This window comes from Botrytis sinoallii (genome assembly GCF_014898435.1).
Source record: "Botrytis sinoallii strain Bc 23 chromosome Unknown BSIN_008, whole genome shotgun sequence".
Lineage (NCBI taxonomy): Eukaryota > Fungi > Ascomycota > Leotiomycetes > Helotiales > Sclerotiniaceae > Botrytis > Botrytis sinoallii.
The window spans coordinates 1,113,400-1,234,200 of NW_024066035.1; the positions used below are offsets into that span (position 1 = coordinate 1,113,400).

At 37.6% G+C, this 120,801-nt stretch overlaps 21 protein-coding genes across 21 annotated transcripts; 11 read left to right on the plus strand and 10 right to left on the minus strand.

Annotated features, from left to right (window-relative positions):
- Positions 1 to 48,129: 48,129 nt before the first annotated feature.
- EAF02_005344 (uncharacterized protein) lies at positions 48,130 to 48,526 on the plus strand (the record flags this gene model as incomplete). Its single annotated transcript, XM_038901392.1, has 3 exons — positions 48,130 to 48,152; positions 48,237 to 48,419; positions 48,478 to 48,526. 3 exons carry the CDS (start codon positions 48,130 to 48,132, stop codon positions 48,524 to 48,526), a joined length of 255 nt encoding a protein of 84 aa, XP_038758732.1.
- A 4,760-nt stretch (positions 48,527 to 53,286) lies between these two features.
- On the minus strand, positions 53,287 to 53,907 carry EAF02_005345 (uncharacterized protein; the record flags this gene model as incomplete). Its single annotated transcript, XM_038901393.1, has 1 exon — positions 53,287 to 53,907. One exon carries the CDS (start codon positions 53,905 to 53,907, stop codon positions 53,287 to 53,289), a length of 621 nt encoding a protein of 206 aa, XP_038758733.1.
- Positions 53,908 to 54,052: 145 nt separating this feature from the next.
- Positions 54,053 to 54,310, minus strand: EAF02_005346 (uncharacterized protein; the record flags this gene model as incomplete). The annotated part of the gene is made up of 1 exon (XM_038901394.1): positions 54,053 to 54,310. The coding sequence occupies one exon, from the start codon at positions 54,308 to 54,310 to the stop codon at positions 54,053 to 54,055; it is 258 nt and encodes an 85-aa protein (XP_038758734.1).
- A 1,321-nt stretch (positions 54,311 to 55,631) lies between these two features.
- On the plus strand, positions 55,632 to 57,835 carry EAF02_005347 (uncharacterized protein). Its single transcript, XM_038901395.1, has 2 exons — positions 55,632 to 56,165; positions 56,223 to 57,835. Exons 1-2 carry the CDS (start codon positions 55,694 to 55,696, stop codon positions 56,912 to 56,914), a joined length of 1,164 nt encoding a protein of 387 aa, XP_038758735.1. The 5' UTR covers positions 55,632 to 55,693; the 3' UTR covers positions 56,915 to 57,835.
- Positions 57,836 to 59,448: 1,613 nt separating this feature from the next.
- Positions 59,449 to 60,291, plus strand: EAF02_005348 (uncharacterized protein; the record flags this gene model as incomplete). The annotated part of the gene is made up of 2 exons (XM_038901396.1): positions 59,449 to 59,645; positions 59,772 to 60,291. 2 exons carry the CDS (start codon positions 59,449 to 59,451, stop codon positions 60,289 to 60,291), a joined length of 717 nt encoding a protein of 238 aa, XP_038758736.1.
- Positions 60,292 to 61,130: 839 nt separating this feature from the next.
- EAF02_005349 (uncharacterized protein) lies at positions 61,131 to 65,392 on the minus strand. The gene is made up of 11 exons (XM_038901397.1): positions 64,952 to 65,392; positions 64,412 to 64,825; positions 64,218 to 64,377; positions 63,724 to 64,158; positions 63,344 to 63,434; positions 63,061 to 63,285; positions 62,749 to 63,005; positions 62,656 to 62,692; positions 61,782 to 62,606; positions 61,662 to 61,706; positions 61,131 to 61,532 (listed from the first exon to the last, which is right to left on the minus strand). Exons 1-11 carry the CDS (start codon positions 65,023 to 65,025, stop codon positions 61,486 to 61,488), a joined length of 2,610 nt encoding a protein of 869 aa, XP_038758737.1. The 5' UTR covers positions 65,026 to 65,392; the 3' UTR covers positions 61,131 to 61,485.
- Positions 65,393 to 66,161: 769 nt separating this feature from the next.
- On the minus strand, positions 66,162 to 68,550 carry EAF02_005350 (uncharacterized protein). The gene is made up of 3 exons (XM_038901398.1): positions 68,402 to 68,550; positions 68,016 to 68,328; positions 66,162 to 67,961 (listed from the first exon to the last, which is right to left on the minus strand). The coding sequence occupies exons 2-3, from the start codon at positions 68,138 to 68,140 to the stop codon at positions 66,602 to 66,604; spliced, it is 1,485 nt and encodes a 494-aa protein (XP_038758738.1). The 5' UTR covers positions 68,141 to 68,328; positions 68,402 to 68,550; the 3' UTR covers positions 66,162 to 66,601.
- A 1,209-nt stretch (positions 68,551 to 69,759) lies between these two features.
- Positions 69,760 to 70,731, minus strand: EAF02_005351 (uncharacterized protein). The gene is made up of 2 exons (XM_038901399.1): positions 70,514 to 70,731; positions 69,760 to 70,440 (listed from the first exon to the last, which is right to left on the minus strand). The coding sequence occupies exons 1-2, from the start codon at positions 70,653 to 70,655 to the stop codon at positions 69,884 to 69,886; spliced, it is 699 nt and encodes a 232-aa protein (XP_038758739.1). The 5' UTR covers positions 70,656 to 70,731; the 3' UTR covers positions 69,760 to 69,883.
- Positions 70,732 to 71,712: 981 nt separating this feature from the next.
- EAF02_005352 (uncharacterized protein) lies at positions 71,713 to 72,865 on the minus strand (the record flags this gene model as incomplete). The annotated part of the gene is made up of 4 exons (XM_038901400.1): positions 71,713 to 71,940; positions 72,007 to 72,141; positions 72,351 to 72,746; positions 72,803 to 72,865. 4 exons carry the CDS (start codon positions 72,863 to 72,865, stop codon positions 71,713 to 71,715), a joined length of 822 nt encoding a protein of 273 aa, XP_038758740.1.
- A 2,611-nt stretch (positions 72,866 to 75,476) lies between these two features.
- EAF02_005353 (uncharacterized protein) lies at positions 75,477 to 76,025 on the plus strand (the record flags this gene model as incomplete). The annotated part of the gene is made up of 2 exons (XM_038901401.1): positions 75,477 to 75,796; positions 75,899 to 76,025. The coding sequence occupies 2 exons, from the start codon at positions 75,477 to 75,479 to the stop codon at positions 76,023 to 76,025; spliced, it is 447 nt and encodes a 148-aa protein (XP_038758741.1).
- A 1,354-nt stretch (positions 76,026 to 77,379) lies between these two features.
- EAF02_005354 (uncharacterized protein) lies at positions 77,380 to 78,827 on the plus strand (the record flags this gene model as incomplete). The annotated part of the gene is made up of 2 exons (XM_038901402.1): positions 77,380 to 78,024; positions 78,078 to 78,827. 2 exons carry the CDS (start codon positions 77,380 to 77,382, stop codon positions 78,825 to 78,827), a joined length of 1,395 nt encoding a protein of 464 aa, XP_038758742.1.
- A 1,752-nt stretch (positions 78,828 to 80,579) lies between these two features.
- On the minus strand, positions 80,580 to 81,361 carry EAF02_005355 (uncharacterized protein; the record flags this gene model as incomplete). The annotated part of the gene is made up of 2 exons (XM_038901403.1): positions 80,580 to 81,143; positions 81,209 to 81,361. The coding sequence occupies 2 exons, from the start codon at positions 81,359 to 81,361 to the stop codon at positions 80,580 to 80,582; spliced, it is 717 nt and encodes a 238-aa protein (XP_038758743.1).
- An 865-nt stretch (positions 81,362 to 82,226) lies between these two features.
- EAF02_005356 (uncharacterized protein) lies at positions 82,227 to 83,027 on the minus strand (the record flags this gene model as incomplete). Its single annotated transcript, XM_038901404.1, has 1 exon — positions 82,227 to 83,027. One exon carries the CDS (start codon positions 83,025 to 83,027, stop codon positions 82,227 to 82,229), a length of 801 nt encoding a protein of 266 aa, XP_038758744.1.
- Positions 83,028 to 88,683: 5,656 nt separating this feature from the next.
- On the plus strand, positions 88,684 to 89,880 carry EAF02_005357 (uncharacterized protein). The gene is made up of 3 exons (XM_038901405.1): positions 88,684 to 89,310; positions 89,362 to 89,432; positions 89,484 to 89,880. The coding sequence occupies exons 1-3, from the start codon at positions 89,011 to 89,013 to the stop codon at positions 89,758 to 89,760; spliced, it is 648 nt and encodes a 215-aa protein (XP_038758745.1). The 5' UTR covers positions 88,684 to 89,010; the 3' UTR covers positions 89,761 to 89,880.
- A 140-nt stretch (positions 89,881 to 90,020) lies between these two features.
- EAF02_005358 (uncharacterized protein) lies at positions 90,021 to 90,816 on the plus strand (the record flags this gene model as incomplete). The annotated part of the gene is made up of 2 exons (XM_038901406.1): positions 90,021 to 90,507; positions 90,530 to 90,816. 2 exons carry the CDS (start codon positions 90,021 to 90,023, stop codon positions 90,814 to 90,816), a joined length of 774 nt encoding a protein of 257 aa, XP_038758746.1.
- Positions 90,817 to 91,627: 811 nt separating this feature from the next.
- On the plus strand, positions 91,628 to 92,449 carry EAF02_005359 (uncharacterized protein; the record flags this gene model as incomplete). The annotated part of the gene is made up of 2 exons (XM_038901407.1): positions 91,628 to 91,958; positions 92,181 to 92,449. 2 exons carry the CDS (start codon positions 91,628 to 91,630, stop codon positions 92,447 to 92,449), a joined length of 600 nt encoding a protein of 199 aa, XP_038758747.1.
- A 3,476-nt stretch (positions 92,450 to 95,925) lies between these two features.
- Positions 95,926 to 98,299, minus strand: EAF02_005360 (uncharacterized protein; the record flags this gene model as incomplete). The annotated part of the gene is made up of 4 exons (XM_038901408.1): positions 95,926 to 96,293; positions 96,343 to 97,916; positions 97,972 to 98,186; positions 98,255 to 98,299. The coding sequence occupies 4 exons, from the start codon at positions 98,297 to 98,299 to the stop codon at positions 95,926 to 95,928; spliced, it is 2,202 nt and encodes a 733-aa protein (XP_038758748.1).
- Positions 98,300 to 98,966: 667 nt separating this feature from the next.
- EAF02_005361 (uncharacterized protein) lies at positions 98,967 to 100,531 on the plus strand (the record flags this gene model as incomplete). Its single annotated transcript, XM_038901409.1, has 4 exons — positions 98,967 to 99,193; positions 99,244 to 99,729; positions 99,780 to 100,014; positions 100,067 to 100,531. 4 exons carry the CDS (start codon positions 98,967 to 98,969, stop codon positions 100,529 to 100,531), a joined length of 1,413 nt encoding a protein of 470 aa, XP_038758749.1.
- Positions 100,532 to 101,820: 1,289 nt separating this feature from the next.
- On the plus strand, positions 101,821 to 104,906 carry EAF02_005362 (uncharacterized protein; the record flags this gene model as incomplete). The annotated part of the gene is made up of 3 exons (XM_038901410.1): positions 101,821 to 101,866; positions 102,082 to 102,384; positions 102,436 to 104,906. The coding sequence occupies 3 exons, from the start codon at positions 101,821 to 101,823 to the stop codon at positions 104,904 to 104,906; spliced, it is 2,820 nt and encodes a 939-aa protein (XP_038758750.1).
- Positions 104,907 to 105,988: 1,082 nt separating this feature from the next.
- Positions 105,989 to 107,792, minus strand: EAF02_005363 (uncharacterized protein; the record flags this gene model as incomplete). The annotated part of the gene is made up of 4 exons (XM_038901411.1): positions 105,989 to 106,068; positions 106,126 to 106,222; positions 106,426 to 107,016; positions 107,178 to 107,792. 4 exons carry the CDS (start codon positions 107,790 to 107,792, stop codon positions 105,989 to 105,991), a joined length of 1,383 nt encoding a protein of 460 aa, XP_038758751.1.
- A 2,152-nt stretch (positions 107,793 to 109,944) lies between these two features.
- Positions 109,945 to 111,432, plus strand: EAF02_005364 (uncharacterized protein). The gene is made up of 4 exons (XM_038901412.1): positions 109,945 to 110,166; positions 110,222 to 110,736; positions 110,773 to 110,834; positions 110,897 to 111,432. The coding sequence occupies exons 1-4, from the start codon at positions 110,035 to 110,037 to the stop codon at positions 111,112 to 111,114; spliced, it is 927 nt and encodes a 308-aa protein (XP_038758752.1). The 5' UTR covers positions 109,945 to 110,034; the 3' UTR covers positions 111,115 to 111,432.
- Positions 111,433 to 120,801: the final 9,369 nt, after the last annotated feature.

The window sequence follows — 120,801 nt, forward strand, 5'->3', positions numbered from 1 at the left end:
AGGTCTATCAAAAAACAACCACAATCAATCTCGATTCAATACAATCCTTTTTATACTTGTTATTACTCTATATAATGACCTTATAGAGCTTGATACAATCAAATTCCAAAACAAGGTATAATAATGCGAAGAGGAGCATTGTCTCGGCCTTTGCTATTACTGCAAGAAACCAGGTCACTTTGTCTGAGATTGCAATGCGAAAAAACAAGTCGATATATAGTGAGTGGTTAGAGGATATAATATAGGATCCTTAAAAGGAATATCAGGATATAGTTGTAGCAATGCTGGAAAAGGAAATCAATAATTCGGTTGAGGTGGACAATATCGAAGCAATAGTAATTATAATTAAAATGACTTTCAGGAATATAACCATTAACAACAACCCTACACACAATAATAGTTTAATATAATCCATAGCTATATCGAGAATAATTCTTTAGTATTTTCGGAAAGTACTTCTAATATCTCTTCATACAATAATACAATATTACCATCACCATCCAATAGTATATACAAGTTTCCGGGAAATGTATTACCTTTATAATAAATCAGCCATAAAGATTATCAAGAAACAAGGAATAAATAAGACATACTATAAATAATACTAAGCCATTACAACTTAGCTCTATAAATAGCAAATCTCTATTTGTTTAAGCTATTATGTTTTCAATATATACTTTCTCCTTTAATGTAACCAGTCTGATTGATAGCAAGTATTCTGATAAAGCATTTGCTGATCGATCATTTATTAATCAATATAAAATTCACACCCAACTTTTATCCCATTACCAATAGCTTTGCTTAGTTGATAGTAATATAATAGATATTATTACGGAATACTTTATTATACTTATAGCGATAGGATTATATTTAGAAATCTGGATATTCTTTATTACGAAACTCTTCCTTGATATACCAGTCATTTTTGGCTTGCTATGATTATAATATCATAATTCGTATATAGATTAAGCAAATATAATACTTTCTTTTATTTCTCGATATTATGTAATACAATGTTGTTATAAGGGGAGCTTATGCTTTCAAGTATCTATAATCAAATCGATCTAATAACAATCTAATAATACCTCAACTCTTTAAAGTATTAATCTAAAGATCAAAAGGATCTTGGATATATTATTATTACTAAAAGTCATTTCCCAAAAAGCTTACAAAACAAAAGATTATTGATTATTATATATAAAGGATAATAATAAACTTGATAGTGATTATAGATCTGAAGATTCTGATATAGAATAAGATATGTTTATTAAAGCAATGCTTACTTTTGGCACAAACTATTATTATATAAGGGCCTATAATAGAAATACAAATATACAAGCACAGATGATACAAAACCAGCTGAAGATATACTTAGTAATAATAAACAAGATTGTAGAATAAAAATAAAGAAAATCAAACCTAATAAGGGAACTATTATTACTCCTTTTGGTACTATTATCAATAGTTCGAGAATATAAAACAAGCCCAAATATAAAGGACATTCAATGGTTATATACTTCGAGCTTTGTTTCTTTCTATCAATAAGACAATATTTATATAATGCGAATCACCTGGGACAAATTAGATTAAACTATAATACTCAAACATAAGCTCGATTATATTTTTGTAAATAACTTTACTAAAAATAAACAAAATTATAAAAATATACTTCAAGAATATAATAACCTAATAGAAGTACTTTTTACAATACTACTACATTTATATAACTTTGTTTGAGATTATTATAAACCGGTTTATCTATAAAGAATCTCTAAAGCTGATATATTAAAGTTCTTAGCAGGAAAACTAGACCTTAATAATGAAGAGATACGAAATACACTCCCTAATTGGCTTCGAGACAAATTATCAGTTTTTCCTTTCTCGAAACGCTGAGGTACTATTACTATGACGAGCTTGGGATTATAGAATTGAATTAATATTAGACAAAGAATCATTTTATTTTAAAAACTAGTTATTATTATTATTAGAACTCGAGATAGTTTGGAAATAGATTGATGACAATCTCTCTAAAGGATTTATTCGGGAATCAAGATCTCGTAATACAGTACTATTCCTTTTGGCAGTAAAGCTAGGAGGTGGAGTTTGTATCTATTAAGATTATCGAGGATTAAATAATATTATAACTGAGGTTCGCGTTTCGGCTTCAGACAGTGGATGCACAACATCTATTTATAAACCGATTGAAGCTGTATATCAGAAAGAGAGGACAAGGTATAGGTACTCTGAAAGGTTTTAATACAAAACTGCAAAGAATAGAATAGACAATCCTTACCACCAAATGCCCTAAACTTTTACAGTCTTACTTCTCTCCCGAATACTGTATCGATTCAATGAATAATATAGATAAAGAGAATACCACAAAAGTATTTAAGAAATAATGGAATTTAATTCTCCAAGAAGATTATTTTATATTTTCAAACAAATCTAAACAATATAATGAATACAGTTATCATGTAGGGTACGGTTTTACAATTTATTGTGATAAGTAATAGATCGATATTGGCTATGATTGTATATACAAATAGTTGTATGTTTTTGATATTAAAACGATTGGTGTATAATGAGGACTAAAATGCCTTCTGAGTATCATTGATTGTTTTTACCAGGGACAAATATGGTTATGTATTGATAGTACCTCAATAATCTAGGGAATACAAAGAAGCACCGCTATCTCCTTTTAATAGGCATATCACAATATCATCAAGCAATGCAATACTACGATATTGTAATCAAATGGTTCCCTAGATATACTGAGATTGAGAGCAACAAGGCAGCCAATCGTCTTGCTGATCAGAGCACAGCTGAATTATTTAACTTTAACTTATCCTGCCTTCCCCACAGTCAGCAGCTCCCGTTTTTATCCTATATATCAAATATCGGTATTCCGAAAATAAATAATAGAAGGAAAAAAAAGGCCTGATTTCCAAAACGTATAATACATAGAAACCAATATATAATATCTCAAAATAGGAAACCTCAAGCTTCCTCATAGAATATTACATAGACTTATAACGATATGAACCGGACATAGTGACTTTATAGCCTATCATATCAGATTTAATTACAAAAATAGCACGAATATTTATACATACAGGATTAAAAAAAGCTTATGTATTTCTTTCAATATTCAAATCAATAATCAGATGCATAGCAACTAGCCACTTACACCAAATCAACTTCAATCCGAATAGGATACAATAACATATATCAATTGTGTTCTATAAATATAATATAGCTTTACTGATCTTCCTCGCTAGATTCAGATTCTATACTAGAATATACTCAAAACTATACAAAACTACACGAATTTCAATCTACTTCAATACCCCGAGGATAAGCTCTCCACTCCAATTAACCTAAGATTTGTACCGAACAGCTATAAGTGTTCTGAGCATTCTCCTGATCGATAGCGATCGACCTGATCATTTGCTGATATCCGGATGGTATACAAAACAAGGCCCTTTGAAACAAAACCACAAACCCTTAAACAAAACAGCCACAGAATCGCTATAAGCAGTACTGAGCAGGGGAATACCAGAGGCAACAAGCCCCTGATTAGCTAACATTACACTACTATAAGCAGCTAGAACGCTAGCAGCCCGTAGGCCCGCTCCTTAATACATCTAGAATACCCCTTGGAGGTTAGATATTAGACGTTAATCACTATAAATAAATAAATAAATAAATAAATAATATTATAATAAAGATTGCTATTTTCTATTTATTATATAAGAGACTCTTGATGTATTGTTGTAATACTAAGGTTTATTTCAAACTGGATATTATTATTATCTTCAACAAACTGTGTATATAGAAGGGGATGAATGGAAAACAGTTTTCATTATACATTTTGGGTTATTTGAATCCCTTATTATATCCTTTGGGTTATATAATGTATTAGCATTTTCTAGTATTATATCAATTATATACTTTTTAATGAACTCGATAAATACTATATAAATATCTTAATAATAATTTTTATTTATTTTAATAATAAAACGGAATATAGGGAGTATGTATAAACAATTATCCAAAAACTCGCTGATATAGATTTATAGATCAATATTAGTAAATGCGAATTCGAGATAATTGTCACGGGATCACCTCTGGGAGTATTCAGAAGCTTTACCGCTGAGCTAAACGCCCAAAGACTAGGAGGTAGAACTGGAAGTTCTACCTTACTCTCACATATATAGCAGGACAGGACAGGACAGGACAGAAAGGGCTTAGTGTCACCCCCGTGACAATAATATCTATATAGTATCTAGGCCTGATTATTATTACAAACAGTATTAAATGGATATTATTATTATTATTATTATTATTATTAGTAATTTTCAACCGGGCCGTATAGGCGAGCCTCCCAGGGGGCATTACGGTTGGGCTAACTGCTGGATAATCTCTAATTTATATGATCCCCTTCTCCTAAAAATGAGGTCTCAATACCCTCAGTAGCTTCCCAAGCGATAGCTAGCACGCTTGTGCTTTTGTTTCCGATCTTCTGAGTGCCTCCGTGTGTGTTTTCCGATCTTTTATATAATGTTTTGATTGAGAGCTGCTTTATCCTGTAAGGGTAGCTTTGTATGTATTCTAGTGCAGCGCAGAGTATTGCATATATCGATTTTGTTCTTTATAGCCTTGCTATATCGATCGCCTCCTATTCTGTATTTGTGTTTACCTGGATCAATCAATTTATTTCTATTTCCTCTTCCTATTCTTCTGGTAGTGTTCTAGGGCATATGCTTCTGTAGAAGTCTGTTATAGCAATAAATTCAGCGAACTTGGCTGGTGTGTGCATTAACTGTTTCAGTAGTCGTTCTTGAGCCACCCAATTGCAGGGTAGGTATTTGGACCTGATATCTGGGGACCAGGTTTTGTAGATCGCAAGGACTTTACGGCAATGCATGATATGCTTGAGGGATTTGTATACGCCACATGACAATGGATCGTTGCTTCCTCATATTTAAATCGTCGGTAATAGCTTTCGAAATCGCCATATGCTGAGCGGATCGCTAGCATGCAGTAGAAAGTAGCTGTGAGAGTTCTAGTTCATTAGGGGCAATTTGTTTGTACTCCTTGGATTCCATTTCTGGTACTGTTTAGAGAGCATTGGTTTCTATTTGATCCACCACGCCTGTGCTGCCGATTGTCATAGCAGTTTTTGCAAAAAATGGATATCAATAAAGTCAAAGCGATTATTTCTTGGGAATAATTTCTCTCAATAAAAGGATCTATAATGTTTTCTAGAATTTACTAATTTCTATTGACGATTTATAAAGACTTTTTAAAGATTTATTATTCTTTAAACGATTTGTTATACAAGAATATTTTCTGAATATAGAATCAAATGTTATAAGAATGCTTTTGAAATATTAAAACAGGTTTTTATAATTATATTTATCCTTATGTATTTTGATTATAATAACTATATAGTTTTAAAAACTAATAATTTAAATTGAATCTTAGGGGAATGCTTTTTCAATATAACAATAAGAATATTTTGTGATTAGTAGTCTACTTTTTATCAAAACATTTAGTAGTAGAGTATAATTATGAAACTCTATAATAAAAAGCTTCTAATAATAATCAAGTCAATGGAAAAATAGCAATCTGAATTTCAGGGCTTGTAACAGAAGTTCGAGGTTCTTACAGATTATAAGAATTTAGAATATTTTATTATAACAAAAGCCCTTAATTAATAATAAATTAGATAATCCGAGTTTCTATTCTAATACAATTTCCGTATTATATACAAACCAGGTACTAAAACCATTTGTCCAAATACTTTGAACTATAAGTAGGAAGATAAATCAGATCTTTCGAATCCTAATAACAAGTGGCTGAGAATAGAGAAAGAATAATCTTACTAGTATAAAGATTCGATATTGATCTATATAAAGAATTGATAGGAAAAATAACACTGATATCTATAGATTTGATAATACCTATAGAAGATAAGTCTATCGATGAATTGATTAATAATGTTTATGCGAAATCCAATATGATATAACAATTGTTAGCAGTAATTAAAAATCTGTATATACAAAAATGGCTAGCAGAATTCTGAAAGACTATAAGAATCACTATACAGAATTGTGGAGTATCCAATAATAGGATATATTATTGTAACAAGCTTTGGATACTGCTTGATAATGAGTTGAAAGTACAAATTATTTATAGAATATACTTTTCCGGTTTAATTGGTCATTCTGGATGTATTAAGATTATTGATATCATTTTCCAAACCTATTGGTGATTAAAACATATATCAGGAGATCAGTGTATATATATAAGTATATATATTATATACTTGTATTAAGTTATCAAAGTTAGTTCCATTAGGGTTCTTAAAACTTCTCCCAATTCTATTTCGAGTATGATCTGATATATCAATCGACTATATTATATCTCTTTTAGAGAGTAAACATTACAACTCGATATATAAATATATTCTGATAGTGATATATAGATTGACAAAAATGTATTATTTTATTAATATAAGAATCTTAATTATAGAAAAACTGGTTAGTATATTTATTAATCGGATATATATTCTATATGGTATATCAAACAATATTATCTCGGATTGAGGTATATAGTTCATATTAGGATTTTGGGTGTAGTTATTGGAAAGACTAGCAGTGACTTTAAAACACTTTTCAGTTTTTCATTTATAGATGGATAGGCAGACAGAGTGTATCAATTCAGTTCTCGAGTAATACCTATATGCTTTTGTCAATTTCTATCAAGATGATTGGATGGAATGGCTACTATTGGTAGAGTTTGCCTTTAACAATATGGTTTCGGAAATTATAGGATGTTTTTTATTCTTTGCTAATTATTGTTTTAATCTAAGTATTGGTATAGAGCTAAGCAAACCCTGTTTACCAGAAATAATACTAGCTCAAAAATGTGAATTCTTTAAGAGTAATAAAATAGCGAATAGAATAGAGAGGATTCTGAATCAACTTCAAGTATTCGCTAGGTAAGCCATAAATACATATAAGGAGTATACAAATCGACACCAAATCGACTCGTCCCGATATTATATAGAATAGAAGGTATTCGTTAATACAAAGAATATAAAGACTTCTCGAAAGACAAAGAAATTAGATAATAAATAGATCGGACCTTACGAAATCATTAAAGTTTACCTACAATCTTGTCTTATTTAATTACCAGAAAATATACAAATCTTTCTTATCTTTCATTACTTTTTATTTTTATTAATATATAACAATAAACGATTCCCGATACAATTTTAGATCAACAAAGCAGAAACTATTATTATACAGGATAAAATCCTTAAAAGGGAAAACGACAAAAAGAAGCTAATCTAGAAATGGATATTCGAAAGCATTTTAGATAATCATAATAAGAATGGATATCACTATTTAATCAAATAGAAATATTACATTTTAATTTAGTAATCAGCCTCAGATCTTAAAAGTAATAAAAAGATTATAGCTTATTATTATTACTTATATTCAAAAAAACCAGATCCACCGAAATAGATATTGGAAAACCTGGAGGCTAAGGCAATTTTGATTCCTAAATAAGAAGCTACAAAAGAACTTGAAAAGCGAAAGTGTTCATTACGATAAAAGAAAGTATGATTTGTATAGTATACTTTCTTTCAGCTTGTTTGGGATAAGCAAGTCTTAAAGAGAAGGATATTGTTACAGGTTTATTAGTGTAGTATATTAGTGTAATAGATACTTAGTCATCTTTGCCATTATATGGCAAAGTTATATCGTACCACTTTCAACCTCTTTGTAGAATATCATATATCCAATCTAGTACCTATCCCTTGCACCGTGATATCACTTATAATAACTCGATAAACTAATTCTATTAATATTAACAATAAGTTCATTATATTCATTTTATCACTTTCGAATTTCATCTTGGAGAATAATCGCTGTTCTGTTTTTACAACTTGCTAGCCTGAAGTCTACTCCTGGAGACCCAATAAACCTAAACTTAGGAAAAAAGGAATATATTACTAGAAACCTGGATTTGCAATGGGAATGTAGCAAATGCTATTACTACGGCTCTGCTAGTTATCTAATACAAGATTACCCACATTCCGATATTCGTCCTATTCAATTTTGAATTATTACTACTATAATTAGCTCTACAAGAACCAGCTTTGTATCAAATTTATCTCATCCTCAGACCACACGGTGATTACATAATTTTTGGCCTTGATTTCGAGGTAGAGGCCTCCCGAAGGTTTATCACCGTAGGGTCTGAAACAATTTGGTTCCGGCTTTGGTGTAAAAACCAACAATTCGTTATTTTTCGACTTTTCAATTAAAGATTGTAAATCACTCAACAGTTGTATCACTTTGATGCAGATTCAATATATACAAATGGATTTTCTTATTATTTTGATATATTCTTTATTATAATAGCTTTATTCAATTATATATATATACATCGAAAACATATATTTTTGAAAACCAACATTTGCGACAATAACCACCCCCCTCCTTCAATCTACCACCTCTACTTATTGATCTATACAACCATATATATCCTGAAGATCTCCTTAACTCTAGTAACCCTATTGTATCATTTATATTTCCATTGATATTGTTTTTATTGAGAAGTAAATGGTCGGGTGCTATTTTTTGGTGATAGTAATAGTATAATAATCATTTCTTTTTTTATAATATATTGAGATCGCTTTTGAGTGTAGGTAGAGTTTCCTATATGAATTGTAAGTAAATTTAAATGAAAGTGAAGTGAAAGTGAAGTGAAAGTGAAGTGTATATCCAATATAAAGATTGAAAATCAGTTCAAAAAACAAAAAAAACTTTGTTGTATTCACTCCTGCTGATTCCTGGAAACTCCTGTCTCTTCCTACCAGCTTTTGCTCAACTTGCTATTGATATCCATTATGTTTTGTAAACATCTGTCAATTTATGAGAACTCCTGCAAACTTCTATTATCTCCTAGGAACTCCTTATATATCCTGCGAACTCCTACCACCACTTTGAAGTATTGTATTGTACCAGTATACCTTCAAAACGGAAGAAAGCCGATGGACATTCTAAACAGGCCAAATCTAGAAAGCTTAGGGATGACCGTGGGATTGTGTCAACTGCATCCAGTACGCCAACGGTGTCAACGGTTGGATTAGACGAATGTATGAAGCAAATTCATGAGGTTGAATTAAAGGATATGCCTGTGATAATCAAAGAAGGAGAGGCAGATAAATATATTGAGAAGCAAGAGGAGCTTATTAGACTATATCTTGAAAGAATCCTTTGGTTTTTAGATCCTATTGCTATTCGAAAACCCAAGCCTATGCAAACCCGGATTCTTCGTCATCTAATTTATGGGAAGAGCGATACTTTTTGTATTGCTAAAACCAGATTTGGAAAGAGTTTGATACTTTATTCGTTCTTTATTTTGATAGAAAAAATTACTCTCCAAATAGTTCCATTGTTAAAGCTTGGAGAGGAGCAATTCGAAAATATCAAAAAGCTTCCTGGAACATCACCCTGCTTTCTGAATTCCGAATCATTGAAAGAGGAAACTGATATAATCGATTAAATCCATCAATTGAAATATACGTATGTCCTATTAAACCCTGAACAAACAGCTTTGTTTAAATTTAGGAATACACTCGCATCTCCTGAATTGCAATTTAATATTAGGCTTGTAACTATAAACGAATACCATCTTGTCTTGTAATGAAAGGAATTTCGACCTAAGTTCACTATATTGGACTAGTTGTGGCATCTTTGTCTTAAGGAGTTGTATAGTTTGGATATACTGTTACTTTGGATACAAAAAGCCAAAAGGTAATCTTAGAAAAGAGAGGATTTCGAAGATTAGGCTCTCGACTATACCAAATGTATATTATTTGTATATCCATCAATCATTCAAATATTTTGCTAGCAATAGTCCCTATCCCTCTTAAACAGACCAAATCCTATAAGTCCTTATACTATCTTTTAGATAACACTATCAATAAAAACGGAAATCCAACTCCAGAAAAGATTCCTAAGACTATAGTATTTGTGAATACTAGAAACAAAACCGATATAGTGAAAACATATCTTCGAAACACTCTTTTGGAGAAAACAAAGGGTAAAGACGTATCATTTTTCATCGAAACAGAAAATAAAAACTTTAGCATCATGAAAATCATCATTTTGTTCCATTTAAAGGTTAATATAAAGAACCGAGAGACAAAATACAACGAATTCGCGAAAATAACGTCAATTACCCACATCACCATTGCCACTACCACTCTTGCTATAGGTATCAATATCTTTGATATAGATCTAATTGTTCTTTGGAATGTAAGAAAACAATTGATAACAAAGATCTGATAACGGATAGGGTGAGGAGAAAGAGGATCAGAATGTGTCAGTGTTGCACATGTATTCATTCTATACTTTTGCTTTGATTCTAATAGATACTGTTCTACAGGAATAGAAGAACCTAATATCAGTACAAACAAAACTCCTATTTCAATACAAAAGACAGCGGAAAGGCACCTCTTACCATCCCATCGAAAGGCGAGACAATTGTAAGCTTCACAAGCTCTGGAAAATCAATCAGATAATGAGAATTCAGTAAATAAAGAAGAGACTAATATAGAAACCAATATCGAAGATAGTATTACTAATAATAATATAGCATACTCCACTTCACAGGGCCAGCATATTTAAACAAAAACTGAGATGATTCAAAGAGCTAGTATTCTTTCTGTTTGGTTGGCTATTTGCAATAGCTTATGCTATAAAAAGGCATTCCTCGATCGTCTTAAGGAAAATCTTTTAGCAATAGGAAAGGAGAGAGAAAGTATTCTGCCAAAGAGGTATTGCAATAAGTACAACCCAGATCTTCTCCCCATCCCATCTAAGCCACTGAATAAGGTTATATCAGTATCCAAACCCCGAAAGAATACTTTAAATACATTTGCATTAGAATTGTTAGAAAAATAATATAAAATTAAAGCACCAAAAGTAGCAACCAATCAACAACGATTTGTATTACCGGGCAATTATTTCATAAAGAAAAGTATATACTGAAAGGTAGCGGATTTATATTGTCGACAGCCGTAAGTTCAATTGTCTGATTGATAGGATAAGTTGACTCTAGACGAGTTGTATAAGAAAGTCCCCAATTTTAAAGCATAGCGATATTTTGATTGATATAAGGATGAGTTGGTATCTTTGTTTCAAGGATTCCATCCCGAAATTGAAAAATTGTATACAGCATATAAGCAAATGCTAATTGAAGCGAAAAAATCAAAAGAAGAAATCAAACAACAAAAGGTTGCTTCGAAGAAAGTATCGGGAGTAGTGGTACTAGCTTTAGCACAAGAACAACTGAATGCAACCTGTATAACTTTGAATAACACTCTTACACGCTAGGTACTCCAACAAAACCAATTTAGAAGGGGAAATGGATCTAATACTCAACCTCGAGTTCAAATAACCCGATCAGGTAGTCCTTTAGTATTAAATAAGAACACCAATACTCCTTATACTAAAAACAATCAATTCGAAACACTAACTATTCAACCTGAAATAATAGCACCTTCAACACCTATTCAAAATACAACACCCATACAGAGCACAACACCCATAAAAAGTACACCAAAACGAAAACGAGTACCAACACCACCACCACTTGTATTCAAAGACCGAATTGCTACATCAGGCCTATTCTCGCCTATTGACAGATTCGGCTCTTTGGTTTCCATATCTTCCCCGTCTAATAGGTTTAGATCTACTCTTCCCACTCTCCCTTCACCTAATTTAATTGGCTCTCCTGGAAGTGTTAATCGAAATACAGATAATTTCTTAGCTCGACTTCGGTAGAAACATAGGTCTCCAATTCATTAGGTTGAGGAAACTCAACCTAATAAAGTAATACCAGAAATACAACTAGATGATGAAATAATACCAGAGACACAATACCACAACAACAATAGTAACAACGACGAGATAATACCAGAAACGCAGATTGAATCATAACCATTTGTGATATAATTTATTGAGCTCCTATCAACTCCTATCAACTCCTATCAAATCATAAACGAATAATAACTCGGCGTTTTTTTGATAACAAATAAACGGAAAAAAGCAACCAAAATAAATCTATTTGATACTCAACCCTATACCGTTGTCCTGCTTTAACCTGTACAAAGCTGTCAACTCCTGTCGAATAAACACCAACTCATTTCACATATCATACAGAATATCGTACATTTGGAACCTAGTTCATACACAAAACATCAAATATAATGAAAAGGCCATCATAGCTATCGCTGCTCAACTGGCAAAGGCCAAATGCATAGTGAATTTATCCGCCCTCCACATCCGTATACTACTCCTCCTCCCCTTCCTATATTTATTTATTTGTCGAATACTGATGTAAAGATATTACAGTCCATATATTCCTCGAATAGTCAATTACATTGCAATCGCGACTAAAGATCCACCTTTTACACAACCATCCAGCTCTAACAGAGCTCTATCGATTATTTCGAGTCGGCAAAACTCTATCGTACTACCTTCTATCAATAACTCGCTATTCCATACACCAACTACCTCCCGCACAACCACTTCTGCCTTATCGAATATATTCTCTAAATATTTTAATAATAGGTTTGAATACGGAAATGGAAGTGACAAAGAATCCAATATTAGAGGTAAAGGAAATGATGACTCGAATATTAGCAATATTGATACTACAAGTAGTGTTACTACTCAGCACATATTAGGCACTACTAATACTAGCAACAATACTACTGCCGCATGCCTACCAGAAGAAGCCGAAGTGAAGTATATTTCTAAAGAAGCTTTGAGGAAATACAGAAAGACTGTATAGTACACTATTCATAGCCTTAGAACAATATCAAATCTAAGAGGCTATATCTATTAACACAGTAACATAAATAATGGTATATAAATAATAGTAACTAGAACAAAGCTATTCTGAATAAGTAAAGAGATTTTAGTTATATTGCTCGGATTATGGAGTCGGAAATTGGGGAGTAACTACCAGAAAAGGAGAGGTACACTTTCTGTCGCGGTTGTGGATTCGAATACTGGGTTTATTCTAGTCAAGATTTGCAATAAATAATTCGCCCTGATTCGACCTATGCTCGCTATCGCTGGGTCGCTTATAAAGGGGGATATAGCCTATCCACTCGTGTACAGCACAAAAAGAATGCGGCTACCTCTCCTATGCACACATAATCGGTTGCTGCAGTCGGGCGTAGCTCATAGATCTGATTGGTTTTGCGGAATAATATTGGTGGTTTTTTTCCTTTTTTGGGTGTCAAGATAAAAATATTTGATGCTTAGTCGCAGTAGCCTTTATTTACATTTGCATCTATTATAATTACATAAGGCATTATAACGATTTTCAATAGTTTTTCAATACGGAAAAATATTTCAATGAAAATATAACTACAGGATAGAGTTAATCAAATAATATATTTTTATATTATGTGTTTTATAATTTAATATTTATTAATTACCTTTTATAAAATTTGATAGGAACTGACAGGAATTGACAAGAGTTGATACGAGCTAACAGGAGGAGGCAGGAGATGGCAGGAGTTGATAGGTTATCAAAAATCGAATCAACTGAGTATCAAATCAAATCAATGATGATGAATTTATATTAAACTATTCTAAAGCTTTATATATATTATTACCAATTATATATTCAAGTATCTGAGTAGGGTTTATTACAGTATCTAAAAGTTCTGATAGTGTATGTAAAGCTTGAGCTAACTCTTTTATATCCTCAACAGCAATACTCTGAAGTCTCCCTTTCTTGATTACATATTGTTTCATTGAATGATCTTACCTTTATTTCCAGTATATTTCCTTCATTTTCCTAAAGATCTTTGGATAAATAAACCCCTTTTCCGGAACCTATAAGCTTGGGATCCGCTCTATTATTTCGAGCTAACCTTGTAGTCAAAGAAAGGATATCCTTTTCGGTACTACAGGTTGTATGCGCTCCAGATATAGTTTCTCCGAATATATCCTCAACCTTTTTTCTAAAAATACATTAAAAAGTGTTTGTTAAACAAATACGATCAAATATCTTATCTATATCGTAAGTTGAGTTTTTATAACATTGTATATCAATTTGATAATTAAGATTCATATGTTTCTGTATAAGATCAATAACTTTATATATCCACAGCTCCCCTAATGTCAAGGTACGGGTAAAGACTTATATTGTACCATAAGGGTAGAAGAGCTATAGAAGAATGAAGTTCTACTTATAAGAAGTAGAGCGCGCTAGTATGCTGTACCTGAGGTACAAAGGCAACTACAGATCATATAGTTAGCGCTGTAATAGTACCCCCCGCTCAAAACAATCGATCCACAATCGCAATACTAATTAATCTTTTAGAAAACAAAATAATATTAAAATACTCTAATTTCTATTATTGAATTAAAATGAACTTTCTTGGGAGTAATAATCAATTGCTGAAGCTTTTTAGATCTACCTTGACCTTGATTTAGGGATATACTTGATATAAATACTAATAAAGGATCAGGAGTAGTAGATCTTTTGAAGCCTACCCAAACAAGCGATTCTAGCTTATCTGGATTTGCTAAATGGAAAGCAATAATCATATCTTCTTGACCACGAAGGTTTTCGATAGATTACCAAGATACTAGATAATGTTTCTATTTGACTTAGTAGTGAAATCTGTTTTCGTTATAGCAGTCAAGTAATTTATCGAATTCCTATTACTTGGTTTTCTTGTTTGTTTCGTTATCTCTTTTTAGGATATAGCTTTGGTTTCGGTGGGATTCGATTTCGTTAATTGCTTCTTGACTGGCTAGTCCAAATAAGCAGTAAAGTGATCGGAATAATGAGTTATAGAATACTAGAAAGATCTTAAAACTAATAAGGAGCTGGAGTAGATAGACTTGTTTATAAACTTTTAGAATTTTATAGGGATTATCCTATTTGTTATTACCTTTCTTTATCGAGCGATTGGTTTTCATATTCTTAATATTAACCTATACTTTGTTATTTTCTTTATATAAAAAGATATCAATGCAAGTCTTGTTAGTGTAATCTTTATATCTTTAAATAAATTGAGCAGCTAGGGCTTTCAATTTTATTAGAATAATATTAAATCGGTCCGCAATCTTATTAATTTTTAGGAATTCGTATTTGTGTTGATATAATAGGTTTGGGGGAATAGATGAAAAGGGCTTAACGTTGAGGTATGGGTGAAAACCGTAATTAGTAAAGAATAGGGATATACTAATAGTCTCTAAGATAATATTATTAAGTACAAACTCTATGAATAGGAGTTAATCATATCAGTTATCTTGATAAAAGTTCATAAAAGCCTAAAGATATTGTTCTATTATAGCATTGATCCTCTTTGTTTATCCATCGAACTCAGAGTAAAACAAAAAGGATCGTTTCAAAGTAATCGATAGATGTTCGGATAAGTGTTTTCAAAATTCTGATATAAATTGTGAATTTCTATCGAATACTATATTGTCAGGTGCACTGTATAAACAATAGACTTTTTCGATGAACCGATTAGCGAGCTCCTTTGTAGATAGTTCTATAACCGGAATGAAATGACGTATTTTCGTTAGATAGTAGATAACTATAATGATATATTGATGCTTTTTGCTATAGTGTTCGCTGATTGATAGTGATGTAATGTAGTCAATAAAGATATCGGACTAGGGGCAGAATGATATTAACAAGAGTTCTAGGAATCCGGATACAGTAAGACGGGAGACTTTGGTTTGAAAGCAGAATTGATAGGTTTATACATAAGTTTCGATTTCCCTTAATATATTAAACCACCAGTATATACAAAAAACGAAATCAATAGTTTTAATTCAACCGGAATATCCTGCCGGATTAGTAGAATATATTTGATATATAATCTAAATACAAAGCTTAGTGGAAAGGGGAACAAAGAGGTGGTTGCGATAGAAAATTTTATTATTGATTAATTTACAATCTTGAAGAACAATTCGGAAATCTTTTTAGATTAATAGTAACTAATAGTAAGCAGTTGGATTCTAAAGTGTTTTATATATAGTAATAACCAATTCGGATAATTTATATACTTTATTAATAAGATTGTCGATTAGCTTTTCAATATCAGAAATGATTATACCTATAGATACCATAATAAGATCAATATTGTTATTTGTTTATTAAATAAGGTTCTTGAATGTAGTGGTGTCGAATACTTTTTTCGAAAAGACTGTTTATAAGTGATTCTTGATTTGGTTGTTATTAGGGTCGGTATGTACAAGGCGATCTTCTACTTTCCTATTCAATATATCAGGGCAAACTGCTTTAAGACCCAGTCTGTATATAATACGAAAGTTGAAATTAGTCAGGAATTCAGCCCATTTAGCTTATCTTTAATTCAACATCTTTATCGATATAAAGTACTCTAAATTCTTATAATCAATAATAATCTCAAACAGCTTTTGAATTTCATATAGTTCAGATCTCCATTCTTCTAAGAACTTAATAATAGCTAGTAATTCCTTATCATAAATCTTATAGTTGCATTCAGCAGCGTTGTGTTTTGAGAAGAAATATATAATCGGATATAATTGATCCTTATTGTTATATTAAAAAAGTATTCTATTTGTAATCTAATTAAAAGTATTTATCTTGATAATTATATAGTAATAATAATCAAACATTGCAAAAACTAAAATGGAGGTAAAGGTATACTTTAGATTTTTAAAGGCATTCTTTTAATCAGCAATTCAATTTTATATATTCTCTTTTTTTAATAAGCAATTTAAAGATTCTGTAATTTTAGAAAAGTTGTAAATAAAGTGTTAATAGAAGTTAGTAAATTCTAAAAAGTGTTGGAGGTTTTTTAGCTTAGTTAACGATTTTTATTTAAGGATAATCTTAATCTTGTTGGGGTTCATTTTAATATTATTAGGAGTAATGATCAGATTGAGATACTTTATTCTTCTTGTTTCGAATTTGTATTTATTAATATCAATTTATAATTTAGTATCAATAAGTCTTTATACAATTTTGTGAACTTGCTTTTAATAATTTATAATATTCTCAGAATAGATCAAAATATTGTTTAGGTATACTATACAATTTTTATTTAGAAGATTAAAAAGAATATAATTGATATAATTCTGAAACGAGACAGAAGTATTGCAAAAGCCGAAAGATATCACTAGGGATTCGAATAAGCCGAAACGAGTTGTAAAAGCAGTTTTCTATTTATGACCTTTTGTAATCCATAATTTATTGAATGTGGTGATAATATTCAATTTAATATAAACTTTAGTATAATATAAGGTATCAAGGGTTTCTTTGATCAGTAATAATGAATAACGGTTCTTAATAGTAATATTGTTCAGTCCACAATAGTCCTAGCAAATTCGAACACCCCCCCCAGGCTTTACAGCTAGAAGGAGTAGGGCGGCCGATCGGGAACGGGATTTGTGGATGAATCCTTTATTTAGATTATTATCAAGCCATTTATAAACGACTTGAAGTTCGGCTAGGGATATTAAGCAACCTTTATTATATAAGGACTTTTTATTTAGTATAATCTCGATTTTGTAATCCTAAGAGTATTATAATGAAAGCTCGTTAACAAGGGAGGGTAAGAATCTAGTAAACAGATTGTGAAATCAGAATAATAGTTTATTCTGAATTTCTATTATAGATAGTACAGGTCGGTTAGTCTTTTCTATAAATTTTTTGATATTGCTTTTTATAATATTGCAATATAATTGAATAGAATCGTTTATTATTATATAATATAATTCGCAAGCTCTATCTAATTTATCCCAGATTACTTTTATGATATAAACTTCCTGATTTTTATAGAATTGAATAAAGTTATTAGCTATAAGAAACTTTATATTGTTTATTTTCTATCAAATATTTTATAAGGTATTAATCGATTCCTTAAAGAGCTTCTATAACAATAGGGGGTTCAATAAGGATAAAACATTTTGATTTCATAACGGTCTTTTATATATCCTAGAGTCTACAATAATCTATATTAAGGCCGATTTCAGAATTGGCTAGTTTAATATTATCTTAACACGAATCTCTGTTTTTCCGTTAATTTAATGAGTATAATAATAGTTTGAATCAGATAGTATTAAATCAATAGGATTTATATTATAAAGGTTTCTATCAATATTCTTTTTTATAATTAGAGTCGAAGAATTGTATTCCAAAAGTATCGATTAGTTTTGAAATAAGAAAGAAAAAATCTGGAGATTTTTGTTAATAACTTTTTCAATAAAGATATAATATAGGATTAAGGTAGATTTCTTCGAAATAGACTTCAAAATAGACTTTCTAACAGATATACATAATATTGAATTGAGTACTATATCTACTGGGATTGGTATATCATTACAATCAGAAATAATAATTACAACAAAGTTAATTAGGCAGCAATATCTGAAGCAATATATAGATATAAACTTAAGAGTTATTATTGCCCAATTAATAGTAAGATTATAGCACTAAAGTCATAGAAGATTAAGAATTATAGGGTCTACATCGGAAAGATTGGTAATATAGAATAAGCTAATTTCTTTATGATTATTAATCCATAGATTTAACAATACATATTGAAATAGAATATCAGAAATCCTTTTGTTTACAAATAATAGATTGTGGATAATAAGGAAAAGATATATAAGAATATCAAATTTAAATATAAGGGTTCTATTTATAAATCTATATCCCACGGCTCTATTATCTACTAAGCTAATAAGTGGAATGATCACATTAGACACAAGGAAAATTTTTATTGAGATTTTAAGAGATTTGCTATTTATTGTTTTAAGATACAAAGGATCCCTAAATATAACCAATTTCTTAATCTACAAAGGCAAACTTTCTATAACGAATCTCGATTTATAACTATAAATCGAGATTAATCTTTTAATATACTTAGCTGGGGAATTGAATTTCCGCTATCATCTGAATATATAAAGCCTTCAATGAATCCGCCCAAATCTCTATTGCCAATAAGGATTAAAGAGGTATATCGAAATAGTTGTCACGGCGCCAACTACATGATCTGTAGTTGCCTTCGTGCCTCAGGCACAGCATACTAGCGCGCCCTACTTCCTATAAGTAGGGCTTCACTCTTCCATAGCTCTTCTACCCTTATGGTACAATATAAGTCTTTACCCGTACCTTGACAGTTTGTACCATCTTCAAATAAGCTATCACAGCTTTATTTCTTATTTTATTTCCAAAGCCCCACCGACGTCTTGTCCCGATCGCGCCGATCGCACCCACCGTTGATCCATTGTACACCCTGCCGCCGATGTTTTGAGCCTCAAAAAGTGCCGAAGATGGGTGAACAAGCACCTGCACCAGAAGCGCCTGCATCTGGCTTACCTCCGCAGTTCCTTTTCTTGAACCACGTTCTCAACTCCGCCGAAGCCGATATCTCTCCCTTTACAGACCTATTCAATGATCCAAACGCTGCACACTTCGCTGCCGCTCAAGCCGTGTTTGAATCGATCGAATCGATCGCAGGCTCATTACAAGCCCAAGCTGCCGCTGCTCAGGCCCAAGCCACCGATGCTCAATCAAAGATTGTCGAATTGAAAGACACAATTGAGACATTGAAGATTGCTGTTCGCAATAATTCGCAAGCTTCACCTCGTCGCAAGTATCTCGCCGCCCCCGAAAAGTTCAGTGGTGATGAGCAAGATATCGCAAAGCGCCAAGATCAGTACACGACTTTTCGTAGCGCAGTCAATCGCTGCTTGACCGCGGATTACGAAAATGAATCAGAGTTTCAGAAAATCACATTTCTTGCTAGCCTACTTTCTGGCCCTGCTTATACGAACAATCAGATACACTTTGATACAATCACAGACAACGCGCATGATTCCGACCTTTGGCCCTCTGGATGGCGCACTGTAGCAGGCATCTGGCGTGAATTAAACAAGCAATACCAGACTCTAGATCTCTCACGCAAAGCTTCCATGGATTACGATAAATGTAAAATGAAGAAGACCCCATTTGGTAACTTTATTACCGAATTCAAGCAGCTCGCTATCAAATGCAAGAAGACTGCCGAACAACAAGTCGCTGATCTTAAACTCAAAGTCTCACAAGAACTAATCGATGCTTCAGTTAACCGCCCCAATAAACCTTCTGCCGCCGACATCGACGCGTGGGTAGTCTGGTGGCAAGGCATCTACGATGACTTAGAGGAGAAGATTCATCTTGACAATCAACGCAAGAACCAAGGCACCAACTTCAGCGATCAGAAAAAACCCAATGAAAAGAAGCCTGCTATCGCTGCTGTAATACCTACGCCTGATCCCTCTGGAGATCCTATGCAACTGGATGCTGCTCGCCAAGGCCAGCGACCCTTATTACGTTACAATAGAGAACAATGTCTAGATCTTGGCCTCTGTCTTTATTGCAAAAAGCCCGGTCATATCAAATTCAACTGCGAAGAAAAGCGACGCAACGATGCAAAATATAATACCAACTCAGGAACCATACAATACCCCGATCGTCCCCCTGCTACGAACCAACACGCTCCGAATGTCCACCGTTTTCCCGTTACCGATCACCATCACAACCCCGGACCCTATCGCAACGCTTATAGCCCTACTTACCAGAATACATTCCCGCCTGCTAATCGTTTCCCGACTGCCGCGGCACCATTTCGATACGCCTCTCCAGTCCCCACTGGCAGCAGAGATCTGGGCGGATTCGTTGAAGGCTCCGTACATTCGGATGATAGCGGAAATTCAATTCCCCAGCCAAGCATGTTAAAAGACTAACCTCGATTCATAGTCGCGAATCGAGGTTCGTTGTGGAAAGTTTGCCTTTGTGGATTAAGAGATCGGTTATGTCTAGGGATCCTTTGTATCTTAGAACAATGAATAGCAAATCTCTTAAAATCTCAACGGAAAATTTTCCTTGCGCCTAACGTGATCATCCCACTCATTGGCTTAGTAGATAGTGGAGCCGCGGGATATGGGTTTATAGATAGAACCCTCATATCCAAGCTTGGTATCCCTACACGTCCCCTCCCTACTACCCGCAACCTGTTACTTGCAGACGGAAGGACTTCTGATATCCTATCTCAGTATGCACTGTTAGATCTACGGATTAACAATCATAAAGAAATTGGCTTATTCTATATTACCAATCTTTCCGACGCGGACCCTATGATCCTCGGTCTTCCATGGCTTCAGCGCCATAACCCTACCATTAATTGGGCAACAATGACTCTTAAGTTCACGTCCACGTACTGCTCCAGATATTGCTGCCCAGTTAACTCTGCTGCAACTGTCGTCCCCGATCGTAACGATGTGCCGACCCCAGCAGACACAGCGCTCAATCCAATACCACGTACACCCGTTAGGAAGTCTATTTTGAAGTCTACTTCGAAGAAATCTACCTCAACCCCATATCGTGCCTTTTGCCGAAGAAGTCATCGACGAAAAGTCTCCAGACTCCCTCCTTCTCACCCCAAGACCAGTCGATACTTTTGGAATACGATCCTCCGACTCCAGCTGTGGAGAAGAATACTGATAGAAACCTCTACAACATAGATCCTGCTGATCCAATGCCACCCGACTCAAACCGCCGCTACACTCACCGAATCAACGGAAAACAGAGACCCGCGCCAAGATGATACCAAACCGGCCGATCCTGAAACCGGCCCCAGCGCGGATCATCGCAGGCTCTAGGATACACAAAAGACCGCCACGAAACCAAAACGTTTTACCCCCATTGAACCCCCTATCGCTACAGAAGCCCTCTGAGGAACCGACTGACGCCTTACGAAATATCCGACAGAAAATGAACGATATAAAGTTCCTCACAGCTAATAGCTTTGTTCAATTCTGTAAAGATCAGGAAGCTTATATCACAAAAGTAACCTGGGATGAATTAGATAGAGCTTGCGAGTTACACCGTATAATAACAAACGATCCTATTCAACTACGTCGCAGTATCATGGAAAGCGATATCAAGAAGTTCATGGAAAAGACCGACCGACCCGTACCATCTACAACAGAGATTCAGAGCAAGCTACCACCCTGGCTTCGCGATCTGTTCGCTGGGTTCTTACCCTCCCTCGCCAACGAGCTCCCCGCCACGACGCTCTTGGGATCACAAGATCGAGATCATGCCAGGCAAAGAGCCCCCGTACAACAAAGGTCGCCCAATGTCCCCAGCCGAGCTCCAAGTCGTTCGCAAATGGCTCGATGATAACCTAAATAAAGGATTCATCCGCGAATCCCGCTCCCGATCGGCCGCCCCACTCCTCCTAGCTGCAAAGCCCGGGGGGGGCGTTCGAATTTGCCAGGACTACCGTGGACTGAACAATGTTACTATTAAGAACCGTTATCCGCTGCCACTGATCAAAGAAACCCTCGATGCCTTATGCTATGCTAAAGTTTATACCAAATTGGATATCATCGCCGCGTTCAATAAACTACGGATCGCGGAAGGTCACGAATGGAAGACCGCTTTTACAACTCGTTTCGGCTTATTCGAATCCCTGGTGATGCCTTTCGGCCTTTGCAATGCTCCTGCCTCGTTTCAGAACTATATCAATCATGTTCTTTTTGATCTCCTGGATAAGAATTGTACAGCGTACCTAGACGATATCTTGATCTACTCTGAGAATGTTACAGATCATCGAAAGCAAGTTCGCGAAGTCGTGCAGAGACTCATTGACGCTGGATTACAAATTGACATTGACAAATGCGAGTTCGAAACGAGGAGAACGAAGTACCTCGGCCTGATCATTACTCCTGGTGGTATCGAGATGGACCCCGACAAGGTTAAGACTATCCTCGAATGGAAGTCGTTAACTAAGCTAAAAGACCTCCAACGCTTTCTAGGGTTCGCCAACTTCTACCGACGCTTCATTCGCAACTTTTCTAAAATCACGGAACCTTTAAACCGCCTGCTGAAAAAAGAGAATATATGGAATTGGACTGCTGATCAAGAGAATGCCTTTGAAAACCTGAAGCATGCCTTTGCCTCCGCTCCAGTCCTTGCAATGTTTGATCACCACCGCCGCACAGTTGTCGAGACAGATGCTTCCGACTGGGCTGCGGGCGGAGTACTCTCTCAGTATGACGATGAGGGCCGACTACGCCCGGTTGCATACTTCTCCTCAAAACACAGCGCTGCCGAATGCAACTACGAGATCTATGATAAGGAACTACTAGCTATCATCAAGTCCTTAGAAGAATGGAGACCCGAACTATATGGAACTCAAGAGCCGTTCGAGATCATTACTGATCATAAGAATCTAGAGTACTTCACATCGACAAAGATGTTGAATCAAAGACAAGCTAGATGGGCTGAATTCCTGGCTGGTTTCAACTTTCGTATCATATACAGACCGGGTCTTAAAGCAGTTCGCCCCGATGCACTGAGTAGGAAAGCAGAAGATCGCCCTGTACACGCCGACCCTAATGACGACCGAATCAAGAATCGCTTACAAACAGTCCTCCCGAAAAGAGTATTCGACACCGCTGCATTCAAGAACCTCATCCGACAAACAAATAACGACATCGACCTCACCGCGGCGCCTATGGGTATGATCATCCCCGATACTGAGAAGCCGATCGACGATCTTATCGATAAAGCATACGAATCATCCGAATTGGTCACTACCATGCGTAAAACACTTCAGAACCCAACTGCTCGCCATTGGCCGCTATCGATCCGAAAAGACCTCCGAATCGCTCTTCAAGACTGTAGATTAATCAATAATAAAATTTTCTATCGCGACCGCCTCTTTGTTCCCCCCTCCGCTGAGCTTCGCACCCAGATCATATACCGAACGCACTCCACTGGTCCGGCAGGACATCCCGGTCGAGTTAAAACTATTGATCTCGTCTCCCGCACATACTGGTGGCCCAATATGTCGAGGGAAATCGAAACTTACGTACAAGCCTGTCAACTCTGCTTCCGAACCAAAGCCTCCCGTCTTGCCGCACCCGGATTCCTAGAACCCCTGCCAGTACCATTCCGCCCCTGGTCCGATATCTCCATTGACTACATTACACCGCTACCAATCAGCGAACGCTATGGCAAAAAGCATCAACATATCGTCACAGTTGTCTGCCGCCTAACGAAAATGCGTCATTTCATCCCGGTTATAGGACTGTCCGCAGAGGAGCTCGCCGATCGGTTCGTCGAAAAAGTCTACTGCCTACACGGTGCACCTGACAATATAGTATCCGATAGAGGTTCACAATTTATATCAGAATTCTGGAAGCACTTATCCGAGCGTCTATCGATCACTTTGAAACGATCCTCCTCGTTCCACCCCGAGTCCGACGGACAAACAGAGAGGATCAATGCCATGGTAGAACAATATCTTCGGGCTTTTATGAACTTCCACCAAGATGACTGGTACGATTGGCTCCCACTCGCGGAGTTTGCGCTTAATAATACCACCTCAGAGACTACCGGCGTATCCCCATTCTTCGCTAACTACGGTTTTCACCCACGCCTCGGCGTTGAGCCCTCTTCACCTGTTCCCCCAAACCTATCATATCAACGCAAACGCGAGTTCCTAAAGGCCAACGAGATTGCGGACCGATTTGATATCATCCTAACAAAATTGAAAGCCCTAGCCGCTCAATCCATTCAGAGATATGAAGATTACGCTAACAAGACTCGCACCGACGCCCCTCTATACAAAGAAGGTAACAAAGTATGGGTTAGTACTAAGAATATGAAAACCAATCGCCCGATGAAGAAAGGTGATGACAAATGGGATGGCCCCTATAAGATTCTAAAAGTTTATAAACGAGCCTGTCTACTCCAGCTCCCCACTAGTTTTAAGATCTTTCCAGTATTCCACAACTCATTACTCCGACCACTCCACCGCTCACCTGGACTAGCCGGTCAAGAAGCGATCAACGAAGCCGAATCCCGTCGAAACCAAGGCCGTATCCTAGAAAGAGATGACGAAACGAACGAGGAAACCGAGCGGTGGGAATTCGATAAACTACTTGACTGCCATAACGAGGACGGATTTCACTACCAAGTCAAATGGAAACATCACCCAGCATCTTGGCAACCCGCCGAAGACCTTCGCGGCCAAGAAGACACGATCATCGCTTTCCATTTAGCAAATCCAGATAAGCCAGAACCGCCCGCTTGGGTAGGCTTCAAAAGATCTACTACTCCTGATCCCCCGCTAGTACTTACACCAAGCGCACCCCCGAATCGAGGCCGAGGCAGACCTAAAAAGCTCCGGCAATTGATTACTACTCCCAAGAAAGTTCATTTTAATCCAATAGTAGAAATTAGAGTATTTTAGTGTTATTTTGTTTTCTAAAAGGTCAATTGGTATTGCGATCGTGGACCGATCGCCTTGAGCGGGGGGTACTGTCACGGCGCCAACTACATGATCTGTAGTTGCCTTCGTGCCTCAGGCACAGCATACTAGCGCGCCCTACTTCCTATAAGTAGGGCTTCACTCTTCCATAGCTCTTCTACCCTTATGGTACAATATAAGTCTTTACCCGTACCTTGACAATAGTGTTGCAATAGTCGGGAAACGATTAGCAGGCGGGAATGTATTCTGGTAAGTAGGGCTATAAATATTACAATAGGGTTCGGGATTGTGATAATAATTGGTAACGGGAAAACAGTGAACATTCGAAGTATATTGATTTGTAGTAGAAGAACAATCAGGGTATTGTATAGTTTCTAAATTGGTATTATATTTTGTATCATTATATTGCTTTTCTTTACAGTTGAATTTGATATAACCAGGCTTTTTGCAATAAAGATAGAGGCCAAGATCTAGACATTATTCTCTATTATAATGTAATAAGGGTTGCTGGCCTTGACGAGCAGTATTCAGTTATATAGGATTTCTAGAGGGATTAGGTATAGGTATTATAACAACAATAGTAGGCTTTTTTTTATTAAGTTTTTTCTGATTACTGAAATTAATGTTTTGATTTTTATATTGATTATCAAAATAAATCTTTTCCTTTAAATTATTATAGATATCTTGTTATCAGATTATCTATATATCGATATTGGCGGTAAAAGGTTTATTGGAATGGTTAACTGAAGTATCAATTAATTCTTATGAGATTTTGAATTTAAGATTAGCAACTTGTTGTTCAATAATCTTTTTGTATTTGATAATAAACTGCTTGAATTCGATAATAAAATTATCAAATAAGATCTTCTTCATTTTATATTTATTATAATCTATAGAAGCTTTGTATAAGAGATTTAAAGTCTGATATTGCTTGTTTAATTTATATCAAATGTTTGTTACAGTATGTTATCCAGAGGGCTAAAGATCGGAATTATATGTGTTGTTTATAATTGTATCAAAATGTATCTGATTATTTGTATAAATAGAATCAAAAAGTAGGCTAGTAAGAAATATGATTTTCTAAAACTTTAATTCATTTTTGTAATTTGTAATTAAATAACAATTGATTATACTATGAAAAGTTGTGTACTGATTTTAGCACTTTGTGATATCTTGCTTATCACTATTGAACTTTTCGGGGGTAGTGAAATATTTATAATGAGGTAAAACTTGCGAATTATTGTGAACAGTAATCTTCAATATCTTAATTGTATCTTTCAATTCGATAATCTTTAATTGAGTATTAGTAGCTTGAGCCTGAGTAGTGGCAGTTTGGGCTTGTAATAAGCCTGTAATCAATTCGATCGATTCAAATACGGCTTGAGCAGTAGTAAAATGTGCAGCATTTGGATTATTGAATAGATCTATAAAGGGAGAGATATTGGTTTTGGTAGAGTTGAGAATATAATTCAAGAAAAGGAATTGTAAAGGTAAGCTAAATACAGATACTTTTAGTATAGGTGTTTGTTTACCCATCTTCAATACTTTTTAAAGCTCAAAACATTAGTGGCAGGGTGTACAATAAATCAATGATAGATGTGATCAACACAATCGGGATAAGATATCGATAGGGTTTTGGAAATAAAATAAGAAATAAAGCTGTGATAGCTTATTTGAAGATAATACAAACTGTTAAGGTACAGGTAAAGACTTATATTGTACCATAAGAATAAAAGAGCTATAAAAAAGTGAAGCCCTACTTATAGGAAGTAGAGCGTGCTAGTATACTGTGTCTGAGGCACAAAGGCAACTACAGATCATGTAGTTGGCGCCGTGACACCTAACCAATTGACAAGAAATGAAGTAAGTATTCTATGTTACAATTTGGGAAAGAATATCTCTAGTGTAAGTAACTATTTATAATAAAGCATTTCCCTTCTATACTTAATTTGATCAGCTTCCTAGAATAGGAGTATAAGTGGGTTTACCATTCGATGCATAATACCAATATCACTATATTTGATAGCTTTATTGATTGTTATATATATCTCTATCTCCTGAAGTAAACGATATATAGTAGTATAGTTTGAATCAACTCCTTTACCTCCATTTCAACCTTCTTAAATGAAAGCTTTTTGTTGAACTATCTCCATTATCTTGAGGAATTCAATTAGTGTTATACCTTGAATAGTTTTTTTGATGAATTCAATCATCTCTTCTGTTTGATGTATATCATTAATTATTCCAAGGTATTCTTATAATATATAGTGAAATAATAGTACAATTCTTGCGCTGAATATTTAAGATAATAAAGAATATGTTTGATAATATCTAAATAAATCTCTTTTCTATTCCTTTCGCCCTAAATCTAGAAGATCAACTTGTATACAATGAGAGCTAGTCTCGCCAAAGGAAGGCTTGAAATAGATGCGAATTATAGTATCCTGAACTGCTATAGATATATGAAACCATGAAGTTAACCCAAGTATCCATTCTCTACGTTCGTAAGGGTCAGTAGACTCGGATTGCTGGACTTTAACAGCCCGTATGTGAACTGCTATAAGTTGATTACCATATACTAACTTGAGATCGGTAATGTAATCAAATGGTATGGATTTGCTAAACTCTGAAAAGGCTAATTGTATCTTGAAGATATTATCATAAACCTTATATATCCCATTTATGGTTCCCTCGTTTGCATGGATACCACTAAGCTACCAATACTTTGTCTTGTTGACAGGAATACATTCTATATAAGGCATTTTGGGGTATAGATTAGTTTTCCGAAATATTAATCAAACAGTATCTCCTAATACATATTTAAGTGTATTGCATATAAAATAAATGCTTATTTGATGAGAGAATGTATTTGCTGCAAGACTAGTAGAGTTAAGGATATCTTGGAAGTCCAAAGGAATTGTAGGATTGTGCATAACTTGTTTGAGCCCCAAAGGTAAAAGCTCTAAACAGAGAATGAGTATAGCCGTAGTCAAATTCTTTATGCCTTCGGTATGGCCAAGACTTTCATCTCTTTTAGTCTCTTTGAAGTTAAAATTATCATAAACAACTACTGTTTGTAGATGATTTCCCTATACTTTGATCTCCTTTTTAACTACAGAAACTATATATTTCATTTGATTATTATAGTAATTATAACTATTACAAATTCCAAGACCAGAAAGTATTTGGATACAGCGACACTTGACTCCGTAACCTATCAGATAGAAATTAAGCATACTATATAGATAGTTTGATTGATATTTGAATCGAGTATGTGCTATTATACTAGTAATCATATAGATTCGTTGACCTTGGGTCTCCGTATTTGGTTTACTCGAGTAACTAGGACGATAAAAACATTCGTTAACAACAAGAGTTGTAAGAATAGAAGACTAAACCGGAGCTTTCTTTTCTATTAACTAATTAATACTAGAAAAATCGATATTACGAAATTCGTTCGAAGAGATACTTGCATCGAAAGTTTGAAGCTTTGGTTTGATAAGAAGAATAGCGAATTCTTGTTTTAATATATTTTTAAGGTGTTCCACAAAGACACTCTTGTATATTGTACTTTCGATAGATATATGATTTAAAGCTTTTTTGAGCTTTAATTGTTGTACTTCAGGAATACTATTAATCCCAGTATATATATCATTAGAAGCCCAACTTATCATAAACTCATTGAATAATATTCCCTTCTGATCTATTACATTTAAAATATATTGAAATTTAGATTGAGATACTCTATCAATAAAAGTATTAGAAGTTTCGGGCTCAGAAACAACAATTGAAGACCCAGGTGGTGGACTAGATAGCCATAGTAGTGGTAGGCTGAATAATGGTAGTACACTAAGTGGGCTTGTTAGGGCATCAATCATCGGAATATCAACCATCTTGATTATTATAAAAAGAGGTAAAGATACACAGGACTTGATAGGAGGAGACAGGAGTTGATAGGTGTAAGCAGGAGGAGACAGGAGGAGGTAGGAGTTGTCAGGAGTTGACTAGGAGATGTTCATTTCAAAATTTACCATAGCTTTTTCTACTACGTTTTAGTTGTAATAATCCAAATATTACCAATAACATTTAAATTCAACTAATCAATATATCATTATTGTGCAGATTCATAAAATACTAGAAAATCAGGGCTTTCGAATCATATATTTACTTTTTAAATAAATTGGGTTTAAAGAGTACAAATACACCTTCGAAGTTCTCTCACCAAAGGTTTTCAGGTCCTCACCAAAAACGCAACCAAATACTCTCAGACTCTCGAGAAGATAAACATCCCCCCGATCCCTGATTGGCCGAAAAAAATTTGATCATTAGTAAGCAGCCAACAACACCAATACCAAAAAGATCAATAGATATAATTCAGAATTCAATAAGAAACGTTCTATCGACGAAGAGGGTCTGAATATTGAGATAATATCAAATAGTCTTTTGAGGAATTGAGTCCCTATTTATTCCCTATCTCATTCTTCTTTCTGCTTACTAACCAATTCAATTAATTCGGGAAACAGGATATATCTAATTTAAACTGCAATTAGGACAATCCTTTGTATACTCTCCGTTTATCTACTATTGTTATTTATAATCTTTCTTTAAAAGATAAACTAAACAATTATATAGATCTGATAATTCTATTTGTCACTTTGCTTTTGGAAAAAGATACCCTCCCGATATACACTATAATCGATAGTGAATATGAAGGAATTGCTTTTGTAGATTGAAGTTGGATATCTTCCTAGAAAATACTAGTATACTAACTATCTATAGTGTTTGAAATTATAGGATTCGATGGAAATATTCTATCTGATAATCGAATTATTTTCTATATCCAAATAGGATTCAAAATCAATAATTATATTAAGAAGAAGATTGTTTTGTATATAATCAAGCTAGTCTATTATTCTATTATACTAGAAATAGCTTAGCTTAAGAAATATAACCCTTATATCGACTTTGTGATAAACTCGTTTTAATTTGATAACTTATTTTATTATGAATTTTGTAACACTCTATCCTGCCTATTCTATATAAAAACTCTATCAGATATTCCTTCAAAAACCCGATTTGTATATCTGCCTATCTGCTCCAAAGAATTAAAGAATAAGGATATAGCCGTAATCTCTCTAAAAGCCTATTCAGCTTATGCCCATTGGAAATATGAAATATTCCAGATATCGATTAAACAAATCGATAATATTTTAAATAAGAAGAAGAAGGTATTCGACCCCAAAAACCTATTATTCGAATTCCGAAATTGAAAAGATATTATCACGGGGCAGACAGGCGGGATCAGGAATCTATATTCGACAGTGTTAAGAATAGTAGGTATAGGGTATAGACTAAGACATAGCTCGAAGAGCTACGATACAGAATCTTCTAATGTAAAGATATACAGAGTTTTCATTTGTAAGCTAGCTCAATAGGATTTAGCTTACTTACTTATCGATTATGTATATTTATATTGTAATATTATTCCCCTCTTTTAGGCTGAGTTTTGATAAGGTAATAAGTTATGGTTTACAATTTCACAAACAGTAATTCGAATCAGGCAGATCCAGGTTTATTAGGATATTTATGATGGAAGTTGCAGATCAGTTTTTGTGTATCTTTCAAGTAATTGGCGGATTCTTCGGTTGGCTTATTGTAGTCAATCTAGTGAACGGTATACTTCAAATGAGGTCCTCCACAACCTCTTTTTTTCTAACAGGAGTTCAGAATCTCGACAGCTTCGAAATACTCTAAGCTATCGACTTCTACAAGTGGTGGCGACGGGTTACACTGCTTGGGGATAGGATTATCATATACAGGGTATAGCAGGTTGATATGAAAAACAGAATAAATCCTTATAAAAACAGAGAATTCCAGTTTATAAACATAAAAGTCTATCAAGCTCAGAATCTTGAATAGCCCAAGATTCTTTCAATTAAACTTCTTTTAAAGGCGTAGAGTTTTGATGTTTCTAGTATTCAGCCAAACTAGATCATTGGGGGTGTATCGGCAAACAGAAGAACAACAGGAATCAGCATTTTTCGAGTATCGGGCTTGGCTGGCAATCAATTCGGTCTTTAGATATAAGGAGATCACTTCTATCTTGAAAACGAATTCCTCAGTATCTCTTACAATAAGGCGATTGCTTTCAGACAGAGCTAGCTCAAAGCCCAAACAAGAATGAAATCCGTAATTGAAGAAGAACGAAATTATTCGGGTACTCTTGAATCAAGTATTATTAATAAAGAATTCAGCAAGTAGAAACTACTCTACCCAATCATCTTGTAGATAAACTATATACAATTTGAGATATTACTCTAGTATCACATTAACTCTTTTGATTTATTTATCAATTTCAGAATAATAAGTAATAAAGAATCTAGCAGATATTCCCAAGCGTTTATAGATATACTTCCAGAATTTGAATACGAATTGAGCTTTATAATTAGAAATAATTATCAAAAACAAATTGTAAAGCTTCCAGATATTCTTTCGAAATAGGCAGGTGATTTCCTTAAAGTTATAGATACCATAACAAGACAGAAAGTATTTCATTTTGGTCAGACAATCAACTATCATTATAATAACATCGAAGTCGATATTTTCAGGCAGATATATAATAAAATCTATTGAAATATCTTACCAGACTCTTTATAAGATTAGGAGTAAACAGAGAACTCCTTCCTGATCTTTACAATTTGGAGTAGTGCGGTGACAATTATAATAGTTATGAATTTATTATATGACATAATCATAATAGTCAGATCAGTAGTAATCTCGGGATAATAGTTCAAAAGTTTGAGTATGATGTAAGTGACTAGTAGTAGAGGACTTATGATATAAACAGAGCAGGTAAGCTTTTAGGGGATTATAATTGGGAATATATAGTTTCCTTTAATAGTATAACAAGTTGTTGTTTTCGGAATATTCAGCAAAAATGATTCTTGAATGTTTTGGGAATCTCTTTTATAAAGATTTCAGAATAGATTTGGGAATAGAATTAGTTTGATAGTCTTTTTGAAATAGAAATAACAAATCAACAAACAAATCTAAAGGAGTTTCTCAATTCTTTAGGGGTGTTATAGGATCAGGTTCTGATATAACAGATAGGAGTTTAGATTCAGAAATAGTAGGATCGGGAAAGTTAATAAAGTCAGAGTTTCTCTAGCTTTGAGTAGTAATAACAAATTGTACTTTCTTAGTAATCTTAGATTCTTTCAGGATTTTATTATTAGAAAATAGATTAGGATTCAAGTTTTCTTTCTTTAAAACAATTTGGTTTTAGTATAAAAAGCGTTTATCCCTTTCTTTAGAGAGATTCTCTAATCTTTTAATTAGAGCATCAGGCTTGGCACCTAGCTTTTCTAAGCAATAAGTGATTCGGAAGTTAAATCGAAATAGAAATTCAGATTAGCATACTTAATAATGATTCAATAGTTTCATTATTATAAAGTACTTCAGATTTTTGTAATCTATAATTATCTAGATTAGGAATAATATATCTTTCAATTCGAAATACTATTTTTCAAAGTAATAAATAATAATTAGAAGTTCTTTATTATAGATTTTATAGTTATATTCAACAATTGAGTATTTCTTTAAGAAAAATGTAATAGATTTCAGAATCCCCTTTTTATTATATTGAGAAAGAATTCCTGTAGAAATATAATCCAATATATTGGTTTTCAAAATCATTTTCTTTTTTTAATCAAAGAAGGTTAGAATAGGGGTTTTGATAAATACTTTCTTTAATTGATCGAAAGCGTTTTGATAAATAATATTTCATAAGAACAGAATATTCTTTTTGATTAGATTTATTATTAAATTGATTATTTTCGAGAAATCCTTGATAAATTATTAATAAAAGTTTGTAAATCTAATAAATGCTTGTATATTAATTATAATATTAGGCAGTTTTCAATTCACAATAATCCTTATTTTTTCTGGATCCATCCGGATATTATTCTTCTCTACAATCAGGTCAAAAAAGATAGTTTCAGATTTCAGGAATTTGCATTTTTCGAATTTTGTGAATAGACTGGCTTCCCTTAATGCTTATAGGACTTTCTGAATATAACAAATATGTTCCTCTCGAATATAATTATATATCAATATATTGTTTAGATATATGATGTAGAATATATCTAGATATTTATATAGGGAGTTATTAATAAACTTTTGGAATATGATAGATACCCCTGTCAGCCCAAATGGCATAATTAGGAATTCGAATAGGCTGAATCAAATATGGAAAGCTATCAGATACTTTTGTTCCTTCTTAATTCTGATATTATTAAAAGCAGAGATAATATCGATCTTATTAAAGTACTTTATTTCTTTCAAATTGTTTAGGGATTTTTTAATCAATAATAGTAGGTATCGATTCTTTACGAATAAATTGTTTAGGGCTTTATAATCGATATAGAAATGAAGGCCTTTATTGGCTTTTTTAATAAATAATATAGGGAATACAGTAGGGGAGGAGCTGGGATGAATAAACCCTTTCTTCAGGTTTTCCTCCAGCTATTCTTTTAGAGTTTCGAATTCGGTTCGGGATATAATATATAGAACTCCAAAGGGCAATATAGATCCCTTTTGGAATTAGATTTTATAATTATATAATCAGTACGATAACAGCTTGTCAGTATTCTGTAGGGAAAATACATCTTTCCAATTTCGGAACTCGAGCAGGAGATCATTCGAATCGAATTCTTTCTTTTTTTTCAAAATATCGTTAATCTGTCTAACAGAAATCTAGAACATTTTATATTTCTGGCAGGTATATGTAGAATAGGCTTTTAGGGAGATTGCAGCTATATCTCGATCCTTAAAATCTTCCGAACGATCAGGCAGATATACAGATTGAGCTTTCAGAGAAACGTTAGGTAAGGCTTTTATTCGGGATGGGCGGAATGGAGTGTTATAGAAGTTATAGCAATATATATTATCGAATTAGAAAGAGTTTATTGCAAAGTCGATATAGGGGTTGTACTTTTTAAGTTAGGCTACGCCCAATACCACAGGGTAATGGGCTAGTTCAATTATATACAGAGTGATTTTCTTCTCGATATAGTTATTAATCCTAAATCCAATATGGATATAGAATGTAACCCGATTTCTAGATAGAATTTTATTATTGAATCTAATAACTTTGAAGGCAGTAAATAGTTTGTGTTCAGGGATCTTTTAGAATAATATTTAGCTTTGATTAGTGAAAATAGTTCCTTTACAATTACTATCTATTATAATATAAATTAAAAGAATATTTTTTTTTAGAAATAGGGTAATAGATAGGATTATTAGATCTGCATAATTATTCAATTCATTTTCTAAAAGCAATCCTTAGATGGTAATAATAAATAAACAGAGTTTATACAAAGGGTTACCCTAATAGCGATTTAGATTAGGCAAATTCCGTTTCCCAATCCTAATAAGCTAATCAATGAATGAGGTGGGGATTAAGAAGGAGAGTAGAGTGATAATTGGATAGATATTCTATCCCTTAATGAGTTTCTCAGGATTGTGTTATATTGAGGAGAACTGGAAGTCTCAATTCTGAATTGGATAGGGCGGGTATCAGAGTATGGGTAATAATGGACAAAATGTCTAGTAAAGCTGTAGTAATAATATTCATTATACTCTTTTCTGGATAAACTCTTTTCACTTATATAATACTAGAAACTGAGATCTATTAGATCTTCAACAAAAATGAATATTGAGGCTAGCTTACTAGTATAGGTCGGAATAGTTATGGATATTCTGGTAGGTAGAGGATAAAGAGCAGTCATTCAGCCTTACTTCAGATATTTATAGCAATTCTTTAGTTTTTAGTAAAAGACTGTATAAGCATTAGTATTATAGATCGGTGTTTGGTAGTGATAATCTAATCTATCAAATCATTGGACAGACCTTATTCCAATAGAACAATCAAGGTTGTATGTTATCGGCTATTCTGCTTTTAGAGTTAATTATTGGAACTTAGTGTAAAGGTATAAAATAATTGATTCTATTAATAAAGGAATATCAACTTGTTTTCAGATTTCATAATCTTATTTATATTTCTATAGATATATTCCAATATTTTTAGCAGATCAGAATAATCCTTTAGACAAACAAGTTCCTTTCAACATTATAGGGATAGATCTGGGCAGTAATAGTTTAGCAAATCTTTTGATAATATATAACAAACAGGAATAAGTAATAATAAAGCAATCAGAATTCGTATATATTTTGTTTCTGGATTTATACAATGAAGTAATCCAGATTGAGTTTATTATTATCAAATAGTATAGGGTTAGGTAGTTTCTTGTTTAATTGGAGAGTGATAATAGATAGGACGGATAATGTAAAAGCAGTTATTTGTCACGGGGTGACACTAAGCCCTTTCTGTCCTGTCCTGTCCTGCTATATATGTGAGAGTAAGGTAGAACTTCCAGTTCTACCTCCTAGTCTTTTGGGCGTTTAGCTCAGCGGTAAAGCTTCTGAATACTCCCAGAAGTGATCCCGTGACATTATTATTTCTTTAGATATTCTATTAGATAGAGAATTGGTAATAAAGGATTTAATAAAAACAGATTTGGCAAGGCGGTTAAATAGGCTAGTATTTTGTATAGCAATCTATTTGCATAGAGAGGCTTCAATATGTCTTTCAATAAACATTTTTCGAATCTTATATTCAAAGAATAGATTAGCTTTTTTAGTTTAACAATATATATAATTGCCAACTAAAGGTATTGGTATTAAGCCTGGGGATTCTTTGTTATAGTTATACTGAGTTTAAAGATATTCTTCGGGCGATTAGGCGGGTGTGGAGTAAGTATTGTTATTATAATAAAATTAATAGAAGCTATATAATATTACAAAGCAAATAGATAGAATCAGGAATCTATATTCGATAATGCTAAGAACAATAGATATAAAGTGTAGATTAAGATATAGTTCGAAGAGCTATAATACAGAATCTTCCAATGTGAAGATATACAGAGTTTTCACTTGTAAGCTAGCCCAACAGGGCCTAGCTTACCCACTTATCGGTCACGTGTATCCACACCGTGACAGATATTTTCTTTTCAAAGAATATAGAAAAAGCTACCCCCTCATTAACTATATAACTATAAAATCCATTTCAAAAAAGGAGTTTGTTTCTTTTTTCGGTACTTTGTACTCTATATTCCGTTCTGAATTAGAAGTCTTGAAAAAATAGTTGAAAGAGAATCTTAGAAAAGGGTTTATCTAGTTGAACTTTTTTCTTATTGCTTTCTCCTATTTTGTTTATCAAGAAGGCTAATGGAGGTCTCCGGTTTTATATAGATTATTATATTTTAAATAATTTGGTTGGTTAAGAAGTGATATTTCTTATTATTAATAAAAGAATCTTTAAACAATCTAAAAGGAATAAAGTATTTTAATAAGATTAATATTATTTTTATCTTTAATAATATAAAAGTGAAAAAAAAGATAGGAATACTTAACTATATTCTGTATATAATTCGAATTATTCGAATCCTTAATTATGCTGTTTAAGTTAATAGGAGCTCCTATAACCTTTTAGAGGTTTATCAATGATTCTCTATAGGGATACCTAGATGTATTTTGCATTACTTATCTGGATGATATTCTGATATACAGCTGAACTCGAGAAGAATATATTTGTTATACTCAGAAGATTCTGTAAGTATTAAGGAAAGCCAGTTTTGTTTATTAAATTCGAAAAATACGAATTCCTGAAATCCAAAATCAAGTTTCTAAGTCTTATTATAAAAAGCAATAGTATTCGAATAAACTTAGAGAAAATTCAAATAATTATAGATTGGAAACTATTTATTAGTATAATTAATATTCAAGTATTTATTAGATTCTCGAACTTTTATTGATAGTTTATTAGAGATTTTTCAAAGATTATCAATCTAATAATAAATCTAATCAGAAAGAATATTCTATTCCTGTAAAGCCCTACTTATTAAAAAGCATTCGATCGATTGAAGCAAGCATTTACCAAAACACCTATCCTGATTTCCTTTAATTAGAAAAAAAAAGTGATTATAGAAATCAATACCTTTAATTATATATCTGCTAAAGTATTTTCCTAATATAATAATAATGGAATACTTAGATCTATTATATTCTTCTTTAAAAAACACTCAGTAATTGAATACAATTACAAGATTTATAATAAAGAATTATTAGCTATTATCCATTATTTTGAAGAATAGCATTCCGAATTGAAAGATACTGTATTACCAATTCAAGTAATTACTAATTATAGGAATCTGGAATACTTTATTATAACAAAACTATTAAACTGTTATTAAGCCCACTAATTCGAATTTCTGTTTTAATTTAATTTCCGAATTACTTATCACTTTGGAAAACTAGATGTCAAACTTGATATATTGATTAGGAGATCAGAAAATCTTTCTAAAAAAAGAAATAAATATTTTCTATACCAAAACCATACTATCTTGAAATAAGAGAATCTGAATTCCAATCTATTTCTTATTATTGTTACTCTAATTGAACTTAAGATTACTAAGAAAGTATATTTTATTATAACTATTTATAATCAGAGAAATCCCAACTCTATCGATACTACCGACCACTTGAATTTTGATGATACCATAACTTTATTAGAAAATAGCAAAGTTATAGAGCCTGTAATCCCATATACTATATCTATACTTAATTTTGTAATACAATTAGAGAACTCAAAAACCCTTTTAAACCTTTTTGCTAATCTGCTTATTTTATTCCATAAAGACTATTAAGCCGATTCTGTACTCGAATCTATCCTGAAATCCCTATAAAAGGGATTCCCAAAATATTCAAAAATCACTCTTGTTAAATATATCGAAAACAATAATCTACTGTATTACTAAGGGAAACTATACATTCCCGATTACAACCCCCTGAAAATCTATCTACTTTACCTGTATTACAAATCGCCCGCTATTAGTTATCTATACTATATTCGAATCTTTGAATTACTGTTTCGAAATTATTATTAGCCTGGATATTATGATTATGTTACACAGTGGGTTTATAACTATTATAGTTGTTACGTAAGCGGACACAATAGGAGTTGTAAGCTTTACCACTACGCCACACACGCAATCTGTCCAAAAGGCACAGTATCAGGGATTGTTTCCTGATAGCTTACTACTATATATATATCCATATAACAATAGTTACCATTGTACTGCTCTAAATCGCAAAGGCCAAAAAGGAGTTCTCTACTTACTCCCAATTCTATAGAGAGCTTAACAAGATATCTCAATAGATTTTATTATGCACCTACCCGAAAATACTGGTTTTGATATTATTATAATAGTAGTCGATTGATTAACAAAAATGAAATATTTCTTGTTTTACTATAGTATTTGCAATTCCGAAGAGATTACCTATTTATTCCGAAAGAATATCTAGAAGCTTTATGACTTACCCCTGATTATTATATCTGATTATAAAGCTCAATTCGTTTCTGAATTCTGAAAATATATCTATAAGTGTTTAGATGTAGTTGTTAAGCTTTTAATTGTTTATTATTCTGAAATTAATAGATAAACTGAAAGGACTAATATAATACTAGAATAATACCTTTGGTTATATATAGTCTACCTACAAAACAATTAAGTAGAATAACTCCCACTTTGTCACGGTGTGGATACACGTGACCGATAAGTGGGTAAGCTAGGCCCTGTTGGGCTAGCTTACAAGTGAAAACTCTGTATATCTTCACATTGGAAGATTCTGTATTATAGCTCTTCAAGCTATATCTTAATCTACATTCTGTATCTACTATTCTTAGTACTATTGAATATAAATTCCTAATCCCACCTATCTGCCTTATAACATTATATAGCTCCAACTAACTTTATTGCAATAATAATATCCGCTCCACATCCGCTCAATCACTTAGAGGATACCTTTAAGCTCAGTATAACTATAGCAGAGGATCCCTAGGCTTGATATCAATATCTTTAATTAGCAATTGTATACACTATTGGACTAAAAGAAATCAATTTGTTCTTTGAATATAAGGTTCGAAAAGTATCTATTGAGAGATGTATTAAAGCCTCTTTATGCGAATAGATTACTATACAGAATACTAACTTGCTCAACCGCCTTGTCAAATCCATCCCTGCCAAACTCTCTATTACCAATTCTTTATTTAACAGAATACCTGGAAAAACAATAACTATCTCTGTATCGCTTATTCTGCTTATTGTTACTTTTCGATTGAATAAGAAACTGCCTGATCCTACATTATTTGATAGTAATAAACTCAATCTGGATTACTTTATTATACAAATCCAAAATAAAATATATGCAAACTCTGATTGCTTTATTATTATTTATTCCTATTTGTTATATATTATCGAAAGATTTGCTAGAACTATTACTACCCAGATTCGTCCCTATAATATAAAAAAGGACTTTGTTTGCCTAAAGGATTACTCTGATCTATTAGAAATACTAGAATATGCCTACGGAAATGTAAACAAGATTACTGAAGCCCGAAAACAATTGATATCCCTCTACTAATAGAACCAACCATTCTACACCTTTTATACCGAATTTCAACAACTGGTTCTAGAAGCAGAAATAGCCAATAACAATACAACCTTGATTGTCCTGTTAAAACAAGGTCTATCCAATAATTTGGCAGATCAAATTATTATTGCCAAACCGCTGACCTATAATATTAATATCTATATAGCCTTTTATTAGAAATTGAAAAACCGCTACAGATACCTAAAGCAAGACCAAATAACTGCTCTCCATCCCCCGCCTATCAGAATATCCGTAACCACCCTGATCTATACTAGTAAGCTAGCCTCAGCACCCATTCCCATTAAAGATCTGATGAACCTTAGCTCCCAGCGCTGTATAAACAAAAAGGGTCTATCCAGAAAAGAGTGTGGTAAATACTATTACTGCAATTCTACTGGATACCTTATCCACCATTACCCATACCCTAATATCCGTTCTATCCAGTTCAAAATTGGGACTTCCAGTTCCCCCCGATACAATACAATTCCGAAAAGTTTATTAAGGGGTAGAACACCTGTCCGATTACTGCTCCGCTTTTCTCCTCGATCCCCGCTCTGTTTGCCAGCCAGCTCATCGGGATCGGAAATGGGACTCACCTAATCTAAATCACCACCAGAGCGACCCTCTACATAAACTCCATCTGTTTGCTACTGCCACCCAAGGATTGCCCTTAAAAGATGAATTGAATAATTATACGGATCTAATAATTCTATCTGTTATTCTACTCCTGAGAAGAGATACTCTCTCAATCTATACTATAATGAATAATGGTTATAAAGGGACTGCCTTTGCTAATCGAAGCTGGGTGTTGTTCCAGAAGATCCCCAAATACAAATTATTTACTATCTTTGAAGTTATTGGATTCGATAACAAAATTCTATTTGGAAACCAGATTATATCCTATATCTGTATTGGATTTAGGATCAATAATTATATCGAGAAGAAAGTTATTCTGTATATAACTGAATTAGTCTATTACTTTGTGGTATTGGGTATAGCCTGGCTTAAAAAGCATAATCCTTGTATCGACTTTGTGATAAACTCTTTCTAATTTGATAATGTATATTGCTATGATTTCTGTAATACTCCGTTTCGCCTATCCCAAATAAAAGCCTTATCTGATATTCCCCCGAAAGCCCGATCTATATATCTACTTGATTATTTGGAAGGCTTCAAGAATCGAGATATAGCTATAATCTCCCTAAAAGCCTATTTCATATACACCTACTGGAAGTATAAAATATTTCAGATTTTTATTGGATAGATTGATAATATTTTGAAAAGAAGAAAGAGTTTAATCCGAATAATCTTCTACCTGAATTCCGAAATTGAAAAAATGTATTTTCCTTATAGAATACTGATAAGCTATTATTGCATTGATTATATGATTATGAAATTTGATTTCAAAAGGGATCTGTATTGTTCTTTGGAGCTTTGTATGCTATATTCCGAATCGAATTCAAAGCTCTGAAAGAATGGCTGGAGGAAAACCTGAAGAAAGGGTTTATTCATTTCAGCTCCTTTTTTGCTGTATCTTTTGTATTATTTGTTAAGAAAGCTGATGAAGGCTTCTGTTTCTGTATTAATTATAGAATCCTGAATAATCTATTTGTGAAGGATCGATATCTGTTACTATTAATTAAAGAATCTTTAAACAATTTGAAAGGAATAAAGTACTTTAATAAAATCAATATCATCTCTACCTTTAACAATATTAGAATCAAGGAGGGATAAGAGTATCTGATAGTTTTCCGTACCCGATTCGGTTTGTTCGAATTTCTGGTTATGCTATTTGGGTTGATAGGGGTACTTATCATATTTTAGAGGTTTATTAACAACTCTCTATATGAATACCTGGATATATTCTATATTGTATATCTGAATAATATATTAATATATAGTTATATCCGAGAGGAATATATTTGCTATATTCAGAAAGTCCTACAAATACTAAGGGAAGCCGGCCTGTTTGCAAAATTCGAAAAATGCGAATTCCTGAAATCTGAAATCATTTTTTTTAATCTGATTATAGAGAAAAACAGTATCCAAATGGATCCAGAGAAGATAAGGATTATTATAAATTGAAAACCGCCCAATATTATAATTGATATATAAGCATTCATCAGGTTTGTAAATTTTTATTAGCGATTTATTAAGGATTTCTCGAAGATAATCAGTTTGATAATAAATCTGATCAAAAAGAATATCCTGTTTTTATAGAATATTATTTATCAAAATGCTTTCGATTGATTAAAGAAAGCATTTATTGAAGCCCCTGTTCTGATCTTTTTCGATTAGAAAAAAAAAGTGATCCTAGAAACCAATATATCAGATTATATTTTTGCAAGAATCCTCTCTTAATATAACGAAAAAGGGATCCTGAAACCTATTATGTTTTTTTTGAAGAAATACTTGATTGTTGAATATAACTACAAGATTTACGATAAAGAATTCCTGACTATTATTTATTACTTTAAAAAATGACATTCCAAATTGAAAGATGTGTTATTCTTAATCCAGGTAATTACAAATTATAAGAATCTAAAGTACTTTATAATAACAAAATTGTTGAACTGTTATTAGATATGCTAATCTGAATTTCTATTCCGATTTAACTTTCGAATTACCTATCACTTAGGAAAATTAGATGCTAAGCCTAATGCTCTAATTAGAAGATTAGAGGATTTTTTTAAAGAAGGGGATAAACGCCTTCTGTATTAAAGCCAAATTGTTCTAAAAAAAGAAAACTTGAACCCTAACCTGTTCCCCAATAACAAGACTCCAAAAGAATTCAAGATTGTTAAGAAAGTATAATTCGCTATCATTATCTGAAGCTAGAGAAACTCTGATCCTATCAACTTTCCCGATCTTGTCATTCCTAAACCTGAACTCCTATCTGTTATACCAGAATCCGATCCCATAATATCTCTAGAGGACTGAGAAACTTTTCTAGATCTGTTTGCCAATCTGTTATTTCTATTCCAAGAAGGCTACCAAGCCAACTCTGTTCCCGAGTCTATTCTGAAATCCCTATAAAAGGGATTCCCGAAATACCCAAGAATTACTTTTATCGAGTACTCCGAAAACAACAGCTTATTGTATTATCGAAGGAAGCTGTATATTTCTGATCATGATTTTCTGAAAGCTTATCTACTTCATTTGTACTATGAGTCCCCTGCTATTAGTTATCTGTATTATATTCGAACTTTCGAATTATTATTCTGAGATTATTATTGATCTGGCTATTATGATTATATCATATAGTGGATCCACAATTGTTATAATTACTATCGCGCTACCCCAAATCGTAAAGGCCAGAAAGAAGTTCTCCATCCGCTCCCGATCTTATAAAAAGCCTAATAAGATATCTCAATAGATTTCATTATACATCTATCCGAAAATATCAACTTTGATGCTATTATAGTGGTAGTCGATTATCTGACCAAAATGAAACACTTTTTATTTTACTACAATATCTATAACTTTGAAAAAATCGCCTATCTATTCCAAAAGAATATCTGGAAGCTTTATGGCTTATCTCTAACGATCATTTCTGATTGTGAAGCTCAATTTGTATCCGAATTCTGGAAGCATATCTATAAGCGCTTAGGAGTATCTGCTAGATTCTTTATTGCTTATTATTCTGAAATCAATGAATAAATCGAAAAAGCTAATATAATGCTGGAGCAATATTTCAGATTGTATATGGCCTATTTACAAAATAACTGGGCAGAATAGCTTTTACTTATCGAGTTCTTTGTTAATAATATTTAATTCGAGAATATCTGAATAACTCCATTTTTTTTTAATTATAGATTTTATTCTTATTTAAGCTTTGAGTCAGTCCTATCCAAAAGCAATTGCCTTATTGTGAAAAATACTAAGGAATTTGTCTTTAAAATGAAAGCGATCTCCTTATATCTGAAGACTAAACTAATTGCTAATCAAGCCCGATACTCGAAAAATACTAATTCCCACTGTTTTCCTGCTTACCGATATACCTTCGGTGACCTAATCTGATTGAATACCAGAAATATCAAAATTCTGTATTCTCAAAAAAAGTTTGATTAAAAGAATCTTAGATTATTCAAAATCCTGAGCCCAATAGGCTTTTATATCTATAAACTAGAACTCCCTGCTTTTATAAGGATTTACTCTGTTTTTCATATCAACCTACTATATCCTATATATAATAATTCTATTTCTAGATAGTATAATCCGCTACTACTGTCTGTAAAAGTTAATGGCTTAGAGTATTTCGAAGCCACCGAGATCCTGAACTTCTGCTGGGAAAAAAAAGATTGTAGAGGACCTCGCCTAAAGTATACTATCTGTTAGATTAGCTACGATAAGCCAACCAAAGAATCCGCTAGCTACTTGAAAGGTATGCAAAAACTAATCCATAATTTCCACTATAGATATCCTGATAAGCCTGGATCTACTTAATCCGAATTGCTGCCTATAAGATTGTGAACCGTGACTTACTGCCTTGTCGAAGCTCGATTTGAAAGAGGAGAGTAATATCACAGTGTGGATACACGTAACCGATAAGTAGGTAAGCTAGGCCCTGTTGGGCTAGCTTACAAGTAAAAACTCTGTATATCTTTATATTGAAAGATCCTGTATCGTAGCTCTTCGAGCTATATCTTAGTCTACACCCTGTATCTACTGTTCTTAGCACCGTTGAATATAGATTCCTGATCCCGCCTGCCTGCCCCGTGACACACTTACTGAATTCTCTATCAACAATATTTGGTTCGAAAGTATCCGAATAACCCCATTCTTCTCGAACTACAGGTTTCACCCCTGTTTAGGCTTCGAGCCTGCATCGTTTTAGAGTAATTGTTTTGTTGTACAAAATACTGAAGAATTTGTTATTAATATGAAAGCTATCTCTTTATACCTATAAACCAAACTAATTACTAGTCAAATCTGATATTTAAAGAATGCTGATATTTGCTGTTCCCCTGCTTGTAGATACCTGCCCGGTGACCTAATCTAGCTGAATATTAGAAATATCAAAACCCTGCGCCTATAGAAGAAGCTCGATTAAAAGAATCTCGGATTCTTCAAGATTCTAAACCTGATAGGCTTTTATATCTATAAACTAGAGCTCCCAGTCTCGATGAAGATTTACCTTATTTTCCATGTCAATCTGCTATATCCTGTATACAATGATTCTATTCCTGAATAGTATAATTCATTACTATTCTTTATAAAAGTAAATAGCCTCAAGTGTTTTAAAATTACCGAAATCCTGAACTCCCGCTGGAAAAGAAAAGGTTATAGAAGATCTTGCCTGAAATACACTGTCCGTTAAGTTGACTATAATATATCAACCAAGAAATCTACAAGCTATCTAAAAGATATACAAGAATTGATTCGCAATTTCTATCAAAGATATCCTGATAAACCAAAACCCACTTAATCAAATACTACCCACCTCTGGATAATCGAATTATAATACCTTCGCTTTAATAGAGCTCGGTTTTTAGGAGGGAGGTAATATTACAATATGAGATTATATAATATATTAGTTTCTTTGGAGAGAACCGAATTGGATATTCATATTGGAGTGTAAGTGAGCTAGGGTCCGATCGGGCTAGCTCGCTTAACAAAATCCTGTATATCTTCAACTTGGAAGATCCTGTATTATAGCTCTTTGAGCTACGTCTTAATCCTCAATCTGAACCTATTACCCGAATCAGTATAACCTTGCCAGATTAGGGCAAAGTTATTAGAACCCTATCCCGCCCGCCTGCCCCGTGATATTCCTGTGGATTGGGCTATTAAATCTATATCTAATGGATAAACAAATAATAAGACAGATTTAAAATAGTTGAAACACTTCGATAAGTGTCACGGGTTCAATACGTAGCTATGTGGATGCCTTAGGCATCCGCCCTCCATATAGTCGGCGCCTCTCCGCCTCCTTCTTCACTCCTGGTAGAATATCATACATCTTACCTAGTACCTATCTCCTGCACCGTGATAATAAGTATATTAAGAATCAAAAAAGGGCAAATATCGAATATTAATATTAGATGGATATGAAAGCTATGAATTAATAGCTTTTCAAATATACTATAAAGAGAATGATATTATATATTTATATTTACTATCGTATTCAAATCATTTAACTTAATCACTTAATATTAGCTATTTTAGCAATCTGAAATATTTATATGGTAATCAAATTAATAGATTTATCAAGGTATATATCAATCATATTTCGAAGATTGAATTCTTTATAGCTTTCAAAGCTGTATATAAAGAATCAATCACTTCTCAGAATATAAAATTAGGATTTCAAGAAACAGATTTAATACTATTTAATCCTGAAGCTGTATTTTCGAAATTAGATATTCGAATTCATATATCTACCCCCCCTTCTTTCGATTTAAAATAATAGATCTCTTAAACCTTTTGTAATTCAATTGAAGCTCTTTCTTAATCAATATTAATTAAATCTCGAATAACTCATTATCAATCAAGTTCCCCAATATTTATATTTGAGATTATACTAGTTTTAGCTAAAAGTATAAAAAGATTAGTTTATAAAAACACACTTTTGAATATAGAGAGTTATATACTTCGAAAGGCAAATGAAATATTAAATAAGTATTGATGCGTGAAAAAAACTCAATTATGATAAAGAGGAGTATTTATTGAATAAAAGGCTTTTAATATATTATCTTAGTAAAAGGTTGATATTCAGATTCAACACAATAAGCATCAAAAAAAAGGGAATTCTAATACTACAATATCTTTTAATAAATATTGTAATAAATATGGGAAGATAGGATATAATATAAGAATTTGTTAAAATAATGTAATAGATTCTAGATTATTAGATTCTTTATAATTCTAATCAATTGATTTAATTGTTGTTAAATAATATAGGATTGAAAGTATAAATTGAGGTGAAAGTGACTCATTCACTGATATGACCCACTCACTGATAAACCACGTTAAAGATTCTTGTAAAGATAGATTTTAATCTGATCGAATATTGAACTTCATCTCTCTGATATTATTCTAAAAGTATTATATGATAGTAGGTAGTTCTTCAATTAACCTCACTATCGAATGTTACACTGAATCTGTAAAAAGGTACTCGGTTTCTCCGATTTCCCTGAAAAAGGCCGGTATTGCTGTATGAAAAGTAATAAACTTAGGAAATCTTTCTGGTCCCCACAATCAAAATTCCGGTATATCCCCGTCCGGAATAGTCAACTTTTCCACAACCACTTTAGGAGCTAGAAAATGTAATACTCAGTTGTACTCGAATGCATGTCTTGTACAGATATGTTGGTAGAAATGAAGTTCTCGAGCCTAAACTCGTGCTGCCAGAAAGTATGCAATACTCCACCTAAACATGGGCCACCAATCACCTTGTATTCACCAACTTATGGGACGTGCATGTGAGTGGAGTGTGACATATTCTCTGGCCGCACGAGTGAATTGTTGGCCCGTTGCATTCTTGTCCGTGACTGCTCTGTGCTGTCACTGTCAAAAATGATGCAAATCTACTACTAAAAGAAGACCAGGTTGGTTCTCTTGTAAATTACCGTCTTCTGGCATGTGCGTCTAGCTTCGGAGTTGCATGCTTTCTGGTTATTCGAGTAAGCGTGCTCTCAGGGCTTACTCGTGCCACTAAAAGTTCAGAATAGGAAGAGCACATACGGCCCAACTTGAAATGTTGGACCGTAAAGTTCGGGATTCCACGCTGGTCATAGTTTCCCTTTCGACGACCCACTTCAAGCAGTTGACCCATAAAAACCAATGTTTGTATACAGCCTCAACGCCCCATTTCTCGATCAAGTAATTTTGGGGCTGGAGAATACAAGAACCAGTACGCTAGCAGGATAAAGCTCCATAAAACAGTCCCTTGCAGAGAGTTTCACTGGAATACCGAAAAAGAAGTAGCATAATTGGTCTTTTTAAAGTTTCCTTCTTTACCCTAGCGTACCGACTCTTTACTCGTGTTGCCGGAAAGCTCATGACTCTCGTAAACGGGCGAAACAGGCTCGACAGGCTATCCCGCATGGATACCAATCTTTAACAGGCGCTAGTTTAGCTGATTGGCAGGCTTCCTGGTAGCACGAGTAGACCTGACATATTAATACGTCGTCACTCTGCACACATCTCATAATCTTCTTTTCTCAAATACATCATCTCAACCACATACTGTCACCATGCCGTTGACTATCAACATACCGTAAGTTCATATCCCTAGACCGACCGACTGGACTTGGCGGTCATTTGAGGAGATAGATACAGACCATGTCTAACTATTCCATAGAGAATCCAAATTTTTAACCATATACCGCAAGGTCGACCGGAACCTGCCTTACGCACTCGTGCTTGTTCTCCTCGGCTCGCTCTTGTTACAGAAAGTGGTTCCTCTTGACAAATCAACTGCAAACTCAATGCACAACTCTCAAATAATGTTGACCGCTTACCTGTGCTACTATGTCTTTCAACGGTAAGTTTTTCGCTTGCTGCTCATGTAGAGGATCAAGTAATAAGACCTGTGTGATTAGTTTGGACCTCCCATCATACCCTTTACCAGAGTCACCAGAGAAGAAGTGAATTAATCGAGGATCGATTTTTTCAACGGCATTTTGAGGTTTGAGAGGAACGAGGAACTTAGGGTCTGGGAGATATGCCGCGAGAGGGAGGCGAGGAGAGACACTTCGTGGCTGACATGGCGGGGATGTATAACTTTGTACTTACAGTGAGAGCATCATGATGCTCGTAAGTGTCGTGTTTTTACCTAAGTAGCTTCAGGCTAACATGGAATATGGCACCCACAAACTGAACGAACTTTTCAACCTCAAATCAACACAGGGATTATATATATATATAGTGATCCATTGATTATGCGTGAAATATTCAAATTTTTGGTGATTTGTTCAGGAGTTTGTATGCAACTACTCCATTCGGCCCAAGCTTGACCACGTTTCAAGATGTCTAAAGTCTGTAAAATACTATTGACGCAATCGTGGGAGTCGCAGGTCGTCAATAACGCATGAGTTTTCGAAGGGGTCAGCCACAGTACCAGGCAGCTCGAAATCCGTCGGCCTTCATCTTGACGCTGGATCGATAAGAAAAATTGTGATCTTCCATAAGGTTTGGTAATGCCTCTAACGACCAATCTTGTCTGCTACAGCTCAGTCTCTGATTGGTCTAATTGATAGACAACACGCAAGCTAGTAGACACGGGCTCAAGCTATCTAAAGCAAGGATACATACAGCTGCGATCATCGCAAAATTGCCTCTGATCTATCTCTGTGATCTCCAAGAACCCTTCCACGAACTTTAGACTGGTCATAAAGGACACAATACTCGTCTAATGAAATGCAAGCTATTCTATCTCGTGGCCAATTTTTCGTCTGAGAAAGCTTTTTATGATGACAGAGATAGAGTATTGGGCTTATTGAGATTACAGGCTAACGAAGATACATGATTCAAGGCAAATTATGATAGCAGTATAGAGAATGTTTACTTCAACTTTGGACTCGAAGCCTTGAAATCAGTCGATTCTTAAGATCCTTTTCAACAGACTATTTTGATATATAATAGGGCGGTGATCATATACCCTGTGGTAGTAAAGTTAATACCTAGATACGAAAAGAAATTCAATATAAATCCCCATACAAATTTTTATTGTATATATTATAATATTAATATTTTATTTATCATTAACGGAACACTCACTTTATTAGTAACAAATAAAATCGACACTTTTTGTAACCCATTTATTATTGAGTTTTTTTTTAAAAAAAAATAAGGGCTCTGAAAGTCCTTGAAGATTTCAAAATCTTTGATTAAATATTAAAGTTATAAAAAAGATAAACGAAAGAACATATACATTAAAACTAAAAAAAAGATCAGAGAAATAAATAGAAACTAAAAATAACTAAAAGAAAAAGGGATCGAACATAGGAATTCAAAAGTGAATGAAAAGCATTAGCCGAAAATCTAAAGGGGAGTCTGTTCATCACTCGTACTATATTACTTTCAATCAAAAGCTTTACTGCTACACCATATAATACAGAATATATCAAATAAACAGAAAAGTAATCCAATTCTAATACAAATAGACTTTTTACTTGAAAGTAATTGCTTTAAATTAAAAATTAGATTAGCTTTCCAAATTCAAGAAATTTACTAAATCCCTTCAAAATAAAATCCTCTCGTCAAATACAAAAATAAAATTGATCTATTTAATATCTTAAAAAAAAATTTCAATATAGAATTAAGTATTGAAGATTTTATTGTAGGTAACAAAGCAATCGCTTGGTCAACTACGGATTCTGCCACCACAGGGCTATAAGACTACCCGATTTGGTCTCCGCCTGGAGGAATACTCAATCGATCGATAGCATTTCAAGCGTAAGCTTCCTATCAGTCACAAGTGTTCCAGAAAATTACTCTTGTATAGGCTGCACAAAGATAATCTGTACCTGCAGACTAGCTGTAGTTAGTCTTCTCTACAGGTGCTTTACTGAAGACTTTATCCGGTCTATAGACAATCCATAATCCTTTTTAAATAGTCTAATTTACACAGACCGCCTACAAATGAATCACAAATGATCTGTCAGAATCAATATCTTTTTAATATTAACATAATTGTATAATTAGTATAGAAACCAATATAATTTGAAACTTAGATCAATTGTGTTTCAAAATTTGAATAAAAAGTGAATAAAATCCGCATAATTCAATGATTTATCTACGACCCTAAACTCTCTATAGATTAACTACAATTTACCTAATTGAACTTGTCAATAATCTACTCTACAAACAAAGAACCTACAGACTGTCTGCAGGACCAATAGTCTGCTCTACAGCTACTCTTTGAACAGTCTACTCCTGCGATAATCCCCTGAGAGATTTTTGTTTGAGAATTTGCCGACTGACACATGTCTTGATATTGAGGACGTGACAAAGATTTTCGTAGAAACGATAGTTTCAGACATGGCGTTCATTACCATGAGATGAAACTGCTTTGAAGAATCTCTATACTTGATGATTGGGTTTTTGAAAGGCCTACACAAGCGAGACTGGTGACTCGAACCCTCCATTCAAGCCGAGAGAGCCTTTTGAGAGATCTGGTGATTTTATCATAATTAAAATGGAACATAAAGGTATTAATCTGTTACTTGCGAGGACAGAGGATGTATTTTTCTTTCTATATTCCACGGCTTCCGTACGCCAGTTGTACTATGAATAGTCTCTTTAGATCAGCCTTCGAGGCTACCCGTGCACTCACTTAATAAGAACAAGTATTTGCAATAGTAAATCGAAAGAAATTTCCATCTCCATACATCTGTGGATCATGAGGTGGCCGAAGCAAAGTAGAGAGCGAAGAGCAAAATATTTTGGATAACTCAATGTCAGAAGTCTTCTCAAGCACCCAGCGGCTGTAATCACGATGCTTAACACCGTGCTTCCAGAAATCCCCATCCTACATATCACCTCCGCGCTCAGGATCTTATAGCGAGAGACTCTAAGCGAGCAATGATATAGGTACACTCGGCTAATATTTCCAAAACTGTTCCTAGCCAGATTGGGATTTTTAGAACGAGAAATCCAAGGCAACTTTAGTACCTCTATCTCGCTCACGCCGACCCCCCTTTGAAACGATATTGAGAATTATCAGGGCAAGCTGGTTGTAACCTGCGTCCGCTGCAAGATACATGAAAAAGTAAATCCCCGTCTACTATCTCTTACGATAGTTGTTTAAGATCGTTTGTCGCTACGAGTGTAATGATTAAATTCTCTCAGATTTATTACGAATAGTAGCTACAGAGCCCAATAGCGAAAAATACGTAATTTTTTATCATAGTAGACACAATATTGCTGGGATTTTAGCAACCTAGCAAAGCCTTAAAGATTCGATAAGAATACTTCAAACACATCTGGAATACTCGGCTTTAATCATTCTTAGTCTACTCGTCGCAATCCCAATGAGTAGAGCGACTCTTATAGCAAACTATTGTGAAGGTTTGTGTATCAAGGGGAGTAATACTTATAATATAGGCTTCAGCTTTGAAAGTCCTTATAATCATTTGAATATTTGAAAAGTTGATTATCTAATTGCTTTAATCATCAATAAGCTATATCTAGAATAGATCCTTTTTTTCGATTTATATTCGAAATAATAGAAACAGATCGAAAAAATTCGTTTTAGATTTAGTACAAATCCTTGTACAGATTACTATAGTAGGTTGCTGATGGGCTTTAACTGTATCTCAACCTCCAATTTACCATTCCAAAACAAGCGCCATTTTGCTAGTTAAGCGCGAGGCCAGTATTCCGAACGTAATTTCCGTGCAAAAGGGACGGGACTGAGAGGATTTTGTAGAAAAAGACGTGTATAGAAATACAGAATTATTTATGTACGCTTAGATGCGAGATAGTTAAAATTGAAGTACCTCTAATCCTTTTCAGCATGCAGGAGCTCCTAAATATTGCGATATATACGGGAGTAATTGATAAACATCGCAGTTACATTTCTACATTGCAACTGGCACTTTGATAAAGTTGCTATAAATACCATAACAGGAAATGCCAGATCCCCAAACAATGGATACATGTTAACAAAATCGACATCTATTCTGAGGGACTCCAGGAATAACTATCTATGTCTAGGTAGGTAACTAAAATGGGAATCTAATCTCACCCATGCGAACTCGTCCTCTCAGACCAAATATTATAGTTCTGATATCGAATTGATGATCAACTCCCCTCCTTCAATATCCCGAAGACTTCGTCAAGACCTTGTACTGCGATCATTGCTCTGTTACTTTCGTTTCTCATCACATCTCATCTCTTTGCATCTACAAAATCTGCATCTATGATCTACATATACCCAAGTGAATACCCGCACTTACTTCAACACACATCATGTATTCCTGGAAGAAAATTGGGAAGCGAACATACCAAATTTCTCGCATTCGTGAGAACCCACAAGTCGTGGACTCGAATCTTTCTACAGAGGTATGATAACATTGTCAATCCATAGCGTTGGGGAGAAACAAAGAGTTTGTAGATAGGATATGTATCGGGATTTCGGAAAATGTCATCGTGAATTATGTTACTCGCATGGGGGATCATGGATCGATGAAATGAGACTGGCCCCAACTTCGAAAAATTATATAGTGCTATCCCTGATATCTGGGCTGTCGATTGATGGGGACAAATGACGGTGTGATAACGAACAAAGCTTCACTTGGGGCCAAATCACAGCGACAGCTCGAAACCCATAGATGCGGTCATAGCTACATAAGCATAGCCTCCTGACTTCAGATGCCTGACCCCCGGAATTCTCTCTAGTTACTCTCCTACAGAGCCACATTTAAGGGGTTTCCCGACCTTCTAGTCTTCTTCTTCCTCCTCCACAACCAATTCTCCCACTTTTCCTCCTCAAGCCCCGTCGGAACCTCATCCACAGCCATCTTCCACTTCTTCGACATCCCATACAGCTCATGCTTCTCCAGATTTCGCAGCAGCGCTGTATACTGCAACGCACTAGGACTATTCTCACCCCCAAGAGCCGTCCATCCCCTTACTGCTTTCTCCACAAAAATTCTTGCGCGGGCTAAATCGCCATTCGCGATGGAGGTTTGCGCCGCGTCGTAGAAAGCTCTGGGGAGACCGGTATCATTGGGTCCTAGTTCATTGTACAGTCGAACCTGCTGATCCACGTAGCGGAGTTTAAGCAAGGGGACAGAGAGGACTCCCCTCATACCGTCTTGGCTGCTGAGTTCGTCGAGTTTGAGAATTTCCTCGAGTTTTCTATCGATCGCTTTGCTTTGATCGAGAGGTAGGTAGGGAGCAAAGATGACATGAACACATAAATGCGAATTTACTGCGCAATCTCTGTTGTCGAGTTTCGCGCTTGTTGAGGACCCCGAGATAGAAGATTGTGATTTCTTCACCCGATTCAATGTCTCGTTTCGCATGCATAGATGGTGTGGCGATGGGTATTCGCGTTCCAGCCTTTTTGGGCGTTGGTATCGCAGGCATGATTGATGCGACATGCATGTATGAATATTCCAGCTTCTCTTACAGAATTTCCAAAGGGTAGAGCGTTTGTTCGGATGATTCCTAGGTGCGGCGAGTAGCGTCGTTGGCATAGATATTGTGCAGGGAGAGAAAGGCTTGTCGCTTGTTTGTAGTGAGCGCTTCGACTTGTTTACGTATAGATGCTCGCAAGACTGCTGTATCAGAAGCGACCTCCGGGATGATGGGCTCTTCGGCAAGGATGCATGTGCCCATGGGGATTGTTCGTGTGGCGATGAGTCCTTTTCCCTTACCTGAGACCTCTTGAATAGAGTAAATTGGTTCAGGCACAGAGCTCGACATGTTCGTGCACTCGCAATTCGATCCTTTACTCAAGAGGTGTATGTGTTGCTGGAGATGAAGTCAAAGAAAAAGCCTAAATAAATTCGTAGATACGTGGTGCAGTCCCGTGAATGCGACCCTCTACATATATGAAAATTTGTGTAACATACTCATCAAAGAGGATTGATTGGCTGAGCACATGTGCGTTGGCACCTAACAAGACAGCAGTATGCTAACATCCATCCGAGGGCAACTCGCATTAAAGGGCAACGACAGTCATACTTGTGACCAGGAAGTATTTTCTATACCCAAAATTGTCGATTTCATTCCTTTCTAGTTACTTACTCTTATCCCGAGTATTCGAGATATCTTTCTTCATCATCAGACACTCCTTGAGCTTCTTAATCCCGACGACATAATTAGAAATGAAATATACATCCTAATCAAACATTCATTGCAATCATTATAAAGTCATAGCACTACTCAGTACATACAACGATGGGAAAATATTAATGCGACAATTCAAAAATTTAGTTGCTTGTACCACATCAATCAAAAGCGACAGCTACCTACCTAGGGTATATAAAAAATTATTCCCCTTCAAACAATCTCAGATATTAATCAATTTCTGAAAATAAGCGCCGTCCACTTTTCGGGAAATCCGGATAGAATACACAATACCATATCAGAATAATCCAATCATGCGTTTCAAGATATCAACACTTTCTACATACCACAATTAATACAAATACAAATACTCAGAGAGAGAGGTCCAGATCAGACCCGCAAACCCGAACCAGAACCGGCCTATTCTCGATCAATGCAGAACAGACCCAATGAATCGAACTACACCGTAAATAACGAATCCGTCCACTCGGACCAAAGCTTCTTTTCTTAGATGTGGATCAGGTTATTTTCGTTTCCGTGGCCTAGTATCAAAAACATGCACTCCTATCTAGGGGGACTAGATACTATATATTATAAATATTGATTTCCGATCTGCATCTGCATAAAACGTGTGGCAAACACGAAATCAATAAGATTGAGTAATTTGCAATTCCTCAAATCAGAGAGGGGGAAGGATGAAGATGCTAGTTCGGGTATCGGAGGGGCAGCCGGGGAAAGAAGCTTTTATAGAAATAGGTGCGGAAAGGGCGGTGCAAAAGATGCGTATGGGGAAATGCGGGGCGTGGTGGGAGTAGGGATGCGGGTGGACGCGTCCGGATGGAGTAATGTGCTTCCGGGTTGTAATTTTAGGGTTTGGGAGGCGAGATAGATGGCGAGAGAGGGAGAGAGATAAATAGATGAGGATTTTCTAGAGGTCTTGGGTTTGAGAGAATGTGTGTTTGTGAATAGCGTTTGAGTTTGAGTTTAAGTGTGTTTTTTGTTCAATACTTTGCAATAATGTCGTTCGTTCGTACTTTTGGAAAAGCTGCTTTTGCAACTCTTCTTCTCACTCCTTCTTCCATATCAGCTGCAGACTACACACCTCAAGAAACCGTCTTGAATTCTGGTCGTCCAACTTTCTACGATGCCTCAACATCCATTCCTGGTAAAATTGCCCTCGAAGAACATGTTGGCAATGATCTCCTGAACGGTCTCTATACCGTGCCTTACTATCCCAACACCAATGAACCTCAATACTCTGATTCCGTCTACATCGCCGATGTAGGTGAGAAAATGCTCGATATTCCTTCGCGCATTGCGAATATGGATGCCGCAAACATTAGCATTTCCGTTTTGACATTTGGAGGCCCGGGTATCCAGGGAGTATTCAATGCTACCTATGCGACTTATGCCGCCGGATATGTGAATGATTATTTGCATAAGAATTATAAGAATAATGCGAATTACACGGGGAGATTTGAGTTTTGGTGTAAGTAACATACATCTGCCTGCCTTGTACTTGCAACGAGACTAACAAGATCAATAGGCAGCAATGCACTTCAAGAACCCGCCAACGCCGCCACCGAACTCGAACGCTGTGTCAAAGAACTCGGAGGCGTCGGGTCCTTTGTCGGAGGCTACACCAACAATGGAGGTATCAACGGTACCGCAAATGATATCGTCTATCTCGATGACCCAAGCATGGAGCCGTTCCTCGAAAAAGTAGTCGAGCTAGATGTTCCCATCTACTTGCATCCCCGCATGCCAGCCCCTAGCCAACTTCTCAGTGTCAAAGGCTATGAATTCTTGGGCTCATCTCCTTGGGGATTTTCCTCCGAGACAGGTGCTCATGCTCTTCGTCTTATGGTATCAGGAACTCTAGATAAATATCCTACTCTTAAAATTGTGCTCGGACATTGTGGAGAGGGACTTCCATTTTTCCTTCCACGGATTGATCAGCGATTGAGACATTTCAATAAAGATTTGTTCAACAGCACCCTTACGATGGAAGAGTACTGGCTCCGCAATTTCTGGGTTACAACTGCGGGCGTACAAGATGCAGGAACTGTGGTGGATACCATTAAGAGAACAGGAGAGGATAGAGTAATGTTCAGTGTTGATTATCCATTTGAGGATACGGTGGAGATTGCGGGATGGTTTGACCGTTTGGAGATGAACACACTTACCAAGACGAAGTTGGCATACGAGAATGCGAAGGCGCTTCTTAAATTGACTTAGGGAATGAACCTCGGAGGTATTGTTGTATATAAGTTGATATTCATGTTGTATATTTTGAGTTGAGCGAAGTTGGTGAAGGTTAGCGTGTGGTTGAATATTTGGTGGGCGAGATACTGTGATGTAGTTCGAGTTATCTGACGATTGATTGTAGTCGAAGCGGTGCTCGGCTGATTCCAATGAGGAGTTTTCATTCTATACATAAAACTTTGAAGCGATATTTGACAGTACTCGACACTGTTGATAGTATTTGAGCCATGATAGAATAGAAAATGTATAATTGTTCATGAAAGTCTTGTTATGAAATGGGTGCCACGTGATAATAAACGACAACAACGCTTTCAGCGAGCAGTACATAGAAGTAATCAACATTCTCACCTGCCCTGCACACGAATCCTCATCCACTGGTCTCTCACAAACACTATGGAATGGAATGACATTGGCTGGAAACTCCCATTGAGGTTGATGCTATCATACTTCTCATTTTGATGGGTCCTCAGTCTTGGCTTTGGATTCAAGCTTTAATTCATAGATTGATCTCAGCCTTGCGGGTCATGATGATTTATCATGGGTTTTGATGGGGATTTGGTGATGGGTTTGTGGGTCTGGTCGTATGGGGATGGTATTCTTTGGAATCATGCGGAGTGAGTGAACAATTGCTTGCTAGTACTGTCCCACTCGTTCGCAAAGTCTTCATTGCTGCCCGCTGGTACTCAAAGTAGGAAATACTGACTAGTGTTGCGAACAGTAGAAATGGTATCGTCTTTCTCTTTGGACCCAAAAAACCAAAGCTCCACCAACTTCCCTTGCTTTGGGTTTGAGTTGTAATGTTATGAATGAGATTCGAGTACGATAGCGTGCTGATGCGATTCTGCATGATTCATAGAATGCACGATAACCGTGTTGGCGATGGAGAGAATGTGACAATTTCTTCCTTGATCCCTTTTTTATGATGATGTAGTTGATTGATTGAGCACGAAAGTTAATTGCAAATTGATCTTAGCGATTTCTGAGGGGTGGCTTTAGATGCTATCATTGCTATCACATGACTAAGCTAGTCTTTTTGGCTCCGATATTACTAGACACACGGCAGATGGAACTTAATGTGGCACCTGTTTGCCAATTTCTACCCGGGCTGCCAGGGAGCCAGGACAATACTGAGTGCCGTCCCAGAGTATCCCAAACAAATAATACCTAGTACTAGGTATCGTAGGTTTCAATCGAATCTCAAATACCCGTCAAACACGTGTACATGTGTATTGTTTACATTCTTGATTAAGCATATCATCAATGTTAGGAAAGTATTTAATATATTCCAGAACTTTCTCATCTGAAATCATAAAGCCCTAAACTCATAGACGTTCCCGAATCGTAATAAATAGACAAGAGTACTTACTAGGTTCTAGGTATTCTGTAGGGACCACGCCACTCGATGAACCCCTGAATCTACGACGTCATTTATCATTTATCACTTCATACTTTAATGATAAAGGGTCGTACAGCCTTACAGGGGAACCGGCAAGTTTTTTTATTCTTTTTTTTGATTAGGTGACACTTGGTCGGACGGACGGGCAAGTACCTGGTAATACGTGAAGGAATGATGAAATGAAGATATACTTTGGTTTCGTAGAATAAACATAAATGTATTTGGAGTATTTTGGATACCTAGTATGTAGGTACTCATTAGATAATTGATGTTAATGGCTGTAAACATGAAGTTCAATTATTCTCTTACACCCACGCTACCACTACCAAGTCTTTACCTAGTGCACTCGCCCGTTGTTTAGTTTTCCCCAGTATCGGCTAAAATGGCTGACGTTTTGACGCCTTCGCACCTAGGCATGACCATGACATGATGACATAAACTGGTGTCTGGTCCAAAAAGGTTCGGATGATGTGAAACTTAACTCAGGAATAACCTTAACAAAATCAATATCAGACTTCACTTCACTTCACTCTATCATCCCTTCCACGGAAGTAATCAGTCTTCACTCCCAGAATTCACATCCTCGGTACCTACGTAGTATTTTCACCACATGCATACCGGTACATGCAATCCCATCCACACCAAGGCCAAAGCTATGACGATAGGCCACCCAAGAAAAAGACCCCCAATCAATCAATCTATCTCACCACCACCCTGCTGACCCACCCATGTTAATATTTTATTTCCTTGTTTGTGAACCTTTTTTCCCCTTCTCTTTCCAATAGGGAGGTCTCAAATCAAGAATCAAGATATGCGACCAACGCACCACTTTCATATGTCACTTTCTCTTGACTTCTGGAGTAGCTTGGGTTGGTTACAAGAATATAATAGGTATATTAAAAGCTTAAGAGACCCTTTATTTTTCTTCTTTCTGTGACAGAATATCTACACACAAAGTAACTTTCCATCTATCCATCCATCTATCCAGACTTGAATAAAGTCAAAGTTAGTTGACTTTGGACTTTATTTTACTCTCTCTCTCTCTCTTTCTCATACTCTTCTACATCTTCAAATAAACACCCAATCATCAACTCAATCTCCAACCTTCAAAATGGCGACCGGTTTCCTCCACCACATCGGTACATTTCTGCTCTTCGCATCTTCCATCCTCCTTCTCATAACCACCATTTCCGCTCCCGTCATCAATGATATCGGAATCATGAAGGTCAAATTGACAAACGGAACCGATTCCCACAATTCCGTGGTTTCATTTGGTACTTTTGGATATTGTGTTTTGGATGTTGATTCGTGAGTATCCTTTCCTTTCCTTCACTTCCCTTCGATCCCATCTCATCTCATTTCATCTCATTGAGAACACGAGAAGATCTCAACCTAATAAAAAAACATCATACTAACAACTCTTTTCAAAAACAGAAATGGAAACGACTACTGCACTAAAAAACACATCGGCTACAACCCCGCCGCTATCATGTCCCAAATCGAATCCACCGATTTCAGCACCGCCAGCGAAGACACCACCAAAGCCCTCACCCGCGTGATGATCCTCCACCCCGTCGCATGCGGAGTCATGTTTATTGCATTTCTCCTCGCACTCGGCGCCGGTCTCATTGGTTCTTTCCTCGCGGCTCTCGTCTCTAGCATCGCATTCATCATTGCTTTGGTAGCCATGGCGTGCGATTTTGCGCTCTTTGGAATCATCAAAAACCATGTCAATGGAGATGGAAGTGGAAGTCATGCGTATTTCAGCGTGGGTATCTGGTGTATCTTGGCGGCTATGATTGCGGGATTTTTGGGCGCCGTCGTCGTGTTTGTTACGTGTTTGAGTAAGAGAATGCATAAGAAGAAGACGAGGAGTGCGATTGGAGAGAAGGGTTATGTCGGGGGTGTGAGACCGGCTAAGAGACACTTTTGGCAGAGACGCAGCAGATACTAGGGGATATCCTGGTTCTGAGATGGATGGGAGTGGAGTTTGATGAAAGGCAAGGAAGATGGGGAAGCGAATCGATGGACTAGATGAAAATGAATCTGGTAATGGAAGGAGAGGAGAGGACAGGGAGGACTTACATAATGACACGACCGCTACGACATTCCATTTCCTTTATACCATCTGTACTTTTCAAGCGAGAGATACCATACTACATATTGGCGCTTTGGTGTACTCTAGTTTACTTGCGTACGTTTCATAGCAGCGATATAGATCGCCGTAATAATAAACCTTTTCTATAAATTTGAATTGGATTTGTATTTGTATCTCCATTGTGATTTGGCTTTCCTCTTCAGCAAATCATTCATACTCATACTCATATCAAATCTCCATTCTCCAATCTCCAATCTCTATCCAAACACCTCCTCACATTTATACTCATAATTCTCACATGGATCTCATACAGTAGAACGAGCTCAATCAATCAATCCCAATAATATCAAAAGTATATCCCGTGGCACCCGCATCTCCTAAATCTTCTATATAAAAAAAAAAAAAGAATGGATATTCTTCAGAATTTCATCATCTCGTCTTGATGATTCATATCCAATCACCGAGTGTAGAAAACTCGAATCAACAATAGACATGGATAGAATCGAACTCCGATCTAAGCACCAATTATCCAATTATCCAATTATTCAATCCATAAGGTTAGCGATCCCGATACTCAATTCAATAACGATATTCCTAAGAAGAAAGAATTCTCGTTGGATTAAACACTCTTTGTATCTCTCTCACCCTCGCTATCTCAAAAGTCCACGGCTGTATCAATCATATCCAGTAGGTAGTTTGATATTGTTAATAGAGTGGATATTCTCCCTCTTGTTGTTATGTCTTCATGCTTGCTATTTATAATTATAACATGTGTGAAATATACATATACATATAAATACAAATATAAATACAAAGTCCCGACCTAGGTATATAGGTAACTCAACTCAATTCATCTCGATTCATTCAATTCGCAAATCCACAACTAGACAAAAATAAAACAAACGACTATATATAATTTCCAAATCATAACTTCGTAATTGGGTATTAAATCGGTGGGTTTGTTTGTTTGTTTGTTTATATTTGTACATGGGTATCGGGAATTAGGAATTAGGGATTGGGTATTGGGAATTAGGAACTGGATATTGGTTGTTACCCACGACCGCAGTAGAGTTCTGCGGGGATGATTTTACCCGGTTCTAGAGGGGGGGAGTTAGTATATATGTATGCATGGGCGGATAAATCAGAGGGAGGATAGTCGAATGAGAGGGAATAGGGATCGAAATATTGGAGATAGGAAGAAGGGAAAAAGGAAAGGGACTACAAACCATCAGCCGAGAAACCAGCATGTCTAAATCTTTCACCCATTCCCACTATCACACGCAAACGAATTAGTTAAAAATCCAGGATAATAACGAAACTAGAGAGAGAGAAGAAAAAAAACTCACAATCCCCCCACTGAATGCCCCCCCTCCCAAAATCTTCAAGTTCACTCGTACTCGCACAACAAGCCCGAATACTCCCATACATCTGCGGAATGAATCCCTCTCTCCGATACGTAAAAGCCCACCAACAAATCGCCGTCTGGCCAATCATCAACACCGTACTCAGGAAGATTGGGTACGCGGCATACGTGACATAGTAGACCGAGTGTTCAACCCCATATGCTGGATCCGTGTAGATGGATTCGAAGGTTGCTATTGATTCGCCGAGGAGCCAGTGCATGGCTGCTGCAAAGGTCATGAGAGGGAGAAGAATTTTGGAGGGCAGTTGCAGAAAATATGATTGCTCAAATGGGGTTCCCGATACGATGGTAGCTCTGGGCTTTTTGCGTTCGGTTTCGAAGGTGCCCCATTCGTGTTCCATGGATATGAGAGTGATGTTATAGATAAGCAATAAATAAAGCAAGCTGAAAAGAAACTGTGCGCCGTTGGAGATAGCAAAGGCAATCAATTCACTACTGATCTTGTCAGAAGGAAGCGCTGCCAACGTGACGCTAGAAGAGAAGCCCCCCCAGGTTCCAAAGCTTTCCTTGAGAGTTTGCGAGAGTGAAATATCACACTCTCTGTAGTACTCGCGGTTATAATCGGGATTGCGACAGTAATGGTTGTAATCTGTTGTCTTGCTGACCATGAGAGTAATGAGCATGATGGACACGCCAGCCATGGCGAAGGAGCAAAACATCAGGATAATCATCTGAGTGATGGCGGTGGAACCAAGATTGGAGAGGAGTGAGCGTTTGTATTTGATTGCTATGCTTGGATGCGGTAAATCTAGATGTGTCAGATACAAATTCATACAGAAGAACTTGTTAGAACTCACCAGCAGCTTTGTCAGTCTCATTGAACTTCTTGCATTTCTATGAGAGCATGGGAGATTAGTAAGATTCAGGAGGCAATGGAAAGATCACAGTACCTGACAGTGACCTATATTATCACCCGTCGTCGAAGGAATGAGGTCTTTACAATGCTTATGGCATTGGTGTGACACCTTATGTCGATAACCATCTCCAGAATTGAGTAAGCATTCATTATGAATTTTCAAATCCGGATTTATGACAGATGCAACTATCACATCTCCATACGTCAAGCAGTGATTCTTAACCCTGTGTCTCGCTCGATAATTCAGTCCGATCATGTACATGGCTTTAATTAGGAGACACCCGAAAAGTGCTAACAATCGTCAGAATAATGACTCCATATATTCACGACAAAAGGGAGTACGTACTGAAACAAGCTTGCATCCGAACATTCAATCGACATTTCTTAGGTAGCTGGTCTTGGAGTTCACAATAAACACCTCGTCGCAAGGCACAGTTCCCTTTGGAATACTGGCCCGACCAAGCATACGAGCCAGTGTAATTGACCTCTGCCAGGGCTTCATCGACAGTGCCTGTTCCTTTATATTCTGTACAATTCTGATTGTAGGTGACCAAAACGGTTTCGAAAGACGCTACAAGTCATTTGTCAGTATCGCTCATCAGTCTAAGAACAGAATTGAGAGTACTCACTCGAGTTTCCGAGGGCATTAGTATTGTATTGGTCACTCAATTGAGACATGTTGTTAGGCAAAACATATAACCCAGCTCTAAAAGCAGTCCACTATTTGTGATTTTCGTTAGTTTAGCAACCGAAAATCCGGGAAAGCTTAGCTGTAGATTTAGTTCCGGATGTGCAACGGCTAGAATCAACAGACTGGATGTCAAATTGCAATCTCCGAAGAAAAAAAAGGGGGGGGGAAGCTAGATCACGTATCACTGATGCGAACATTCTGACTGGCTCCTCAGGTGAGAGACTTCCCTTTGTAGGGTCGCAATCCAGACTGTCAAAATCCCCAGGTTCCAAAAGCCTAATACTCCCCAATAAGCTCCGAAAAAGAAGTTCGACTTACGCATGCAGAGTCATACGATGCCAAGTGGGAAGACGTATCGTAGTAGTACGCTTGATAAGAATTCAGAGAGAAAGTTTGATTGTACAGATACGTAACATTCGTTGGCATCTCAACATAAAACGAAGGTCCAATGACCGAATTTGCGAGGAAATGAATTGGCTGTAAAACAATCAACAAAAGTACCCCTTCATCGAGAGCTCGCTTGAAACATACAATTGAAGTGCAAATAAGTAATAACCATGATCCCCAAGCCTTTAATTTTCCTGATTTCTTAACATTGATATTCCAGGGTGAGTTCGTACCGCATTTTGCATCACCATTTTTCGAGAGAATGAATGGAATCTCCTCAACTAGCGGAGCAGTTACCAACTGCTGATAGGTGTTTGAACAACCCAGAATCATAGTCGCTGCAATGTTGATGAACAGATGAACAGCCTATACAAATGACCCATTAGCAAGCTCCCCAAGCCCTTGTATCTAACAATCCCACTCACAATATTCCTCCTCTCCATACTCTCACAGCTTTCCCCTTCCTTTCCGCCGACACTCGTACTTTGTTTATTCAACCGAGAATTAAACGCAGGTAAGTACACAATCATTATGATAAACATAACAATCGCACAAAGAAGTGTAAACCCCGCCATTGATCTTAAACTTCGATCCACCAACATTTGTTTTTTTCCACCACCCATCTTTTCCCTGCGCAAAATGTCCATCAAATGAAGATTGAGGACGGGGTTTTGTGAAAGCTGTCGATTTCGTCCACATCCTCTTCATATTCGAAGTCACGCCAGAGCCATTTCGCAGACGTGCTTCGCTTGGAGATGGATCATCTACAATACTATCTCGACCTACATCTTTCAAAGCTTGGTAGTCGTGTGCGGAGGGAAAAGATGGGCTGTAACTAGAGGCATAACTTCCTCTACCATCCAGTAAACGTCGAGTTGATATCCCATCGTCGAATGGTGAAAAAGGAGTTGTAGATTCGAGGACTGGTTCTGGTAAATCTGGCCTCTCGGATAGATCTGCTGACGGAGATATATATTCTGTGCTGCTGTTTTGCCGAGAATGATATCTCGGTGGTGAGTCGTTAACACTAGAGCTGTCAAAACACCAATTGAAGTGTTAGCAAACAAATATTCAATCTAATGTTCATCCGATGACAATTTGTTCCCCTCAGTCAATGCGCCGAAAGCTAAAACTAAGAAAACATTTAAGCTTCTCTTACCCATACTCTAGCATAGTTATATCCCTATGATCCTGATCCCAATCATCAAACAATCTCGAAAACCTCGCCGCCATTTCGAGAGATGCGTAGTTCTAGAGCTGCCAATTCGCGTCCAAATGTCAATCACACTTCTAGATCTTTATCAGCAACATCAAAATGGCAACGCAACTCTACGATTGCGATAAGGCTGGAGGCTGAGAGTGGTATGCTCCATGATGAAACAGGCTTCATAATTTCGCAGGCTAAAAAAAGCTTCCCGGTCAAAAACAAGTACATGGTAGCTGAACAAGAAAACAATCGAATCCTTCCATCTTTCTTTCTTCCTCTCTCTCAATTTTGTCCTCACAAAATTCCACTCTTGCTGGTAACATATGGAGGGCCAGCGACCTAGAAAACCCTTTTCTGTGCTATTGTTGGAAATTTGCATCTGCAGATACCATGTCAAGGGCCCAAAACACGTTATAGCGAGGGTGCTGTGCGGCGTAGCTCCACACTGAAACCAGGACCCCCGCCATATATTCCCGATGATTGGATCGTCATCTTCTTTCGATTGGCTCAATTGGGAAATTGATTGACGGTGAGGCATATCGCAGCTGTAGGTTGTGTATCTAAAAGAAACAATATGATAGCTCTCTTTTGAGATGCAAAGTACAGTATTCGCACTCGATAACTATCGTTCTTCATTTTTCCTTTAGCTATAGCTATATCCGAGATACTCTTCTCTGACGGCACCAAGAAAGTCGCACATAAGTCACCTACTATGCACTGTGCACTTTTCAACTGATGGTTCGATACAAATTCCATAAGCTGGAAATTCAAAAGCTCAAGCGTGCTGCCCTGCTTGTCATCTACATACCGGTAGCTTGTAGTCACGGGCTATATCAAGGAACACTCCCTACGGAGTATATATCACCATGCAGATTCTTTAAGCTTATCTACCAATCCCACCATTCTGTCATCATCCCCCTGTTGAAACCCCAGCAACCCTACGTAAAATCGTTCTTGGTAAGTTAGTGAGTTGTGGTTTGGATGGAGATCGTTGTAGGCAGACGAGTACACAGGCCCAAGGGTCCTTCCGGTAGTCTACAGAGTAGTGTACTGTTGTCTTCATGGGGGTTTGAGTTTAAGAGGATTCGAAAATAGGAATTTGTGTATCGCTGCCAAGATGTGGTGGAAATCCTGGTGGTTGGGGTGGCTTAGGGGATTTATCGCTTGGCTTCAGTTTGGTGTTATACTTCGTAAGAGCTCAGTATGACACTTAAACACCCTCAGACATCCTACCACGAGTATATACTTCAAATCGAGATTTATCTCACATAGTAAATTTTTCTTGATAGATGACGAAGAAACGATTGTTTGAATCTGCATTTCAAGTGAAATCTATGAAATAACACTGGTATTTTACAAACACAAAAAAAAATGCAGAGGGCTACGGAAATGCACCCTGTAATCCTTCCACCCATATTCAGATCAATACATGTATCTGAATTGAGACGAATATGTTCAGTGACAGACATCACGCACCTGAAAAAAGCACCTGTGGCCTATTGGCCGATCGACCAATCATCCATGTGATATGAAAGATTGACCTGACCTGCTCTGTAACCCACACAGAAAACATGACCTACTACTATTGCATTTTTTCCCTTCTTAATCATGAAAATACGGGATCTGAAATCTCGGACTCTGGCCTCTTGCAGCGGCCAACTCTCCCTCTACAATATCAATCGCACACTGCGTATCCCATAACCCCTCTCTTCCAGGCGCCTGTGACAAGATCTCGATTGCTCTTCTTTTATGTTGAATATCAGCACTGCGAACCGCTGTATACACCAGTGGAACAATTAATCCAGTATCAACCATAAACCTTGGCATGGATTGCGATTTCCAATAAGCTTTATCTTCTAGAATCAGGGCCTCGGATAAATCGAGCATTTCTTCGAACTTGGACCTGGGCGTACGCGATTCTGCGGCGTTCATGGAGAATAAGAGATGGTGGGCTCTAAGTAATGATACGCCGCGAATGCGGATTGGTCTTGTCGAGGCAACGGCTATGTTTTCTTGATTGCTTGAAGTTCTTTCGATGAATGCGTTTAGACGATTTGACCAATTCTCTAACGCCATGTAGTGGCTTCGTACCATGGGGCCAAATTCACTCGTGACTATTTCTTCGGTAACGTAGTTCCAATTTGTATGACGCGCATGCAGTATATCTGCACCAAGCGTTCGCAATGAATAGCGAGCCTCTTCCAATGACTGGAAAGGGGTGAATTGGGAAGTTGAGCAACCGGCTCGTTTCATCGCTGCCCAGAATGCTCCTCTGTCTACTCCAGCTTTGGGATTGATGAATGCGGCAATTTGTCCCCCTAGTACTAACAATAGCGGGGAATAATCCCGTGCACATTGTGCTGCAGTTGAGGAGGGTGCATTTGTGGCATTTATATCGTCGAGGATCTTCAGTCCTGATTTGAGATGAACCAGTGCTGCGGCTTGATCGCCTACGAGACAATCGAAACAGATAAACAAAATGCATGAAATCAATGTCATGTCTAGTGAGTGAGGCTCGCGTACTATTGATTGACGTAAAATTTGAATGGCTTTTGTGTACTGACGGAAAGCAAAAGCCTGTGTAGGTGTTGGCTTTTCTGCTATGGTCTGAGGTTGCTGGTAGGTTTCGGTGTAATTTCTGTGGATGGCACCCAGTGCGAGAATACCGTGACGGATTGACGGCTCGATGGTAGCAGCTTGAAAAATCCTCCTTTCCCAGAACTCTGTAGAGAAGTCTCCGGCAAACTCGGCTACTGTATACGTACGAAAGAAATCCAGCATAGTCGCCTCTAAAGGGTCTTGGGACTTATTGGACTGCACACCTGCCGGTATGGAAGGTCTTCTCTTTGTGGTATTTCGTTTTTTCAAGTCTGTGATAATCTCATATCCATCACAATGCCGTCCAGTGGAAGTACACCTCTTACAAAATGGCTTTTCCTCTCCACATTTGACTCGACGAATTCTGTTCTGCATGTGAGTGGAATTCTCAAGGAAGCTCCATAATGAGTTCACTTACTTGCAAGTCCTGCAACCCGTTCGCACAGGTGTTCCGCATATTCTATATCGATGAGGTGATTTTGCTTTAGCCTCCTTCGACGACCCTGCCATTCCAGGCCCTGATGATAAGGAGTAATCGGACATAGATGCTTGATCGGGATGAATTGTTATAGATAATGAGCTTGTCCGTGCTTGGCAAAAAGAGGGGATCTATGAATGAAGGTCTGATGTTGCAGTATGAAACCTTATTTCCCCAAGAATATAGAGCGAGTATAATCTCTGTTAGGTATGAACAATTTTGCAGCAACTGGAGTCCTGAAGTTATTGTTTATCTATTGCCATTCGTGTTAATTCGTCACTCTGAATACCTAGATAGGCTTCCAAGGTTTTGCAGGTAATGCTGACCACCATATAAAACTAGGGCTTCTTCGCCCCCCATGCTATATGTAGTCAAAGTAAATCGTCAATCTTGCCATCAGGTTGTCAGAACAAAGCTGCGCGGGCGCAATTAAGCATATATAATGCTACTTTGATCAACATACCTGGTACCCACGCTTCGAATCCACTCACCTGATGGAAAGCTTAATTGCGGCCATGGCTTACCGTTTTTACTAATGTAAGACGGCTCAATTATTCATTCTTCAATGTGATCCGATATCTTGGTAACCTATTGTCAAACATCACCCGTTTTTGAAGACTCGTGAGTGGTGGATCTAATATGGCGCATGCATTCCCGTAGTAATGCCAATTTCTCTTTTGCCTTCGTACCCCGAACAGCCCAATCACAGAAGAGAAATTGATTTTAGTGACCACCGAGAACAATCCTGTTCTGTCGCTACGTCGCAGCCCTATAGGAAATGTAGAAGCTCTCCGCCGGCAGTCTCGTCCTTCTCCGTGAGATTTCCACCAGCGAATCATGTGAATTTTCGCTTTCAATATGACCTGTCTTGTGTTTTGGGGCCTCCCTTTGGCCGATAACATGGTACATTCGATGGATGCCTCCGTAATAATACGACGTGAACCGGGTGTCAATCTCACTATTCCATCTTTCCAATATATCAATCTCATCTGCATATTTCCAAATTCCAATCATGTGCCGACACTTGTTGGTCTCATACTGATAATTGCAGGCCTAGAACAGCAGAATGGAGCGCTCTCGGCACGCCTCCCGCTCTTGCCCGTGACATCAATCAAAGATCCCAACTGCTCATTGCAAGGTAGATCTTAAATCGATGAGGCTTGCTATTGATGCTTGACAGATTTCGCATCCTTCACCTGCAGGTAAGATACTGGGATTGGCAATTCGTATTTGCGGTATTCAGGAAAAGGCACCTGGGTATGGCCATGGGAAAAATTAAGGTTTTGCTCAACACAAGCCTTCCGGAAGGATTTTCACACTCGGGTAAAATTTCACCGTGAAAGAGGTTGTTGGTTGAAGGTTTACGATGCCGCGGCTAGCGATAGGTGAAAAGCAACTATATTCCCATGGAGAAGTTCATTTCCTGAGATATTTTGTGGAACATAAGCTGCTTTTATTCTTTCGTTATGAAGACGCATGTGGGGAAAGCTTAGATGAGCCTTAGAAGATGCTCGGATTGAGTACTGGGGAAACTCGAGAGGCGAACTGGTTAGCCTTCCGTTTCGTGTGAATAGACATTGGCTTTATTTTATTTCTTATTCTTTTGCGTAGACGCACTACTCAAAAATACACTACACAGTCTTATTCTGTAAGAAGTCGCCCTACGTAGAAGGCTACGAAGTCTCACAAAAATGAATTACATTCCAAAGTTATGCAATTTAGCACCTAGTATTCATGAAATAAGTTGCGCAGTGGTCACAACCTCTTTCCTATCTGATCATCTTCGTTACATCGTATTCTCGACCCAACTATTTGTGAAGCACTCTGTCATGATATCCCACACTCTCCAATGCGTTATCACCATATCGATTGTGGTAAGCGATATCGATTTCCTCTTCGAAAGCTCCTCCCCGACTGGGTTCATACCCTTTGGTCTGACTGTTTTTACCATTCTTATCCTTCAACATGGCCGCATTCTTATCATCCTCAGGCAAAACATAAACGCCTCTCTCTGTAGTCTTCCTGTGTGTCCAAATGTCCAAAGCTAGTGCCGCCAATGTAGACAATGTCCCAACCAAAGTAAATGTCCATAGAGCCTTATATTCCCTACAGACGCTGATTGCTACACCACTCCTCCAAGTCTGCAAATCACAACTCTTCTTCAACGTATTACTGAGATTCCAACTCAACAACGCAAAGCCCAACATCCAAAAAATTGACGCCGTACCATTCAGCAAACAATTGAATTTTGGCGACAAATATGTAAAATTATAGAGGATGATCGTAAGAATTAGGACAGCGACTGTCGCAAGTGATATCGACAACAGCACAATAAAAGTCCATGGGATTGGAATTCGCTCAGCTCCTAGACGCTTGTCAGCACACATTCTTCTCTCACATCGATTCTCAACGCGATGCATATATGCATATGTACGTACGCAAATAATACATAAAGTATGCCATAATACCTCCCACAATCGTCGCCGAAATCAATTGCGCAAAACGTAATCCATGGAATGCGATGCGGGGATAGTGGGATGGTGCGACTTTCGCACCTCTTCGACGAGCGTTGGTGTTCATACTGAACGATGGTTTTTTTGAATGCTCAAACAAACGTGTGGAAGCTCAAGAGACTTAGATGGAAATGAGGGAAGTTGTAAACGGAATATTAAAAGGAAAAGAAAAGAAAAATGTTTTGACCCCCAAGAATAGGCCCAGCGCATACGAAACTTTACGCATAGCCGCTCCCACGAAACATAGTGCTTACCATTCACTCACTAGGAAATTGCAAAGGCTCGAATCAGCCTCCAACGAATCTAAACCGTCACAATCAGCCCCAAAGTACTGTCGTGGCACAGGATCCCACTCCTAAGTTTTCGAATAATGATGTCCGTTACTATCCAATGCATACCGCCTGCTTCCATCACATCTTGTCGATGTAACTCCGTATATGTATCCTTGGAGAACCTTTTTTGAAGGATTAACACAAGAGTCTTAACGCGTGTATAGTGAATTTAAGACCATAAGATGCCTAACTCTACTAAACACTCTGTAGGTAGGTAGGTAGTTGTAATACGCTCCATGATCGTAGAATCTCCGATTAATTCTTCCCTTGTGAGTGAATGTTCAATGTTAAGGGTTTGAATCAGTACGTCCGGGGTTTGCTTTTTAGCGCCTGGTGGGTAGAAATTAAGCTTGGTGCTAGCAAAAGTTGCCGACTCGTAAGAATTTGAACGACACATCCTCGACACCCTTTGCTTCCTCTTACCTACGGATTACCTATACAACTAATCAGTTCACATATCATAGGTAATTATCACTGAATCTCATGATTCTCATGTCGGGAAAACTATGGCGTTTAGTATTTCTGTGGTACTTTATCCAAAGGACACAGAAGGTAAGGTATTGTGAAAACCTAAACAGGTATGCAGTTCAATTGAAAACCACACCCGGAGTGCAAAAGATCAAGAGCTTACCCCGGATTCAGCCAACGGCCCAAGTTATAGATAGAACTCAAGCTCACTGGTGTTTGAGACAACCGCGAGCAACCTCGAGCTCACTAGGAACTAGTATCTGTCTGGTCAGACATTGGCTAAGTGGCGATCAAGATAGTTCAGCAACAGACGCCTTCCTGCTATCATCCTCGTTTTCTTTTCTTGGCAACAGGCTCGGATTTTTCTAAAGCAGCCTTCGCTTTCACTTTCCCTTTAATTGGCTTCAATTTCTTCGCAACAGGCTTCGGTTTCTTTCCAACAGACTCCGCTGCTGATGAGAATTCTTTTGCATATCGCTCCTTAAGTAGTTCTTGGAACCTCCCGAATGTAACGATTTCATCGGTTTCGCGATCAACCATGAGCATGAAATCCTGAAAAATTAGTATCAGCCACTTGCGTGAGCAAGCCCTAGAGTCAATGGAACAGGAAAAACTAACTTGTATCTTCAATAACTCCCGCTTTTGTTTGTCCAATTTCTCTTCCTGCTCTTTCTTGGTTTTTTCCTCTTGTTTTCTTTGCTCTTCATGAGCTGCTTCTACAATTTGTTTTTTCCAATCTTGTTGAGAATTTCTCTGTTTGTCAATTGTCTTCTGGAGCCGACAACGAGTCCACTTTCCGTCACGATCTAAAATATAGGTGACGATCGTTGCATTGGGCCAGCCATGATTACCTGCAGACTGTAAGTGAACAAACCCAGGTGGTCGAGCTCAGATAGTGATGTTATGTAACTTACCTCCTTTCAATTTCCATAATAATCTTTCAATAGTTGAGCTTGGCTCACAACCACAACCTCCAATACTTTTTGAGCTGCCTGCACAGACAAGTCTTTCCCTGTCAACCATTTCATAACAAAATCAGCATCCTTGGACTTTGACCTAGGATCTGCTACCTCACTGACCCAAGGACCACTGATATCATTTTCCTGGTTTTCCTCTCGTAAATTCCAGGGTGCTTGACCATTCCGACCGGCAAGAGCAGGCATGATTTGGATCCTGGTGCCCCTGTTCGTCGCCTCAAGGAGACCCTTTCGAGCAGTTTCTAAGCAGCGTTTCATAGGCGAACAGAAAATATGAGTAATATAGCCTGCGTGTTTTCGCATACTTTCGTAGAGCTCGTCACATTGGCGTTCTCCTTTAGAAGACAAGCCAAAGTCAAGTCCTCCTTCCCAGTGGTTTGACTAATAAAATTCAGCTAATGAGACCTTTGACAGGAAGCGGTATGTAGAAATAGTACCGAGGCATGGCGTATTAGGTGAACGATGATGGAGGGAGGCCTATCTGAAGGTGATTCAACCATTATGATGTTACAAAAGGGCGATGCGGAGTCTCCAGAATTCAAAAAGTGTACCTGAAAGTCTTAAGCAGCTTGAACCTTCAAAGCTTGCAGCTCATATACTTGTAAGAGTCGCCCCAGAGCCCGGACGATATGTAGAAGCTTTGTATTGCCCATTTCCTTCGCTTTCTCCATCCTCTGGAAGAATAGGCAGCTACTTGGGAATCTTCGAGTGGCATTTGAGAATATGCAGGACCTTACACAACACGCTGAAGTCCGAGTGTTAGTTGATTGAGATAATGTATACTTATGTGACGGAAGGAGAGGATTTTGAAGGTACTCATATAGGCATTATGAGAAACTTCCTCGCATTCTTTGGTTCATTGTGTTCCTAGATTACCTTCCAATGACGGGTCTGGCATCTTCTTCCTCGTTGCGGACAGAGAAATTAAGGACTGGATAAGTTCGGTTCAAAGTAATGGAGCCAACATACTGCTCACAATGTCATTGTCTCAATCATCTACCTATGGTAATCTTACATCAGATCCAGAAAAAATCGGTGCTTCACTTATATGTATAAATATGGCTACACAGAATCCCAAAAATTACTGAATAGAAGCTAGAAGTTCTCCCTATTGACATATATGATATATGCAACTACAAAAACAATACATGTGAAGATTTACCTGCAGAAATTTGACGATCTTGAAGTCGCCTTCTAAATTTCTTTGTTATGAATAAAACACTTCATACTCGGTGTGTGTGACGCCAGCAACTTGTATGTCGTGGTCAAATTCAGAAGTTTCTAGGCTCATACACGCAAGAATTGAACAAATCGTCCCAAATTTTAACGAAGGTGTGATGGGAATGATTGATGGCTCCATCATAGGACTACACATTACTTTTTTCAGTAGTCAGGGACCGAATATTCAGCAGTCCAGATTGGTAGACTAATAAATGTGGCTTGCCGAAGTTAGATAGCGATTCAACTCTGAAAATGGATCCAATTTTTCATGCGAGTTCAACTCTTCAACAGAATCAAGAATCTTAAACAGAGTTATAGCTCCAAATGAATCAAACTGGAATATCTCAGAATATCGGACTACAGTCCAGGCAATGGGAGACATTGAACATGATTTAATGCCAACTATACCGATACCAAAATCAAAATAAAGTCTCTTCGTGACAGGATTCTTTATAGATAGGATATGAATGACCGTTGGCAGAGGTTTTCATAAGCAACGTTCATCTGACCTTAGCATAGCCCCCGGGAGCATGGGGCTCTTCATCGCCTGGATTAATTCTTCCCAGTCATTATGTTTGATTTTAAAATTGAAGAATCAATAAATATCTCGCGTTATGATAAACCACTTACCAGAATTGGTGATATTGCCACGGCATACTCGTTTTTCCCTCACGAGACCGCACTATCGACCAAGTCCAATTGATTAAGATAGACACTGAGTAAAAGATATTGCGCTAATACCCCCAATTCGATAGCACTTTCATTCTATTCTCAGCAAACAACCATTATATTAATGAATCTCAGGAGAAAAAGGGATGAAAAGCGAGCAGTAATGCTCATCTTGAACCTCAAAATAGGATGTTCGATCTTTCCCAATGATTAAGGGGGTCTTCATCAACGCTTCCAACACTAGAGTTCTGGTTCCCCACAGATGATCAAGAATGCCTTCCATCAATACCTCCAAATCCAAATCCAAATCCAAATCCCTCGAATGCTTTTTATGATCAAGGAGATTTCATCCAACAGCTTCAATTCAAGACCCTTTTCCGAGCGTGTTCAATCAATGAATGCATGTGTGATACTACAAGTACTTAATAGCTCAACAATACTGGCAATAACGATCGCGCCAATTTGAGCAACTAGTTATAATCTTATACTAGCGGCCCGGATTCTAAATAATCTGACGCCCACGACATCAAAACGGTTCTGTATTCCGACCATTCCCGGGCCAACAGTGGCTTCTTCGACTACATTTTATTGTGACGATTCGGGAAGTACTAGGCATGTATTGATTGGAATACCGATGTAAATACTTCGAGATTGTTCGGGGAGATATAAGTATTCTTGATTTCCTGACGGCATCATAAGGCGCTCGTTGTGTTTGGCCTCTTCTTCCTCAAGACAATTTATATCCATATCACCACTTGTCACCACTTGGATACATGGACTAGGTGTCATTGCAAGATTGCAATTCTAAGTACCGAAGGGCGTAATCTCAGCCTTGCTAAGACCAACTCTGAATTCGGATGATGATTGTGGAAAACTCGAAAAAGATGGAATGGAACAGCAATAGATTGATACCTCTGTGTTCAACAATAGTTGGCATGTTGTTGGTGATAACAACTCGCCGTGAAATAAATCAAGAATATCAATCACTGGAACATAGCATACCCATGTACCCGAGAAGAAATCATGTGTCAGCGGCTGAAACTGCCAGCATTGGATGGTGTGAAGAAGCCGTTAATCACAATTTATAATGTGACGTCATAGCAATTTCAAGGGTCTAGAACATACAAGAACATTCAAGGTCTCACCAGTCAACCTCAATTGAACATCTGAAAACATAACAAATATACTCACACAAAATAAATTATTATCATCGTAATAACAATGTCGTCCACAACCGGCTCCTACAGATCCAGCAACATCCACGAGCGAGCACCCTCTCGTACCGCTCTCACAATCCCAACTATCGCTCCTCCGAATGGAAATTATTCTCATAGCAATACGATTCCATCCAACAGATCCACAGTCTATCTTTGTGGTTTGATGGGGGAGTTACCTGGCGATGGGCGGATAATTTCTGGGGGAGTAGCAGCGCAAACTACGCAGATTATGAGGAATCTGAAAGCTGTTTTGGAGGCCAGCGGAAGCGGATTGAATAAGGTGGTACAGAGACGTGTATTTTTGGTGGATATGGGAGACTTGAAGTGAGTTCCAATTATGAAGTCCTGATGATTGTGGTCGTATGAGGAGCAATTGGAGAATTGAAGATGATGGCCGGGGACCTTCTGCTAACTTGCATCATTTAGAACAGTAGAGAGAATATGGGGTGAATGGGTCAAAGAGCCATTCCCGGTGAGCACTTGTGTGCAGATTGTGAGGTTGGCGAAGGAAGCCGCAAAAGTGGAAATTGAAGTTGTCGCGGAAACAAATTGAAATGAAAGATTAATTTAAAGGATTCTGTGCTCACCAGATATGCTCAGATTGGTAATTCAGAGTACCTGACTGATGTTTGCTTCCTCTAATCCATATCGTTTGTCACAAAATTTTCAACAGAAGCTGCTACTAAGCTTCCTTGTGTTGGTAAAGTGAGACCTCCACATGTCAATATCTTGACTCGAATGAGACAACTAAAAAAGTTTCGCAGAAAATTGAAGATCAGATTGAATTTGGACTCCGCACTGATCGTGCCACAATATCTGATATCTAATCCTCGACGGCGGTGTGATTATGGCAACTAGAGAAATTCATCCACTTGGGCTCTAAACCAAAAACATTGTAATGGAGACCAACAACCTTTTCGGGCCCAGCTTGTCAATAGTCCGGGATGTAGACAGATAATGAAATGGCCTTATTCCTGTGTAGTCTAATGGAAACAAGCAGATCGCTCAAAATAACGAGTGTACTCCAATGTTTGGTCAGTTTCGGCATTGAAAGTCTGCATACAGTCTGTTTGTCTAAGTCATGAGACAATCTGTTCATACCAATATTTTGCAACAATCTCCAACTTCAATCTCTTTCTCTATGATCCCCCATATTCGTATACATCATCCTAATCAAAAATAGCTAATATTGCGGATATGTTGGTTCAAAAATGGGTTTCAGGACATGCTATAGTTAGTAGTAGCATAGCTGGGTGTTAAATTTATACCCAATACGATGTGAGACATTCTTTACTATTCAAGGTGATCCCACAACACGGAAGTTTGAAGGCTGATGAAGTGGGTTCCGGGCAGCGGGCAGCAATAAGATGGAACCATAACTTTTCTGCAACGCCGCGGCAAATGTGCTATTAATAATTTATCTTAATAGAAGCGAAGAAGCGCCGCATGCGAACATCGTCATCTTCGAAACCAAAAAAGTAAGCATGGAGCCTTACCTGATGTAAGACACGTGTTATTTCCGTTCCTACAATTTTCTCCATTGATCATTAACACCATCTTAGATGACTCTCCAACAATGAGGAATGTTGGTGATTACTTGCATCCTATTTCTTATGGGACTTGTTATATTTTGATGTTGATGTGATAGGAATGCATCCACGTGATAGGGTAGATCTTCGTTCGATTAGTTGTGGGATACGAGGAGCGTACCTGAAGCTTGAAGCGAGCTCCTAAAGCCCCCAAAAGTGTACATCATAGCCTCCTGTGTAGTATTGATGGGATCGGCAAGCCAAAGTGCAAGAAGCTATATGTTCTCTTGTAATCTCGTGGAAAGATGAGTTTGACAATCTCTTCTCCGAGTGTGGCATCTCCCGGTTCTTCTGTTTCTCCTGTTGGCAACTTTCGCGATGTCGCAATCATCATTCCATCTCTCTATCCTTAAATATTTCATTCAAACTCGTCTCCCATATATCCGACTGGTGACTCCCACTTCTCCAGAATATGCAGCTGCACGCTCAACATTCTGCTTATCCAATGATGCCGTTCCACTTGCCATTGTGAAACCGGCAACGATGGCAGACATATCCGCATTGATATCTTTTACCACAAACCACCAGATCCAAATTACAGTACGTTGTGGCGGCTATTCTTATTTTGGTTCCGAATTTTCATCCTCCGCTTTAGCAATCGATCTTCGCTGTCTCGCATCGATCCGCGTTTCATCCACCCGCCATTCTGCAGTCATTGGAGGAGGTGTTCTCCAGGGAGATCTTGCTCGTGAACTGAGCAGAGAAGGCTTGATGACGCCGGTAGTAGCTATTCCATCTATGGGTTACGCAGGATGGGCGATGTATGGTGGTTATGGCCCGTTTAGTGCTGCTTATGGATTAGGTGTAGATCAGATTATCGGTGTGAAAGTTGTTGATTCTGATGGAGAGATCAGAGACTCTGATGTTGAAGGAGAAGACGGGTTATTGCGAGCTGTTAGAGGTGGAGGCGGCGCATTAGGGATTATTGTTGAGTTAAGAATCAAGGTTTACCCATTGCAAAAGGTCTTGCCACCATTTTCGGTTCAAGCAAAGAAACCAAACTGACAGTTTGTTAGGTTCTTGCTGGAAAGATCGTCTTCGAATCAGAAGACATATTCAAAACAGTAGAGATCTTTAACAGCAGATTCAAAGAGCTATCCGCGCGAGGATTACCTCTACAACTGACAGTCCAACAATCAATCTTCCCAAGCTCCCTAGGACAGGTATTCGAGGTTCAATTTATGTGGGCTTCTGAGGATATCGGAACTGGACGTCAATTGCTGGCTCATATCGAATCACTTGCGCCTGTCAGCCAAAATGAAGTCGTCTCCACTACGATTTCTCAATGGATGAATTTCAATGCCGGACTTCCTACTAGTGGATATGGCAAGCCTCTTACACTAAATGTACGGAGCATAACACCAGAGATTGTGGCAGTTTTGGCTAGGAATTCAAAACGGTTGCCGGGGAATTGCCTGGGCTTTTCCATGCAGGAACTCCGTGGGATATCAACAAAGACAGACCTCACAGCTGTTTTTGGAGCAAGAGAGCCGCATTTCATGCTTGAAATACTGCCGATAGTTCGTGATGTGAAAAATCTTGAAGATGCAAACAGATGGGGGGAAAACTTTCTGGGAGAACTTAAGAGAACAAAAGCCGAAAATATATTGGAGGGAGCCTATATTTCTTTGACTCGACAAAGTGAGCTGTCTCTGTCTAAGATTTATGGTCCGAACTATGGTAATTTGCTTGAGTTGAAGTGGATGTACGATCCCAATGATGTCTTCAGCTTAGCTATCCCAAAGCTGATTGATAAAGCCTTGTAAACCAAGTTTTCGTAATTTATTGAGAATCTGTAACGTTATGAATAAAATATAGAATAATGGAATAATAGATAGCGATAGGTAGAAATGGAATGGGATCTTTCTTCTTCGGCTTTTGGAATCGCAATTTTGAAAGATGTATACCTAGTATTTTGGATAGTTTTGCTGTTAAATTCCATTCCAAACAGTGGCCAACCTAGCTGCTTAGCATCAAGGTCGATAGGAAGTAAAACTGGTATAGTGAGATCTCAGTATTTTATGGAAGCCCCTCTACGCTTTGTGTCCAGGTTATCAGAACAGTAGACTCCACATGACCGCCTAAAGATTGTGGTTTTAGAACTAGGTAGTTTTAGGTGTCTTCTGTCTTTGGTATTATGTGCATCTCAAGAAAGCCGTCGAAGCGAACTCCTTAACCCACATGTGAACATCACTCATACGCTACAACAGCTGTTCCCCTTTCCAAAGCACCTCCATCAAACAATCCCTTTCCACACCATTCCCCGAATCCAATACTCTCCCCAACTCAAGCCGCTCATCAGCCTTTTTTTTTAAATAAAAAAAATAAAATAAAAACGTTCCCCAATCCTATACCAATCTCTCGCGCAACACAAGATAACAAAGCATATTAAAACTCATGGTCCTTTGTCCAAGCTCATCAGCGCTTACTCCCATGAAATCTTCCAATGCCGGATCCGTAACCAGCAATTTCGAGGCAGCAGTATGCGCTACAATTCCCAGCCCAGCTTCCTGAAGAATGTAGTTTATCATGGCGTGACGTACCATTCCACGAGTATCAATGATATCAAGCCTGCAATTATCTGAGATGTATCCGAAAGTAGTCTTACCGTCTATCAGAATACATAAACTATTCTGTAAGTGCAGATGATGCAATTGATACTTAGACTATCTACGGATTAGTTAAATCTTGGCTTAGCTTGAGCCTCTTTTAAGGTTACATACGTAGATACCGGCCAGGTGGAAATATACAGCCCGAAATTCACATTAATGTAGTAGTTGGTCCCATCATCAATCGGTGTAGTCCCATGGTTGCGTGGAGAACGTCTGAGTATGCTCTCGAGACATATATTTCTTGTTGGAAAATCAAGATTCTGGCTGGTCCTGAAACATCAAAGGATGGGGTTGGAAGGTTACGAGATGCGAATCAAGTGTTGAGCATTGCAGTTGACTCGGAAATGGTCACCGTGAGTAAGAGAAACTTGGCTGGAGAAGACAAATTGAGAGATTGAATTGTGGTCCTCTTTTTTGCTTCGAGAAAAGTAACTTGAGGGATCTTTGATGCTACTTATCTTACGAAATTTGGCCAACGATTACCTGGAGACAAATTGCACGAGTTGGTTGCTTATCATCCAGATTAATGACGCATAACGCCCAAAGTGGCAATGATATATACATACCGCGATGGGCATGGATAGTCTAAATACATGTTTCTTTCGTGACCCAAAGAACACTAGCAGTACACATGTAAATAAGTGATAAAACTCGGGAAGTCCTTATCCACAGGAAGCATCTTGCTTCTCTAGCAAGTACTTTGTTCCCTGTCGACCTGCAAATGCCAACCAATTGGCGACTCCCCTGATTGGACTAACCTCAGCACTTGAGTTGTTGTCCTGACTACCTTCATCCTCATCCCACAAAACCTGAATAGAAAGTGCTTCCTTCCTATCACAAGGCCGTGGCTAGTATCTGCAGCCTGTCATTTATACTTCAACAGAACGCCATTTCTCCCATTGACATTCACCGATTTCCCTCTCCAACTAACCCCACCAATCCCTCCATAACCTTCGGCCTTCTTTCCCTCCGAGCCTCCAAATCCCTTTCAACCAATCTCAAAGGTACACTCGAACTTGACGAATCGTTCCTCTTCTTTCTTAAGCTATTTCCTTCTTCACCTCCGTCATTGTCCTCGTCATTCCATGCACTCCTCTTCCCCGCATCGCTATCCCAATCCGCCAATCCTTTACTCCACATACTAGGTTCTAAGCCTTTGTTCAAATGCGCCGTGATTCCAGATCTCTTCGGGTCAATAGGTTTGAATGGACCATAGAGAGGGTTGGTGAGGGGATGAGAAATATATTGGTCGTGGGTGTAGCGAGTAATGTTTAGAGAAAGAGAGAAGACCTTTTCAATTGGGGTTTGCGGAGATGTACTTCCATCAGAAGGAACCGTGGGAGAGGCTTGCGGATCCGGTTCGACAACCAATCGATATCGCACCGGGCTTGCGTTGATGACTTCCTGTGCGGCTGTCGCGGAGCTGAAGATGGATATGAATGCGTTCTGGACAGGAGATATTGGATGATGCTTTTTTTTCGGGTCAGAATATGTTACAATCCCTCTGCATACGAATTGGGAACGGAAATACAAACCTTCAAACTCCTAAACATAGTAACCTCCCCAAACCTCTCCAAAACCCTGAGCACTTCTCTTCTCTCCGCAAATGTTCTAGCAGAGGGGAATATTTTAACATGAACAGTGCGGTTGGAGACATTAGAACTTGCGGCGCGTAAAGACGCAGACATTTTTAGAGATGTAATATCGTAGAGAGCTCCGCTTGAGCTTCTTATTGTCGAATTCGCATTGGTAGTGTGTTTCCTAGTAGTCGGAGGACGAGAATGTTAAATGAAGTGCAAGGCCATGAAATTTTGGCAAGGCTGAATTGATTGCGTTGGAGAAATTTTACGGTAACCGAGATGAGACAGGGACGTATTGAGTGAGTGAGTGTGTGTGTGTGTGCAATGTTCAACATGACCTTGCCCAAGCTAGAAGTCATAGATTGAATATGTAATCGATCTACTGCATAAAGTACATAATAATGAAATGTCCATAATCATTTGGGTAAACATGAGACATGATTATCTTGAAGGTTCGTATGAAAATGTGGTAATGGTATCAAACAATGTTTGCAGTTGGCTCTCAATATGATCATTCCCAAAGAAATGCGGGGAAGGATCTCTCACTTGCTGCGCATAGGATAAGATATGTTTTATAAAGATTTCCGTTCATGACTTGTGCTAATTGCACCAAAGTACGAATGTAAGAATCTGAAATTATTCGTACGGGTAGATACATAGTCTACTCCGCAATATACACCATTTGAACAGTGTTCTCGCTGTCTCCAAAATCCCGGGGTATATGTTTGAGCAAACCCAGGCCAGCGAGGTGATTAAGGAAAAATGACTGGCCCATTCACCTAATTCTTAGACCAATCCGAATTCCAATCCTTTCCAAGGTTTCCTAGAGTAAGTGGCCGTGTGGCTTAGCCATGTATTCATCCCATCCTACCCTATCCCTCAAACGCCAATCCTAAAACCTAGAAGTTGAGCCTTGATGAAATTCACAGTAACCCTCAAACACATCCAAAATATCCCAGGGTATAAAACGCCACTAAGCCACTCTCCCAGCCTGTCCCTTTCTTATCCTCATTCTTGGTGCCTTAGCAACCTTCAATCTATTCCCTCCTACACTTTCCATGCTTGTCCTGCACCTCAAACCTTGCTTCCTAATTCCACTAGGCGCACTTGCTCTTCTAAGTGACAAAGAACATTCTTCCCTATCCCAATTGTCTTCTTCCATGTATGCCTCGTCAACGTCATTAACGACAGTATTTAACCATCTTCTCCTCGCCTTCTCAATCTCAATGGCATTCCAATCATTTTGTGTGCTATGGTCGACTACCAGAGCCGAGATGGGTGAAGGCACGAGGCTGGGTTTTGATGATGACTTGCGCAAATTGCATTGGGAATTATTGCTAAGCATATCTTCGACCAATGTGCCGATATCGCGAACGTGAGTGGTGGAACATTGTAGTTGCACATTAAGCTGGCGTTGTAGCCTCCGACAGGCTAATACTCCAGCCCGGTAAGGGGAAGTAGGCGTAGTTGGTACAGATCGTGTGGAGTTGGATGGAGAAGACATTTCCGAATCTTCTGATAAGGAAGGCGTTGGAGATGTGCATTGCCGAGCCTGTATATCACTTGCATCTTCGTAGGAAAGAGATTGTTTTCGAAACTGATTGATGATATCATCAAGCGGCGAGGAAGGATTGTAGTTATCGAAGAAGGGATATGAGCCGGTGGCAGGTGATGATGATACAGGATATGAGTCGTCCCTTGGCGATGGTTGCACATTATCGTCGTATTGATCAAAATTGACCGGAGCCGCGCCGAAAGTAAAATTTTCGAACATGGTGAAGCTGTGAGGAGTGAAGATCAATGCTATGAAAGATTGGTCTCAGAAGGGAAAATTGTCGCGTTTATGTGTTCATCAATGGGCGTGAAGTGTGCCAGCTTCAAGGGAACCGAAACGTAAATCACCAAGAGATTAACGGGCCCATGAGCTAATTTCGAGAATGAGTCGTGATGTAATTTCGATGTGGATGAACTAATGTTTGATAGTGATATCTCGAAGAGACTTGACTCGAGTAAGCTTGTGTTGGTTGTTGGTTTTGTCCAAGAATTTGAGTAACAAAAGAGAAACCAAGGGAGTAGTTGATAACTTAAATCGTGAATATTAATCAACAAGAGGGAAGGAGAGCACTTTGGGCGTTCTAAGACGAAGCTTCTAAATGCCGTTTAAGCATTAGGAGAATCGGCCGGTCCTTTTAAAGGGAGACCTTGAAAGCTAGAAGGCTTCGATCTCCCGGCCAGAGTCCCTTAGTCGGGCGAATAAGTGGTATATCACTCAGCCTTAGCCTGATTAGTTGTACTAGACCTCTCGATGGGCTTGACCTAAGAAGTTTGGATCTAGGTTTTGGAGTCAGGGATTAAATTGGAAGGGATGATGGGCTGCAGACTGGGGAACTAAAATGTGGCAAAACGAATTTTGAGAGAACATGATTGGCGAATGAATATGGTTTCTCCGTGCACCCCCTTTGGTAGTATCCATCATGACCCAAGGAGAACCCTAGTGTGTATTTCCATTCCCAGCAAACTGGAATTTTGTTTGTTTTTTCTAGCCTAGGATTCTGGTGATTGTGAAATGTTTTACGGATCATTGTATCTAATTGGCTCTATTATCAATTGTCAAATATGCCGTGCTCGATCCTCTTATCACTTGTCATACTCTGCTTGACTATTTCTCTAACTGTAGATGAAGTGCCAACAACCATGTCTCTGGGTTTAAAGTTCAGAGTTGAACGAAAGAAAAGAGCAGAAAAGAAGTTTGAAACAACCCTAAAAATACGAACACCATGCAAGTCCAGGCAAAGAAGCTCAGAATAGTAGGAAAACTTACTCTGCTGCTCAACTAACATGTACTCATTTGTTGGGTAAGAATGCATGATTGGGTACAAAGAGTACCAAGTAGCTACAGAAACAACTTGTGGAAATACTCTGTAGGCGCTTTGGTATTTAGGTTTGAGCGGCAGCAGGTACGAGTAGATGGGCGTTTCGAAAAAGAACACGGCTCAAATGACCCGATCAGTTAGTCGATCCGATTACAAGTCGCAAAAGCCAGCGCTACACAACGAGACAGCCAGTCTCTCGGATGAAAACAATCCAATTATAATTGTACTGTGCTTAAGACGACCAACTTCGCTTTCCTCCGGATATGAAGTTTGGGAAATGACAACACGGAAGTGAACTTCCTTTTTCTTATAAGCCACTTCTCCAAGAGGCAGTCTCCTCCGAAACCCTTCATGAGATGTCTTGAACATCAAGATCACTAGAAAACGCAGATGAAGACACAGGGCTGAAGGCAAAACCTTAAAGGTTTAAAGCTGTACGGAGCATGCACGAAGCTTGCCTGTTTGCAAAAAGATGACGATGATAACACTCAAAATGCAACCTCGTGTGAGCCGCCCACCGAAAAGTACAGCGAATCAGAGCAATATTTGCCCCAAGCTTTCACATGCAGGTTGCCTATCACTGCCTATCATGTATCACAATATGGATAGACCTTCTAGAAAGCTGCATAGAAGGTCTACCAGCGGATAAGATCCCGTATCGTGCGTGTCTCTTGAGTCATGTGGGTACCTTTGATGGGTTATTGATTGTCTAAAAGAATGCGGTAATGACGGAGAAGCCGATTCAATAGCATTTGGCCTCAGAGTGATATCAAGACATGGCAATAAAACCAGGCTTCTGACCATTAATTGCTTTTTGGCAAATTCAAATGAAAGAGCAACGTCCCGAAAGTATTGGCTATCAAGATATACTTTGTACACTCACTCTTCTCAGCAGCAATATTCCAGAAAGCCAAACTTCGCCTTGTAGCACACACTTGGTTATTGTGAGCTCAGCAGGACGAGCATTGGTAGTTTACATCGTACGAAGGAAGTACAATGTGAGCCCTTGAGATCTACGCGTTCTGCCCTGTACTATTTTATATCATGGAAACACGAGGCATTTAATACAAACTTGTCGATCTTTGACTCGTCGATGGTACTTTGGTGCGCTCTGTAGAAAGGCTCGCGACCCTCAACTTCCTGGAATATACGGCTCCATAGTCATAGGATACCATTCGACAATTCTTCCCACGAGCACAGGACTCAATATCAATTATGATACAATTATTTCACATCAAGTTTGGTATCAAGAACTACCTGTTAAGAAAAATGAAGCTTCAGACTGTGAGTTTGTAGAACTTCTTTTCTCTTCAATTATTGTCGGCTTGCCAAATCAAATTGTTGCCGCACGTGCGCGTGGGGTAAGGTAAGGATAGTGTGGAGGACTCACGAACTCGCCTCCCATTGACGACAACAGCAACAATTAAATTCTCTTCAAGGGGGAAATCATTACATTGAAATTTATTGTCATTAATTTTCGGAAAAGTGTGGGGTCTACCCCTATCCCAGCCATAACCAGTACCCCTAAGTCCTCGCCCACACAGCCTGGCCTCATTGAAGCCTGCGTCATTCTACTACCCATTTCCGGAGATGACAGCTTCCTCATCGTCGCCAAGTATGTCACCTTTACCTTCGTCGGTCTTCTTGCCTGGAGTACCGTGGTGGGGTGGTACGTATACGGGAATGTAAGCTTCGACTTGGTATTTTGTCAGGTGTCTGGGACGCCGACTGTGAGGCCAACTAGCACTAGTACTAGCACTAGTAGTACTAGCACGAGTATGAGCGAATTGGGGCCGACGCAGACGCCATCGGGGGTTATGGGCATCTGTTCGAGGCGACATTTGGCAGCTGGTAGGGACGATTGTGAGGGGATTGTGAGGATGTATAGGACTTTTAGTTTCGGGGGGTTCTTGGCGTAGAATCCGAGTGTGAGGTATAGTTGTGCGGGGCTCTAGCTGGGTATTGGTATTGTATTGTTATGTCGTATTTGTGTTTATCTACTACTGTAGTAGATTGTTTTTGAGTCTCTACTATGAGACAGATGCTACTGTGGGGCTGTGAGTTAGACATTGAATGATGAATTGCAAACACAAGTATACCCGGGACATCAACAATCAAATTCAGCACTATCACATCGACGACAGCAACTCAGACGACAGCATGTAATTATCCGACCCCAACATTAACTCGGCCGACAGTCATATGTGGGTGTCAGAAACGGCACATGGCCGCTAGTGAGAATTCACACGAGAGTATTGAGAAATTGAATGGCATCACAGCTGCTGATTCGAAGAAGTAGAATCCAAATACCGGGACTGCTTGTAAGATACTTTGGTTGGAGTATTACATTTGCATCGGGATATAAGAGTGAGGTAAGGTTGCGGAAAGTAGATAATTAGTATGAATTGTGTAGATCAAACTAGAGCTCATGACATTTTTAACTCGACGTCTTAGAATGTCCAGTGTAACGAAGTTGCCAATATCGGAATTTCTAGTAATATCTTGCTTACAGGATCAAGCAAACAACGCGCCAGAGCAAATACCAGAATATCAAATATAAGTACTATTGTTAGACACTGCAATTGAATTAGTGAAATCTTCCAGTGCATCATTTTTCTCCATTCAATGCAAGTATATCAGCTTCCTTGCTAAAGTGTGAAACATAGACGTGATTTAAAAGCCTGTATTAATGTTTAATGGATAACACAGAAACTTGGAAGACCTTTTGATAATAATCGTGGCACCTCTGCGCTCTTTGCCCCGATCCCTATTCCCATCCCCAGTGAACTGGAAGCGCCAAGTATTCTGCTCGTCACAAATCCATCCCTTCTCCTTCAGATATGCTGCACCTACCAAGCATTGTGCGGCATTGCATCAAATCGGTTGAATGTCAAATGACATTGATTGGTTGTTCTCCAGAACTCTTGCCATCAATCGACGTTCGCGTCCAACTAGACTCCGGCCATCTCATCGAAGTCAATCAAGTGAATAATACACAAGGCTTGAAGACCAAAAACAATTACTGTCTCCATTTACACACGTGATCACAATGTGTGCAGCTGTTCAAGCTACATTCCATAACCAAAAAGGCGAGTGCGATATATGAGATGATCGGCGCAACTCAAAACGATCACTACCGACGGAAATTATCATTCCGCTCTCATCACGCTGTTACTCATACAAACGATTAAATTTCAAATACGACATCTCAGCTATTCTAACGTAGATGTTGATCGCCGAATAAGCGAATTTTGTCGAGGTTAGAAAATAGCCAACTGCTACAGAGAAAGTGCTTGACAACATAGGTGATACTTATCGTTGAAGTAAGACTAGCGTACCCCAGAAGTGGCCAGCGGCTACGACGAGGTAATCTCTAGATTTTGGTTGCAATTCTTAAGTCACAGGACTCTATAGATTGTTGGTTCTTTTGAAACATGACTAAGCCATACATCCGACTGAAGCATCACCTTTGAGATAAGATCCTCCATAGCTAACTATCACTGCCTTCTGTACTATCTCTCGCAGCTATTCTGTCTGTAAGCGAGATGGCTTTCTCAATGGGTGTTCACTTGCTTACCCATTCTCGAAGTTTGCGAAATAAGTCACAATATATACCAACAACTCCAGTTTCGAGTCTTCTCTTACCAATAGCTCTGATATTTGCATCGACAATAGGACTCTCGAGGCGCTGGTACCAAGGGCCATAGAAAAGCATTTCTCCATAGTCTTCGGGACGGACGAAATTGTTGCACATGCTTTAAGAAACTAAGAGGACTCGAGTTTGTCACTTTCGAATTTAGGATCGGAGATCAAGACCAAAGTGCCTACTTGTGCGACCGATTTCAAGGTTTGCTTTACCTTAGGCAACGATAGTGTGGTGCCCAAAACAATCATGACAGCTGTGGCTGCTGAAACTTCTGCTGCCTCTGGAGTTCCGTTTTCGATCTAACAGCGAGCCAGGGTAATAGATCTCGGGAATTTGATTTGGTAGACAATTCTACCGAAACGAAAGTTTTTATATATGTATAAAAATGCGCCTCTTAGAACGAAATCAGTATGGGCGTTGGTAGTTATTCAGTTTGGTTCGCGCGTCTGTTCTTTCTCCGGATATCTGCTCATTATGAAATTGAAAACAGATCGAATGGGCTCCCATACTATGCTAGAGGCAGAAGAAAACTTGCTCGAAGGGGAATAGTACGAGCAGTTGTGAGTCCCTTCATATCCAGTAAAGTAAAGCACTGGATCATTCTCAGTGAGCTTTCAGCCATGCATTATGGTTATTCATGATGCATGAAGATCAAGCTTTGTACTCCGAATCCGAAGGAAATCAATTTATGCTCTGCTCCGTACACTGCTTACTTTTCGCTACCCCCATTGCTTACCCAGTGAGCTAACGTTCCGCCTTACGATGACCAACTAATTAATACACGCCAACCGCTTAAGGCGATACTCACGATGTGCTCCGTAATCACCCCATATTTATGGAATTGAAGCCGCTTTGCTTGATAATTGATCTTGAATCTCACCCTTCTCATCCTTCACATACCATTCATTATAGACAGTTTGTCAAAAAAGGAATTAAGTGATTTGTCAAACCGAAAGACTTCACAGTGATGAGCATGCATAAATTCATGCTCGGATCGTCAAAATACCGGCTCCGTGTGCATAACTTCTTCGGAACTTGTTCATAATTACTTTAACGAGGTCAGGGGAAGTATCATACACAATACCTCATGGTAGCAGCCACGACTATATAAGGAGGCCAGTCGCCTTGAGCAAGTGTTCATTCAAACACTCAGAAATCACTCAAGTATCATCAATATCAACAGAATTCAATTCTCGCATCTCAAACATCAATCTCTTTAAAACAAATCACCTCACAAAATGGGTCTCAAACTCTACGGTATGCGTCAAGCAACTTGCACTCAGCGAGTACTCACTACACTCGCCGAGAAAGGCATTGACTGCGAGTTCATTCTTGTCAACCTTATGACAGGAGAGCAGAAGTCACCTTCGCATCTTGAGAAGCAGCCTTTTGGAAAGGTTCCCGTCCTCGACGATGACGGTTTCTTGATCTACGAGAGCAGGGCTATCTGCAAGTACCTTGCTCGAAAGCATGCCGACAAGGGTACTAAACTCATCCCCGCAGAAGGGGATGTAAAAGGCTATGGTTTATTTGAACAAGTAAGTCTCCAGTCAATGTTTTTCCAATAAAGTAAACTAATACTCCGCTAGGCTTGCTCAATGGAACAGGCTTACTTTGATACCGAAACCTTCGGTCTCTGGTTCGAAAACTTCATCAAACCGTAAGTTCTCACGTCGCATTTTACACCAAAACAATACTGACAAAATAACAGTGCCAGAGGATGGGGTGCCACTAGCCCGGAATTAGTTCAAAAACATCTCCAAACACTTGACAACAATCTCGCTGTCTACGACCAGATCCTCTCGAAGCAGAAGTATCTTGCGGGAGATGAATTCACCTTGGCTGATTTGTACCATTTACCACACGGTACACAGGCATTGAAGTATGGATTTCAAGACCTACTCGCAAAGTATCCTCATGTGAACAAGTGGTGGGAAGAAATTCAAGCTAGAGACAGCTGGAAAGAAGTAGTTGCTGCGGCTGCTTAGGTTTATCATGTGTCTCTGCTATGGTACACAGTTTTTGAGAGACTACCAATCATTCTCATGCATTGCGGTTGACTGCACTCGAGTTGTACGAAAAGATAGCACTGCCACTGTTGAAACACTTATTATCATCTTCCCAAGCTCTCTTCAACATTATGCGTGTTTAATAATTGATCTGGCTTTTGAGCATTCGAGATTCTACTGACTTGAACCTTTTGATATATATCCATTTGATTGATTGTTAACGAACATTGAACTTGATAATGGCCGAGGCTGCTGTTGCTGCCGTCAGCCTTGGTGCGTCGGTTATAAGCTTCATTGGACTGACAGGCCAAATTCTTCAAGGCTGTCGGTTTATTTGCGACTGTTTCGATGACATTAATGGCGCACCGAAAGAGATACTATACATACTTGAGCAGCTGAAATGTTTCGAGAAAGGGCTTCGAAACTTTCAATGTACCCTTGAAAAGATGAAGCAGTCCACAGACATATCAGAATCAGAAGACGAGATCAAACTAGCCCTGGAGCTAAGTGGGCTTACTGTCAAAGAACTTCAAGAATTTGTCAATAAATATAAGCGTAATGGGAGGAATGATTGGTGGAAAGGCTTTAGATTCGCCAAAAAGAAGAATGTATTCACCAAATATGCCAGCAGACTCCACCAGGCGAAGATCGATATTATTGGCATACAATCCAGATTGAATCTGTATGACAACACTTCATCCTCCCAAAGAAGGATAGCTGCTTACGGTGTTTAGTATTGTTATCACAGACATACAACAAATGGTACTTGCAGCTGCCACCACACAATCTACGCCCAGTGCCTCGACAACCATAATAACTACACAAACCACCCAAGCTTCGAACAGAAAAGAAGTTCTTATTAGCGATCGGACCTACGAAGATGTCACATATGCCATTCATGAAGGTGTTTATGCTGGACTTGACCCAATTTTGGCGCAAATGGTCAAGAACAGTGTCAACGTGGCTCTAAAAGACTTCAATCTCAACAATCGATCTGATATTGGAGCTGAAAAACGTGAGAAAGCACTTGCTTAGAAAAAACGAACAGTTGCCGGCAACCAGGGATTGTGGTGACAGCGTCTTAAATGGGCTTAGCAATCCTAGGGTTGTTCAACAAACTACTACGAAAAGCACAATTAATGCTTGGCTGGCGGCAATAATTATTCGATCAACAACGACAATCTTACAACAAAGATTTTGCGACTATACGAGCGATTTAGAAGAGCCCTTAATAACCTCAAAAACTACCCACAAGATTGATATTCGTCCCAATTATCTTATACAAGCCCGGTATCTTGTGTTTATCGATCAGCAAAGGAGGGGTTCAATTTTTGGATGTTCTGATATGCGATTAAGATGCTATAATAACGTCCCATTGGATGCTCCAATTGCCAAAGCTTGTCGTATGGGTGACTTATCCATGGTGCGTAGATTATTTGCGGAGGGAAAAGCTACTATTCATGATATGACATTAAACGGCGAGAGATGAACCATGTCCTCACTACTGTTCCATGTTTGGGAGAGATGTTATTATACCATCTCCATATTCAACGAAAACACCTACGCATATCGCATTTCTGAAACCGTCGTCCGCCTCAGTAAGCTTTTCAGGGTTATGGAGTACTTGATAGAAGCAGGAGCAGACCTAAGTGATTCTACGCCAAATAATGGGACAGAATTCACACCGTGGTTCTGGCGAGTTATACACAAACTATTTGGGTGCCACCCCCTGATAATTTCTTATCTCGAACAACTTATAAGGCTCATTCTTAGTAAATCGATTCATGACCCATTTGATCACGGTGGGTTCCTAGAAGCCCGACTTCAGGATGGTCTTTGGTACTCAATGGTTGCTCAATTCATTCCTTGTGTTCAAACCCAAGAGATCTGGCCATTGACAGCTATAAAGTCCATGAAAGATGAGTTAGAGTCGTCAAAACAATTATCTTGGTGTCTTCTTGAAGAGCCTCCGTGGGCCCTTTTTCACGACCCTCAAGGCCTGTATATCCAGAAAGTTCTTCAGTCCTTCAAATTTAAGGACTCAACCTTGGAATCCTATTGCATTGATATCTTGAATTCTTTCATCATATTGAGCAAGGAACACGACCATCTTTATCCGAGGGTCAGGGAAAGAATTATTCAATGCTTGAAAGCTGGTATGAAACTCAATCAAGCGAGTCAGTGCAAACGTATACCGTATGGTGTGACGCTATACTCAAGATATAGAGATATAGGTGGAGTGGTATTGTTGAGATCAATACTACACGATGCGGGTTATAAAAATCTCGAGATAAATGAAATATTCGAGCAAGCAAGCTGCATCATACTTGAGACATCACTCAATTCAATCCGACCTTCTAGAATCATAGAGCAGAGTATAGCTGATTTTGACACTGTAGGAATGGAAGGTCCACAGTTCTTGCTGAGCAGAAAATTGTTGATGCTCGACCCTGGATACCAGAGATTTTTCCCCGGTGAAGCCATACCGGACGGACTTATCGAAACTCTTGCGATGATGTATGAAGCTGATGACTTGCGCGAAACGAAGGAGCACTTATTCAACTACCACACAATTACATGGGAAACGGTAGATGATTACATACTTATTAATCTGCTACCAGACGAGACCCAGGCTATCTTGCGCAACGGTCTTGAACTTTTTGATTAATGCAGACTAAGGAGGCTCAAGATAGAGATTGCATGATACATGGCCACATGATGAGCATAGACGTAATGTCAGTTGGCAATCTTACGAAAATGTTATCTTTCGATTCATTGCACACATAAATCTCCTGCTGATCCTCGGCGAATTTAAGTAAGAGGGAGTTTCTCGTCTAAAGTTTCCAAGAAGAAAACGGCCATGCCCAGGATTAATCGAGGGGTTATCTTTTGTCCGTCTCAGGATATTTCACTTTCAGTACTAGCAATGTTCATCTATCTATCAACTTTCAAAGGGTTTCTCTAGAGCTAGGAACCTACTACTTCACATGTCAGTCCGGCAGCATCTTCTCGTCTGATTCTGTCAAACAACTATTTTTTCATCACGTGGGAGAATTTGCACAAATTTTTCGGGATTCTGTTTTTGTTTTCATACATTTGCTTATTTCTAAATCAATATTGATTGAGGTATGCATCTCATTGCGTCTATTCTCTTGGAGTATCTAGTATATTGTAATCGATTGTAGTGTAATATACTGCTTTTTCATCAAGTAAAATTCTGAGCCTGAGGTCCTTGAGCTGATACATGAGTTGAGTAATTACAAGTAAATCCAATCGTGAGGAGAAGTAATTGGACTATGAGAACAAGCGATGTAAACAATAAACAAAATTAAAAAATTAATCCATAAAGCAAACGCTATAGCAATCTAAATGTAACATAAAAACAAATACAATACTAACTTTTATAGTCCCTGAGCACTTCAGGGGGCTATAGTCGATTTAATATCTCTGAATTTCTTGAGATTCTTTTGAGTAATATCAAGTTGCTGTTTATAACTTAACAGATCACTATGGAGATCACCAGAGCTCGTCTCTGGCTCCCATTTCAAAGACAACAGCTCCTCTGTTGTCAAAATCTGCCGTTCTAAGTTTGACTTTATCTGTGATGATTTGAGTAGTACTTCATCGAAACTTCGTCTGAGCTCCTCGTCAATCCTCATCATTTATTTGTTATCATCTTCCAAAGATGCACCTAGGACTTTCATATTTTTCTTGTTAAGATCCGCGATTCTGGGTCGCGTTTTTACAGATGTATGCTCGTTTCTGAATTTAGTCTTTGTCATATCTGGACCATACTTAAGTTTGTCTCTTAAGTTGTCTGTGTGCCTTTCTCTTCCCTTGGATTGGGTTTTGGAGAAGGCTTCTAGATTCTTGGGGGTTTCCCCTGGCGATAAGTGTCGTTTTGACTTGGGATGCCTTTGAAGAGTACTTCTTGCATCCGAAGATAATATTATGGTAATGAGCGTTCTAAACTGATCGAACTGCTGAGAAGAAATGAAGAGGTTCATGCTGAAATTGAATAGCTTGTGATGGCTTTTCGATGATTGTATTAAAATGTTAATTGTTGCTGAATAAAATGGGGAAAATATATGTGGCACTCAATCTGCTATTTAAATGTAAAAACTGCGCCGACAGATACCTAGTCCCTGTAATAACAATTGTCATTTTCGATTGTCAGGCAACCTCTTTATCAGCGTTCTACCTATATGTTATTGCTGACTATAGCCACAATACAGAGCGGCTATCTGGTTACGCACATGCGAGTCGCCTAGACACCTACCTACTTTAAGTATTTTCTGTTTTTAAGATAATCAAATCATACCTAAGATTAAAGAAAACGAATCCAAGTACCTAGGTAGCTTTAGATTATAGATACTTATCTTATCAAACATATTAGAATATTATACATTATATCTAGATAGTTGAACTACTCAGTGTAAAAGAAAAAGCAATTCTTGCATGAGCATTGCTGTGAGACTAACGCCCTCGATAAATCTATGGATACCTATAAGGTAGAATTCTAAAGATCCTTGTATTGATAAACTAGGCGCTAATTGTGTTATTTGTATCACGTGATTGCAAACTAACCCCCTCTCGCTACACCTCTTCGATGCTTTCGATTATATGCTCGGAGCTTTAGCCAACCAAATTCACTATAATAAATTGTCAGCTTGCTTGAGCTTGGGTCATTTGATGTGATTTGAAACTCAGGCAGATTTTCGATGTTGTGAACTGCGCTCTGAAACCCTCTCACCGCTACTTGTATAGTGCTGCGTTCCAATGTAGCGCTTAAGTCATAAGCTTTATGATCAAACCTATAGAAGAATTTTGTACTCTATTTGAAACTGAACAGTCTGGAATCATATATCATGGGGCTAGTGGGCTGGACAAGAATGTTTGTAATATATTCAAATTCGATAAAAAGTACAAATCTCTGTAGTCCGAATCAATTCATCAGTCAATGAAATTTTCCCTCATATTAGATCAACCGGAAGCTCCTGGGCCTTAGACCTCTGCCTTTTCAGCTTAATGAACTTGAATGAATCTGCATCTTCCTTCTCATCGGCAGTACCATCCTTCGTAGTTTCATCACTCTTCTTATATCCTTGGTGTCTTCTGTTTGAGACTCGCTAGTCTCATCTCCGCCAATCTCGGACTCTTGCTTTTGTGGTTTCTCGTCACCATCTCCGCCGGTTGAATCTCTGCCACTTTCTGGTTGATGTTACAATTCCTAGAGACTACACCGTAATGTACACAGTATTCCCACAGGATTCTATCATTTCTCCAGGTCAGCATTTCTCATCTGGTCGAATCATGAAAAATATTAGACGACAGTATAACCGTACATGAAATGAATTCTCAACCTGTTCCACGTATCCAAACAAACATTCTCCTTTTGATCACCCAATCTACTTCACACAACCAAACGACTATCATCAGACTATACTCCCATGTGAAACAACAATTACTTCAAGAATTTCCAAACTTACGATAACTCTCCTCCAATTATAGATTTAAATATAAATTCAAGTATTCTTCGATTCCTTAGTCCTCCGATCGTAGCTTGTCAGACAGGAAAATTCGCGTAATCAATCTCGCGTAATTATCTCCTCTCTTGCCCCGCCGCCCTCTCCTGTACACTGGTACCGATGCACGACAACAAATTCTCCGATTACACAGTTTCTTATCTTATCATTATCACTCGATCCCCTCGCCTCCTGATCTAATGAGCGGTTATCACTAGGTACCTATCTTGAACTGGTAATCTTTAGCGCTCAGACAGATTTTGCCTCCCAAGCTTGTCGTATTGTACTACAACACTCCTGGCAACGCAACACCTGTGATACTAAATATCGGCACCCATAATGGGAATGAGGTTTGATAAATCTGCATTCCTATACAAGTAGGTATTTACTAGGCTCTAAGTAGGTAGGTAAAATTCATAGGATTCAATAACGCTCGCTTCCACTCCCACATCTGTCTGTTGTTTCACAAATTCAGAATTGCTTTTATCTTCCGCTCTACCTTGAGGACGTATCATCCACAGTCCTGAATCTGCAGTCTGCCATTTAAAATTCACACCGATCCCTTGCCATTCCATGCTATCCCATGCCGATTTCAAGCAACAAATCCCACCCAACTTATCTAAACAATCTGTACATAATTTGCCGGTACACTCTTGATATGCCCCCCTTTCTCAACCTCCATCCATCCATCTCCAGGATCATCCTTAATAAGAACAAAGCGCTCGCCTTCCACCATATTATGTTCCGCATCAGTCCGCGCCGTATACTCATAAAGCGCTTCTACATATTTCAACTTTTTGGCTCCTCTTTTTGGTGCCACAACTGGGCCCTGTTTTTTACCAGTGGAGATGGAGGAACCAGAGTTAGAGATTATAGACACGGGTCTATTTGTAGTGTTTGGAGGGGAAGAAGGAGGTAGAACTTCGAGGTAGGCGGTAGGGACTAGACCTTCCTTGGAGCCATGCTTGATTTTGGTCCAGCCGCCATCTAGCATTGGTTAGTAACTAGTTCGAGAAATAGTAGCGGGGCCACTAACCATCTGGTTCCAGTATTGTAATTTCTTCGCCTTCGCTAACTGTGACTTCTTCGGCACCATTAGCGTCATACGCATATAACATTTTCCCTCTCGGTTCTTTTGATGCCGATCCATCAGCTACACTGCTACCTGGTAATTCGCTAACATATGCTGTCGGAGGAGGAGCCACAACTCTGTTTTTCTTCAAAAGTCCGCCGGGCTTAAGACTCGAAGAAATGCTTCTCCTTCGATCAATCGCCGCATCTGGGGGTGATTCCTCGGTTGGAGATTTTGCCGAGATGGATCTATGTGCACTAGCAGCATAACCTGAACTTAACGAATTCATAGTATTAGATCGACTCATGGTTGGAAGTTCCGCAACACTATCTGCAAGACCTGTACCTGGAGCTTTAACCGCATTGGCCGCTTCTTGACGTTCTGCTTTCAGTTTCTTCTTCTCGTCTTTGGTCTGCTCTCCTGGACACTCAGCTGGAACCTTCATCTCACATTTGCTGTGACACGTATAACCACAATCTCTACAATCAAAACCCTTCGCTGAAAGTCCCCAAATACGTTCACCGCACAAATCGCAGTTAGTGGGTATTTTGAAGGTTTGAGATTTGAAGTTGTGACTCTTCGAGCCTAACGTAACATCTCCCACAGCTTCCGTAATTGTTGATGTTTCAACCTCTGCAGTCAGCCTCTTGTGATCAACCTGATGTAGTTCTTCTTGTAAAGCAAAAATGGCTCTAACAACTTCAACTTCGTCCCTCTTATCTTTACCCTCTCTGATTTGCTGCTTTACACGTTTCGTGCTCTCAACTTCTCGTCGTTTCAAATCCACTTCTCTTCTCAAATCCCCAAGTTGATTTTTAGATTTACTAAGAACGTTTCGAAGAAAGACCTTAGCAGTATCTCCCACCATCATCGCATCATCGTCGTGCCACACAGGACTTGGTTCAAATGGCTTATCCGGAGGCTCTTGCCAAGTTCCTACGTTATGTCTGACAAACATCATGCAATCTAAAGAAGGCTGATTTCTTGGAATCTCAACCAATACGTGATTGACAAACTCTGTGCTACGTTCCAGCATCCCCTTTTCTAATTGCGCCGCTAGCGACCATATAGCATTGAGTTTAATTGTGCGCGATTCGTAAAGGTCTTGTAAGCTGTCGAGAAGATCCGGAATATACTCATGATAGTATTTCTCCTTTTGTTTATTCGTCACATTTATGGCGATCAAGTAGCTGTTCTTAACGTTGTGCATCTCGAGGATCTGTTGTTGGTATGCGTTTTGTGCTTTTGTCTTTGAATAATCAAATGAAGATTCCGCCTTCTTACGTTTGTTTTCGACTTCCTGACATGCAGCATCATATTTCCCTTTCATCTTGCGAAGATCCGCATACGTAGCATCTCTCTCCTTTTCCAATTTATCCGCATATTCAACGTGGCGTTTCCTTATCTCGTCGTAACGTCCTCCAAGTACCTTCAGTGGTTCTGCCACTTGCGTTATCAATTCCCCTCCAAAGCGATCGTGTTCCGCTGCGCGAGATTCGAGAGTGGTGAGTTGTGTAGTCCATGTTGTTAGTGATGCACTACATGCGGTTGGTTAACAGTTGCACGCCGATTTCTAGGTATAGCATCTCAAACCTCTCTAGTGACCCAGGGGTCATAACAGGTGTGTCGCCGACACTTAAACTGCTCGACTTCTTCGTCTTCTTCTCATAATACTTCTTAGCTAAAGCCGCAAGCTTTGCGCTGTATTCCTTCTCAATGACGCTCCTTTCGCGATAGAATCCTTCTATGTCGCTGCCTATCCAGTTGATACCGTTGGTTACCCAAGCATTTGCCGATTTGAATCCATCCTGTGAAAGCGCCAAAAGTCAGAAAAGGCATTGGCCTAGAAAGCATGCGAACATGCGTGTCTACTAACCTTCAACTCAAGGCCGAATTGGGGAGCAATGTCAACCTCCGCCATGATTTGTACCGCAATAATATGTCAGTAATCTAAGTATCATGGACAACGTGAAAGAGGGAAAAGATTCATGTTAGATTAGAGAAGCAAAGAATGAGAGAATGAACATAAAGGTTGGATCTTGGACATATGTCATCAGGACAATAACCGTAATGAATAACTCGTACGCATAAATGCCCCGCCAAATTACGGAGCATTTAATAATATCCAGGTAGGTACCTTTATTATTATTATGATTATTATTATTATTATTAGTTGGGCTGGCTGGGCAGATTGGGAGATTATCAGATTCGGGCGGAACACACGGGGGTGACCTAAACGTTTTCTAAAGCAGCGAACGTACCCAACTAGGAAAGGTAGGAGGTGATCAATTGTGGCTGTAAGGCTGTGTACGTGTGGCTGTTTGCTCGCACGATTTGCTGTTGGAGGTTTGATCTTGAATCACGTGTAGATTAACACATCTCAGTATGCACTAGGCGTTTATAAGTTAGTTCAACCCTTATCGTCTTCCCAATATCTCAATATCTCTACTAGGCAATCCTTCACAACAAATCAATCAAACATCTTCAGAACAAAACAGTTTACCCCTCCCCCGCACCGAAATCATTCTTAAAGAAGAAACATCATATTCCCAGCATTTCAATCTATTACACCAACACAATATTCTAAAATGTCTGAATCCAAGAGCACATCTTGGGCAGATGAGGTTGCATCACCCACTACTGAAAAAAATGAGGGAAACCCTTTGGAGGAGGCGCAACTTGATGGTGCTACTGAGCCTTTGGGAGGTGGTACTCTCCAGGACGGCCAATATGAGGTCGAGGTTAAACTCAGCGATATTCAAGGCGATCAAACAAGTCCCTTGTATTCTGTAGAGACTTTTGAGCAGTTGGGAATGTAAGTGTGAGCTTCACTTTTGCAGAGTCTGAGCTGATCTATCCTACTAGTGATGCCTCAATTCTCAAAGGTCTTTATGCGATGAATTTCAAAAAGCCTTCCAAGATCCAAGAAAAAGCCCTTCCACTCTTACTTCGCAACCCACCAACAAATATGATTGCGCAGTCACAATCAGGCACAGGAAAGACTGCTGCGTTCGTTATCACTATTTTATCACGTCTCGACTTTTCGAAGCCAACTACTCCCCAAGCATTATGTTTAGCACCAAGTCGCGAACTTGCCCGCCAAATCGAGGGCGTCATCAGAAGCATTGGGCAATTTGTTGATGGCTTGACTGTACAAGCAGCCATTCCAGGTGCGGTGGAGCGAAATACCAAAGTAAATGCAATGGTTATTGTAGGGACACCTGGTACAGTAATGGACTTGATCAAGAGAAGATCGATCGACGCATCTCAGATGAAAATACTATGTTTGGATGAGGCAGACAACATGTTGGATCAGCAAGGTCTTGGAGATCAGTGCATGCGAGTCAAATCGTAAGTTTGGTCTTTTCGAAGTTTGAGTGACGTATCCTAATCTGTTTTAGGATGATTCGAGTCGAGCAGATCCTACTCTTTTCCGCGACTTTTCCCGATGAGGTCTACGGCTTTGCTCAGGATTTTTCGCCTCGTGCAAACGAGATTAAGTTGAAGCGCGATGAACTTACTGTGTCTGGAATTAAGCAGATGTTCATGGATTGTCCCAACGAGATCGGGAAATATGAGATTCTGGTCAAGCTTTATGGTTTAATGACAATCGGTTCCTCGATCATTTTTGTCAAGGTATTTGATGCTGAATGTAATTTCTCGATAATGATACTAACCAAGATTACAGCGAAGAGATACAGCCAGTAACATTGCTGAACGTTTGACAAAGGAAGGACACAAGGTTGTTGCGGTTCATGGTGCTTTTGAAGGTTCAGAACGTGACCAAGTACTTGAAGATTTCCGTCAAGGGAAGGCCAAGGTTCTCATCACTACAAATGTTCTTGCCCGAGGTATCGATGTTCAATCTGTCTCTATGGTCATCAACTATGACGTCCCTATGAAGGGCCGATCAGATTCAGAGCCAGACCCGGAAACCTACCTTCACCGTATCGGTCGAACCGGAAGATTCGGACGTGTCGGTGTCAGTATCAGCTTTGTCTTCGACAGAAAGAGTTATGATGCACTCAACCAAATCGCAAATCATTATAATATTGATCTTATCAAGCTCAACCAAGATGATTGGGATGAAACGGAAGAGATTGTGAAGAAGGTCATTAAGTCAAGCCGTGCTGGTACCAATTTACAGTCTTAGTTCTTTTCAAGTTGAGCTTTCATATGAATCCCTGAATTATCCACATCTTTTTTTTTTGAAATTCACTTTGCACAATATTGGGAGAAAAAGCAGGCGTTTGCACATATGCATAAGCTCATGTTGAAAGGGGAGGCTCAAATTGCTTACGAGGATATTTTTCAACAATGGATTCGCTACAGCGGGGTTATTCTGGGTTGCATACACAGCCGCGAAACATGCTTTTAAAATCTAATCGTGGATGGATCACGAGGAAATGACCATAATGAATGATTTCATGAACAAAAATAGCTGCAATAAAATGGATCTAGAACGCAGTGAAGACAAACTCGAACCAACTTAGAGATGATCAAAATTTGACACGTATAATAAATGCAATGAATCGTTGAACATTCAATGTCACTAACGTTGTGTCTCTATCTCAGGCTCGAATAATGATTCGAATAATCGAACGTGAAATTGTTGGACGTTTTCCATGACATTCGGTAGCTACATCCTACCAACCTATTATGAACTGAGACTAGGCAGGTCTGCGTTGGGGTCTCCAGTCATAACCTAAGTGGGTAAAGTAGTTCGGTATAATTTTGATGATTATATATAGCAAACGGCCTCGAGGCAGGCGTAGCAACTATCTCGGATGCGAAATGTTATTGTCTCCGGTGAAATATTGATCTGCTTACTTCCTTTCTTGAAAGAGATCCACTCATATCGATGAAAAGGTATAGAGATCAGAGACGACAATGGAACGAACATGTTTCTGCTGTACACACCTACCTACCCACAATTACAATCATCGGTTTCGATCCGGTCTACGTCAGGTCACGTGGGAAATTAACCTTGTAACCGCCAGGGTTAATTTCTTCAGCGCTTACTTGCAGAGCTAGACAACCACCACCATACAGGTAACGAGGCTTATCATCACATCAAACATGGGGTCAACTATTATGGCAGCGGCTATGTATCTTGAGTCCAGCGGTAGTATCATGCAGTCTCACACATCGTACCTGAAGAAATGTGACGCCATGTATATGGCCCATGAGCCGGCTGTTGGAGAGACTCTATTGGTTTTCAAGGTAACATTGCGGGGGTCGTCTGGTGTTGCGTGAGCATATCGCTGATTTCTCTTGATGGAAACTTTCTACATCATTGTTTCTTTTTTTCCTTCAGTTTTCTCACGTATTTCCTTACCGTCGAGTTTTTTCCTCGATTTTTTCTATTTCATTTCTTCGATCAGTATCATCAGTGCCATGAGTTTCTTTGAAGTTTATCTTAGATTCGTGTTATAATGATGTATGAGACGCTGGACGACTCGGAAAGTGATTTGTTTCCATCTTCGAGGTCAGTAGAATCTATTTCTGGTTCTTTTACTTCTCATACATATGCCACCTGAATCGAGACCATGACTTAGAGCTTTGGTGTCCAACAGTTTGAGTGACTCGAAGAACTATGACCTCAACTCTTCTATCATCACAAGCATCATGAAGTTTCAAAATGCTCAGAACAATTTGGAAAATGTATATACACAAACAATGCTGACATCCCCATTCCTACAGTGTTTCCCAGAATGGCAATGTTACCATTGAGCCTCTTCATACTCATATACGCATTCTCGACTTGTGTTAATGCTGAATTTTCTTTGCCATCTCAAGTAAAAAGTTTTGTTCCTTCGTGCGCTCAAGTTTGCTTTGAGTCCTTCGTACAAGACAACTATCCAACAAATGTTTGTGGCGACACACCTACGTTTGACTGCTTATGTGAAAATGGTAGCAAGTCTACATACACGGTGGGAGAGGGGGCAGTACAATGTATAATGTCAGAAGCAAGCGTGGGCTTCTGTAATGGAGATGACTCCTCTAGTAAGTCATTGTCGAAGTTTGCTCGACCGAGGTTTCTAATTTGTCCTGCAGATGATACAGTACTAAAAGCATACAATATGTGTAATTCCGACAAGAATGCACTGCCAAACACACATAGCACCCTTACAGCAACTCTCGTTTTACAATCAGGCTCCGCAAGTATCGTCCAAATTGCTCCAGTGGCAACGACAAGTGCTAGTGATTCTGTAGCTACAACTTTACTCACAACTGTACCTACAGCTACAGCTACCGCTACAGCTACTCCAAGTTCAACCACGAGTCCAAAATCATCGACAGGGGTGACACAACCGGCAGCTGCCACGAGTGCCTATTCATCACCGGAGAAGAGTAAGCCAGTACTATCGACTGCGCAAATAGCTGGAATTGTGGTAGCAGGAGTTGGTGGTGTCGTTTTGGTAGTTGGAGCTATATTGCTATGTGCCTGTATGAGGCGGAAAAGGCAAGCAAATCGAGATAGTGGATATCTCCCATTCCAGCAAGAGCCTTCTTTGAGCATCAAATCACAATCTCACTTCGGTATTACGAAGCCAATGGCGCCATCACCAGCTTCCATTTCAACCCGAGGACCAACACCAATAGGTCCATTTTTGGGGGCTCGAATGCCTCCGAGGGGGGGCCAGCTAAGCCCCGATCCTTTCTCTCAAAGGAACGCTAGTCCAGAGAATATCGGTCTTGCCATGACTTCCGAGAGCCCCCAAAACAATTTGCTAACCCCTATGGGTTACACCGAAGAAGTATTCCAACGTGGCCCGTCTCCACTTTTGCCCGAAAGACCAGCTCTCACCCTGCAGGTTCCTTTCCAGCGAAAGCCCAACGAGATCCACACTGCTGCCTACCAGCAACCATCAAAATTCACGGGCAACAATCGGCAATCTATGGATACACAATTCGAAGATGAAGATTCATGCAGCACAGCTGTAGCATCCGAAGCACCATGGAATGCGGCCTCCTATGGGTCCATATCAAAAGACAAGGTTCTCCGAAAGCCTGATCCCGCATATTATCAATCACCTCGTCTCCAAGGTGAGCTCTCGCCAAATGAAACAGAGCATATTATCGATTCCTACAAGGATCCTTCAGTAGAGCCTGACTTCTACGTACGCCCCCTTAATCTCCAAAGAAACTTTTCACAACCGCGTCGGCCCGAAAATGCAATGAAACCTTCTGTTCAACGCAATCCATCTGCCAAAGATCCTCTTAGAGCAACCTCATCTGTGTACTCGGCAAAATCTCACAACCGTCGACCCTCTTCAAATGAAGTCGAGAAGCTAAACTCACTCATGCAATCTAACCCCTCATTTCGCCGCGTGCTAGGGAAATCCGCATACAATCCCGTAGGACCATATGATCAAAATCGTACCTCTAGAGCTTCGATAGGGTCTATGACATCCTTCGAAACCATGGATTCTATCAATCCTGAGCCCCAAGAGCTTTCTGGCGACACCAATCTCAGCCCTGTCGTCGAATCACCCACTGACAAATCAAACGTCATCGGTAAATCACCAGTCAAATACCCCAAAATCAAGGGAAACCCAAGCAAACGCCATTCTCGTACTCGTACCCGCACATCGATCGTAACAAATTTCCCCGCACCACCGCCAATATCTATCGAGTCACCCATCCGTCCCCCTACAGCATATAGTAATAAACCATGGCAAGAAGCCGAGATCGCCGCTCAGAAAACGCGCATGGCATCTCTAGGACTATCACCCGGAAACTTTCTCTCGCCAGGCTCTCACAACTCTGGCATCACTATTCGAAAAAGTAATGACTTTTTCAGTCCCACTGATTTAGCTTCAAGAAGTCCTCCACCGCCAATACCATTACCCTTACCACCAACTTCTAAACAGAGGGATATGAGTCCAAGAACTGCCAATGGAAGTGGGAGTAAAAGAAGCGCCCCGCCGCCTTCTCTAAGTCTCGCCACTTCTCCAGATTCAACACAAAAATGGAGAGTCCTTCCCGACACCAACACTAATATTAACACTACCAACCCCACCACTACTTCTTCCCACCAACAAACCTCACCAACCGTCGTATCTCCACACTGGCGGCCACAAATACTCACCGGGATATTAAGAAAAGATAGCGTCCAGTCCTTACACAAACCCGCCACCAACGTCTCATCCTCCAACACTAATCCCTCCCAACCACTCCCCGTCCCCATCCACGCCTCCATGGACCCCGAAGTATCCTCAATCTACAGCCAAGAAACACGCAATTTCACATTCGATCCACGTCTTACTCAAATGACTACCATGTCGGAAATAAAAGCTCAGGGACAAGCTCCTCTTGATTCTTCGAACGAAGATATCAGTACAGTTAAAGATACAAATATGAATGGTCAATCAGTCGTATATACCAAAGACGATGGATCAGGTGAAACGATCACTGTTAATATCGATGGAGATAATCCCAGTGGTTTACCAAAGACGCCGGGTTGGCTACCGAGATTGACGCCCACGAGACGGGGAAATGATTTATTCTTGAATGTGCAATAGTGTGGCACATATACTATTCGAAGAAGTGGGGATACGATAATGTAAGCGTGAAGGCAAGTAAGAGGAGGGCGTCGGTTCATTATTTTAAACTATATCAGTAGATATTCTCCTTTTGTGCTCAATTTCTTTTCCTTTTGTGGTTAATCTTGTATGATTATGAGTATGAGTATGAGGTTATGCGTCGTAGGACGAATAGGATGGAATGGGACAGGATCGATGCTGGATCAGGCATTGTCAGGAACGGATCTCACGTTCTTCATTTCTTTTGTTAAAGAAAATACCCAAGTCAGGAATGCAGGATATGGAGTTACAGAAAACATTGTAGGAGTTAAAGCTGTTACAGGGAGGGGCGTTACTTTTGGTGTTACAATGTACTTGTAGGAAAAGGGCCCGGGGATTCTTTGCATGTATTCAAAGCGAAGTCAAGCCATGAAACTTGGGGGACATATTTGGGGTCTACTGTATTGGTAGTAGCTATTTAAATCTTGATCTACCAATGTGGTTACACTTCTTATATTAATGGTATTGCTATCAATGTAGCTGTGGCTCGACGACAAAATTAAGGTGAAGACATGAATGAATGAGAAACAAATTAAAATAGTTCCAATGGAAGGAATGACAGGAATTCTGATTATGACCCCACGTGAAAACATGAATTAGAGAAAAACAGAATGGGAACGATTAGAAAGGGGTCAAGTTGAAGTCGGATGACGACTTCGTGAGAGAAACACAAACGCAAATTTGAATATACCGACCAGATGCATTTACCGTCCCAGGGTATCTCGTAGCTTCGTAAAAGTCGGTACATCCATACCAGAACCCCAGACTCCTGTATATTCGCGAAATACACCAATTTCCCTGGTTTAACAGCCCGCTTGTGTGCGAAAAGAGAAGAATTATAACATCCATATTTCGATCGGCTCGCTGAGTACATAGGGAACGCAATAGAGACGTATGATCGGAATTGCTTGGTCGACGGGCTAATCCTGCCAGTGAGTAGGAACCACTGGCTCGACAGCCTGTGTTTCCAGATATCATATCAGCCTATCCATCAGTTTTCGTTTGTCCGTTCGAGAATGTGCTTACATATGGTCTGATTCGAAGGGGTCATCGGTAAATGATAGCTCATTCATGATGCTAGGAATTGGTCTGGGTTTCTCGTCTGTGCCATGGGATTAGCTATGTGCAACAAGTAATACGGCGAATACTGGTAACTTACCAAAAGAGGATGAAGGACGAAGTTCTTGGATCTTCGATTGCAGGGTTTGTGTGTCAATTTTAATCTTTGGAGAGGAAATGGTAAGACGGGATTCAGCCTGTAGATGTAAGTGTTCGGGAGATTCATTTGGCGAAGGGGAGGTTTGGAGAAGAAATTGTCTCTCTGGATGCATGCCTTGATTGAGAGCCGACACATTAATCTCGCTTTGTGGATAAACATCCTGTACCGTTGAGAACGTAGACTTTTTGGAAGAGATGCTTGAACGTTGGCTAGATGGGATAGGCATTGGGAATTATCGACGAAGCCTTGTCTCTCTGGGTGTATGCCTTGGTCTGAAGCAGATAAAAGGGCCTCGCTTTGTGAGTGCATTTCTTGTAATGGTATAGGCAATGGAGGAGGGCTTGAATTCTGGGCAGATGATTCAAATAATTTAGCAACGCCAACACCCTTCTCCACATCGGTCGTAACATTCATCTTAGATTCAGTCGGCGGGATTTGTAGATCTTTTCTCTTGCGAGGGTACAGGAGGGAGGATATTTGGTTCTGGATATCTAAGCCCTCCGCTTTGCTCTGCTTTTTCCTCTTAAACAACAACGATCTCTCACCTCTGACAGGGCTGACGGGGGTACCTTTTGCCACTGATTCCCATTTCTCCAAAGTTACTGCTTTCTTAAGGGGTTTGGATTCTCCTACGGAAGTAGCGAGTGAAATATGTTTCGAAGTGGTCATGTTAGCTGCTCTGTTTGCCATTGATTCTTTATGCTTACGACTAGCAATTTCCGCCCATGATTCTTCAATTGGACTTGATGGCTCAGGGTAGTTGTAGGCAGGGACCATGAATTCTCCGCGCTTGCGACTGGAAGGTTTCGTACACGACACTGTAGTCAGTGTCTTGAAATGGTTAGAAGCAGGAACTTTCAATTGCATATAAATGGGGGCGGGTAAAAGCTACCTCTTCGTCATCTAATGATTCTCTAAGACTATAACTTGATGCAAGAGAAAAAGCTCGGCTTTTGGACTCAGAAAACATGCTCGGGTTTCGAATGGAATACGATTGGTCTGTAGTAGGAACTATTTTGAACGCCCCGATCCATAGGAGTATCTCCGTAAGGAGACGGTCTATAATAGAACCCTCTTGAGGCGCCTTCATCAGTGGGAGAGCCTCTACGAGGAGATTTTCCATAGTAGGAGCCCTTTGTAGTGTCTTGGTCTCTATGACGTGGAGATCGAGATCTATAGGAACTGGAGCTTGATACCTTTTGGGCCGAAATAGAGGAAATAGAGCGGCGGGACTGACGGGACTTGTGCGGGCTTTGACTGATATAGGAGCTTTTGGGCTTCTGGAACGCGATCGATGGTGATGGAATACCGACGGGTTCTAGGAATGGAACGATAGTGGTCGTCAGGCTTCTGGAGCGGGACCGAGAGCGAATACGACGGGGGGGCCGACGAGTTTCCAATGGGGAGCGGGAACGGAAACGATACTCATTGTTTCCTTCTTGCTTGATTGATCCAAATATGTAAGACGAGCCTTCGGCACGAAAGTGAGGAGGGTCCTCATCGTTCTTTTCCTGCTTGAGTGGACTTGAATTATAAGTTGGAATTTTGGTGCGAGAACCCAGAGGCTCTAGATTGGCGTTTCCAGCCATCTTCTTTCCCCTGCGCATTGTAACTAGATTCGATTAATAATTGATTTTCTGTTAAAGGCAAAACTGCTATTAGTAGGTAAAGTAATGGTGATCGAAGTGGCAGAAAGCAACTTGAATTTAGCACTGTATCTCCTGGGAAAAGAGAGAGTCAAGACAGATGATCTTGGAATGATATTGGTTATGAAAGATTGTTCTAACAATTTTCAAAGGATTCGAAGATGCTGTGGAAATATTGTGTTTATTGTTGTTTACAAATGTTGTGGAAGAGATCTTGGTGTAGATATCGGAGGTACCTCGGGAAAACAAGGGTGATTGTGTCTGTCCCGACTCTCGAGAGAGAAATAGTCCTCTGATGGCTGTGGCTGAATAAAGTTTTCCTATCAAAACTTATTACTACTGAGCTATTCACCAGCATGAACATGAACATGAAAATTCGAATCCAGCATTATTATCCATCTCATCACTATCTAACAATGTCATGGCTTTCAAAAGGTTTGGTCAAGAACTAATTGTAAGATTACATTGAGCGACGACAAACATCTAGGCCTCGGTTACCTACCTATAGGGGAAAGGGAAGATTGCCATGGAGCCTCAACTCATGTGTCTAATAGAGTACCTGAGAGTACCTAGCACCTGCCTACAAAGTGGAACCTGACATAATATCCTGTCCAAATCTAAATCACATTCCACCAATCAATGTATTCTTTGGCAACACTCTACCTGGGTCAACCTAGGCTACGGAAGCGACTTGCATGAATGATCAATGATCAACATTTTATGTCTTCAGCCTTACAATAAATTTGGCAAGACACCGACAGCTGTCACAACCTGCTCGCAAACCATCCAACAGGATTTGCATACCCCATTCCATTATAGAACTTTAGTATTTTGGATTGTCTTCATTATGGATTTTTTTTTCGTTGCCCCCATTGTTACCTCTATCGCTCGCCCCCAATGATATTCATGGATATGAAGGACGCAAGGCTTGTTTTCAAGTAATCTTCATTTGGCAACATTACCATCCTCTGTGGCCCTTAGGATCTTCCTATTCTGCTCTCCGAAGATGAACTATATTTGTGGTTGTCCAGTGCTGCCTTTCCTTTCGCATGTTCACTTCTACTCGGGCATGTGTCTGACCTGCATATGCCCCTCGTAAATGCCTCTGCAAGCCTCACAAGTATGCTTAATGGCAGAGATGATGCGTAGATTGCGTATCTCTCATTTCCTGTGACCAAGAACGGCCAATGATAGTAGCAGCTTTGTCTTGGTTTGAGTTTGGGGCATCCGACAGGCTTCTCAGATTCAACGAGGCCGGCGGTCAGTGATCCATCATAAATCGGGATTAACTTCCTAAATTTACCAAGATGGATTGTACCAAGCGATACTTTCTACATGCTTTCGATGGCTGATTTGGCTAAAACCTGGTCACTCCTACATCCCAGCGATTCTTCCTCGTGGGTGATCGCACTTTTGGCAGGAAAGAAAAAGCCGGAGCTGTCCCAGACTCTTTGAGTTTGGGTGTCATGATTGCATTCAGCCCTTGACAGCCGGTATTTACATGGTTAATGTTTGCCGGCATGCAGACAAGGATCAGAAATCACGATCTATGGGAGTTTTTTACGTAGATGCCTTTACCAATTGTACTATAAATCGCTTTTCGAGCCGAATTTAATGAGTGCGGTCACATCTGTGGTAAGATGTGTCCTTCTTATGGAGTTATTCCGGCTGATTCTACATCCAAGTGTCATCATATTCAAGTCTTCCCGCTCCTCTTATACCTGTGGTCACAGATTCATGGTATCTCACCAACTGCAGATTCTTGGAACGGATTCCATTAGGCCTAAGGACAATTTATTATGCGAGCAAAATCCTTTCAGTCTGAGAATTGACCCTTGAAATTGAACTACCGCTCTTATTCCTGGACGGCTAACTTACCCAAGATCCCGGTGTACCAACTTGCCACCTGCATCACCCTAGTGGTCAACTCTTCTCTCATCCTATAATGCTTTCTTAGCTAACAGCATTGAGCTCCTTTTGCAAATTCTGGGTAAATTACAAAGTGGCCTTGAGTTATCACAATTCCATCCACTTATATCAAAGATACTTCTTTGATTCATTAAGCGACCTAGTACTCTCTATCATCATGGCTAGTCACCTCTTCTGGCTACAGGATTGCCTGGTCTTCCGTTTGTATCACTTTTAATACATTTGACAATTTAGAATCCTGTTAAAAACTCGAGTTTCTTCTGGGTACTTAAACATGGTAATGATTAACAATGAGATGGCAAACAACATGATGAGAATTGCAATGGCAGGCTCAGGCGGCTTGGCACAGATTATCGCTCATGAGATCAGCAAAACTGTACATCCATTCATTATCTTATCGAGACAGGTCAGTTGACTTCGGCACATCGATATCTCTGAACAAATCTAACCAGTATCTTTAGGGTCGACCAGATCTAGAAACACAAGGCTATCAAGTGGCTGTAGTCAATTATGACGACCAAGATGATCTTCGCTTTAATCTTCGAGGAATAGATATAGTCATTTCCACGGTATCTGGGAACCCTCAAATCAACCTCATTGATGCCGCCGCGCATTCCCGCGTTCAACGTTTTATCCCTGCAGAATACAAAGATAAGCTAGGCGGGCGACCAACGAATGACCCCTCAGATCGTGGAAGGGCTGCAAGCATTGAGAGACTTCTACATTGGGCTCACCACCCCCGTCATCGAATGCAATATACTGTTTTTGGATGTGGGGTCTTCTATGAACGATTCGCTCCAGGAGGCCTAGCTTCAATGGGCATCAGCACTTCAACTGCACTCGGCTATCAAGGTTCTTATCTCATGAATATGGAGACAAACACAGCAGAAATAGTGGAATATAATACTATGGGCCAGGCCATTTCAGTATCAATGACATCTGTAAATGATGTGGCACGGTTCCTCGCAGCAGCTCTGTATTTAGATCAGCGGATATGACCGACAGAGTTCAGAATGCAGGGAGACCGCAAAACTGTAACTGAAATTGTGCAGTATGCAGAAGCTATCAAAGGACGTAAGTGCTCTTCTGTTTATTTTTGATAGCACCTCTGAAGCAAATGCTAACAAGAAGAGCAGAGCAATTTGTAACGACAATAATTGTAGCTCCAGAACTAGCGGCAAATATTCAGGAAGCAGCTTATTACCAAGACAGTGCTAGAGTTAACCGCTTGCAGGAGCTGTCTGCTACTGAGGAGAGAAGATACGACTCCTCGCAAGTCAATCTGAATTCATTGGTCAACGTCCAGACAGTTTCATTTTGGGACTGGCTGCGAACCCACTGGGCACCTCAGTGAACTTTACACTAGCTTGTGATGCAGGACGTATATACAGCATCAAGATCCCAAGGACTTCAGCCTCAGAAATGAGATTATATGGTCCGATATGTAGGATAATTACTGCATGGGGACTTCACTCAATCTTGGAGTACTGGACCTAAACGGATATAACCTACGAAGACAGAGGGGGTGGATGCGGGGTCACGAGGACCGAAGAAGCAGGCAATATCATCGCAAGCGAGGATTATCCACTGACTCACACTTATGTTATGGACTTATTTCCTTGATTCTTATCTGTATTTAGACATGTTACTTATCTAGACAAATCTTCTCTTGTGAATGTGACGAATATGATCAGGCTTTTTGTCCTTGCACTTTGATATGCACTGTGTTGCACATAGACAAAGCTCTTGAACTATTTTTCTATCACCAGTATCTGGCTAATTGAAAAATCACTCCAAAATACAAGTACCACAATAATAATGAGATAGCTGAATAGCATTGATGGGATATTGATGTTGTATCAATGGAATGATCCCTTTCACGCCTTTCTCCAGAAAATATTGACCTCGAGAATTGTTCTTGAGTGTTTAAATCGAGGTGGATGGGGCTGTGAACATTTACACAGGCCCTCTTTTGATGGATCATGACTGTTTGGCGGATAGATCATAAGAAACGGAAAAAAGAGATCATTAAATTTGTTTTCTTGTGGCAGCAAAAGGAGGATAGTTCAACGACCGTACTATTCTAGTAGTAAAAATAGGTTTATGTACATAAACAGACAGATGCATCAACTTACTACTGTAGTATTGTTCAAGAACATCAGCACCAGACTTCTATATGTTATCTCATCCTCAGACCACACAGTGATTACATAATTTTTGGCCTTGATTTCGAGGCAGAGGCCTCCCGAAGGTTTATCATTGTAGAGTCTGAAACAATTTGATTCCGGCTTTGATGTGAAAACCAACAATTTGTTATTTTTCGACTTTTCAATTAAAGATTGTAAATCATTCAATAGTTGTATTACTTTGGTATAGATTCAATATATATAAATGGATTTTTTTATTATTTTGATATATTCTTTATTATAATAACTTTATTCAATTATATATATATATATCGAAAACATATATTTTTGAAAACCAATATTTTATAACGATGATCATCCCTTTCCCTTAATCTATCACTTCTACTCATTGATCTATATAATTATATATATCCTAAAGATCTCTTTGATTCTAATAACCCTATTGTATTATTTATATTTCTATTAGTGTTGTTTTTATTAAAAAGTAAGTAGTCAGATACTATTTTTTAGTGATAGCAATAGTATAATAATTATTTCTTTTTTTATGATATATTGAGATTGCTTTTAAATATAGATAGAGTTTCCTATATGAATTGTAAGTAAATTCAAATAAAAGTGAAGTAAAAGTGAAATGAAAGTGAAGTGTATATTTAATATAGAGATTGAAAATCGATTCAAAAAACAAAAAAAACTTTGTTGTATTTATTCTTACTGATTTCTAGAAATTTCTGTTTCTTTTTATTAGCTTTTGCTTAATTTGTTATTAATATCTATTATGTTTTACAAATATTTATTAATTTATAAGAACTTCTGTGAACTTTTATTATCTTCTGGGAACTTTTTATATATTCTGCAAACTCCTGCTATCACTTTGAAGTATTGTATTATATCAGTATATCTTCAAAACAAAAAAAAACCGATAGATATTTTAAATGGGCCAAATCTAGAAAGCTTAGGGATAATTGTGGGATTGTGTTAATTGTGTTTAGTATACTAACAATATTGATGATTAGATTAGATGAATATATGAAGTAAATTTATAAAATTGAATTAAAGGATATGCTTGTGATAATCAAAAAAAAAAAGGCAAATAAATATATTAAAAAGCAAGAGGAGCTTATTAGATTATATCTTAAAAGAATCCTTTGATTTTTAAATCCTATTACTATTCGAAAACCCAAGTTTATGTAAACCCAGATTCTTTGTTATTTAATTTATAGAAAAAGCAATACTCTTTATTTACTAAAACCAGATTTGGAAAGAGTTTGATATTTTATTTGTTTTTTATTTTGATAGAAAAGATTACTCTCCAAATAGTTTTATTATTAAAACTTGGAAAGGAGCAACTCGAGGATATCAAAAAGCTTTCTGGAATGTTATTCTGTTTTTTGAATTTCGAATTATTAAAAGAGAAAATTGATATAATTGATCAAATCCATTAATTGAAGTATATATATATCCTATTAGGCTTTGAACAGATAGCTTTATCTAAATTTAGGGATACACTCGCATCTCCTGAATTGGCAATCTAATATTGGGCTTATAGCTATAAATAAATATTATTTTATTTTGTAATAAAAAGAATTTCGACCTAAATTTATTATATTAGGTTAGTTATAGTATCTTTTGCTTTAAAGAGTTGTATAGTTTGGATATACTATTACTTTGAATATAAAAAGCCAAAAGATAGTTTTAGAAAAAAAAGGATTTTGAAGATTAGACTTTTAATTATATCAAATATATATTATTTATATATCCATCAATTATCTAAATATTTTGCTAGCGATAGTTCTTATTCCTTTCAAATAAATCAAATTCTATAAGTCCTTATACTATCTTTTAGATAATACTATTAATAAAAACGGAAATCTAATTCTAGAAAAGATTTCTAAAATTATAGTATTTGTGAATACTAAAAACGAAACTGATATAATAAAAATATATCTTCAAAATATTTTTTTGGAGAAAACAAAGGGTAAAGATGTATTATTTTTTATCGAAATAAAGAATAAAAGCTTTAGTATTATGGAAATCATTATTTCGTTTTATTTAAAGGTTGATGTAAAGAATCGAGAGATAAGATATAATAAATTCGCAAAGATGATATTAATTGTTTATATTACTACTGCTATTATTACTTTTATTATAGATATTAATATCTTTAATATAAATCTAATTATTCTTTAAGATATAAGAAAGCAATTGATAATAGAGATCTGATAATAAATAGAATAAAAAGAAAAAGAATTAGAATATATTAATACTGTATATGTATTCATTCCATATTTTTGCTTTAATTCCAATAAATATTATTCTATAGAAATAGAAGAATTTAATATTAATATAAACAAAACTTCTATTTCAATACAAAAGATAGCGGAAAGACATTTCTTACCATCCTATCAAAAAACAAGATAATTGTAAGCTTTACAAGCTCTAGAAAATCAACTAGATAACAAGAATTCGGTAAATGAAGAAGAGACTAATATGGAAACCGATATTGAAGATGGTATTGCTAGTAATAATATAATATACTTTACTTTACAAAACCAATATATTTGAATAAAAACTGAGATAATTCAAAAAGCTAGTATTTTTTCTATTTAATTGGCTATTTGCAATAGCTTATACTATAAAAAGACATTCCTCAATTATCTTGAGGAAAATCTTTTAGTAATAAAAGAGAAGAGAGAAAGTGTTCCGCTAGAAAAATATTACAATAATACAATCCAGATCTTCTCTCTATCCCATCTAAGCCACTAAATAAGATTATATCAGTATTCAAATCCCGAAAGAATACTTTAAGTATATTTGTATTAGAGTTATTGGAAAACTGGTATAAAATTGAAGTATCAAAAATAGCAACCAATCAATAATAATTTGTATTACTAAATAGTTACTTTATAAAGGAAAGTATATACTAGAAGATAATGGATTTATATTATCAATAGCTGCAAGTTCAATTATTTGATTAATAGAATAAGTTGATTCTAGACAAATTATATAAAAAAGTCCCCAATTTTAAAATATAACGATATTTTGATTAATATAAAAATAAATTAATATTTTTGTTTCAAGGATTTTATTCCGAAATTGAAAAATTATATATAGTATATAAATAAATATTAATTGAAGTAAAAAAAATCAAAAGAAAAGCTAAATAACAAAAGATTACTTTAAAAAAAGTACCAGAAATAGTAATATTAGCTTTAATATAAGAATAATTGAATATAATCTATATAGCTTTGGATAATATTCTTATATACTAAATACTTTAACAAAACTAATTTAAAAAAGAAAATAAACCTAATATTTAACCTCGAGTTCAAATAATCTAATCAGATAGTTCTTTAATATTAAATAAGGATATTAATATTTCTTATATTAAAAACAATCAATTCGAGATATTAACTATTCAATCTGAAATAATAGCATCTTTAATATCTATTCAAAATACAATATCTATACAGAGCACAATGTTTATAAAAAGTATATTAAGATAAAAAACGAATATCAATATCATCACCACTTATATTCGAAGACCGAATTGTTATATCAGGTTTATTCTTGTTTATTAGTAGATTCGACTCTTTGATTTCCATATCTTCCCTATTTAATAAATTCGGATCTATTTTTTCCACTCTCCCCTTTACCTAATTTAATTAGTTTTTCTGGAAGTGTTAATCGAGATACAAATGATTTCTTAGCTCGACTTCGACAGAGATATAGGTTTCTAATTCATTAGGTTGAAAAAACTCAATCTAATGAAGTAATACCAGAAACACAATTGAATAATGAAATAATACCAGAGATATAATACCATAATAACAATAATAATAATAATAAAGTAATATTAGAAATATAGATTGAATTATAACCATTTATGATACAGTTTATTGAGCTTCTATCAACTTCTATCAATTCCTGTCAAATCATGGGCAAATAATAACTCAGCGTTTTTTTGATAATAAATAAACGGAAAAAGCAATCAAAATAAATCTATTTGATATTTAACCCTGCACCATTATTCTACTTTAATCTATACAAAGCTATCAACTCCTATCAAATAAATATTAACTCATTTCACATATCATATAGAATATCGTATATTTGGAATCTAATTCATATGCAAAATATCGAATATAATGAAGAGGCCATTGTAGCTATCGCTACTCAACTAGCAAAAGACTAAATGCGTAGTGAATTTATCCGCCCTCTATATCTATATGCCACCCCTCCTCCTCTTTCTGTATTTATTTATTTGTTGAATATTGATGTAGAAATATTGCAGTCTATATATTCCTCGAATAATCACTACATTACAACTATAACTAAAAATCCATCTTTTATACAACCACCCAACTCTGGCAGAGCTTTATCGATTGTTTCGAGTCAACAAGACTCTATCACGCCACCTTCTATCAATAACTTATTATTCCATACACCAATTACCTCCCATACAACTACTTTTTGCCTTATTGAATACATTCTTTGAATATTTTAATAATAGGTTTGAATACAGAAATGAAAATAACGAAAAATCTGATGTTGGAGGTAAAGAAAATAATAACTCGAATATTGGCAATACTGATACTACAGTAATGTTACTGCTCAGTATACATTAGATACTACTAATACTAACAACAATACTGCTGCCGCATACCTGCCAGAAGAAGCTGAAATAAAGCATATTTCTAAAAAGGCTTTTAAGGAAATACAGAAAGGCTGTATAGTACGCCGCCTATAGCCTTGGAGTAATATCAAATCTAAGGGCTAGTTTGGATGTACAAATCCACACTGGATTCGCTGAATATTCTGCTCTTTTTGAAAGTGGATTTTGAATTTATATTTGAACATCAAATCGCGAATTCTGTTAAATAATCCGTATTTCAACAAATTTAATATATTTCGAAATAAAAAGAAGATGGATTATTCTAAAATGATACTAATAATCCGTGTTTTCACCAAATTTGTATAGGAAAAACAAGAGCGCGGATTGAAAACGAGGATTAGAAAAAGCAGTCCTCATTTTCAATCTGACAAATAATCCGCGTTTTTATAGGCTCTTATAGGCCTTTCACCCTATATTCATATAGTATTATAATGATATTAATACTTCAAATACCTAAATTTATAGGGTATCTTTATTTTTCTTCAAATTGTCTCTGATTTCGATTTAGATTACTTTATATTTCTATTCCCTATATACTAGAATATATATAGCTTAGTTTAAAAGTAGATTCTTCAATATTCTTTCTATTAGAGCTTTAGATTCTATTAATAATTTAGATTGTAAACTACCTTTTCTTATTCATAATGAGCGATAATGAGGTTGATAATTCTGAATAGTTTATTCCTATCTTGATTTATATTTAGCTACTATTATTAGCTTTTTTTATTGTATCTAATTTGAAAAAAAGAACTGATACTCCTAGTGAATTTAAAAGACAATCTTTTTTTGATTTTAAACACTCTCAACATTATCAAGAACAATTATATATACCTCTATGCACTTTTCGACTTTTAATCGAGTTTTATCACAAAAAAAACAAAGCTACAATATTCTCAATATACTTCAATTAATCAAAAGCTATATGTATTTCTTATATCATAGGCTAGTGTGGAACTATATGTAGTACAACTAAAGCCTTTTCTTATTCTGAAGAAACAATTTATAGATACGAAAAACACCTTATATAAATCTATTTATTGGTTTATTCTAATATACTTTAAGATGGTTTTATTAAGTTTTAGATGCTATAATGATATTATATTTATTAGTAATAAAGTTATCGGATTTAACTATACAATTTGCTTTTCCTTGAGTAGTAGAAGATGAAAAATATTATATATATTTTGTGAATTGCCTAGAAGCTCTTGATGGTACCTTTATTCTAGCAATGGTACCTTTCGAAAATCGATCTGCTTATTTTAATCGAAAAGGGTATATTATACAGAATGTTCTTGTAATAGTTACTTTTAATTTACAATTCTGCTATATATTAGCTGATTGGGAAGATTCTGTAAATAATCAAAAAGTACTTTTAGATACTTTAATTTCAAAAGATTTATGAATTCCAAAAGGTTATTATTATCTAGGTAATACAGAATATATAAATACTGGGCAGATTCTTATTTTATTCAAAGGGGTAAGATATCATTTACAAAAGCAATTGGGATTCAATAAGATATTTAAAATATTAAAAGAACTTTTCAATCTTCGATATTCTTCTTTACAAAATAAGATTAAAAGAATTTTTGGAATATTCAAAATGCGCTTTCCATTTTTAATATAATAACAAAAATACTTATATATAATTTAAATATATATAGTTTATGCTTTGTGTGCTTTATATAACTTTATTCGATAAAATAGCTTTGAAGAAGATTTATTCGAAGTTCAATTTAATTATATTATTGATTGTATTTTAAGCATTATGGATAATATAATAATGAATTCAAGTAATAATGAATTAAACTTTATTTCATTACAATCTATAAACTATTTTCGATAAGGAATTGTAGAGGCTATATAAAGAGATTATTGTAAAATGAAAAGAATTCGAAAAGTGTGAGAGAAAGAAAAGCAATATTGTATTAAAATAGAATTTGATAAATATATGTAATTAGATAGAAAGTAATCATTAGGGTTTCTTTATTTATTATTATCTTCTACTATAGCTTTTAATGTTTTTTTGAATTCTTTAAAGAGTTGAGAGAGATCTTCTTTCTATTCTGTATAATGGAGTAGATTCTAAGTTTGCTTATATCTCACCCTATCTTTAGAAATCCAAATCCATGTTTTTTTAGATTATAGCTTTTATTAAAGATTTACTATTTTTCAGGTTCAGAAAGCTTGATATTATTTTCTCCCTCTAGTTTCAAAATATCAGAGCTTTAAGAAGCAAGATTTCTTTAAATAGTAATATTGTTAACGATTAAATATTTTATAAGAAAGTTTATTAGGATATAAATATACTTTATTAATATATTAATAATTTGATATAATAATAAGTGAGGGATAGTAAGTGAGAAATGGCTAGAGAGAAATGGTTAGTGAAAAAAAATCAAAATAAATCTATTTAGATGAATCTTTTATTTATAAAAAATCTAAAGATTCTTTATTAATTTTTTTGTTTAGACTTTTTAAATTAATTATAAATTGCTTTATACTAGCTTTTCAAGCTTTAATCCAAATCAAAATCCCAGAAAGTCTAATTGTCTAAACTTATATATTAGTATTTATAGAATTAATAAATATTATATCTTTATATTTATTTTAATTCTTAATTAATATTCAAATCTTTCAAATCAATCTTTTTAAGCTTTTTAACTTTATTATTCTTTTCTTTATCATCAGATTCCTTCTTTTTCTCTTCCTCTTTCTTGTTAATATCGATTTCCCAATCCTTAAAATCTATTTTGGAATTATCTGATTCAGACTCTGATATAGAATTATCGTTATTTTAAATAAGGTTTTTTACTTTTAATACTTTTTTAAATAAAGTTAATTAAAATCAGATTTTTATTTGGATCCATGTACTGGGATTATTGCATTTCGATATTCAATTGAGTTTGTACAATTATTTTATTTTATCTATTCTTCAATACCTTTAAAAAATTAGAAGTTTTGCGAAGCACTTTCAAAATATAGAAAATCTAATGCTTTTTTCTATCTTTCTCTTTTTCGACTTCTAGTTTTTTAGGTGTTATTCTTGCCTTTTGATTGTGTGTATTTCTAGCTTTTCGCTTTTGCGAATATTCTTTTTGCTTTTCCTATAGCTTTTTTTTATTAGATTTAATTATTACTGGCATCTTTTTAATTCTTTGAAGCTTAGAAGAGATTCAATATTATAAATATAACGCTTATTATTGTTATTATTATTATTATTTCTAAAAGTGTGTTGTTTATGCTATTTATAATATTTTTGTATTCGGAATAACTATATTCTATGAGAAATAAGTAGTATGATTAATTGAATTATGTGATATATGATATATTAATTCACAAATATACATTTCTAAACATTTAATTTTTCAATGCTTATTCCTTTCACCTCTATTCTTAAAGCTTTTTAGGTATGCACTTCTTGAATATTTGAAACCTTTTCTATAATAGATTGAAATAATTCAAATCTAGATTTTAAAAACATTATATTCCAGGAAATCCTATAGTTGTAATATAAACTATAAATGCACTATATAGGGAAGCTATGTTATGTACTAATATCGAAAAGAGATTAACAAATTATATGAACAAGGGAATTCACTTCAAAAGAATGACTTCAATATAATGGCTACTGTATCAAAGGTATTTAGGCGAATGCGAAGGAGACTAGCTCTTTCAGTAGTACCTATATAAGGCCTACTACTTCCCCTCATTAGCTAGCTCTTTAAACAGAATACAATACAGACATTTAGGGGCCTATTAATAATAGTGGGAACCACGTCTTCCGTATTCCTGATCTTATTATTGAACCAATACTAATTAGTAATATCACAAATTACTTAACTTATTTATTCGAAATATTTTCTCACTTTTACTTCTTTTATTTCCTATTGTTAGTATTATGATATCCCGAGGAAGCGCTAGCATTAGCTCTAAGCAAGCTGACAAGAAACCTGATACTAACAAGAAATCTGTTTTATTTGATCAATCCACTAGTATAAAAGGATTTATCGACATGACAATTAATAATACTAATCCTTTGTAATAGAAGTTCAAGACTTCTCTTTACAAAGATATAATCAATGCTCCTTCTTATCCTCCTACTCCTTTTAATCCCTATATTCCTGATAAAGCAATAGCTGAAAAAAAGAAAAACTCAAAAAACTGCTAAGGATTTGAAGTTTAAAGGAAAATCTCAGAACTATTCCTTTCCAAAAGATCTCAA

Coding starts and splice junctions, on each gene's coding strand:
- EAF02_005347 (XM_038901395.1), top strand. CDS start 55,694: ATGTCGTTCGTTCGTACTTTTGGAAAAGCTGCTTTTGCAACTCTTCTT. Junction 56,166..56,222: donor GGGGAGATTTGAGTTTTGGT/GTAAGTAACATA, acceptor CAAGATCAATAG/GCAGCAATGCACTTCAAGAA.
- EAF02_005349 (XM_038901397.1), bottom strand. CDS start 65,025: ATGGCGGCGAGGTTTTCGAGATTGTTTGATGATTGGGATCAGGATCAT. Junction 63,435..63,723: donor CATCGTATGACTCTGCATGC/GTAAGTCGAACT, acceptor AATCACAAATAG/TGGACTGCTTTTAGAGCTGG. Junction 62,693..62,748: donor ATAATATAGGTCACTGTCAG/GTACTGTGATCT, acceptor ATGCTCTCATAG/AAATGCAAGAAGTTCAATGA.
- EAF02_005350 (XM_038901398.1), bottom strand. CDS start 68,140: ATGTCCGATTACTCCTTATCATCAGGGCCTGGAATGGCAGGGTCGTCG. Junction 67,962..68,015: donor ACGGGTTGCAGGACTTGCAA/GTAAGTGAACTC, acceptor CATGCAGAACAG/AATTCGTCGAGTCAAATGTG.
- EAF02_005364 (XM_038901412.1), top strand. CDS start 110,035: ATGGTAATGATTAACAATGAGATGGCAAACAACATGATGAGAATTGCA. Junction 110,737..110,772: donor CGGTTCCTCGCAGCAGCTCT/GTATTTAGATCA, acceptor GACAGAGTTCAG/AATGCAGGGAGACCGCAAAA. Junction 110,835..110,896: donor TGCAGAAGCTATCAAAGGAC/GTAAGTGCTCTT, acceptor CAAGAAGAGCAG/AGCAATTTGTAACGACAATA.
- EAF02_005351 (XM_038901399.1), bottom strand. CDS start 70,655: ATGAACACCAACGCTCGTCGAAGAGGTGCGAAAGTCGCACCATCCCAC. Junction 70,441..70,513: donor ATACTTTATGTATTATTTGC/GTACGTACATAT, acceptor ACAAGCGTCTAG/GAGCTGAGCGAATTCCAATC.
- EAF02_005357 (XM_038901405.1), top strand. CDS start 89,011: ATGGGTCTCAAACTCTACGGTATGCGTCAAGCAACTTGCACTCAGCGA. Junction 89,311..89,361: donor GCTATGGTTTATTTGAACAA/GTAAGTCTCCAG, acceptor ATACTCCGCTAG/GCTTGCTCAATGGAACAGGC. Junction 89,433..89,483: donor TTCGAAAACTTCATCAAACC/GTAAGTTCTCAC, acceptor ACAAAATAACAG/TGCCAGAGGATGGGGTGCCA.